Source organism: Mytilus trossulus, chromosome 14, assembly GCF_036588685.1.
Source record: "Mytilus trossulus isolate FHL-02 chromosome 14, PNRI_Mtr1.1.1.hap1, whole genome shotgun sequence".
Classification (NCBI taxonomy): Eukaryota; Metazoa; Mollusca; class Bivalvia; order Mytilida; family Mytilidae; genus Mytilus; species Mytilus trossulus.
This window is the reverse complement of record NC_086386.1, coordinates 4717214-4826921: the sequence shown is the minus strand read 5'-3', so window position 1 is coordinate 4826921 and position 109708 is coordinate 4717214. Positions and strand designations below refer to the sequence as shown.

Genomic DNA, 109708 nt, shown 5'->3' with positions numbered 1-109708 from the left:
TGGTTTGAATCTGGTTTCTTAGCACTACACCTCACCTGTATAACAGTCATCAAGTTCCAAATTATATTTACAACGATGCGTGCAACACAACAAACACAATAGGCAAATTTGTCAAAATATGAGTACAATGACACCCAAAGTAAGCTTACATGTATAAAGGCAGGGTACATGACAAAAGATTAAAATCAATGTTAATTGTTAAAACACATTTTTTCAATGTACATGCAGAACTCGACTTACTTCTTTAAGAAAATTACTAGATATTGATGATTTAAAGACGATAGAAGAAAATCAGCCGCAGTTGTATGTACTTGACGTTTTTTGTAGTTGTTTTTTTTGTAATGTCAATTTCTCTTCTACTTCTATTTTTAGTGTCCCTAATGTCTCCTCCTACTGATATACTTTAACAGTTCAAATCACACGTATATTTATTAAATTATCAGTATTTATTTTCAGGTTATCCAATTTGAAAACAATTACTCAATTCTTTTAAAAACATTACAGTGTTAAGGATGCGTGGTTTAACTTTTATGAAAATAAAACTCTTATTCGGATATAGTTTTAAAGGATATGCATAACCAAAATCAGGAAGAGGCTTTGTTGACATTGCCAGAAATTTCTGTATATAAATTTAGGGTTGTCAGATGTTCTAAGTATTATAGATTTTAAAGACTCTTCATCGGTAAGTACATTTTATATATATACAGTGACATTATCCATGTACAGTTACAATTTAATAGAAATGATATATAAAAGGAGCATCAGATATGAAATAGATGACAACTAGAAACCAGACTCAAGCTGGCAGCCACTTTTATCGGCCAATCAAGATAGCAGCCACTTTTTTCCAGCAGCCAATTTTGACGATATGTCTAAAAACCAAAAAACTGCATAAGACTGAAACGTTCCAAAAATTGCTAAATCTTAGATATATATAACTTTACAGCGGAATTCGACAATTTGGCAGCTTGTACTGATTTTAAAAGGTATTTCATTACCTTTTAAATATGTATGTGAAGTTAGCTGCAGGTTTGTTATTCGATATTCGATGTTCAATATCCGACGTGTTCAATATTAAAATTTAGTTGAAAATAATTAAAAAGTATGAATTTCATAAGTTAACAGGAGTGAAAAATTACGCCGCAAATAGTTTTATGACCCCTTCAAGCTGTCGTAAATTCTCGTTGTCCTCGAATATAAACCCTTATATAAATTGCATATTTGTCTTTATGTAATATAGATTTTTATCAATAAAACGACATCAAAGATGCATCAAAGATTTAATTTAATATATAATATATAAAACTAAATTTAAAGCCGGCCACTGTAAAAACATTCAGAAATATAAATAGAAATATCTATGGAAAGCCAAAAAAGGAATAAATATATAGTGAAAACCTCAGGGATACCGCTCAGATGACAAAGAGACTGCTGGTGTTTCCATATTCCAAAATGCAACAATATTATAGACTCTTTGTATATAAAAATGGGTGTGGATATAATCGTGACTAAAATGAAGTTGAGTTATAGGTATTGAAAATACGTAAATGGGAAACTTTGAACCTCTGTGGTGGCCAGACGGGCCCGGATCCCAGAAAAATATTTAAGTGGGGAATAGCTTGGGTCAATACCTTCAACATGAGCTAGGTCCGGTTCGGAACTTTGCCGTAGGGATATACCGAAGAGTACCGAATGTGTGGTTGATATGAAAAATACGTTAATGGGCAACTTTGAACCTCTGTGGTGGCCAGACGGGCCCGGATCCCAGAAAAATATTTAAGTGGGGAATAGCTTGGGTCAATACCTTCAAATTGAGCTAGGTCCGGTTCGGAACTTTGCCGTAGGGATATACCGAAGAGTACCGAATGTGTGATTGATATGAAAAATACGTTAATGGGCAACTTTGAACCTCTGTGGTGGCCAGACGGGCCCGGATCCCAGAAAAATATTTAAGTGGGGAATAGCTTGGGTCAATACCTTCAACATGAGCTTGGTCCGGTTGGGAACTTTGCCGTAGGGATATACCGAAGAGTACCGAATGTGTGGTTGATATGAAAAATACGTTAATGGGCAACTTTGAACCTCTGTGGTGGCCAGACGGGCCCGGATCCCAGAAAAATATTTAAGTGGGGAATAGCTTGGGTCAATACCTTCAAATTGAGCTAGGTCCGGTTCGGAACTTTTCCGTAGGGATATACCGAAGAGTACCGAATGTGTGATTGCTATGAAAAATACGTTAATGGGCAACTTTGAACCTCTGTGGTGGCCAGACGGGCCCGGATCCCAGAAAAATATTTAAGTGGGGAATAGCTTGGGTCAATACCTTCAACATGAGCTTGGTCCGGTTGGGAACTTTGCCGTAGGGATATACCGAAGAGTACCGAATGTGTGGTTGATATGAAAAATACGTTAATGGGCAACTTTGAACCTCTGTGGTGGCCAGACGGGCCCGGATCCCAGAAAAATATTTAAGTGGGGAATAGCTTGGGTCAATACCTTCAAATTGAGCTAGGTCCGGTTCGGAACTTTTCCGTAGGGATATACCGAAGAGTACCGAATGTGTGATTGCTATGAAAAATACGTTAATGGGCAACTTTGAACCTCTGTGGTGGCCAGACGGGCCCGGATCCCAGAAAAATATTTAAGTGGGGAATAGCTTGGGTCAATACCTTCAAAATGAGCTAGGTCCGGTTCGGAACTTTGCCGTAGGGATATACCGAAGAGTACCGAATGTGTGGTTGATATGAAAAATACGTTAATGGGCAACTTTGAACCTCTGTGGTGGCCAGACGGGCCCGGATCCCAGAAAAATATTTAAGTGGGGAATAGCTTGGGTCAATACCTTCAAATTGAGCTAGGTCCGGTTCGGAACTTTTCCGTAGGGATATACCGAAGAGTACCGAATGTGTGATTGCTATGAAAAATACGTTAATGGGCAACTTTGAACCTCTGTGGTGGCCAGACGGGCCCGGATCCCAGAAAAATATTTAAGTGGGGAATAGCTTGGGTCAATACCTTCAAAATGAGCTAGGTCCGGTTCGGAACTTTGCCGTAGGGATATACCGAAGAGTACCGAATGTGTGGTTGATATGAAAAATACGTTAATGGGCAACTTTGAACCTCTGTGGTGGCCAGACGGGCCCGGATCCCAGAAAAATATTTAAGTGGGGAATAGCTTGGGTCAATACCTTCAAATTGAGCTAGGTCCGGTTCGGAACTTTGCCGTAGAGATATACCGAAGAGTACCGAATGTGTGATTGATATGAAAAATACGTTAATGGGCAACTTTGAACCTCTGTGGTGGCCAGACGGGCCCGGATCCCAGAAAAATATTTAAGTGGGGAATAGCTTGGGTCAATACCTTCAACATGAGCTAGGTCCGGTTCGGAACTTTGCCGTAGGGATATACCGAAGAGTACCGAATGTGTGGTTGATATGAAAAATACGTTAATGGGCAACTTTGAACCTCTGTGGTGGCCAGACGGGCCCGGATCCCAGAAAAATATTTAAGTGGGGAATAGCTTGGGTCAATACCTTCAAATTGAGCTAGGTCCGGTTCGGAACTTTGCCGTAGGGATATACCGAAGAGTACCGAATGTGTGATTGATATGAAAAATACGTTAATGGGCAACTTTGAACCTCTGTGGTGGCCAGACGGGCCCGGATCCCAGAAAAATATTTAAGTGGGGAATAGCTTGGGTCAATACCTTCAACATGAGCTTGGTCCGGTTGGGAACTTTGCCGTAGGGATATACCGAAGAGTACCGAATGTGTGGTTGATATGAAAAATACGTTAATGGGCAACTTTGAACCTCTGTGGTGGCCAGACGGGCCCGGATCCCAGAAAAATATTTAAGTGGGGAATAGCTTGGGTCAATACCTTCAAATTGAGCTAGGTCCGGTTCGGAACTTTTCCGTAGGGATATACCGAAGAGTACCGAATGTGTGATTGCTATGAAAAATACGTTAATGGGCAACTTTGAACCTCTGTGGTGGCCAGACGGGCCCGGATCCCAGAAAAATATTTAAGTGGGGAATAGCTTGGGTCAATACCTTCAACATGAGCTTGGTCCGGTTGGGAACTTTGCCGTAGGGATATACCGAAGAGTACCGAATGTGTGGTTGATATGAAAAATACGTTAATGGGCAACTTTGAACCTCTGTGGTGGCCAGACGGGCCCGGATCCCAGAAAAATATTTAAGTGGGGAATAGCTTGGGTCAATACCTTCAAATTGAGCTAGGTCCGGTTCGGAACTTTTCCGTAGGGATATACCGAAGAGTACCGAATGTGTGATTGCTATGAAAAATACGTTAATGGGCAACTTTGAACCTCTGTGGTGGCCAGACGGGCCCGGATCCCAGAAAAATATTTAAGTGGGGAATAGCTTGGGTCAATACCTTCAAAATGAGCTAGGTCCGGTTCGGAACTTTGCCGTAGGGATATACCGAAGAGTACCGAATGTGTGGTTGATATGAAAAATACGTTAATGGGCAACTTTGAACCTCTGTGGTGGCCAGACGGGCCCGGATCCCAGAAAAATATTTAAGTGGGGAATAGCTTGGGTCAATACCTTCAAATTGAGCTAGGTCCGGTTCGGAACTTTTCCGTAGGGATATACCGAAGAGTACCGAATGTGTGATTGCTATGAAAAATACGTTAATGGGCAACTTTGAACCTCTGTGGTGGCCAGACGGGCCCGGATCCCAGAAAAATATTTAAGTGGGGAATAGCTTGGGTCAATACCTTCAAAATGAGCTAGGTCCGGTTCGGAACTTTGCCGTAGGGATATACCGAAGAGTACCGAATGTGTGGTTGATATGAAAAATACGTTAATGGGCAACTTTGAACCTCTGTGGTGGCCAGACGGGCCCGGATCCCAGAAAAATATTTAAGTGGGGAATAGCTTGGGTCAATACCTTCAAATTGAGCTAGGTCCGGTTCGGAACTTTGCCGTAGAGATATACCGAAGAGTACCGAATGTGTGATTGATATGAAAAATACGTTAATGGGCAACTTTGAACCTCTGTGGTGGCCAGACGGGCCCGGATCCCAGAAAAATATTTAAGTGGGGAATAGCTTGGGTCAATACCTTCAACATGAGCTAGGTCCGGTTCGGAACTTTGCCGTAGGGATATACCGAAGAGTACCGAATGTGTGGTTGATATGAAAAATACGTTAATGGGCAACTTTGAACCTCTGTGGTGGCCAGACGGGCCCGGATCCCAGAAAAATATTTAAGTGGGGAATAGCTTGGGTCAATACCTTCAAATTGAGCTAGGTCCGGTTCGGAACTTTGCCGTAGGGATATACCGAAGAGTACCGAATGTGTGATTGATATGAAAAATACGTTAATGGGCAACTTTGAACCTCTGTGGTGGCCAGACGGGCCCGGATCCCAGAAAAATATTTAAGTGGGGAATAGCTTGGGTCAATACCTTCAACATGAGCTTGGTCCGGTTGGGAACTTTGCCGTAGGGATATACCGAAGAGTACCGAATGTGTGGTTGATATGAAAAATACGTTAATGGGCAACTTTGAACCTCTGTGGTGGCCAGACGGGCCCGGATCCCAGAAAAATATTTAAGTGGGGAATAGCTTGGGTCAATACCTTCAAATTGAGCTAGGTCCGGTTCGGAACTTTTCCGTAGGGATATACCGAAGAGTACCGAATGTGTGATTGCTATGAAAAATACGTTAATGGGCAACTTTGAACCTCTGTGGTGGCCAGACGGGCCCGGATCCCAGAAAAATATTTAAGTGGGGAATAGCTTGGGTCAATACCTTCAACATGAGCTTGGTCCGGTTGGGAACTTTGCCGTAGGGATATACCGAAGAGTACCGAATGTGTGGTTGATATGAAAAATACGTTAATGGGCAACTTTGAACCTCTGTGGTGGCCAGACGGGCCCGGATCCCAGAAAAATATTTAAGTGGGGAATAGCTTGGGTCAATACCTTCAAATTGAGCTAGGTCCGGTTCGGAACTTTTCCGTAGGGATATACCGAAGAGTACCGAATGTGTGATTGCTATGAAAAATACGTTAATGGGCAACTTTGAACCTCTGTGGTGGCCAGACGGGCCCGGATCCCAGAAAAATATTTAAGTGGGGAATAGCTTGGGTCAATACCTTCAAAATGAGCTAGGTCCGGTTCGGAACTTTGCCGTAGGGATATACCGAAGAGTACCGAATGTGTGGTTGATATGAAAAATACGTTAATGGGCAACTTTGAACCTCTGTGGTGGCCAGACGGGCCCGGATCCCAGAAAAATATTTAAGTGGGGAATAGCTTGGGTCAATACCTTCAAATTGAGCTAGGTCCGGTTCGGAACTTTTCCGTAGGGATATACCGAAGAGTACCGAATGTGTGATTGCTATGAAAAATACGTTAATGGGCAACTTTGAACCTCTGTGGTGGCCAGACGGGCCCGGATCCCAGAAAAATATTTAAGTGGGGAATAGCTTGGGTCAATACCTTCAAAATGAGCTAGGTCCGGTTCGGAACTTTGCCGTAGGGATATACCGAAGAGTACCGAATGTGTGGTTGATATGAAAAATACGTTAATGGGCAACTTTGAACCTCTGTGGTGGCCAGACGGGCCCGGATCCCAGAAAAATATTTAAGTGGGGAATAGCTTGGGTCAATACCTTCAAATTGAGCTAGGTCCGGTTCGGAACTTTGCCGTAGAGATATACCGAAGAGTACCGAATGTGTGATTGATATGAAAAATACGTTAATGGGCAACTTTGAACCTCTGTGGTGGCCAGACGGGCCCGGATCCCAGAAAAATATTTAAGTGGGGAATAGCTTGGGTCAATACCTTCAACATGAGCTAGGTCCGGTTCGGAACTTTGCCGTAGGGATATACCGAAGAGTACCGAATGTGTGGTTGATATGAAAAATACGTTAATGGGCAACTTTGAACCTCTGTGGTGGCCAGACGGGCCCGGATCCCAGAAAAATATTTAAGTGGGGAATAGCTTGGGTCAATACCTTCAAATTGAGCTAGGTCCGGTTCGGAACTTTGCCGTAGGGATATACCGAAGAGTACCGAATGTGTGATTGATATGAAAAATACGTTAATGGGCAACTTTGAACCTCTGTGGTGGCCAGACGGGCCCGGATCCCAGAAAAATATTTAAGTGGGGAATAGCTTGGGTCAATACCTTCAACATGAGCTTGGTCCGGTTGGGAACTTTGCCGTAGGGATATACCGAAGAGTACCGAATGTGTGGTTGATATGAAAAATACGTTAATGGGCAACTTTGAACCTCTGTGGTGGCCAGACGGGCCCGGATCCCAGAAAAATATTTAAGTGGGGAATAGCTTGGGTCAATACCTTCAAATTGAGCTAGGTCCGGTTCGGAACTTTTCCGTAGGGATATACCGAAGAGTACCGAATGTGTGATTGCTATGAAAAATACGTTAATGGGCAACTTTGAACCTCTGTGGTGGCCAGACGGGCCCGGATCCCAGAAAAATATTTAAGTGGGGAATAGCTTGGGTCAATACCTTCAACATGAGCTTGGTCCGGTTGGGAACTTTGCCGTAGGGATATACCGAAGAGTACCGAATGTGTGGTTGATATGAAAAATACGTTAATGGGCAACTTTGAACCTCTGTGGTGGCCAGACGGGCCCGGATCCCAGAAAAATATTTAAGTGGGGAATAGCTTGGGTCAATACCTTCAAATTGAGCTAGGTCCGGTTCGGAACTTTTCCGTAGGGATATACCGAAGAGTACCGAATGTGTGATTGCTATGAAAAATACGTTAATGGGCAACTTTGAACCTCTGTGGTGGCCAGACGGGCCCGGATCCCAGAAAAATATTTAAGTGGGGAATAGCTTGGGTCAATACCTTCAAAATGAGCTAGGTCCGGTTCGGAACTTTGCCGTAGGGATATACCGAAGAGTACCGAATGTGTGGTTGATATGAAAAATACGTTAATGGGCAACTTTGAACCTCTGTGGTGGCCAGACGGGCCCGGATCCCAGAAAAATATTTAAGTGGGGAATAGCTTGGGTCAATACCTTCAAATTGAGCTAGGTCCGGTTCGGAACTTTTCCGTAGGGATATACCGAAGAGTACCGAATGTGTGATTGCTATGAAAAATACGTTAATGGGCAACTTTGAACCTCTGTGGTGGCCAGACGGGCCCGGATCCCAGAAAAATATTTAAGTGGGGAATAGCTTGGGTCAATACCTTCAAAATGAGCTAGGTCCGGTTCGGAACTTTGCCGTAGGGATATACCGAAGAGTACCGAATGTGTGGTTGATATGAAAAATACGTTAATGGGCAACTTTGAACCTCTGTGGTGGCCAGACGGGCCCGGATCCCAGAAAAATATTTAAGTGGGGAATAGCTTGGGTCAATACCTTCAAATTGAGCTAGGTCCGGTTCGGAACTTTGCCGTAGAGATATACCGAAGAGTACCGAATGTGTGATTGATATGAAAAATACGTTAATGGGCAACTTTGAACCTCTGTGGTGGCCAGACGGGCCCGGATCCCAGAAAAATATTTAAGTGGGGAATAGCTTGGGTCAATACCTTCAACATGAGCTAGGTCCGGTTCGGAACTTTGCCGTAGGGATATACCGAAGAGTACCGAATGTGTGGTTGATATGAAAAATACGTTAATGGGCAACTTTGAACCTCTGTGGTGGCCAGACGGGCCCGGATCCCAGAAAAATATTTAAGTGGGGAATAGCTTGGGTCAATACCTTCAAATTGAGCTAGGTCCGGTTCGGAACTTTGCCGTAGGGATATACCGAAGAGTACCGAATGTGTGATTGATATGAAAAATACGTTAATGGGCAACTTTGAACCTCTGTGGTGGCCAGACGGGCCCGGATCCCAGAAAAATATTTAAGTGGGGAATAGCTTGGGTCAATACCTTCAACATGAGCTTGGTCCGGTTGGGAACTTTGCCGTAGGGATATACCGAAGAGTACCGAATGTGTGGTTGATATGAAAAATACGTTAATGGGCAACTTTGAACCTCTGTGGTGGCCAGACGGGCCCGGATCCCAGAAAAATATTTAAGTGGGGAATAGCTTGGGTCAATACCTTCAAATTGAGCTAGGTCCGGTTCGGAACTTTTCCGTAGGGATATACCGAAGAGTACCGAATGTGTGATTGCTATGAAAAATACGTTAATGGGCAACTTTGAACCTCTGTGGTGGCCAGACGGGCCCGGATCCCAGAAAAATATTTAAGTGGGGAATAGCTTGGGTCAATACCTTCAACATGAGCTTGGTCCGGTTGGGAACTTTGCCGTAGGGATATACCGAAGAGTACCGAATGTGTGGTTGATATGAAAAATACGTTAATGGGCAACTTTGAACCTCTGTGGTGGCCAGACGGGCCCGGATCCCAGAAAAATATTTAAGTGGGGAATAGCTTGGGTCAATACCTTCAAATTGAGCTAGGTCCGGTTCGGAACTTTTCCGTAGGGATATACCGAAGAGTACCGAATGTGTGATTGCTATGAAAAATACGTTAATGGGCAACTTTGAACCTCTGTGGTGGCCAGACGGGCCCGGATCCCAGAAAAATATTTAAGTGGGGAATAGCTTGGGTCAATACCTTCAAAATGAGCTAGGTCCGGTTCGGAACTTTGCCGTAGGGATATACCGAAGAGTACCGAATGTGTGGTTGATATGAAAAATACGTTAATGGGCAACTTTGAACCTCTGTGGTGGCCAGACGGGCCCGGATCCCAGAAAAATATTTAAGTGGGGAATAGCTTGGGTCAATACCTTCAAATTGAGCTAGGTCCGGTTCGGAACTTTTCCGTAGGGATATACCGAAGAGTACCGAATGTGTGATTGCTATGAAAAATACGTTAATGGGCAACTTTGAACCTCTGTGGTGGCCAGACGGGCCCGGATCCCAGAAAAATATTTAAGTGGGGAATAGCTTGGGTCAATACCTTCAACATGAGCTAGGTCCGGTTCGGAACTTTGCCGTAGGGATATACCGAAGAGTACCGAATGTGTGGTTGATATGAAAAATACGTTAATGGGCAACTTTGAACCTCTGTGGTGGCCAGACGGGCCCGGATCCCAGAAAAATATTTAAGTGGGGAATAGCTTGGGTCAATACCTTCAAATTGAGCTAGGTCCGGTTCGGAACTTTGCCGTAGGGATATACCGAAGAGTACCGAATGTGTGATTGATATGAAAAATACGTTAATGGGCAACTTTGAACCTCTGTGGTGGCCAGACGGGCCCGGATCCCAGAAAAATATTTAAGTGGGGAATAGCTTGGGTCAATACCTTCAACATGAGCTTGGTCCGGTTGGGAACTTTGCCGTAGGGATATACCGAAGAGTACCGAATGTGTGGTTGATATGAAAAATACGTTAATGGGCAACTTTGAACCTCTGTGGTGGCCAGACGGGCCCGGATCCCAGAAAAATATTTAAGTGGGGAATAGCTTGGGTCAATACCTTCAAATTGAGCTAGGTCCGGTTCGGAACTTTTCCGTAGGGATATACCGAAGAGTACCGAATGTGTGATTGCTATGAAAAATACGTTAATGGGCAACTTTGAACCTCTGTGGTGGCCAGACGGGCCCGGATCCCAGAAAAATATTTAAGTGGGGAATAGCTTGGGTCAATACCTTCAAATTGAGCTAGGTCCGGTTCGGAACTTTGCCGTAGAGATATACCGAAGAGTACCGAATGTGTGATTGATATGAAAAATACGTTAATGGGCAACTTTGAACCTCTGTGGTGGCCAGACGGGCCCGGATCCCAGAAAAATATTTAAGTGGGGAATAGCTTGGGTCAATACCTTCAACATGAGCTAGGTCCGGTTCGGAACTTTGCCGTAGGGATATACCGAAGAGTACCGAATGTGTGGTTGATATGAAAAATACGTTAATGGGCAACTTTGAACCTCTGTGGTGGCCAGACGGGCCCGGATCCCAGAAAAATATTTAAGTGGGGAATAGCTTGGGTCAATACCTTCAAATTGAGCTAGGTCCGGTTCGGAACTTTGCCGTAGAGATATACCGAAGAGTACCGAATGTGTGATTGATATGAAAAATACGTTAATGGGCAACTTTGAACCTCTGTGGTGGCCAGACGGGCCCGGATCCCAGAAAAATATTTAAGTGGGGAATAGCTTGGGTCAATACCTTCAACATGAGCTTGGTCCGGTTGGGAACTTTGCCGTAGGGATATACCGAAGAGTACCGAATGTGTGGTTGATATGAAAAATACGTTAATGGGCAACTTTGAACCTCTGTGGTGGCCAGACGGGCCCGGATCCCAGAAAAATATTTAAGTGGGGAATAGCTTGGGTCAATACCTTCAAATTGAGCTAGGTCCGGTTCGGAACTTTGCCGTAGGGATATACCGAAGAGTACCGAATGTGTGATTGATATGAAAAATACGTTAATGGGCAACTTTGAACCTCTGTGGTGGCCAGACGGGCCCGGATCCCAGAAAAATATTTAAGTGGGGAATAGCTTGGGTCAATACCTTCAAAATGAGCTAGGTCCGGTTCGGAACTTTGCCGTAGGGATATACCGAAGAGTACCGAATGTGTGGTTGATATGAAAAATACGTTAATGGGCAACTTTGAACCTCTGTGGTGGCCAGACGGGCCCGGATCCCAGAAAAATATTTAAGTGGGGAATAGCTTGGGTCAATACCTTCAAATTGAGCTAGGTCCGGTTCGGAACTTTGCCGTAGAGATATACCGAAGAGTACCGAATGTGTGATTGATATGAAAAATACGTTAATGGGCAACTTTGAACCTCTGTGGTGGCCAGACGGGCCCGGATCCCAGAAAAATATTTAAGTGGGGAATAGCTTGGGTCAATACCTTCAACATGAGCTAGGTCCGGTTCGGAACTTTGCCGTAGGGATATACCGAAGAGTACCGAATGTGTGGTTGATATGAAAAATACGTAAATGGGCAACTTTGAACCTCTGTGGTGGCCAGACGGGCCCGGATCCCAGAAAAATATTTAAGTGGGGAATAGCTTGGGTCAATACCTTCAAATTGAGCTAGGTCCGGTTCGGAACTTTGCCGTAGGGATATACCGAAGAGTACCGAATGTGTGATTGATATGAAAAATACGTTAATGGGCAACTTTGAACCTCTGTGGTGGCCAGACAGGCCCGGATCCCAGAAAAATATTTAAGTGGGGAATAGCTTGGGTCAATACCTTCAAAATGAGCTAGGTCCGGTTCGGAACTTTGCCGTAGGGATATACCGAAGAGTACCGAATGTGTGGTTGATATGAAAAATACGTTAATGGGCAACTTTGAACCTCTGTGGTGGCCAGACGGGCCCGGATCCCAGAAAAATATTTAAGTGGGGAATAGCTTGGGTCAATACCTTCAAATTGAGCTAGGTCCGGTTCGGAACTTTGCCGTAGAGATATACCGAAGAGTACCGAATGTGTGATTGATATGAAAAATACGTTAATGGGCAACTTTGAACCTCTGTGGTGGCCAGACGGGCCCGGATCCCAGAAAAATATTTAAGTGGGGAATAGCTTGGGTCAATACCTTCAACATGAGCTTGGTCCGGTTGGGAACGGGCCCGGATCCCAGAAAAATATTTAAGTGGGGAATAGCTTGGGTCAATACCTTCAAATTGAGCTAGGTCCGGTTCGGAACTTTGCCGTAGGGATATACCGAAGAGTACCGAATGTGTGATTGATATGAAAAATACGTTAATGGGCAACTTTGAACCTCTGTGGTGGCCAGACGGGCCCGGATCCCAGAAAAATATTTAAGTGGGGAATAGCTTGGGTCAATACCTTCAAAATGAGCTAGGTCCGGTTCGGAACTTTGCCGTAGGGATATACCGAAGAGTACCGAATGTGTGGTTGATATGAAAAATACGTTAATGGGCAACTTTGAACCTCTGTGGTGGCCAGACGGGCCCGGATCCCAGAAAAATATTTAAGTGGGGAATAGCTTGGGTCAATACCTTCAAATTGAGCTAGGTCCGGTTCGGAACTTTGCCGTAGAGATATACCGAAGAGTACCGAATGTGTGATTGATATGAAAAATACGTTAATGGGCAACTTTGAACCTCTGTGGTGGCCAGACGGGCCCGGATCCCAGAAAAATATTTAAGTGGGGAATAGCTTGGGTCAATACCTTCAACATGAGCTAGGTCCGGTTCGGAACTTTGCCGTAGGGATATACCGAAGAGTACCGAATGTGTGGTTGATATGAAAAATACGTTAATGGGCAACTTTGAACCTCTGTGGTGGCCAGACGGGCCCGGATCCCAGAAAAATATTTAAGTGGGGAATAGCTTGGGTCAATACCTTCAAATTGAGCTAGGTCCGGTTCGGAACTTTGCCGTAGGGATATACCGAAGAGTACCGAATGTGTGATTGATATGAAAAATACGTTAATGGGCAACTTTGAACCTCTGTGGTGGCCAGACGGGCCCGGATCCCAGAAAAATATTTAAGTGGGGAATAGCTTGGGTCAATACCTTCAACATGAGTTTGGTCCGGTTGGGAACTTTGCCGTAGGGATATACCGAAGAGTACCGAATGTGTGGTTGATATGAAAAATACGTTAATGGGCAACTTTGAACCTCTGTGGTGGCCAGACGGGCCCGGATCCCAGAAAAATATTTAAGTGGGGAATAGCTTGGGTCAATACCTTCAACATGAGCTAGGTCCGGTTCGGAACTTTGCCGTAGAGATATACCGAAGAGTACCGAATGTGTGATTGATATGAAAAATACGTTAATGGGCAACTTTGAACCTCTGTGGTGGCCAGACGGGCCCGGATCCCAGAAAAATATTTAAGTGGGGAATAGCTTGGGTCAATACCTTCAAAATGAGCTAGGTCCGGTTCGGAACTTTGCCGTAGGGATATACCGAAGAGTACCGAATGTGTGGTTGATATGAAAAATACGTTAATGGGCAACTTTGAACCTCTGTGGTGGCCAGACGGGCCCGGATCCCAGAAAAATATTTAAGTGGGGAATAGCTTGGGTCAATACCTTCAACATGAGCTTGGTCCGGTTGGGAACTTTGCCGTAGGGATATACCGAAGAGTACCGAATGTGTGGTTGATATGAAAAATACGTTAATGGGCAACTTTGAACCTCTGTGGTGGCCAGACGGGCCCGGATCCCAGAAAAATATTTAAGTGGGGAATAGCTTGGGTCAATACCTTCAAATTGAGCTAGGTCCGGTTCGGAACTTTGCCGTAGGGATATACCGAAGAGTACCGAATGTGTGATTGATATGAAAAATACGTTAATGGGCAACTTTGAACCTCTGTGGTGGCCAGACGGGCCCGGATCCCAGAAAAATATTTAAGTGGGGAATAGCTTGGGTCAATACCTTCAAAATGAGCTAGGTCCGGTTCGGAACTTTGCCGTAGGGATATACCGAAGAGTACCGAATGTGTGGTTGATATGAAAAATACGTTAATGGGCAACTTTGAACCTCTGTGGTGGCCAGACGGGCCCGGATCCCAGAAAAATATTTAAGTGGGGAATAGCTTGGGTCAATACCTTCAAATTGAGCTAGGTCCGGTTCGGAACTTTGCCGTAGAGATATACCGAAGAGTACCGAATGTGTGATTGATATGAAAAATACGTTAATGGGCAACTTTGAACCTCTGTGGTGGCCAGACGGGCCCGGATCCCAGAAAAATATTTAAGTGGGGAATAGCTTGGGTCAATACCTTCAACATGAGCTAGGTCCGGTTCGGAACTTTGCCGTAGGGATATACCGAAGAGTACCGAATGTGTGGTTGATATGAAAAATACGTAAATGGGCAACTTTGAACCTCTGTGGTGGCCAGACGGGCCCGGATCCCAGAAAAATATTTAAGTGGGGAATAGCTTGGGTCAATACCTTCAAATTGAGCTAGGTCCGGTTCGGAACTTTGCCGTAGGGATATACCGAAGAGTACCGAATGTGTGATTGATATGAAAAATACGTTAATGGGCAACTTTGAACCTCTGTGGTGGCCAGACGGGCCCGGATCCCAGAAAAATATTTAAGTGGGGAATAGCTTGGGTCAATACCTTCAAAATGAGCTAGGTCCGGTTCGGAACTTTGCCGTAGGGATATACCGAAGAGTACCGAATGTGTGGTTGATATGAAAAATACGTTAATGGGCAACTTTGAACCTCTGTGGTGGCCAGACGGGCCCGGATCCCAGAAAAATATTTAAGTGGGGAATAGCTTGGGTCAATACCTTCAAATTGAGCTAGGTCCGGTTCGGAACTTTGCCGTAGAGATATACCGAAGAGTACCGAATGTGTGATTGATATGAAAAATACGTTAATGGGCAACTTTGAACCTCTGTGGTGGCCAGACGGGCCCGGATCCCAGAAAAATATTTAAGTGGGGAATAGCTTGGGTCAATACCTTCAACATGAGCTTGGTCCGGTTGGGAACGGGCCCGGATCCCAGAAAAATATTTAAGTGGGGAATAGCTTGGGTCAATACCTTCAAATTGAGCTAGGTCCGGTTCGGAACTTTGCCGTAGGGATATACCGAAGAGTACCGAATGTGTGATTGATATGAAAAATACGTTAATGGGCAACTTTGAACCTCTGTGGTGGCCAGACGGGCCCGGATCCCAGAAAAATATTTAAGTGGGGAATAGCTTGGGTCAATACCTTCAAAATGAGCTAGGTCCGGTTCGGAACTTTGCCGTAGGGATATACCGAAGAGTACCGAATGTGTGGTTGATATGAAAAATACGTTAATGGGCAACTTTGAACCTCTGTGGTGGCCAGACGGGCCCGGATCCCAGAAAAATATTTAAGTGGGGAATAGCTTGGGTCAATACCTTCAAATTGAGCTAGGTCCGGTTCGGAACTTTGCCGTAGAGATATACCGAAGAGTACCGAATGTGTGATTGATATGAAAAATACGTTAATGGGCAACTTTGAACCTCTGTGGTGGCCAGACGGGCCCGGATCCCAGAAAAATATTTAAGTGGGGAATAGCTTGGGTCAATACCTTCAACATGAGCTAGGTCCGGTTCGGAACTTTGCCGTAGGGATATACCGAAGAGTACCGAATGTGTGGTTGATATGAAAAATACGTTAATGGGCAACTTTGAACCTCTGTGGTGGCCAGACGGGCCCGGATCCCAGAAAAATATTTAAGTGGGGAATAGCTTGGGTCAATACCTTCAAATTGAGCTAGGTCCGGTTCGGAACTTTGCCGTAGGGATATACCGAAGAGTACCGAATGTGTGATTGATATGAAAAATACGTTAATGGGCAACTTTGAACCTCTGTGGTGGCCAGACGGGCCCGGATCCCAGAAAAATATTTAAGTGGGGAATAGCTTGGGTCAATACCTTCAACATGAGCTTGGTCCGGTTGGGAACTTTGCCGTAGGGATATACCGAAGAGTACCGAATGTGTGGTTGATATGAAAAATACGTTAATGGGCAACTTTGAACCTCTGTGGTGGCCAGACGGGCCCGGATCCCAGAAAAATATTTAAGTGGGGAATAGCTTGGGTCAATACCTTCAAATTGAGCTAGGTCCGGTTCGGAACTTTGCCGTAGAGATATACCGAAGAGTACCGAATGTGTGATTGATATGAAAAATACGTTAATGGGCAACTTTGAACCTCTGTGGTGGCCAGACGGGCCCGGATCCCAGAAAAATATTTAAGTGGGGAATAGCTTGGGTCAATACCTTCAAAATGAGCTAGGTCCGGTTCGGAACTTTGCCGTAGGGATATACCGAAGAGTACCGAATGTGTGGTTGATATGAAAAATACGTTAATGGGCAACTTTGAACCTCTGTGGTGGCCAGACGGGCCCGGATCCCAGAAAAATATTTAAGTGGGGAATAGCTTGGGTCAATACCTTCAAATTGAGCTAGGTCCGGTTCGGAACTTTGCCGTAGAGATATACCGAAGAGTACCGAATGTGTGATTGATATGAAAAATACGTTAATGGGCAACTTTGAACCTCTGTGGTGGCCAGACGGGCCCGGATCCCAGAAAAATATTTAAGTGGGGAATAGCTTGGGTCAATACCTTCAACATGAGCTAGGTCCGGTTCGGAACTTTGCCGTAGGGATATACCGAAGAGTACCGAATGTGTGATTGATATGAAAAATACGTTAATGGGCAACTTTGAACCTCTGTGGTGGCCAGACGGGCCCGGATCCCAGAAAAATATTTAAGTGGGGAATAGCTTGGGTCAATACCTTCAAATTGAGCTAGGTCCGGTTCGGAACTTTGCCGTAGAGATATACCGAAGAGTACCGAATGTGTGATTGATATGAAAAATACGTTAATGGGAAACTTTGAACCTCTGTGGTGGCCAGACGGGCCCGGATCCCAGAAAAATATTTAAGTGGGGAATAGCTTGGGTCAATACCTTCAAAATGAGCTAGGTCCGGTTCGGAACTTTGCCGTAGGGATATACCGAAGAGTACCGAATGTGTGGTTGATATGAAAAATACGTTAATGGGCAACTTTGAACCTCTGTGGTGGCCAGACGGGCCCGGATCCCAGAAAAATATTTAAGTGGGGAATAGCTTGGGTCAATACCTTCAAATTGAGCTAGGTCCGGTTCGGAACTTTGCCGTAGAGATATACCGAAGAGTACCGAATGTGTGATTGATATGAAAAATACGTTAATGGGCAACTTTGAACCTCTGTGGTGGCCAGACGGGCCCGGATCCCAGAAAAATATTTAAGTGGGGAATAGCTTGGGTCAATACCTTCAACATGAGCTAGGTCCGGTTCGGAACTTTGCCGTAGGGATATACCGAAGAGTACCGAATGTGTGGTTGATATGAAAAATACGTAAATGGGCAACTTTGAACCTCTGTGGTGGCCAGACGGGCCCGGATCCCAGAAAAATATTTAAGTGGGGAATAGCTTGGGTCAATACCTTCAAATTGAGCTAGGTCCGGTTCGGAACTTTGCCGTAGGGATATACCGAAGAGTACCGAATGTGTGATTGATATGAAAAATACGTTAATGGGCAACTTTGAACCTCTGTGGTGGCCAGACGGGCCCGGATCCCAGAAAAATATTTAAGTGGGGAATAGCTTGGGTCAATACCTTCAAAATGAGCTAGGTCCGGTTCGGAACTTTGCCGTAGGGATATACCGAAGAGTACCGAATGTGTGGTTGATATGAAAAATACGTTAATGGGCAACTTTGAACCTCTGTGGTGGCCAGACGGGCCCGGATCCCAGAAAAATATTTAAGTGGGGAATAGCTTGGGTCAATACCTTCAAATTGAGCTAGGTCCGGTTCGGAACTTTGCCGTAGAGATATACCGAAGAGTACCGAATGTGTGATTGATATGAAAAATACGTTAATGGGCAACTTTGAACCTCTGTGGTGGCCAGACGGGCCCGGATCCCAGAAAAATATTTAAGTGGGGAATAGCTTGGGTCAATACCTTCAACATGAGCTTGGTCCGGTTGGGAACGGGCCCGGATCCCAGAAAAATATTTAAGTGGGGAATAGCTTGGGTCAATACCTTCAAATTGAGCTAGGTCCGGTTCGGAACTTTGCCGTAGGGATATACCGAAGAGTACCGAATGTGTGATTGATATGAAAAATACGTTAATGGGCAACTTTGAACCTCTGTGGTGGCCAGACGGGCCCGGATCCCAGAAAAATATTTAAGTGGGGAATAGCTTGGGTCAATACCTTCAAAATGAGCTAGGTCCGGTTCGGAACTTTGCCGTAGGGATATACCGAAGAGTACCGAATGTGTGGTTGATATGAAAAATACGTTAATGGGCAACTTTGAACCTCTGTGGTGGCCAGACGGGCCCGGATCCCAGAAAAATATTTAAGTGGGGAATAGCTTGGGTCAATACCTTCAAATTGAGCTAGGTCCGGTTCGGAACTTTGCCGTAGAGATATACCGAAGAGTACCGAATGTGTGATTGATATGAAAAATACGTTAATGGGCAACTTTGAACCTCTGTGGTGGCCAGACGGGCCCGGATCCCAGAAAAATATTTAAGTGGGGAATAGCTTGGGTCAATACCTTCAACATGAGCTAGGTCCGGTTCGGAACTTTGCCGTAGGGATATACCGAAGAGTACCGAATGTGTGGTTGATATGAAAAATACGTTAATGGGCAACTTTGAACCTCTGTGGTGGCCAGACGGGCCCGGATCCCAGAAAAATATTTAAGTGGGGAATAGCTTGGGTCAATACCTTCAAATTGAGCTAGGTCCGGTTCGGAACTTTGCCGTAGGGATATACCGAAGAGTACCGAATGTGTGATTGATATGAAAAATACGTTAATGGGCAACTTTGAACCTCTGTGGTGGCCAGACGGGCCCGGATCCCAGAAAAATATTTAAGTGGGGAATAGCTTGGGTCAATACCTTCAACATGAGCTTGGTCCGGTTGGGAACTTTGCCGTAGGGATATACCGAAGAGTACCGAATGTGTGGTTGATATGAAAAATACGTTAATGGGCAACTTTGAACCTCTGTGGTGGCCAGACGGGCCCGGATCCCAGAAAAATATTTAAGTGGGGAATAGCTTGGGTCAATACCTTCAAATTGAGCTAGGTCCGGTTCGGAACTTTGCCGTAGAGATATACCGAAGAGTACCGAATGTGTGATTGATATGAAAAATACGTTAATGGGCAACTTTGAACCTCTGTGGTGGCCAGACGGGCCCGGATCCCAGAAAAATATTTAAGTGGGGAATAGCTTGGGTCAATACCTTCAAAATGAGCTAGGTCCGGTTCGGAACTTTGCCGTAGGGATATACCGAAGAGTACCGAATGTGTGGTTGATATGAAAAATACGTTAATGGGCAACTTTGAACCTCTGTGGTGGCCAGACGGGCCCGGATCCCAGAAAAATATTTAAGTGGGGAATAGCTTGGGTCAATACCTTCAAATTGAGCTAGGTCCGGTTCGGAACTTTGCCGTAGAGATATACCGAAGAGTACCGAATGTGTGATTGATATGAAAAATACGTTAATGGGCAACTTTGAACCTCTGTGGTGGCCAGACGGGCCCGGATCCCAGAAAAATATTTAAGTGGGGAATAGCTTGGGTCAATACCTTCAAATTGAGCTAGGTCCGGTTCGGAACTTTGCCGTAGAGATATACCGAAGAGTACCGAATGTGTGATTGATATGAAAAATACGTTAATGGGCAACTTTGAACCTCTGTGGTGGCCAGACGGGCCCGGATCCCAGAAAAATATTTAAGTGGGGAATAGCTTGGGTCAATACCTTCAACATGAGCTAGGTCCGGTTCGGAACTTTGCCGTAGGGATATACCGAAGAGTACCGAATGTGTGGTTGATATGAAAAATACGTTAATGGGCAACTTTGAACCTCTGTGGTGGCCAGACGGGGCCGGATCCCAGAAAAATATTTAAGTGGGGAATAGCTTGGGTCAATACCTTCAAATTGAGCTAGGTCCGGTTTCGGAACTTTGCCGTAGGGATATACCGAAGAGTACCGAATGTGTGATTGATATGAAAAATACGTTAATGGGCAACTTTGAATCTCTGTGGTGGCCAGACAGGCCCGGATCCCAGAAAAATATTTAAGTGGGGAATAGCTTGGGTCAATACCTTTAAAATGAGCTAGATCCGGTTCGGAACTTTGCCGTAGGGATATACCGAAGAGTACCGAATGTGTGATTGATATGAAAAAAACGTAAATGGGCAACTTTGAACCTCTGTGGTGGCCAGACGGGCCCGGATCCCAGAAAAATATTTAAGTGGGGAATAGCTTGGGGTAATACCTTTAAAATGAGGTAGGTCCGGTTCGGAACTTTGCCGTAGGGATATACCGAAGAGTACCGAATGTGTGATTGATACGAAAAATACGTAAATGAGCAACTTTGAACCTCTGTGGTGGCCAGACGGGCCCGGATCCCAGAAAAATATTTAAGTGGGAAATAACTTGGGTCAATACCTTTAAAATGAGCTAGATCCGGTTCGGAACTTTGCCGTAGGGATATACCGAAGAGTACCGAATGTGTGATTGATATGAAAAAAACGTAAATGGGCAACTTTGAACCTCTGTGGTGGCCAGACGGGCCCGGATCCCAGAAAAATATTTAAGTGGGGAATAGCTTGGGGTAATACCTTTAAAATGAGGTAGGTCCGGTTCGGAACTTTGCCGTAGGGATATACCGAAGAGTACCGAATGTGTGATTGATACGAAAAATACGTAAATGAGCAACTTTGAACCTCTGTGGTGGCCAGACGGGCCCGGATCCCAGAAAAATATTTAAGTGGGAAATAACTTGGGTCAATACCTTTAAAATGAGCTAGATCCGGTTCGGAACTTTGCCGTAGGGATATACCGAAGAGTACCGAATGTGTGATTGATATGAAAAAAACGTAAATGGGCAACTTTGAACCTCTGTGGTGGCCAGACGGGCCCGGATCCCAGAAAAATATTTAAGTGGGGAATAGCTTGGGGTAATACCTTTAAAATGAGGTAGGTCCGGTTCGGAACTTTGCCGTAGGGATATACCGAAGAGTACCGAATGTGTGATTGATACGAAAAATACGTAAATGAGCAACTTTGAACCTCTGTGGTGGCCAGACAGGCCCGGATCCCAGAAAAATATTTAAGTGGGAAATAACTTGGGTCAATACCTTTAAAATGAGCTAGATCCGGTTCGGAACTTTGCCGTAGGGATATACCGAAGAGTACCGAATGTGTGATTGATATGAAAAAAACGTAAATGGGCAACTTTGAACCTCTGTGGTGGCCAGACGGGCCCGGATCCCAGAAAAATATTTAAGAGGGGAATAGCCTGGGTCGATACCTTTAAAATGAGCTAGGTCCGGTTTGGAACTTTGCCGTAGGAATATGCCGAAATGTACCGAGTGTGTGATTAATAATGAAAATTTGCCATAAGGCCAACTTTGAACCTCTGTAGTGGCTAGACGGGCCCGGATCCCAGAAAAATATTTAAGTAGGGAATAGCCTGGGTCAATATCTTTAAAATGAGCTAGGTCCAGTTTGGAACTTTGCCGTCGGGATATGCCGAAATGTACCGAGTGTGTGGTTGGTATGGAAAAACGTAAATGGGCAACTTTAAACCTCTGTGGTGGCCAGACGGGTCCGGATCCCAAAAAAAATTGGAAGTGGCGATTAGCCTGGGTCGATACCTTTGAAATGAGCTAGGTCCAGTTCGGAACTTTGCCATAGAGATATGCCGAGGAGTGCCGATTGTGTGGTAATTATGTCTCGGTCAATTATAGACATCCTCGACCATTAATACAGACCTTGGACATATAACAAGGTAATTTTGAAAACACCCATTCATTAAAACTATAGTGCAAAATACGCTTAATATGGGCAACTGTAAACCTCTGTGGTGGCCAGACAGGTACGGATCCCAGAAAAAAATATTTAAGCAGGTAATAGACCGGATCAATACTTTGATAATTGGATGGGTCTTGATAGAAAATTTTCCGTAGTGATATCCCATGAAGTACTTAATGTGATGGTGGTAAGGACAGTACTTTTAGGGGAAAAATTGGTCCCTCATAACAAGAAATGTGTCACGGTCAAAGATGCATTGCAAGCGTTTTTCACACCATCATGGGTTGTTTCAAAGCTTTGAACAGATAAAGAGCTGAATTTTGCAGCAACGAGGCTGGAGAGTTTCGTCAGAAACACAACATTGAACTGTACTCTACCGAGAATGAAGAAAAACAAGTTTCTTTGAATGTTGGATGAGAACAATGAAAACTATCTTTTTTAAATACTTTTGGCTTATTCTACGCGTACTAACGTCGATCCATTAAAACAGGGTAAATTTAAAAGAGGGACGAAAGATACCAAAGGGACAGTCAAACTCGTAAATCTAAAACAAACTGACAACGCCATGACTTAAAATGAAAAAGACAAACAGAAAAAACAATAGTACACATGACACAACATAGAAAACTAAAGAATAAACAACACGAACCCCACCAAAAACTAGGGGTGATCTCCGGTGCTCCGGAAGGGTAAGCAGATTCTGCTCCACATGCGGCACCCGTCGTGTTGCTTATGTGATTACAAATCCGGTAAATAGTCTAATTCGGTAGGTCAAATTCATGAAAGGGAAGGGGATTGTAGTTACGACGTAAGGAACATATCCGATATCATTTGTGAAACGGTTATTCTATAACGGTCAACCAACTCGTGATGGCGTCCGTAAAATTTACGAAGGGATGATTTCAACTTCACCATTTGGAACTCTTGGTTTGATAGCTTCCTTGTGAGCAGTAACCCTCTATCAATAAAATTATGATAGGAAATGCAAGCACGGGAATATCGTATCAATTGGGAGATATATACCCCGTATGCAGGTGCTGCTGGAATGTTGCTACTTAGAAATGGAAAGTTCACAATTGGAAAGCTGAAATCATCTCTTTTGTCGTAAAGTTTTGTCTTCAACCGACCCTCATTGTCAATTTCTAGATGTAAGTCAAGATATGAAGCCGATTTAACTGTTTATTGTTGTATCCTTTATCTCCAATTCGATGGGATAGATGCGATCCACATAGTCACCAAATTTTGAATTGTTTAGTGAAAGAACGTCATCTATATAGCGGAAAGTAGAGTTAAAGGATATTGCTAACTTCTTATCTTTCTTCCTAAGAAGTTCCTGCATGAAGTCAGCCTCATGATAATAAAGAAACAAGTCGTCAAGTAGAGGGTTACAGTTTGTTCCCATTGGGATGCCGACAGTCTGTTGAAAAACATGTCCTCCGAACGTAACAAATATGTTGTCAATCAAAAAATCAAGCATCTTGATAATATCGGTTTCAGAGAATTTTTTGTTTGAATCAGAATGATTCTTTACAAAGTAGGATTTATCCCTCCCTAAGACAAGATACTTGTATCTACGTTGGCCATTCTTTTTTATGAAGCAAAGTAATACCAACTCTTTTAATTTGTCTTTTAGTTTGGAATGTGGAATACTTGTGTAAAGAGTAGAAAAGTCAAATGTTTTAATACTGTTACAAGATGAAAGAGAGTTAGATTGTATGTACTCTAAAAGATCTTTGCAATTTTTAAGTATCCACATCTGATCCACCTCTAGAATAGCAGTTTCACAATAACTTTGAAGCCCGTCTTTGATTGCTGATAAAATAGATGTTAATAATTTAGAAAGGGGTTTCGTGGAGCACTTGGAAGATCCAGAAATATACCGTTGTTTGTAAGGACACTTATGTAGTTTATGTATCCAATACAGTGATGGAAAATCCAGTTCTTCATCTTTGGTTGAAATACCAAAGGAACAAAGAACAGACCTATGATTATCCAGGATTTCCTCTTAGGTAAGTGTCGTGAGGGTATATGTTGGGTTTCCAAGTGAATTGTCTATACCTAATTCGTTTATCAAGCAATTAATGTAATAACTTTTACAGACAAAAACGATGTTATTTGGGGCTTGTCTGCGGGGACAACAACATATTTATCATGGAGGTCAGATAGGTGTTTAGCAACATTTGGATCTTTGAAGATTGACGTAGCATGGGCATTGATGGACCCATTCAGTTTCTTAATTCTGATTTGTATTAACGACCTCACTGCCTTAATCCATTCGGATAGAGTGTCTACGTCTTCCTTCTCGCGCTTAGCCCATTGCCTGGCATAATCCTCGACTGAATCCATCAAAATTTTAAAGTTGTATTTCCAATTGATGGATTAAGGCTCACGATATTTCGGACCTTTCGATAACACGTTTCGTAGAGAAGTGTTATTAACAATGTTAAGGTCACTGGTAATAACGTGGCCAGCAGGATTATATGTGAATTGGGAACTAGCACAAGTGCAATCAGGAGGTTTAGACTTGAAGTCGTCAATATCGAGATCCTGCAAAACGCGTTTGTAATTGAAAATTTTAGTTGCAATAGGTTTGGTATAGGTATAAGAAATTATTGGTACAGACTGGTCTTTGAAATAAGGAGGTATTTTCGATTGAACTAATTTGTGATGAAGGATATTGCCTAGGTTGACGCCATCGAGACCTTTGTTGGCAAAGGAAAGATTTAGAAAAGATCTGTTCTCTTTTTCATCTTTTCCAATGCGAACTGGCTTGAAAAGTCTGTGACTAGCAATATCCGAAATTATAGCTTGTAGTTTGTAGTCGATACAGTTTGAAATATTTTAAAGAAAAGCGTGTTTAAAAAGGAATACATCCCTAGGTAGGGCGGGGAAGTCTTAAATTTGTCCCACGTATAGAACACTCAAACCCAAATGTATCGTACCCTGGATTTTAATGAAGTCTTCGTAAAAGAGTCCTTTTATGAACCTTAACTTCAGAAAAACGAACCAATGGTGGTTTGAAATAGATCTTTCTTCTTGTATTTAACAATCAGATTTGCAATTTATCAAGTATAGTCTCTGGCAATTTGCACAATATCATAAAGGCTACTTTCCCTATGCAAGCAATATGGTGAAGGCGTAAACATCTGGGTTATATCTTTACCAGGTGAAGAATCACCTTGAGTTTTTGATCTCACACCAGCATGTTTCAATAAATCACACTTCCATTGACAATGGACGTTCCAAGAGTGCATCAATGTTTAATGTGTCAAGTGTTTAATCTTATGTGCCTAAAGTTTTTGTTGCAGAGTGGTCTTAAACTCATCTACCTTTTCCTCAAGTTCTTTAACGGTTGTTATAAAATCTTTCTCTAGTCGTTTTATATCCGTCTCCAATAGGTTACACTGGGATTGTAATTTATTTCTCAATTTCCATAGCATCCAAATGTGGCTGTCATGTGTTCTAGCAGATCTTGATTTCAAGAAATTTACCATTACGTAGGGAGGGAAGGAAGTTTTATAGTCGGGTTGTGTCTCTTTGACACATTCCCCATTTTCAGTCTCAACTTTATTTGCTAGTTGTCGTCCAATGGGTTACATGTCCCATAACGGTAGGATTAAAAGGTTTGGAAGGTAGGGTAACCCGCATCAACAAACTTCTCAAATATGAAAAGTTTTAACTGTTCTCTACAATTTCCCGTTGAGAGTGGCTTGTTTGGAAGTAGAATGTTGTGTACACGTAACACTTATTTTAAGTTTTCGAGCCTCCAAACAGGCACGAAATTGCAATCATCTTTCAATATCATTCATATTATTTTAACATATGATAAATGTTATTGTTCCTTATATAACAATATTTTTTAGAGGTTTGATGAATCCAGGCATTGTTACTTCTTTCACCACACGTCTCTTAGGTATTCGTTTTCAATTTGAAAATGTCCATGTGCCAGTGTTCTGATTCCATCTTTTAAAATGTAACGTGATTCATCTTGTGTGTTAGTTTCTGAAGTCACCACGTTTTAAAGGTAACTGCGAATGACGTTCATTTTTCTATGACAACTTTGATAGGTCATAAAACACGTCTGGTAATCGTTACACGGAATATTCTGTCGGTTGACCTGTTTGGTTTTTCCAAAGCTTTCCTTGTGTTTTGACCATCATTCATTCGATATTAAAACATCTTGCACGAAGCCTTACAAACTCACCAATCATTTGACCACCAAATGTATCTTCAAACACACCAATCACTATTTGCTGACGTTGTTTGGAATTCAACGATAGGTTGTCCGTACAATAGTTAAGTGTGTCAAACTTGTTTTGAATTTGAGATATCATGTCTTTAGAAAGTCGTCAGTTTGAATTTAATAGACTTAATTATCAGTGTCGGTTAACAATAGTCGGATCTTGTTCCCGAAGGTTTCATAATGAATGTCGTACATTAAAATCTGTGAAATGTCTAAGATGCATGCTCCCAAATACACAGGCTTGTCAAATTTGAGTTCGGTTTTCTTCATGTGTACGATTGTTTTTCGGTAGTCACTTATTTTATATTCATCCGTTTAAGTATGTTTACCATGGTATTTCCAAACTTTGTTCATCAGTTGGGGAAAAAAAAATTTTTCAGACACGGTGTGGGTAGTGGTTATGGTTATAAGGTTAATATTCAGACCAGACACAAGTTGGTTCCTTTTTCCTTTTTCCTTTTTCGATATTCAAATTTTAAAAAATATTACAAGTCCAAACTAAAAAAAAATTTTCCTTCAAAATTTTTTTTCCTCAGAATTTTTTTTTCCTCAAATTTTTTTTTCCTGAAATTTTTTTTTTCCTCAAATTTTTTTTCCTCAAAATTTTTTTTTCCTCAAAATTTTTTTTCCTCAAATTTTTTTTTTCTCAATTTTTTTTTCCTCAAAATTTTTTTTCCTCAAATTTTTTTTTCCTCAAAAAGTTTTTCAAATTTTTTTTTCGTTTCCTTATTTGGTTTTCATTTCCTTATACAGTTTCTATTTCCTTATTCGATTACCATTTCCTTATTCGATTTTCATTTCCTTATACGGTTCTTTTTTCCTTTTTCAATGTTTATTTCCTTTTTCAGTTTCTATTTCCTTATTCAGTTTCTATTTCCTAATTGGATTTTCATTTCCTTATTCGATTTCCATTTCCTTATTCGATTTCCATTTCCTTATTCGATTTCCATTTCCTTATTCGGTTTCGATTTCCTTATTGGGTTTCCTATTTTCTTTTTGGATTTTCGTTTCCTTATTCGATTTCCATTTCCTTATTCAATTTCCATTTCCTTATTGGTTTCTTTTTCCTTTTTCAATGTTCATTTCCTTTTTCGGTTTCTATTTCCTAATTGGGTTTCTATTTCTTTATTGGGTTTCTATTTCCTTATTGGGTTTCTATTTCCATATTGGATTTTCGTTTCCTTATTCGATTTCCATTTCCTTATTCGGTTTCTTTTTCCTTTTTCAATATTCATGTCCTTTTTCGGTTTCTATTTCCTTATTCAGTTTCTATTTCCTTATTCAGTTTCCATTTCCTTATTAGATTTTCATTTCCTTATTGGATTTTCATTTCCTTATTCGGTTTCTTTTTTATTTTCGGTTTCTATTTCCTTACTCAGTTTCCATTTCCTTATTGGATTTTCTTTTCCTTATTGGATTTTCATTTCCTGATTCGGTTTCCATTTCCTTTTTCGATATTCAAATTTTGAAAAATATTACAAGTCCAAACCGAATTTTTTTTTCCTTCAAAATTTTTTCCTCAAATTTTTTTTTTCCTCAAAAAGTTTTTCAAATTTTTTTTTCGTTTCCTTATTCGGTTTCTTTTTCCTTATTCGATTTTCCTTTCCTTAAACAGTTCCTATTTCCTTATTCGATTTTCATTTCCTAATTCGGTTTCTTTTTCCTTTTTCAATATTCATTTCCTTTTTCGGTTTCTATTTCCTTATTCGGTTTCTATTTCCTTATTCAGTTTCCATTTCCTTATTGGATTTTCATTTCCTTATTGGATTTTCATTTCCTTATTCGGTTTCTTTTTTTTTATTCGGTTTCTATTTCCTTATTCAGTTTCCATTTCCTTATTGGATTTTCATTTCCTTATTCGGTTTCCATTTCCTTTTTCGATATTCAAATTTTGAAAAATATTACAAGTCCAAACTGAATTTTTTTTTCCTTCAAAATTTTTTTCCTCAAATTTTTTTTTCCTCAAAATTTTTTTTCCTCAAAATTTTTTTTTTCCTCAAATTTATTTTCCTCAAAAAGTTTTTCAAAATTTTTTTTTCGTTTCCTTATTCGGTTTCTCTTTCCTTATTCGATTTTCATTTCCTTATATAGTTTCTATTTCCTTATACAGTTTCTATTTCCTTATTCGATTTCCATTTCCTTATTCTATTTTCATTTCCTTATTCGGTTTCTTTTTCCTTTTTCAATGTTCATTTCCTTTTTCAGTTTCTATTTCCTTATTCGGTTTCTATTTCCTTATTGGATTTTCATTTTCTTATTGGATTTTCATTTCCTTATTCGGTTACTTTTTCCTTATTCGGTTTCTATTTCCTTATTCAGTTTCCATTTCCTTATTGGATTTTCATTTTCTTATTGGATTTTCATTTCCTTATTCGGTGTCCATTTCCTTTTTCGATATTCAAATTTTGAAAAATATTACAAGTCCAAACTGAAATTTTTTTTCCTTCAAAATATTTTTTCCTCAAATTTTTTGTTCCTCAAAATTTTTTTTTCCTCAAAATTTTTTTCTTCAAATTTTTTTTTTCCTCAAATTTTTTTTCCTCAAATTTTTTTTTCCTCAAAATTTTTTTTTCCTCAAAATTTTTTTCCTCAAAGTTTTTTTTTCCTCAATAAGTTTTTCAAATTTTTTTTCGTTTCCTTATTCGTTTTCTTTTTCCTTTTTCGATTATCATTTCCTTATTCGGTTTCTTTTTCCTGATTCGATTGTCATTTCCTTATTCGATGTCTATTTCCTTATTCAATTTCCATTTCCTGATTCGATTTTCATCTCCTTATTCGGTTTCTTTTTCCTTTTTCAATATTCATTTTCTTTTTCGGTTTCTATTCCCTTATTTGGTTTCTATTTCCTTATTGGATTTTCATTTCCTTATTCGATTTCCATTTCCTTATTCGATTTCTGTTTCCTTATTCGGTTTCTATTTCCTTATTCGGTTTCTATTTCCTTATTCGGTTTCTTTTTCCTTATTCGGTTTCTGATTCCTTATTTGATTTCTTTTTCCTTATTAAATTTTCATTTCCTTATTCGGTTACTATTTCCTTATATTTTCAACTATCAAACATCAACACACACCAAACTGGATGTAATTGAAAGATATCTAGCGGTCAATATACAGGCTCGAACAAAAGACAAAAAAGGAAAAATATAGCGAGCTTTTTGGGATGATGATGTAGTAAAGACCGAACGTCAGTTTTAGTCGGATATACTTTAATGTTAGTCTTACATGTTGTTCTGGAACTCATTCCTCATTTATTCGTCAAGTGATCATCATTTTATATTGTTAACGTTTCATTGCGTACATCGCTTAATGTGCGCCAGTTTTAGGAAATACAGGACAGAGTAGGAATCCATGATACTTTCCCCTTTCTCTGAGTAACGAAAACTGCTCAGCGTGTCATGTGCACAACTACAAGGAACATTCAGCGGACACGTTGTCCAAAGGAACAATTCATGGCTAACCACAGCGTGAGTTACATTTAAAACATTACACATTTTGTATTTACATCAGCCATGAACTGTTTTAATATCTTTTCTTATGTTATAAAGAAATTATGAACATTTTACCGTTCAAACTGTTCGTATCTGCGATGAGACAACTTAATTCCAGACAGAACCCGACGTGTGAAAGAATATTTATCTATTTATTATTATAAAGAACTTTAACGGCTTTATATATCTACGAACTGTTTATCCGTATATTTTATGGACTTAAATTATCATTGAACACATTGTAAAATTGTATTTATATTTGTATTTTCAGTTTTTCATCTTTTGGATTGGTAGTAAAAGTAGTATTCATTCTATGTACAATGTATGTAATCACTGTGCTTAAACGGCCGTGGGTAACTTAAGTTATCCACAGCCCAAGATGGCGGACTCTAAACTTGTTGAGATGATAGTTGATACGAAATCTACTTTTTGCAACGTTTTTCATGATCTATGTAAATATTGAGAAGACTTTTGAATCAAGAAATCACTTGCCATCACTGCATATGCGTTAATTTTGACTTCATTTTAGCGCAAGGCCAACTTTTGAAAAAAGCATAAGATGTCCGTAACTTATAAATCAAAAATAATCAGACTTTCCGTAACTTTATTTTCGGATGTGGGTAACTTTGTTTTCAAAACTGTAAGATTAACAATTTCAACACTTAAAGGACAATAAACACTATCAAACCCTTCAATTATTACATAGATTTATACAATAACGATATGCTTCAAAAAGCAAACAAGAGTGTCACGGATTTTCCGTTAAATTAAAAAAAAAATATTCCTGGGATAAAACGGGATTTTACGGTACGGCGATATTGATCTAACATTCTTCTAGCTTTAAAGATTGTTCACTGATGAGTCCTTGGTCGGTGTAGCCGCGGAAAAATTGATATCCTTTCCTTTAAATCATGATATTCTGAATTGTTAGTCTCTTCACTATATCTATTGTGATGTGTTGTTGATTTCGAGAAAAAAAAATGCCAATATCTAGGAATAGATGGAAAGCTATATTGTTAAACAGGATTTAGTTTATTATAGCAATAAAAGTAGATTTAAAAGCTTCTAAAAGTTTCATTGACCTCAGGGATTCAATAAGATCGGGTATCAAATCATACATATCTACTTAGAGGTTTGGACTGATATATCTATGTATTTCTGCTAAGGATTGTCCTCCGAAATTGTTCTCCTTATGTCATTTGCATATGTTCACTATTAATTGATTGATCGATTTTTGGTTGCTTAACGTCCAGTGGCAAATATTTCATGCAAATCCAGACGGTAACAAGTTCACAATAAATACTATAGGTAGGTCTTGAAATAATAGAAGCCACCTGGGATGAACATTGGGGAAATATGGACTGCCACTGGAAATTAATGGTATATCGGATAGGGACAGAAATTTTGCCTAGCTACAGGCCACCTACGGACCCATCAAAGAAGTGTTGCAAGGGTTCTTAACGTGCCCTCCTTATACGAGGCATCGGATTTAACGTCCCAAATCTGACCGGACGTGACTGCGTAGTTGATACATCCCGCACAGCCAAACGGACGCCTCACTTCGGCAAGCGTTTTACTGCCGGTCGGGAGAAGACCAAGTGACCATATTTCTATTCCCCAGGCACCCTTTGGGGTGTTCACTCTTAATGTAATTTCTACAGTTGGAAGTGGTGAGATTTATAACCTGCATGTCATGATTTATCATCTAAAACTTAAGCAGTAAACAATCTATTAAGTCAGTAGAATGTATGATTATACATTAATTTTGCCGTACAATTTTCTACATAAGAAAATGCCTGTACCTAGTCAGGAAAATGGCAGTTGTTATCCATTCGGTTGAGTTTTGGATTTTTCCATTTGATAAGGGACTTTCCTTTTTGAATTTTCTTCAGAGTTTAGTATTTTTGTAATTTTAGTTTTTAATGCCTGTACCAAGGCAGGAATATGGCCGTTTTTTTCTATTCGTTTGGTGTGTTAAATTGAGCTTTTGGCTTTGCAATTCCATAAAGGACTTTCCGTTTGAATATTCCTAGGAGTTCGGTATTTTTGTTATTTATCATTTCTTTTTTTTATAATTACATCTACGAATAAAGATTCTTTGAAAATTACTGACATCATGCTAAAGTTACGGACAGCCCTATTGGTATAAGGAAAAAAGTTACGGACGAGCTGTTTTGAAGTTACGGACATCATAAGTGTTTTGGAAAATCGTGCTGTAATCAATTATTTTGTAGTAATAAACCACGTTTTACATTGCAGAGTTTTCTTAAAAGATTTATAAAACTTTTTAATTACTAAACATTTCTTTTGTATTCATTGTATTATAATCATATAGGAGCAAACTTCCTAACCGAAGCCAGGCGGCTCCATTTTGGGCTGTAGGTAACTTAAGTTACCCACGGCCGTTTAAGCACAGTGATTACATACATTGTACATAGAATGAATACTACTTTGACAAATCCTTGTACATGAGAGTTGTCTGTCAAATCTTTATTTCACAAAAAATGAATTGCACCGCAATGAATTCAGCTCAAAGCAAAGCACTTTAATGATACACTTAGACAGAGAGCTCAATCCAGTGATATACTTTGTACTACATATCCTTCATGAACATCATCGACTAAAACCATATCTCACAAACATGACTTACTTCATGGTTGGATCTGACAGAAAACCTGAAAAAGACATGAATTTTATCATCGTATTTTAAGTATATATACACAGATTAAAACTTATGCGCATTTGTGGTAAAAGCATTCAGTATCTAACAACTTTCAATCGCTTTATGCACAAATTAATATAGGTAGAGTGCCTCTCTTGTCGGCAATAAGAACATACCTCCACTTATTTTTAGTCAACTAATGAAGAAACATTCAAAACTATAAAATTTCATTCAAGACTTATCAGTGTCTATTTGCCATCGCCACTGAATCAATGATATATATACACATCTATACATGTGTACTGGCCGGACCAGTGAGTGTAACCAAGATGACTGGGTTAATGTAAGGATAAAACAATCAGGAGCTGACTTTTATTTTACTACCAATCCAAAAGATGAAAAACTGAAAATACAAATATAAATACAATATTACAATGTGTTCAATGATAATTTAAGTCCATAAAATATACGGATAAACAGTTCGTAGATATATAAAGCCGTTAAAGTTCTTTATAATAATAAATAGATAAATATTCTTTCACACGTCGGGTTCTGTCTGGAATTAAGTTGTCTCATCGCAGATACGAACAGTTTGAACGGTAAAATGTTCATAATTTCTTTATAACATAAGAAAAGATATTAAAACAGTTCATGGCTGATGTAAATACAAAATGTGTAATGTTTTAAATGTAACTCACGCTGTGGTTAGCCATGAATTGTTCCTTTGGACAACGTGTCCGCTGAATGTTCCTTGTAGTTGTGCACATGACACGCTGAGCAGTTTTCGTTACTCAGAGAAAGGGGAAAGTATCATGGATTCCTACTCTGTCCTGTATTTCCTAAAACTGGCGCACATTAAGCGATGTACGCAATGAAACGTTAACAATATAAAATGATGATCACTTGACGAATAAATGAGGAATGAGTTCCAGAACAACATGTAAGACTAACATTAAAGTATATCCGACTAATCTTTACTACATCATCATCCCAAAAAGCTCGCTATATTTTTCCTTTTTTGTCTTTTGTTCGAGCCTGTATATTGACCGCTAGATATCTTTCAATAACATCCAGTTTGGTGTGTGTTGATGTTTGATAGTTGGAAATATAAGGAAATAGTAACCGAATAAGGAAATGAAAATTTAATAAGGAAAAAGAAATCAAATAAGGAAACAGAAACCGAATAAGGAAAAAGAAACCGAATAAGGAAATAGAAACTGAATAAGGAAATAGAAACCGAATAAGGAAATAGAAACCGAATAAGGAAACAGAAATCGAATAAGGAAATGGAAATCGAATAAGGAAATGAAAATCCAATAAGGAAATTGAAACCGAATAAGGGAATAGAAACCGAAAAAGAAAATGAATATCGAAAAAGGAAAAGGAAACTGAATAAGGAAATGAAAATCGAATCAGGAAATGAAAATCGAATAAGGAAATAGACATCGAATAAGGAAATGAAAATTGAATCAGGAAAAAGAAACCGAATAAGGAAATGATAATCGGAAAAGGAAAAAGAAAACGAATAAGGAAACGAAAAAAAATTTGAAAAACTTATTGAGGAAATAAAAAACTTTGAGGAAAAAAATTTGAGGAAAAAAAAATTTTGAGGAAAAAAAATTTTGAGGAAAGAAAATTTGAGAAAAAAAAAATTTGAGGAAAAAAATTTTGAAGAAAAAAAAATTTTGAGGAAAAAAAATTTGAGGAAAAAATATTTTGAAGGAAAAAAAAATTTCAGTTTGGACTTGTAATATTTTTCAAAATTTGAATATCGAAAAAGGAAATAGAAACCGAATAAGGAAATGAAAATCCAATAAGAAAATGAAAATCCAATAAGGAAATGGAAACTGAATAAGGAAATAGAACCCGAATAAGGAAAAAGTAACCGAATAAGGAAATGAAAATTCAATAAGGAAATGAAAATCCAATAAGGAAATGGAAACTGAATAAGGAAATAGAAACCGAATAAGGAAATAGAAACCGAAAAAGGAAATGAATATTGAAAAAGGAAAAAGAAACCGAATAAGGAAATGGAAATCGAATAAGGAAATGGAAATCGAATAAGGAAACGAAAATCCAATAAGGAAATAGAAACCCAATAAGGAAATAGAAACCCAATAAGGAAATAGAAAGAAATAGAAACCCAATAAGGAAATAGAAACCCAATAAGGAAATAGAAACCGAAAAAGGAAATAGAAACTGAAAAAGGAAATGAACATTGAATAAGGAAATAGACATCGAATAAGGAAATGAAAATCGAATCAGGAAAAAGAAACCGAATAAGTAAATGATAATCGAAAAAGGAAAAAGAAAACGAATAAGGAAACGAAAAAAAATTTGAAAAACTTATTAAGGAAAAAAAAACTTTTTGGAAAAAAATTTTGAGGAAAAAAAAATTTGAGGAAAAAAATTTGAGGAAAAAAAAAATTTGAGGAAAAAAATTTTGAGATAAAAAAAATTTTGAGGAAAAAAAAATTTGAGGAAAAAATATTTTGAAGGAAAAAAAAATTTCAGTTTGGACTTAATATTTTTCAAAATTTAAATATCGAAAAAGGAAATGAAAACCGAATAAGGAAATGAAAATCCAATAAGAAAATGAAAATCCAATAAGGAAATGGAAACTGAATAAGGAAATAGAACCCGAATAAGGAAAAAGTAACCGAATAAGGAAATGAAAATTCAATAAGGAAATGAAAATCCAATAAGGAAATGGAAACTGAATAAGGAAATAGAAACCGAATAAGGAAATAGAAACCGAAAAAGGAAATGAATATTGAAAAAGGAAAAAGAAACCGAATTAGGAAATGGAAATCGAATAAGGAAATGGAAATCGAATAAGGAAACGAAAATCCAATAAGGAAATAGAAACTCAATAAGGAAATAGAAACCCAATAGGGAAATAGAAACCCAATAAGGAAATAGAAACCGAAAAAGGAAATGAACATTGAAAAAGGAAAAAGAAACCGAATAAGGAAATGGAAATCAAATAAGGAAATGGAAATCGAATAAGGAAATAGAAACTGTATAAGGAAATGAAAATCGAATAAGGAAAAAGAAACCGAATAAAGAAACGAAAAAAAAATTTGAAAAATCTTTTTGAGGAAAAAAAAAATTTGAGGAAAAAAATTTTGAGGAAAAAAAAATTTTGAGAAAAAAAATTTTGAGGAAAAATAAAATTTGAGGAAAAAATATTTTGAGGAAAAAAAAATTCTGAGGAAAAAAAAATTTGAAGGAAAAATTTTTTTTAGTTTGGACTTGTAATATTTTTTAAAATTTGAATATCGAAAAAGGAAAAAGGAAAAAGGAACCAACTTGTGTCTGGTAATATTCAGGTAAATGCAAATTTCAAGCCTACATGATTGTTTAAATTTTAACACATGATACACTTTTGTTAATACCAACCATTGGAATAACTCTGTTTCAAAATTCTATTATAAAGAACATACTTTACACCTTTGTCGGATTTGAATACGGTACCAACTTATGAAACTTGTTCATTTCTGTTTTCATGTAAAAACGATAAATCGTTAAGCTTATCGTAAAGGTCGACTGAGTAGCCAAATCCCATTCAATTATGTACCCAACCTCATCCTCCTCTTTACACATGTCAATGACTTCAAAGTCGTCCACCAATTCAAAACCCTTGTTGGCTACAGTTATGACATGGCCAACACATACTCATAGTTAGTACTACTAGTTTAGTATTCCCAAAAAATCATTGGGAAGGTTGAGGAGGGTCGCATTCACTCATGTATTTGTTGTTGGCCACCCAATGTCGATGGCTTATTTGAGCAGAGTCGACTCTCGTGTTTCAAACGGAAGTAACATGTCTGGGTCGTGTAACAATTGTGATCTAACTTTGCTTATATTTAACGCCGAATCGTAAGCTATCCCTGATGACGTATAATAATGAAATACGTCAAGGCCCGTAAGCTTTTAAACAAATGACACTAGTTTTCAAATATATCATCCAATTGCACAACATCTCCTTTCAAGTACACATGATGGTAGTCTTGTAATGTTTGACAATTAAATCTAGTTAACACATGTTTTGCTTGAGCATAGTCAGCCACACTAATGTGTTCATTGTTAAGTCGGTTGTAAACCTGGTCATCAGATGGTAGTTGTATTTTCTTCTTCTTATGATGACCCTTCATGCAATCGTAAGGATACACACTTTGTTAATAAGTATCATTCATTCATAATGCTCCTAAAAACAAGACTTCAATACCTTACATTGGTTCAGCTTTAAATGGCTAAATATAGAAAATCAGGCCGTGTTCACATTGACCTAAATTCGGTGTTGTGTTAGTGTAACTCACACGTAAACTAAACACAATTGCGTTCCCATTGATAAAACTCAATGTTTACATGTAGTTTAAATCATGTTTTATCTACACACAGTCGATAGTCAATGTAGGCCTTGTGTAGGTTAAGTGTACACAAAACTAGGCATTTAGGACATTAGTTTTACCGTGTATATATTTAAGGAGGAAACTATTTTTGAGTTAAATTGATATTTTTGATAATTATTAGTTTAGTTCTTTACACACATTGTTGTCTAAATTTTACTGATTTTTTTTTGTACAAAAAAATTAACGTACTTTATTAACCCCTGATCAAGACTCAAGGCAGCATCGTTGCCGAACCCATAAGGCAGCAACCAATTGATTTGCAAGGGGGAGGCTGTTATAGTTGAGTATAAAACATAAAGGAAAAGGGGTTGGGGTGGTGAGCTATGGATTTTGTTTTGAAAACAAAACATGTTTCCAGTTTTTGGCCCTGAAAAAACATTTGTTTGTTTCACCCTCAGCTGCCACTATATCTAATGCTAAAATTGATTTCGACTTGTCACCAAAATTTGTCCTGAAAAAAAATCAATAGCCCACGCCACCTACCCCCACCCCCTTGCTCCCTCCCAGAAAATGAAGTAAATAGTTGCTGCCTCATTCATTTGAAAAGGTCCTCCCGACTCGACTTGACGTACACAGAAATATTCGCCACTGATCTTTACTCAAACAACGATTCACGCATAAATGCATGACTTAAAAAAGTGTGAGGTTAATGATATGTTTGTCTTGTATCTCATATCCGTTAAATAACACTTAAAATAAATAAAAAAAAACGTTACCCTATTCCTTTACCAAATACTCCTTGGAGAAGAAATACCATTTGAAACAAACAGAAAAGATAAAAATGTAGTGATCCCTAATATCTCAATCCTTTTTTCGGCTTCAAGCACGCTGCTGCAGCTAACGTTTTCTAATGCGTAATCGAGACATCTCTAGTATATTCAAACTACTGCAAATTATAAGAGCCTGAATCGCTCACCTTAATTCTTTTGGTTAAATCTCTCATCAATGATTATTTTGGCTTTTTAATTTATTTAAATGTTTTTTTGGATCATCCTATTTTCTTCAAAGGCCAAAAAAAATAATCATTTTATCCTATGTTCTATTTTAGCTATAGGAGCTATGTTTCTTGACATACAAGGAAATAATTATAAAATTTATACTAGATACTCTGAAACTCATTTAGCCTAAGTTTGGCTGAAATTGATACAGCAGTTTCAAAGGAGAAGATTTTTTAAAGTATGTCAACATGATGAACAAATTGTGAAAAAAGTCTTTAAAGGGCAATAACTCCTTAAGGGGTCAATTGACAATTTTGTAAAATTGACCTAATTGAAGATCTTACTTTGCTGAACATTATTGCTGTTTACAGTTTATTTCTATCTATAATTATATTCAAGATAATAAACAAAAACAGCAAAATTTCCTTAAAATTATCAATTCAGGGGCAGCAACCCAACAACAGGTTGTCTGATTCATCTGAAAATTTCAGGGCAGATAGATCTTGACCTGATAAACAATATTACCCACGTCAGATTTGCTCTAGATGCTTTGGTTTTTGAGTTATAAGCCAAAAACTGCATTTGACCCCTATATTCTATTTTTAGCAATGGCAACCATGTTTGTTGATAGATCATAACTGCGGATACAATTTACAAACTAGATACCCTAAGGAACATTCAGTTAAAGTTTGGAAGTATTTGGCCCAGTAGTTTCAGAGGAGAAGATTTTTGTAAAAGATTACTAAGATTTACAAAAAATGGTTAAAAATTGACTATAAAGGGCAATAACTCCTAAAGGGGTCAACTGACCATTTCCGTCATGTTGACTTATTTGTAAATCTTACTTTGCTGAACATTATTCCTGTTTACAGTTTATCTCTATCTATAATAATATTCAAGATAATAACCAAAAACAGCAAAATTTCCTTAAAATTACCAATTCAGGGGCAGCAACCCAACAACGGGTTGTCTGATTCATCTGAAAATTTCAGGGCAGATAGATCTTGACCTGATAAACAATATTACCCCTGTCAGATTTGCTCTTAATGCTTTGGTTTTTGAGTTATAAGCCAAAAACTGCATTTGACCCCTATGTTCTATTTTTAGCAATGGCGACCATGTTTGTTGATTGATCAAAACTTTGGATACAATTTATAAATTAGATACCCTAAGGAACATTCAGTTAAAGTTTGAAAGTATTTGGCCCAGTAGTTTCAGAGGAGAAGATTCTTGAAATAGTTTACGACGACAGACGACGACGGACGACGACAGACGACGGACGACAGACGACGGACGACGACGGACGCCAAGTGATGGCATAAGCTCACTTGTCCCTTCGGGACAGGTGAGCTAAAAATGGCTTTCATAAAGTAGCAACCAATTAACTTAAAAAAAAGGGGGAGGGTTATTTTTTTTTATCTGCGTGCGTTTTTATTCCTTTTTTTTCCATGCTGGTGATCAAATACTTTTTTTCAATATTTAACACTATAATGTATGGGGAAACTCTTAATTCAGAACATTTTTTTTATCATCTGTATGACCATATTTTTTTTCATAAAATTGGTGATCGGAATATTTCCATTCCCACCCCCATCCCCCTTTTGAAGTCAAATGGTTGTTTCCTAACCGCTAGAAAAATTGTCCAAAAATTTTGAATTCAGATTTACGTAATTAACATTTAAATGACATATAGTTTACAAGTGGGAACAAATCTTATGTACAGGTAGCTAAACAAGGTGTATAGATGTGAACAAATGTAATGTGAAACCAGTGTACACTACGTATACACTAAACAAATTGTAAACATGTTTACTCTACACGGCGTTTGGTGTGAACACGGCCGAACATAAACATAAACATAAACAATGAATAGAATGTCTTACCCATCAACTTTCTTAGAAAGACTAATGTTCTCTTCATCGGTATTTGGAATGCAGTTCACTCCAAAAACAGTATACCCCAATGCCTTTACGAACAAGTGGGCCTTCCCCTAATTCATCATCGCACATGTGACAACGTGAACTCGCTTTAAAACATTGGGGATCTTCTTCAGTCATAACCAGGTCTTTTTATCCATGTGCATGTCTGCAATGTCCTTCATCTCCTCTTCCTTACAAGCCACACATATATAACTGGGTACAGTTTTGTTTCTTTGTATTTTCCAACATCGTACCTGACGCGGTAGTAAAAAACCTGAAGGCGTATTTTGTTGGTAAGCATTCGTGTAAGCTTTTGACTCGTCAGGTTGGCATGTGTCTATATGTTATAAGTAACATTAAACGTCAGCATAATTAACCTAAGGAAATCACATTTTACGTTTACAGTTGTATATCTTATAAAGGTATCTTCTTCGGGTATCTTGATTTTCACTCCAGCCCTCTATCTAATCCCAATACTATAAATTTTCGTCTAAAATGTCTTCTCTCAAACAGTGCTTCTTACACTTTCGACAAAAAATACTTTAACATTGTAGATGACACTTGGGCTCTGAACAAATGTGATAAACTTTTTTTTATCTAGCAGTAATGTTAGTTTAGTTACATGTCTGCGTGGGTTCTGTCCTTTCCGATGTTCTTTGAAATTTTTCTCGGGTTCTTCATTTTTTTAATCGTTGTTGTTTATTTCAACACCATCATACCCAAACACGTTAATAGAAAAGCTAGTTCTAGTGTTTAGCCTTTAGAATTGGTCAATGTGTTTCAAACACATGAGGGAAACTAAACCCTTCTGGTTCAACTCATTTTCACGTTTTTTTTTATATTGGCGCACTTTGTGTGTACTTTTCTGATTCACCTCTTTATGTGTACTTTTGATAACACAGCTCACGTTAATCGTTAATAATGGCCTTCTTTTGTGCTAGTTTTACTGAAAGGCGAATGTATCATTTACTCTTCAGGGGTACAATTTATCCATATGAAGGTGTAATTCTACAATATGTCTTAACGGTCACCCCCTTCAATCACGCATGCAATATGCTATACTTTCATAACTGTTAACGTTAGTTAAGTGTCTTAATTGATTGATTAGGTAAAAATAACTATAGTTGACCTAAACTAGAGGCTCTAAAGAGCCTGTGTCGCTTACCTTGGTATATGTGAATTAAACAAAGGAAGCAGACAGTTCATGACAAAATTGTGTTTAGGTGATTGTGATGTGTTTGTACATCTTACTTAACTGAACATTCTTGCTGCTTACAATTATCTCTATCTATAATGAACTTGTCCGTGTAGTTTCAGTGGAAAATGTTAGTAAAAATTTACAAATTTTATGAAAAGTGTTAAACATTGATTATAAAGGACAATAACTTCTAGGGGGTCAATTGACCGTTTTGGTCATGTTTGACTTATTTGTGAATCTTACTATGCTGAACATTATTGCTGTATACAGTTTATCTCCATCTATAATAATATTCAAGATAATAACCAAAAACAGTTAAACTTCCTTAAAATTACCAATTTAGGGGCAGCAACCCAACAATGGGTTGTCTGATTGATTTGAAAGTTTCAGGGCAGATAGATCTTGACCTGATAAACAATTTTATCCCATGTCAGATTTGCTCTAAATGCTTTGGTTTTTGAGTTATAAGCCAAAAACTACATTTTACCCCTATGTTCTATTTTAAGCCATGGCGGCCATCTTAGTTAATTGGCCGGGTAAAAAAACCCACAATTTTCAAACTAGATACATCAATGATGATTGTGGTCAAGTTTGGTTAAATTTGGCCAAGTTGTTTCAGAGGAGAAGATTTTTGTAGAAGTTAACGACGCCGGACGACGGACGACGACAGACGACGGACGACGGAAGCCGGACTCCGGACGACGGACGCCAAGTGATGAGAAAATCTCACTTGGCCTTTTAGTCCAGGTGAGCTAAAAATGGAACGACTTTCACCTGTTGCGGGGTTGGTTTTTACCAACTCTACTCCATGTACTCGAAGCATCTACTGTACCTTCGATGCCTTCTTCACTTTTGTGCTTCTGACATTTTACTAATCAAATGTATGCAAAGCACTTTGACTTGCCTAAAAAATGGTCCAATGATCACTGTGGTAATTTTCTACCATCTTTCACCTTAATAACAGATTCTTTTTCTATGTCTTGTCGGGTTCACACATAATGCGTTTTGACTCCAATAAGCTTTACCAGCACTTCCTTAGGTTTTCTACTTTAATCTTTTAACCCAAAATCCTTTGCCAAGAGGGTACCCGTTTTAAGTAGTAAACTTTTAACCTGTAGGGCATCACTAGCCCTTATGAGACGTTGGGAATGATTTTCTGGTGAATACCTACTCCGGAAAATATTTGTTTCCTTTATATTATTTTCATGCAAAATGTGACTAGTCTACTCAACTCAAGGTGGTTTTTGAAAAGTTCCTGCAAATATCAAAATGTTCCGAATTGTATATTTTTAAATGATTGTACCTTTTTGACTTGGTATTCAAACAGTCTGGAAAGTACTCGCTGTCCTACCCATCTAATGCATCATTTTTCTAAAAACTTTGTTTATTTCTTTAACTCAACATACACTTATATATTCTTTACAGAAAAAAAATCAATTGTAAATACTCTTGAGAGGGTTCTATGAAAATATGACTCTGTTTAATTAGCTAGCTATGACATCAATTTTACTCGGATTTTGTCATTTCAGGTATTTCTTATATTCTGTATTGATGCAATAAACGTACAGAACTTAGTGTAAATTAACAGCAGTCAGAATGTAACGTTGAATATTAACCATGAAGTTAAAGTAACAACTCAGCAAACTTCCCAGATTAACAACAATTCGGTTCTTCTCGGCATATCCCTACGGCATAATTCCGAACCGGACCTAACTCATTTTAAAAGTATTAACCCAAGCTATTCTCCACTTAAATATTTTTCTGGGATCCGGGCCCGTCTGGCCACCACAGAGGTTCAAAGTTGCCCATTTACGTATTTTTCATATCACCTACACATTCGGTACTCTTCGGCATATCCCTACGGCAAAGTTCCGAACCGGACCTAGCTCATTTTAAAAGTATTAACCCAAGCTGTTCCCCACTTAAATATTTTTCTGGGATCCGGCCCGTCTGGCCACCACAGAGGTTCAAAGTTGCCCATTTACGAATTTTTCATATCACCTACACATTCGGTACTCTTCGGCATATCCCTACGGCAAAGTTCCGAACCGGACCTAGCTCATTTTAAAAGTATTAACCCAAGTTATTCCCCACTAAAATATTTTTCTGGGATCCGGGCCCGTCTGACCACCACAGAGGTTCAAAGTTGCCCATTTACGTATTTTTCATATCACCTACACATTCGGTACTCTTCGGCATATCCCTACGGCAAAGTTCCGAACCGGACCTAGCTCATGTTAAAAGTCTTAACCCAAGCTGTTCCCCACTTAAATATTTTTCTGGGATCCGGGCCCGTCTGGCCACCACAGAGGTTCAAAGTTGCCCATTTACGTATTTTTCATATCAATCACACATTCGGTACTCTTCGGCATATCCCTACGGCAAAGTTCCGAACCGGACCTAGCTCATTTTAAAAGTATTAACCGAAGCTATTCCCCACTAAAATATTTTTCTGGGATCCGGGCCCGTCTGACCACCACAGAGGTTCAAAAGTGCCATTTACGTATTTTTCATATCACCTACACATTCGGTACTCTTCGGTATATCCCTACGGCAAAGTTCCGAACCGGACCTAGCTCATTTTAAAAGTATTAACCCAAGCTGTTCCCCACTAAAATATTTTTCTGGGATCCGGGCCCGTCTGACCACCACAGAGGTTCAAAGTTGCCCATTTACGTATTTTTCATATCACCTACACATTCGATACTCTTCGGCATATCCCTACGGCAAAGTTCCAAACCGGACCTAGCTCATTTTAAAAGTATTAACCCAAGCTATTCCCCACTAAAATATTTTTCTGGGATCCGGGCCCGTCTGACCACCACAGAGGTTCAAAGTTGCCCATTTACGTATTTTTCATATCACCTACACATTCGGTACTCTTCGGCATATCCCTACGGCAAAGTTCCGAACCGGACCGAGCTCATTTTAAAAGTATTAACCCAAGCTATTCCCCACTAAAATATTTTTCTGGGATCCGGGCCCGTCTGACCACCACAGAGGTTCAAAGTTGCCCATTTACGTATTTTTCATATCACCTACACATTCGGTACTCTTCGTCATATCCCTACGGCAAAGTTCCGAACCGGACCTAGCTCATTTTAAAAGTATTAACCCAAGCTATTCCCCACTAAAATATTTTTCTGGGATCCGGGCCCGTCTGACCACCACAGAGGTTCAAAATTGCCCACTTACGTATTTTTCATATCACCTACACATTCGGTACTCTTCGGCATATCCCTACGGCAAAGTTCCGAACCGGACCTAGCTCATTTTAAAAGTATTAACCCAAGCTGTTCCCCACTTAAATATTTTTCTGGGATCCGGGCCCGTCTGGCCACCACAGAGGTTCAAAGTTGCCCATTTACGTATTTTTCATATCACCTACACATTCGGTACTCTTCGGCATATCCCTACGGCAAAGTTCCGAACCGGATCTAGCTCATTTTAAAAGTATTAACCCAAGCTATTCCCCACTAAAATATTTTTCTGGGATCCGGGTCCGTCTGACCACCACAGAGGTTCAAAGTTGCCCATTTACGTATTTTTCAAATCACCTACACATTCGGTACTCTTCGGCATATCCCTACGGCAAAGTTCCAAACCGGACCTAGCTCATTTTAAAAGTATTAACCCAAGCTATTCCCCACTAAAATATTTTTCTGGGATCCGGGCCCGTCTGACCACCACGGAGGTTCAAAGTTGCCCATTTACGTATTTTTCATATCACCTACACATTCGGTACTCTTCGGCATATCCCTACGGCAAAGTTCCGAACCGGACCGAGCTCATTTTAAAAGTATTAACCCAAGCTATTCCCCACTAAAATATTTTTCTGGGATCCGGGCCCGTCTGACCACCACAGAGGTTCAAAGTTGCCCATTTACGTATTTTTCATATCACCTACACATTCGGTACTCTTCGGCATATCCCTACGGCAAAGTTCCGAACCGGGCCTAGCTCATTTTAAAAGTATTAACCCAAGCTATTCCCCACTAAAATATTTTTCTGGGATCCGGGCCCGTCTGACCACCACAGAGGTTCAAAGTTGCCCATTTACGTATTTTTCATATCACCTACACATTCGGTACTCTTCGTCATATCCCTACGGCAAAGTTCCGAACCGGACCTAGCTCATTTTAAAAGTATTAACCCAAGCTATTCCCCACTAAAATATTTTTCTGGGATCCGGGCCCGTCTGACCACCACAGAGGTTCAAAGTTGCCCACTTACGTATTTTTCATATCACCTACACATTCGGTACTCTTCGGCATATCCCTACGGCAAAGTTCCGAACCGGACCTAGCTCATTTTAAAAGTATTAACCCAAGCTGTTCCCCACTTAAATATTTTTCTGGGATCCGGGCCCGTCTGGCCACCACAGAGGTTCAAAGTTGCCCATTTACGTATTTTTCATATCACCTACACATTCGGTACTCTTCGGCATATCCCTACGGCAAAGTTCCGAACCGGACCTAGCTCATTTTAAAAGTATTAACCCAAGCTATTCCCCACTAAAATATTTTTCTGGGATCCGGGCCCGTCTGACCACCACAGAGGTTCAAAGTTGCCCATTTACGTATTTTTCAAATCACCTACACATTCGGTACTCTTCGGCATATCCCTACGGCAAAGTTCCAAACCGGACCTAGCTCATTTTAAAAGTATTAACCCAAGCTATTCCCCACTAAAATATTTTTCTGGGATCCGGGCCCGTCTGACCACCACAGAGGTTCAAAGTTGCCCATTTACGTATTTTTCATATCACCTACACATTCGGTACTCTTCGGCATATCCCTACGGCAAAGTTCCGAACCGGACTTAGCTCATTTTAAAAGTATTAACCCAAGCTGTTCCCCACTAAAATATTTTTCTGGGATCCGGGCCCGTCTGACCACCACAGAGGTTCAAAGTTGCCCATTTACGTATTTTTCAAATCACCTACACATTCGGTACTCTTCGGCATATCCCTACGGCAAAGTTCCAAACTGGACCTAGCTCATTTTAAAAGTATTAACCCAAGCTATTCCCCACTAAAATATTTTTCTGGGATCCGGGCCCGTCTGACCACCACAGAGGTTCAAAGTTGCCCATTTACGTATTTTTCATATCACCTACGCATTCGGTACTCTTCGGCATATCCCTACGGCAAAGTTCCGAACCGGACTTAGCTCATTTTAAAAGTATTAACCCAAGCTGTTCCCCACTTAAATATTTTTCTGGGATCCGGGCCCGTCTGGCCACCACAGAGGTTCAAAGTTGCCCATTTACGTATTTTTCATATCACCTACACATTCGGTACTCTTCGGCATATCCCTACGGCAAAGTTCCGAACCGGACCTAGCTCATTTTAATAGTATTAACCCAAGCTATTCCCCACTAAAAAAAAATTCTGGGATCCGGGCCCGTCTGACCACCACAGAGGTTCAAAGTTGCCCATTTACGTATTTTTCATATCACCTACACATTCGGTACTCTTCGGCATATCCCTACGGCAAAGTTCCGAACCGGACCTAGCTCATTTTAAAAGTATTAACCCAAGCTGTTCCCCACTTAAATATTTTTCTGGGATCCGGGCCCGTCTGGCCACCACAGAGGTTCAAAGTTGCCCATTTACGTATTTTTCATATCACCTACACATTCGGTACTCTTCGGCATATCCCTACGGCAAAGTTCCGAACCGGACCTAGCTCATTTTAAAAGTATTAACCCAAGCTATTCCCCACTAAAATATTTTTCTGGGATCCGGGCCCGTCTGACCACCACAGAGGTTCAAAGTTGCCCATTTACGTATTTTTCAAATCACCTACACATTCAGTACTCTTCGGCATATCCCTACGGCAAAGTTCCAAACCGGACCTAGCTCATTTTAAAAGTATTAACCCAAGCTATTCCCCACTAAAATATTTTTCTGGGATCCGGGCCCGTCTGACCACCACAGAGGTTCAAAGTTGCCCATTTACGTATTTTTCATATCACCTACACATTCGGTACTCTTCGGCATATCCCTACGGCAAAGTTCCGAACCGGACTTAGCTCATTTTAAAAGTATTAACCCAAGCTGTTCCCCACTTAAATATTTTTCTGGGATCCGGGCCCGTCTGGCCACCACAGAGGTTCAAAGTTGCCCATTTACGTATTTTTCATATCACCTACACATTCGGTACTCTTCGGCATATCCCTACGGCAAAGTTCCGAACCGGACCTAGCTCATTTTAATAGTATTAACCCAAGCTATTCCCCACTAAAAAAAAATTCTGGGATCCGGGCCCGTCTGACCACCACAGAGGTTCAAAGTTGCCCATTTACGTATTTTTCATATCACCTACACATTCGGTACTCTTCGGCATATCCCTACGGCAAAGTTCCGAACCGGACCTAGCTCATTTTAAAAGTATTAACCCAAGCTATTCCCCACTTAAATATTTTTCTGGGATCCGGGCCCGTCTGGCCACCACAGAGGTTCAAAGTTGCCCATTTACGTATTTTTCATATCACCTACACATTCGGTACTCTTCGGCATATCCCTACGGCAAAGTTCCGAACCGGACCTAGCTCATTTTAAAAGTATTAACCCAAGCTATTCCCCACTAAAATATTTTTCTGGGATCCGGGCCCGTCTGACCACCACAGAGGTTCCAAGTTGCCCATTTACGTATTTTTCATATCACCTACACATTCGGTACTCTTCGGCATATCCCGACGGCAAAGTTCCGAACCAGGCCTAGGTCATTTTAAAAGTATTAACCCAAGCTATTCCCCACTAAAATATTTTTCTGGGATCCGGGCCCGTCTGACCACCACAGAGGTTCAAAGTTGCCCATTTACGTATTTTTCATATCACCTACACATTCGGTACTCTTCGTCATATCCCTACGGCAAAGTTCCGAACCGGACCTAGCTCATTTTAAAAGTATTAACCCAAGCTATTCCCCACTAAAATATTTTTCTGGGATCCGGGCCCGTCTGACCACCACAGAGGTTCAAAGTTGCCCACTTACGTATTTTTCATATCACCTACACATTCGGTACTCTTCGGCATATCCCTACGGCAAAGTTCCGAACCGGACCTAGCTCATTTTAAAAGTATTAACCCAAGCTGTTCCCCACTTAAATATTTTTCTGGGATCCGGGCCCGTCTGGCCACCACAGAGGTTCAAAGTTGCCAATTTACGTATTTTTCATATCACCTACACATTCGGTACTCTTCGGCATATCCCTACGGCAAAGTTCCGAACCGGACCTAGCTCATTTTAAAAGTATTAACCCAAGCTGTTCCCCACTTAAATATTTTTCTGGGATCCGGGCCCGTCTGGCCACCACAGAGGTTCAAAGTTGCCAATTTACGTATTTTTCATATCACCTACACATTCGGTACTCTTCGGCATATCCCTACGGCAAAGTTCCGAACCGGACCTAGCTCATTTTAAAAGTATTAACCCAAGCTATTCCCCACTAAAATATTTTTCTGGGATCCGGGTCCGTCTGACCACCACAGAGGTTCAAAGTTGCCCATTTACGTTTTTTTCAAATCACCTACACATTCGGTACTCTTCGGCATATCCCTACGGCAAAGTTCCAAACCGGACCTAGCTCATTTTAAAAGTATTAACCCAAGCTATTCCCCACTAAAATATTTTTCTGGGATCCGGGCCCGTCTGACCACCACAGAGGTTCAAAGTTGCCCATTTACGTATTTTTCATATCACCTACACATTCGGTACTCTTCGGCATATCCCTACGGCAAAGTTCCGAACCGGACCGAGCTCATTTTAAAAGTATTAACCCAAGCTATTCCCCAGTAAAATATTTTTCTGGGATCCGGGCCCGTCTGACCACCACAGAGGTTCAAAGTTGCCCATTTACGTATTTTTCATATCACCTACACATTCGGTACTCTTCGGCATATCCCTACGGCAAAGTTCCGAACCGGGCCTAGCTCATTTTAAAAGTATTAACCCAAGCTATTCCCCACTAAAATATTTTTCTGGGATCCGGGCCCGTCTGACCACCACAGAGGTTCAAAGTTGCCCATTTACGTATTTTTCATATCACCTACACATTCGGTACTCTTCGTCATATCCCTACGGCAAAGTTCCGAACCGGACCTAGCTCATTTTAAAAGTATTAACCCAAGCTATTCCCCACTAAAATATTTTTCTGGGATCCGGGCCCGTCTGACCACCACAGAGGTTCAAAGTTGCCCACTTACGTATTTTTCATATCACCTACACATTCGGTACTCTTCGGCATATCCCTACGGCAAAGTTCCGAACCGGACCTAGCTCATTTTAAAAGTATTAACCCAAGCTGTTCCCCACTTAAATATTTTTCTGGGATCCGGGCCCGTCTGGCCACCACAGAGGTTCAAAGTTGCCCATTTACGTATTTTTCATATCACCTACACATTCGGTACTCTTCGGCATATCCCTACGGCAAAGTTCCGAACCGGACCTAGCTCATTTTAAAAGTATTAACCCAAGCTATTCCCCACTAAAATATTTTTCTGGGATCCGGGCCCGTCTGACCACCACAGAGGTTCAAAGTTGCCCATTTACGTATTTTTCAAATCACCTACACATTCGGTACTCTTCGGCATATCCCTACGGCAAAGTTCCAAACCGGACCTAGCTCATTTTAAAAGTATTAACCCAAGCTATTCCCCACTAAAATATTTTTCTGGGATCCGGGCCCGTCTGACCACCACAGAGGTTCAAAGTTGCCCATTTACGTATTTTTCATATCACCTACACATTCGGTACTTTTCGGCATATCCCTACGGCAAAGTTCCGAACCGGACTTAGCTCATTTTAAAAGTATTAACCCAAGCTGTTCCCCACTTAAATATTTTTCTGGGATCCGGGCCCGTCTGGCCACCACAGAGGTTCAAAGTTGCCCATTTACGTATTTTTCATATCACCTACACATTCGGTACTCTTCGGCATATCCCTACGGCAAAGTTCCGAACTGGACCTAGCTCATTTTAATAGTATTAACCCAAGCTATTCCCCACTAAAAAAAAATTCTGGGATCCGGGCCCGTCTGACCACCACAGAGGTTCAAAGTTGCCCATTTACGTATTTTTCATATCACCTACACATTCGGTACTCTTCGGCATATCCCTACGGCAAAGTTCCGAACCGGACCTAGCTCATTTTAAAAGTATTAACCCAAGCTATTCCCCACTAAAATATTTTTCTGGGATCCGGGCCCGTCTGGCCACCACAGAGGTTCAAAGTTGCCCATTTATGTATTTTCAATACCCATAATTGAAGATTCTTATAGTCACGTTGATCTCTACACCCAATTTTATATACTACAGAGTCTATAATATCGTTGCATTTAGGGTATTGAAACACCAGGGGTGTAACTGTCATCTGATCGGTCTCCCGTAGGTTTTCACAATATATTTATTCTCTTTTTGGCTTTCCATAGATATTTCTTTTTATATTTTGGAATGTTTTTAGAGTGGCCAGCTTTAGTTTTAGTCGTATATATTATTAATTAAATTAAATCTTGGTTGAATCTTTGATGTCGTTTTATTGATCAAAATCTTTATTACATAAAGACAAATATGCAACTTATATAAGGGTTTATATTCGAGGACAACGAGAATTTACGACAGCTTGAAGGGGTCATAAAACAATTTGCGGCGTAATTTTTCACTCCTGTTAACTATGAAATCATACTTTTTAATGATTTTCAACTAAATTTTGATATTGAACCATCTGCTAGCAACCGGTTGTATATTGAATATCGAATATCAAATAACAAACCGGCAGTTAACTTCACATACATATTTAAAACGTAATGAAATGCTTTTAAAATCAGTACAAGCCGCGAAATTGTCGAATTCCGCTGTTAAACTATATTTAACTAAGATTTAGCGATTTTAGGAACGTTTGAGTCTTATGCAGTTTTTTGGTTTTTAGACATATCGTCAAAATTGGCTGCTGGAAAAAAGTGGCTGCTAACTTGATTGGCCGATAAAAGTGGCTGCCAGCTTGAGTCTGGTCAACTAGAAATGTATTGATTTTGATACTTTTCCTTAACAAATTATTATTTTTCTAAAGTATTCTTATATAATTTTGAGGCCCTTCATAGTTTGTGGTTCGTTGTGAGCCAATGCTCCGTGTCGAAGGCCGTGCATTGACCTATAATGGTTTACTTTTAAAAAATAATTTGTTTTTTGGATGCAGAGTTGCACATGTCTTATTGGCACTCGCACCACATTTCCCTATGTCTATAATATCTATGTTTAGATTTGAGCAAACTCAACATCAATGTTTATTTTGCCGTAAAGAGTAGTTTTTACGCTTTTAATTGTTTTCATTCTCTATTTATATTTAAGACGACATTTATTTCAATATCTCCTGTATACGTTTCTTTGTTAAATAAGTAAAAACTCTTCAAAGATATCAATATAAGACTATATGACGCTATATATAATAATAAAAAAATAATATGTATTATAATTGCAAATGAGACAACTGTCCAAAAGAGACCAAATGACACTAAAATTAACAGCTATAGGTCACCGTACGATCTTCAACAATGAACAAAGACATATCGCATAGTCAGCTATATAGACACAAAAATTGCATAAAAATATGTAAAACAGTTCAAATATCAACAAATTATGACTATTCTTAAGGTGTATGCTTCTTTGTATTTTCTGTTAAGAATATTTTCACTAATATTCTGTTCTACTAACTGTCTATAATTGTTTTTACAAGCAAATCTTTAAGACATTTTGTTTTTTTAGTGTATGACCATCTTTACATAATTTGAAATATACTGGCGTAGAGGAAGTTCAATATATATACAAAGAATCTTGTACAATGCATGATTTATACCTCCGATGGACATTTAAAAAATAAAGGGGAACACATCTTTGTTATTTTAAATCTTTAAAACTTAAAATGATTTTATATAAGTGTTAGATTTCAAAATGTTCTATTTTTATATATTAACAGGTTTTGAAGACATAATTTGATGACAGTTTATTATCTTCTTTAACACAGAATTCAATCATGCAGGTATGTCGTATGTTAATAATTCGTAATGAGAAAACAATTTGGCATGTTATGTTACGGGCCGTAAACATGTTAAGAGACAAACATCATGACTATCAAACATGTACACTTGTGTTTTTAGGGAGTCCTTTGGGGCTCACTGTTTAGCGTGAGCCAGTGTTCTATGTTAAAGATTCATTGTACCATGAACTATTTGCTTCGGTAAGTTGTGACTTGGGTGAAGAGTTATCTCGTTGGCACTCATACCACATCTTACAAAAGGATGAAAAAAATGGTCATCAATCGCTTTGAAAACAGTTTCAAATAATAATATTCTGTAGTCATTGCAACATAACACTGTGTATTCTCCCGAATGAAGTAGACACTTTACAGAATTGATAAACCTCTAAGAATTTCAATTTTTACAAAGGAACCAAAAAATAGGGATAACAAATAGACGAAATATGATCTTTTCACACTCTCTTTTTTGAGTGTTTCTCGCTCCCATTGTATTACATTCTACTACCTAAGTCACATTTTGATTGTATTGATTATGACATAACAATTGTAGTTTTAAGGGTTTCGAACACCGCTTCAGTCTAGTGTTTCCTCTTGCTGTTTATACTGATTAAACAATAACATAAATTTTACATTTAAAATTTGTATTGCTGTCACTGTGTGCTGTTTACAGTGATTAAACAATAAAATCTTTTTTTCCAGATGAAATTTGTTTTTCTGGCACTGTGTGCTGTTTTAATGTACGCCAATACTGTACAAGGTCTTAAAACTAGATTTTGGAGGCAAAGAAGCAGACTATCAAATGTGTATCAATGTTACAACCAGTGTAACTACGGTTTGAAGAAGTGCCTCCATTACCAATGTAGACCAATCTATTATAACAGAGGGTATTACTACTACAATCAGTGTTGTCAGAACTGCCAATACATCAAACAGAAGTGCAACTACTTCTGTAATCAACATGGATACTATCCAGGATATAATCATAGATTCTAAACCTTGTAACTACTTCTGTAATCAATACCGATACTATCCAGGATATAACCATATATTCTGAACCTTGTAACTACTTCTGTAATCAACACCGATACTATCCAGGATATAACCATAGATTCTGAACCTAACAGTAACTACTTCTGTAATCAACACCGATACTATCCAGGATATAACCATAGATTCTGAACCTTGTAACTACTTCTGTAATCAATACCGATACTATCCAGGATATAACCATATATTCTGAACCTAACAGTAACTACTTCTGTAATCAACACCGATACTATCCAGGATATAACCATAGATTCTGAACCTAACAGTAACTACTTCTGTAATCAACACCGATACTATCCAGGATATAACCATAGATTCTGAACCTAACAGTAACTACTTCTGTAATCAACACCGATACTATCCAGGATATAACCATAGATTCTGAACCTTGTAACTACTTATGTAATCAACACCGATACTATCCAGTATATAACCATATATTCTGAACCTAACAGTAACTACTTCTGTAATCAACACCGATACTATCCAGGATATAACCATAGATTCTGAACCTTGTAACTACTTCTGTAATCAACACCGATACTATCCAGGATATTATATGTTATTCAGGTCTCAGACAGGGTATATACTGTGACATTCCCGGCTTAGAGTTTATATCCCCTGAGCCGAAGGCGAAGGGGATATAAGCCCTAAGCCGGGAATGTCACAGTATATACCCTGTCTGAGACCTGAACAACACATATATTACGGATTACCCCTGACTAAATGTTATTTTCCAGTGCAGGTATTTGTTGACAACACATATATTTTGAAAAACCCAACCTAATATGATCAGCATACGTGAAGGATTTTCTAATTTGCTGTGAACATAATTTTATCGTGTATGTAATAATTTATAATAACACTTTTTACATTAAATTTAAGTATTAAAAGTGTAAATTGCGTGTTTTTGTATCAAAAATGTATTATTGACTGAAGCACGTCATTCCTTTCCCTCTGTGAGCCTCTGACAGTCTGATAGCTTTTGACTACGTCACATAGTAACCGGTTTTATGATGACGTTTTTGAGGTTCCAATTGGGGATCAAAACGTCGTATATATACCCCGGCAGTTTCCTGAATATACACTGACATCTCTGTGTTGTTATCCAATCACAAACCTCGACACATTTGTAATCCGTAATATAACCATATATTCTGAACCTTGTAACTACTTCTGTAATAAACATGGATACTATCCAGGATATAACCATAGATTCTGAACCTTGTAACTACTTCTGTAATAAACATGGATACTATCCAGGATATAACCATAGATTCTGAACCTTGTAACTACTTCTGTAATAAACACCGATACTATCCAGGATATAACCATAGATTCTGAACCTTGTAACTACTTCTGTAATAAACATGGATACTATACAGGATATAACCATAGATTCTGAACCTTGTAACTACTTCTGTAATAAACATGGATACTATACAGGATATAACCATAGATTCTGAACCTTGTAACTACTTCTGTAATCAACACCGATACTATCCAGGATATAACCATATATTCTGAACCTAACAGATATTACATCTCGTCAACTTGGACAGGATATAACCATTGATTTTGAACCTAACAGATATTACATCTCGTCAACTTGACCATCTTTCTTTTATGGTCAGTTGATATTTCAATTTTCTTTATGAATCATTTAATAAAACATTGCAAATGAATTTATTCTTATATGCGGTTTTTTTTCTGTTACTTTCCGTTCACTAAGAATTGAAAAGTTTGAATCTATGTTAATAACATTTATCCACACAAACTCGAAATAAAGAACGCTACACATTTATCCCAATTCAATAGGAATAGTAATATTATCCATCTATCCCAAATAAACTCGAAATAAAAAAAAAACACAACACATCTACCCCAATACACTCTTAATCTACAACACCAAAATTTTAGACTGTCTCAATACACTAGGAATAGACAACACCACACAACTATTACAATACACTCTGAAAAGACATCACCACTCGTCTATCCCAATACACTCTGAATAGACAATACGACTCATCTATCTTAAAACACTCGGAATAGACAACACCATACATCTATCCCAATACATTCGGAATAGACAGGACCACTCATCTATTTTAATAACTCTGAAGAGACAACACCACACACCTATCCGAATATAATAAGGGTAGACAACCGGATTCATATATCCCAAAAACACTTGGAATAGACAACATTACACATCTGCCCCAATACACTTAACATAGACAACACTAAACATATACCACAATACACTCTGAATAGACAACAACACACATCTATCCATTTACACCTAGAAGAGACAAAACCACATATATAACCCAATACACTCGGAATAGACAACACCACACATATATCCCAATACACTAGGAATAGACAACACGACACATCTATCCCAATACACTCAGAATAGACAACACCACACATCTATCTCAATACACTAGGAATAGACAACACGATATATCTATCCAAATACACTCTGAATAGAAAAGACCACTTATCTATCTTTATACACTCAGAATAGACATCACACATCTATCCCATAACACTAGGAACAGAAAGCACCTAATATCTACTCCCCTACACTCAGAATAGACAATACCAAACATGTACTAAATTCACTCTGAATATAGACAACGCCAAACATCTATCCCAATACACTTAGAATAGACAACACGACACAGCTCTCCCAATATACTCGAAAAGAGAACACCAGTCATCTATTCCAAAACACTAGGAATAGACAACACCAAACATATATGACAATACACTCGGAATAGACAACACCAAACATCTATCCCAATACACTCAGAATAGACAACACCATACATCTATCCCAATACACTCAGAATAGACAACACCAAACATCTATCCCAATACACTCGGAATAGACAACACCATACATCTATCCCAATACACTCGGAATAGACAACACCATACATCTATCCCAATACACTCAGAATAGACAACACCAAACATCTATCCCAATACACTCAGAATAGACAACACCATACATCTATCCCAATACACTCAGAATAGACAACACCAAACATCTATCCCAATACACTCGGAATAGACAACACCATACATCTATCCCAATACACTAGAAATAGACAAGACCACTCATCTATCTCAGTACACTCGGAATAGACAACACCACACATCTTTCCCAATACACTAGGAATAGACAACACCATACATCTATCCCAATACACTAGGAATGGACAACACCACACATCTATCCCAATACACTAGGAATAAACAACACCAAACATCTATCCCAATACACTCAGAATAGACAACACCAAACATTTATCCCAAATTACCTTAGATTAGACAACAACAAACATCTATCCCAATACACTAGGAATAGACAACACCATACATCTATCCCAATACACTCAGAATAGACAACACCAAACATCTATCCCAATACACTCAGAATAGACAACACCAAACATCTATCCCAATACACTCAGAATAGACAACACAAAACATCTATCCCAATACACTCAGAATAGACAACACCAAACATCTATCCCAATTACCTTAGAGTAGACAACACCAAACATCTATCCCAATACACTCGGAATAGACAACACCACACATCTATCCCTATACACTAGGAATGGACAACACCACACATCTATCCCAATACACTAGGAATAGACAACACCAAACATTTATCCCAATAACCTTAGATTAGACAACACCAAACATCTATCCCAATACACTAGGAATAGACAACACCACACATCTATCCCAATACACTCAGAATAGACAACACCAAACATCTATCCCAATACACTAGGAATAGACAATACCACACATCTATCCCAATACACTCAGAATAGACAACACCAAACATCTATCCCAATTACCTTAGAGTAGACAACACCAAACATCTATCCCAATACACTCAGAATAGACAACACCAAACATATATCCCAATACACTCAGAATAGACAACACCAAACATCTATCCCAATACACTCAGAATAGACAACACCAAACATCTATCCCAATTACCTTAGAGTAGACAACACCAAACATCTATCCCAATACACTAGGAATAGACAACACCACACATCTATCCCAATACACTAGGAATAAACAACACCAAACATCTATCCCAATACACTCAGAATAGACAACACCAAACATCTATCCCAATACACTTAGGATAGACAACACGACACATCTACCCCAATACACTAGGAATAGACAACACCATATATCTATCCCAATACACTCTGAATAGAAAAGACAACACATCTATCTCAATACACTTCGAATAGACAACACCAAACATTTAATTCAAAACTCGGAATAGACAAAACCAAACATCTATCCCAATACACCCGGAATAGACAACGTCAAATATCTACCTTAAAAACACTCTGAATAGACAACACCAAACATCTAACCAAAATTGGGATATAGATTCTGGTGCAAGAAGCTATGTGTCAAAAACTTATAACTTGTGCAAAAACCCTAAACTAACTTACATCTTGTACACAACAAGTATAAATATATAAGTACGTCTGAGCAAGCGACAACTCTGTAACAGATTTATCAATAGGACCACCAGCAGTGATGGTGATACATGGCTGTGTACATAATGTATATACAACTCGTCTAAACATCAACACAACAATGTTAGATCGCCTGCACTGTAGCCGTCCCGCTAGACCACACGACCATCTGGGCTTCATAAAAATGAAGCTTTCGGTGGCCGGGTGTTACCTTTCCACGTCAGTTTTAATCTAGCGTCGTACTACAGTCCATGATGAATAAGGCATCACATGTTGTGTCATGTGTTCTATTGTTTGTCTTTTTCATTTTTAGCTATGGCGTTGTCAGTTTGTTTTAGATTTATGAGTTTGACTGTCCCTTTGGTATCTTTCGTCCCTTTTTTATAGACACGATAAATTAACTATAGCAAAGAATCCTACAAATTTATGTAAGATACAGTCACAAAAAATAATTATATTTATAAGTACGTCTGAGCCAGTGACAACTCAACAACAGATTTATCCATCGGATCACCAGCAGTGATAGTGATACATGGAAACCTTGTTTAGGGGTCAGCCAGTCAACATCAGTTGGACACCAGTCAAGCTTAAAAAAAAAGGCCAAGTGCCGGTCTGACTTCTGTCGCATTGATGCTGATTTGTCAAATATGCGTTTTGTTCCCAGGACAATCAACTAGAAATAAAGATAAGCATACAACTGTATATTTAATTGCATTTAAAACAATTATGAAATTATTTTAAGAACTTGTAAGGATGTGTGGTTTTAAAATTTAAAAAGAAATTAAACTTTAATGAATGTATAAATATGACATAAAGATAAGCTTAATCACACTTAATAACGGGAAGAGACTTAACACGGGTAGGAACATCCTAACATCTCTATATAAATATGGTTTGTTAGATGTCTGGAGCATTATAAACTGTCAAGACATCTTAGGGGTAAGTACATTATAATTTACACATTATTGATTTATAGTTCATTCGGAAAGTGCAAAAAGATTTTATTTCTTAAAACAAAATATATGTACTAGGTAGAATGAAAGAATGCCTTTGACAATCCACGTTTTATTGAAATACCATCCCTTATATATCAAAGTTTACTTTTTAGAATTGTTCCAATACAAATCAAATGTTAATAACTGTTACACTTTACTTATAGATTGATATCCGGTTTTGAGATTGTCCGTTTAGGCAATATAAATAAAAACAAAATTTTTGTATATTATAAATTAGACATTTATATATACATGTAATTGTGGTATTATTAACTATATAAACACATAAATTAAAGTACAAATATAGGATCCGGATACAAGCTGCAACTAAATATAAAATTTTAATATATAAAAACATATTTCGTCTCAAATTTATACTGTTATTAGATAGGTATTATATTCAAGTGCAGTACATGTATTGAGTAAAACATGTATTGAGTAAAACATATTTGAGTAATACATGCATTGAGTAAAAGGTTATTTGTATTGACCGGAGTCTTAGTAGAAGGCCAACACAGTTGATTGAGACTCAATGCGTTCGAGGATATAAAACAGGATTCATATGAAAACTCCGATTTAAATACAACTTATTTTGTTTTCTGTTATACCACCTTTCAAAATATAGCGATGAAATTTCCTATTATGTTCCGGTAACTTGTTCCATAATGTGAAAGAAGGGACAACAAATTTACACCATACAAAGTTCTTATAATAATATGTGTGCGGTCCTTGCTTTTTAAAGGGTGTTTTTCTCCAGGCGCTCCGGCTTCTTCTGTCAATAACTCTAACGTTGAACACCAAAATTCCGAAAGGTTTAAAATATAAATGGGACCATACTTATCATCATATACAAAGCATTTGGTTTATACCGCTTGTTAAAAAATTCTATTTAGCAATAAACGAAAGTAAAAAAAAAGGGAATTTATTATAAATCTTTAAATGATGCAATTGATTCATTTGTTAAACTGACTTACTTACATTTTATATTTCTATTTTATACATTTTCAGGAATTTCAGACATACATTGAGGATCGTTTATAAACAAGTATAGCACAAAGTTTCATTATGCAGGTAAGGTGTTTATTGTCTTTAATTTCTAGACGATCGTTCTAATTGTTTTCTATCTAATTGAGACAAAGATTATAGCTGAAGTAACACAATTTAAAGCATTTTTTTTACGTTTACACTTACTTTTTTGTGTTTCACGTTGAAATACATAATAATTCTTATAAAAGTTGGACAAGATATCCAAATCTTTAGCGAAGGTTATTTCGTATGTATATTTCTTTATAATGGATTGACTTTAAAGTCTACAAAATAAAATGAAAAATAATGTAATATCTTGGTAGACAATGAAATATGATACATATAATTGTTTTCTTCGTTTTTCTATCTATGAGACTAATTAATCAAATTACATTTTATTCAAAGTACATATTTTTATTTTACCTCTTACTGATATGTTTCAGCTCAAGTTTATGTTGCTAGCAGTCGGTGCTGTTCTACTCTGTATCAACTTTGTAAAAGGAAGTTCCAGTGATAGTGGCGACAGGAACGATGGCGGGAGATTCGGAGGTAGGCAGAACAACGGTGGAAGATTCGGAGGGAGGCAGAACAGCGGTGGCAGGTTCGGAGGGAGACAGAACATAGGTAGCAGCGATAGTAGCGACAGCAGTAATGGTGGCAGAAGGGGACAACGACCAAACCAATGTTATTACCAGTGTGACTACGCCCTGCACAAGTGTAAAAATTATCAATGCAGACCCCTTTATCACAGCCAGGGATATTATTACTACAAGCAATGTGTCAATGACTGTCTATTTGTCAAAGAAAAATGTTATTTCTTTTGTAATGAGTACGGATTCTATCCAGGAGATAACCATCAATTCTAAGTGATTTCATAATCCAGTGATTTATAGTTAATATTCTCTTGTTTGGTTTAATAAATTGTTTAATAAAAACATATCAAATAGTGTTTTCACTTTAACATGACCGTGTTACTTTGGTAACATTGAACATTTTTATGTGGTACATGTACTGCGGTACATGTACAATGACGATTTTTCAATTTGTTAACTTTTGAGTTGAAAATATTCTTTCGTTGAAACTTATATGAAACATACACCCTACATTAAAAGATACAATTAGCAAACAATTAAAAATCTACTTTTAGGCCGACGTCTCATCATATATGTTCCTTTTATTTGAATGAATGAAAACACAAAGATTAGACTTTGGCGTAGACTTTATTAAATGAAGGTAATCGTACGACCTCCAACAACGAGCATGATCTTTACCACACAAAAAGCGATATGACAAAAACGAGAAAAACAAATTTTTTACAAAATAATAAACGAAAAGTCATTATGAATTATTTCAAGAAACGACAACATTTGATTAACAGGCCACTGTTTAAACAGACACATACAGGATATATCGGAGACATACAAGAAATCCTGTTTGTTCGTTTTTCAATGCGTCTGTCTCTCTATCTATCTACTTATAGAGTATTCGGCTTGTGTGCCGAACATTTCTTATAGTTTACACAGTAGTGCATTTGATTACAAATAAGCATGAGAACAGGATTTTGTTTTCTTTCATTTCTTTCATACAAAATTACAAACTGTTGAAACTTAACAAATGTTGGTAAAGTTTTCAATCTATGGTTACAACACTTTACCACACAATAACAGAATTGCACAATGAATATAATAATACGAATCGATCTAATTCAAGGATAGAATATAAATAGTAATGCCGATCTTATTCAAGGATAGACTATAAATAGTAATGCCGATCTAATTCAATGAAAGAATATTAATAGTAATGACGATCTAATTCAAGGATAGAATATAAATAGTAATGACGATCTAATTCAAGGATAGAATATAAAAAGATCACTGACAAACAGAAGACGGCCACCGTAGACCGCCCTGAAACCTTCTTTGGGGAAGTTCAGAAATATAACCCTGTGAGAGTTCGATAACTCGAACATGATTTGGCATATCTTATCAAATAAGATATATTAACGCCAGAGCCTTACTTCTACGCAGATGGCTTATATCTACAAATTGGCAACTGACAAAAAAAAATTAAACTCCTTGAATCTGTTTTAAGCAGAAATATCAATCATCTTGTTTTCTATACAAACTTAATCATATCGTTCCTGTGTTGCACGTTTGGTTTCTATCTTGCAATCTTACAACATAAATGACAGGCTTTAAGAAAACGTCTCTGAATTTAAATTTATTCAATAATTGGAAAAAGGAACGTTTTCAGCTACACGTTGTCTGACAGTTGCGGCGGGGGGGGGGGGGGGGGGGGGGGGGGGGGGCATTTTATTGCATTGATTGAATATTTTAGCGAAAAAACATGGACGTTTTAGCGCCAAAGACTAACCCATAGTTTAAGTTTAAACATATTTTATTTGCAAAAGTAGCATAAGGGATTGGACACAAGTTATAACTACATTAGAGACGTTCTCTCTCAATATAAATATAAACACAAAGTACATTAGATAATGACAAAGAACATATAGTAGGAATGCATGTGATACATACTACATACGAAAATTAAAAATAAAAAAAATTAAAAATACAATATGATAAGTACGGAAGCCGATAAGGGCCATTCAAAAAAATATTTTATGTCGTAATTACGTTTTTTGGGTACCGTCAGTCACGTTAGGTATTAAGCGTCATGTATATTATTTAACAATAAAATACTTTAAATATGAAATTTGGAGTTTTACCAAGGGAGCTTATAATTAAATAATAACAATGTCTGCCACACAGCATTTCAAGGACTCTCCCTCTGGTATCTTTCCTCCCTCTTCCCCGCTGACTATGCGGGGCTTTTCTAATTATTGGGGGCATAATGATGACCTATAGTTGTTAATTTCTGTCTCTTTAGTCTCTTTCCAATCATAATACATAATTTCATAAATAGCGATGTCGTTATTACGACATAGATATGTCGTTTACACGACATTGTGATGTCGTTATTACGACATGATATGTCGAAATTACGACATAGCGATGTCGTTGTAATTACGACATAAAATTTTTTTTTAGAATGGCCCTTATCGGCTTCCGTAGATTAGGAATAATAACGAAACAACTGGACTGGAGCATATGTGGAGTGAAAGTTTGTAAAGTAGAAATTTAGAATGTTGATTGATTGTTTTAAAATTTTGGCGTTATTCTGATGTAAGATTGTACTGACTAAAAAATGTCTTTGTTTTGCTGAAAAGAAAGGTCACCGTCACCAGTCAATAGAAGCTCAATGGATATAGCATAGGGGAAATTCGCCTAATTGCGGACAGCGGCGATATGCGGACGGAAAACGAATTTCCCATTTTCAATAAAATTTTGAAAAAAAATAAAGAAAATAAATATATAAAAAAATGTGTTTTGTTTTTTATTGACCCTCCATTTTGTTGCAATGATAATATAATGTTCATTACTTACGATTTTCTTTCATGCCATGTGATTAAAAGTACATGCTTTAAATAGCTTATGTCAACATGTTTGAAACCCGGGAAATTTGGGAAAAAATCCAAAGTCATCATGTCACAGTCAATACACATTTATTCATGTTATTATGACAATTTATGTGTTGGAAAGAAAACGGCATTGCGTATTATATTCAAGAACACATTTCTGTTTACTCTTTTTACTGATTTGTCTAAATTTGCCTATCCTTCTAATTTTGAAAACAGTATTTCTCTTGCTTCGTTGTGAAAAGCGCAATCTAAAACATAATGTATACTGTCCTCAACAGGGTGACCAAAGCTGCATGCAGGACTGGGTTTAATATTAACACGATGTAAATCTGAATTTTAAGAACTGCACATATTTCTCAAACGTGTATGAAGGATATTAAGTTTTCTATCCCCACAAATAAAATAGGAAGGTGGCTGTATCAATTTGGACTTCATCTTTCGTTTAAAAAAATTTATTCGTATAACCATTGGGCCCTGGATTTTTTTTCTCTTTACCTTGTCTAGACTTTGGTGGACATTCGTATTTGATACTTCATATTTTAATAAATGTTGTTGTTTGCAATTTTATCATAGAATCAAACAAAACGTAAAAACACGTGACAATTATTAAACTATTCTTTATCTTTTTCCATGGAACGACTCTAGACCATTTTTTGTAAGGGGTCCTTCATTTCCTTATTATCTGTATTCATCTCGCTCATTTTCGCGATTCTTTATCTTTTAGCACCCCCATTATTCCCTTTTTTTATTTATGGGCTCTTTAACTCTTTTCTTTGTGTTTACTGCCCATTATTCTGCACATTTTGTCTATCGTTTTTTTTCTTTTTGTTAACCCCCATTCAGACCATCAAATATACCTTGATGTTTAGTAAAAAAAAATTCCATGCCAATGAGACAACTTTCTTATACAAGTCACGCAGTTTATAAAAGTAAACCATTATAGGTCAAACTATGGTCTTCAACACGGAGCCTTGGCTGACACAGAACAGGAAGCTAAAAAATAAGACATGTGTAAAACCATTCAAACGGGAAAACCAACGGTCTAATCTATCAACCACATCAACAACTACTGAAACTACTGAACATCAGATTCCTAACTCAACACTGGTGCAGACGAATGCATCGCGTTTGAACGTTTGATAGGTACTAACCTTCGGCATTATCTGAAACAACAATGTGACATAACATACCTTCTTTACACATAAAGTATTTCATCATTTTCTTTCGTGAAAATAATTAATCTTCCATTGGTAAAGATAACGGGGTGCACATACAGACACTGCACAAACAGGTGATATATCATATGCTAAGTACTAAAACCATACTTGGTGTAAAAATATATCTCAAAATGACGTGTGTTTTTTCATTGACAGACAAACGGACAAGGCTATTGGGAAATCCTGTTATCTGTTGGACTTTTCCAAAATCCGGGTTCTTAAGCTTGATTCGGATAAAAACTTGCATAAGGGACCAGTGCATAAGGGTTATTTGTAGCTCGAGTAAAAATATCCTACCAAATCAGGATATAGACTGGGTTCCTTATATATTTAAAAGAATCTTAATATATTTTTATTATACAAGACTTTCTATCCTATTACCGGTTACTGTAACTTTTTCGGATACAAACTTAAATAGTCGTTATGAATTTCTTGTATAAAAATATCGTGTGCAAGGCGGGGAATGTATAGAGGCTTGACGTCGAACGGTGAGTTTTGAGCAGTTACGTATATAATTATATCTCATTGTCGTTTAAATTTAAATCAAACTATGTTTTAAGTTCTAATATCGGTCTGTGAATTTAAGATGAACACTTTCGCTCTGTTGCCTTAAATTTATGTATGTTTTTAGTAGAATTTACAAAATGATTTTCTAGAGAACATTGTTGCTTATATGTTTAGCATTTTCAAAATTTAGCTTAATTCGAACTTTCAAATATTTTGCCTCGAAGTGTATCAAAATTGGAACTGTGCATCTAATTGTATAATACCGTATTTCTGTATTAAAACTGAGATACAATTAACAGTAAAGCATCATGCTGAACTTGTATGAGTATACTTTAAGGATGTACACTTCTGAGAATCCAAACATTTCTAGAATTAAACTTTTTATTAAAAATAGTTTTGGATTTATAAGAATTAAAAAATAACTGGTGAAGAAAAATCATATGGTGGTGCAATTCCTTTTTTGCTACAGCCCTTTGAAAGTACCCAATTTTGATGATTTTCTATTTTTTTTCAATTTTTACCTATTTTTGGGCTATTTCGGTGAAAACATTACAGTTCCACAATTAAACTTTTTTTCATGCCTTCAATAAAGATGAAGTGAACCAATCTGAATAAATTTAACTTACAAAAATTATTGTTTGTTGTAAATATAACGAAAGATTTATCATATTTTGATGCTTTTTGTGGTCAAATTTACCATAATGTCAATTTCGTAAATTTTTACATTAGAATATTTCTCTGTTTTTAGAACAAAATGCATATTATTTCAACTTTCTTGTTATAAATTATTGAAATAATGCATATCTAAGAAGTTTGGAAAGAAAAAAAGTTATATGAAATGCACATGATTCAATGATATTTTCCACGTGGATCACATGTTTTGGAAATAATTACAGAACGAGATTTCAACGAGACTAAATATTTATAAGGGTTTTTTGTCCAAAGTGTTATATCCTCATTCCAATGATTTAAATGTATTTCTGAAGTTGCACAATATTCTATTTTTCAGATTATATCTAATTCAACTGGTGCAGTATTTTGATCACTAGTCAAACAAACGTTGAAAATGAATGTAAGTATTTTAGCATGTTTAATTTACATATTTTGATTCCATGCAGCTCATAAAACATAGACTAAAAGCACCAACGTGTCAGAAAACAAATTCATAACTTTAAACTAGTTTAGTTTGTAGGAAAATTGCAATCGTTCATTCTCAAAGATTTATATTTTTCGTATCATCAATAAAACCTAGAGTAAAAAAGTTTCATAAGTAAAGTTAAGTTAAATTCAGTTCAGTCATTGATAAACTATACATAGTCTATATAGAGGTGAGGTAAGAAATTAAGAAAAGACGTGGCCTTATTATCAAAAAATAAAGTATAATTAAAACAAAGACGTAACTTTCAACAACTTATATGTACTCATACACCAAGATAGATCTTGTTTTAACAAATTAGTAATTTCTCAATTTTGAGACAGGAAACAAGTTTCTCTGGCATGTTGCAACTATGGGTTAATATAAAAAAAATAAAGGCCTCCACTAATTTGAAAAAAGGGAAAAGAATCAAACTTATTTATATTTTTTAGACTTTCGTTTATAAGCCTTATAACATTGTCCCTGAAATCAGGATAAAATCTAAACCAAAACACCCCAAAAAGAATAGACATTTTGAAAACAAATCCAATTTGAATTTTCAACGAAAATTTTCAAACAGATGATTTTATTTTTTACATGTTTTTCTTATAACGGAACAGATTTTATCAAATTTAATAGACCTTTTTGTCGGAAAGTTTACAAAGCCTGGAAAAATTCCTGTTTTTAAGTAGATTACATCAGGTCTTGATTATATTTTCGTTTAGGGATCATACTTGATAAATCACATAAAACTGTACTGTATTTTCTAAAAGATTATTTTATTTTTCACATGTTTTTTTTCATATAATGAAACAGATTCTTTCAAATAAAGTAGGCTTTTTTCTCAAGGATAAGCAAGTCTGAGAATAATCCCTGTTTCTTAGTAGCGTACATCTAGTTCTGGAATAATGCATGATAAATCACATATAACTGTACTATATTTGTGAAGGCAAATTAACTTTGTTCAATGGAATTCTTATGTTTTCAGAAAAATCTACTGATGGTGCTGGGAGTTCTTTTCACTGTATTGCTGTTTACCGGTTCAGTCGTGGAGGGTACTCAACCTCTTAACTATAACTTTAACAGATTCAGGACAGGCCGTGGTAATAACTTCGGTGGCAATCGACGATATCGCTACGGCTTCAATCGAGGTTTTGGTGGATTCAATCGGGGTTTTGGTGGATTCAATCGTAACCGTTTTGGAAGAAGATTTTTTCATGGATAGATTGACTTAAGAAAATTTCATGAAGAATTGAGTTATTCATAAAAAAAATATTTATAGGAAAAACATTTGTTGTGTCACTGGAAACAATATATTGTTTTAAAAAAAGTGCGAAGTGTTGTCACTTCCAAACTTAAAGCACATTGTTTTTCCTGTAGACCTTTGTTGTGTCGTTATTTTCCTTACGTTTACCTCATATATTTTGGTGCCAAAGTATAACCGACTTTATCGCAAGATTTTTAGATCATTTTAGCGAAAAGTGAAAATTAATACCCATTTTAGAGCGAGATTTTAGCCCATTTGTGTTTATCAAAAATATATTTTTTTCAATGCATATTTTAGCGAAAGATATATCTCTGTAATGGACTCACTAATGTAGTTAGTCACCGCTTCCGTGTATATCAATTTTATGGTCATTATCTTTTTCATAAATTTACTGTTTGCAAAAATATGATTTATTCTAAATACTTAGGATATTGTTATCCCAGGCAGATAACCTTAGCCGTATTTGGCACAACCTTTTTGGAATTTGTGTTCAATGCTCTTCATCTTTGTATGACTTTCTTTGCTATTTTGGCATGAGCGTCACTGATGAGACCGATGTAGACGAAGCACGCATCTGGCGTATTACACTATAAGCCTTGTACCTTTAATAATTGTTAGCTTGTCGTAATGCTATATTGTATCGCTTATTTGTGTGTTTTTATGTCCTGGATGTTATTCAATTTATTTGTAACCTGGATTTGGTTTTTTTCTAAATCTATATATTAACTTCGAACAGCGGTATACTATTGTTGCCTTTTTTAATGAATGTTAATAGAATCAAGAAAGCACAATGTAAAAAATATCTTATTCGGTCAAACCAAATGTTACAAGTACTTTTTGATACGACAATTAAAGCACAGAAGTCTAAACCAGTTAAACGAAAAATACGACTAAGGAAATAACCCAACATAGATGAAATAGAAAATGAGGTTAGGGTTTTTATAAAAACCTTTAATCAGAAGACCTTCATGGACATTGAAAACATGTGGAAACATTTCAAAGAAAATATCAAAAATAATTACTGATCAGAAAGAACAAAAATTCAAAAGTACTAAAAAATTCTCCCATCATGGATCAAAACCAACATCAAGCGTCTCATAAGAAGGAAACAAAGCAACACGACCAGATGAAATACCTACCGAAAATTGCAAATATTGGCTGCAGAATTATTACCAGTTCTTACAAGAATAATATTTATTTGACACAGGAGAAGTTCGACCAGATTGTAGACAGGCCAACATAGTTTCACCACACAATAAAATAGAGAATGGAAATGGGGAATGTGTCAGAGAGACAACAACCCGACCATAGATAAAAACAACAGCAGAAGGCCACCAGCAGGTCTTCAATGTAGCGAGAAATTCCCACACTCGGAGGCGTCCTTCGGCTGGTATCTCTTACATTGTACCTCAATTACTTGTAAACTGTTCGATCATATAGTTCACAGCAGCATCATGACACATTTTTAAAAACAAAATATACCCTGTGACAACCAATATGGTTTTGGAAACACAGATCATGTGAAATCCAACTTATCCTCCACATTGATCAGATAGCCAATGCATTTCAAATTGAAAACAGGTTGACATCATACTCATGGACTTTGAAACGGCGTTTGACAAGGTTTCTTATTCGAGATTTCTCAACAAACTTCAATTTCATGGATTAAGGGGCCGGATAAACTCCTGGGTCGGTTCATTCTTATCAAATAGGAAACAACAGATAGCATTGTAAGGGACTAGATATCAACAAGACGAGTTTCATGTGTGAGGAGTGTGATATAGATTTTGTCTAATGCTTAGTCTGTAGCTGTGTGTATTACATTATTTTGTTGTGTCGTTGTTCTCTTATATCTCAAGCGTTTCCCTCAGTTGTAGTTTGTTATCCCAATTTAGTTTTTTGTCTATGGTTTTATGAGTTTTGAACACCGGTATACTTCTGTTGCCTGTATGAACGAGTGTCAATGAGACAACTCTACTTCCAAGTCACAACTCGTAAATCAAGTAAATCATTATAGGTCAAGGTATAATCTTGTCTCACACCGAACAGCAAGATACAAGTGGACCCAAAAAATTACTAGCTTAAAACTATTCCAACGGGAAAACCAACGGTCTAATATATATGATAAAACGAGAAACGAGAATTTTTTATATTTTTATATGTACATTTACCTGATACAGATAAAAGATTAAAAATACACATAATTTGTCACATAAAAAATATTACAAATTTTATTTTGATACCTTTGACGGTTATTATACACAATAAAAAAGATATCACACTTTCCTAATTTTTCTCACAAACCAAAATCCTAAAACATGTAACATTTTCATTGCCTCAAACGTATATACATTATGCCATTTGTCATTTGTTATTGATATAAAAACATGCGAAGATACAAAAATCTTTTAAAAATATATACAAATTTGTTAACTTAATAAAAACACTAAACCAGATGTTTGAAGCACTGAAATTTTACTATACTAACCTTTGGGTGTTTACAAGTAGGCAATCTCAGTATCACAATTCTTATTTTGGAAACCGAGAATATGCATCAGTGGTTACAGCAAACTAGGTGTCAATACAGTCTGAGAGATAAACCAATGTTTAAAAAACGTCAAATCACATAAATACTGAACTCCGAGGAAAATTTAAAACGGAAAGTCAATAATCAAATAGCTAGCTAACCTCTCACTTATGAAAGTCGCACCATATTCCATTATATTGACAACGATGATTTGTTGTTGACTTATGATTTAAATGTTGAAGTTACAACTTCCAATACCGATGTATTCAAACTTCATAATAATTTGCAGTATTTATAACAAGTTTACTAACATTTTTCAATTAGATAGGTGTTCAAGCTTATACATAATTACGCGTCAATCAACATACAGACCTCGGCGTTTTGACGTAGCATGTTTCTGTATGTTGACCTTTAATTGGTAACCAGTGATAGCTTTGCTTTTTTAATATACTCTGTGGTAACGAGTCGTTAGGGTACGGGAATTGATATTTAGATATTGATATCAGGTGAGAATATCACATAATAAATTTATTTTAAAAACTACACTGTAAGAAGTATTTTAACTTCTGAAAAGAAAAAAGCTTAAATTAATCCTACTACTAAAATATCAGCGAGTTTCTTAGTTGACTTTCTCTTCATATCCTTAATTTGATTGTTCTTCCTCTATTTATATTGGAGCGCGTCTGATGAGTTTTGAATAAACTTAACGCGCCTAATCGATTTAAAAAGTAGACCTGATAAATTTGAAGATATTTTTTTTCAAATTCATATTATCATGTTAAAAAAGTGTTTTTATATTCATAAGACCGATGTTAGATAGAGTTTTTTAAATCAGCATCTTGAGGATGAATAGTATTGTGATGACAAAGAAAGCAATTAAGTACAGTCGGAAACAAAAAATGTCGAGCATTTTTGAAATATTTTGCCAAGACAATTCCTCATTATTGTCAACGCTATGACAGTTCATTTCTTTTTCACCTTTTAACTCACATATATCCATCACACTGTTCCCGTTCTTTGATCGCTTATAACTACAACCAGATTTACATTTCCAACATATTAGTCTGGATATTATCTTCTCCATGAAAAATCTGAAACATTTTGGTATCTCGGTGCTGCCATCTTTGTGGTGACAATCCAGAATCATAACAGTTAAGATGACTGAAAGTATTTCCATGCCCAAAAGAGAGATAAGATAGGTGGCTGAAATAACAATAAAACTCAATGTAAAGTATAGACCAGTGAAATGTTATCGTTGTTAAATCATCATTGACGTTGACGTTGAGGTACATAAAATAATGACTGCACCACACCCGCATTTTGACAATTAAATCTTTTCAGTGATTCTCGAGGTCAAAACAGTCGAAAATCCTACACTCAAAAGCACAAAATTCTAATAACACCAAAATAACAAACTAAAACTAAAGTTTGTTTATTTTGATATCGGTTAAAATTAACGCGACCATGGCATTGTCAATATTTTTCATGTACTTGTCTTAATTTGATACGAGAATAAATGTTTTTTGTTAATGGGGTTAGTTTTATTCAGGCCGTTAAATAGTTGAAGTCTTTTCATAATGTCGATTACAGTGGTCATATCTTTTATTATCGTACACTTTTATTAGAATGTAAATATCTGTTCAACTGGTAATTTATACTTTACAGTTAAATACTTACTGAGATACGGTGTCGTCAATGAAGTTGTAGGTATGTTATCGGAGACCAGTGTCAAATATACAGCAGACGTCAGTAAGATAGTGAGGCTAAATCCAACCTTTTCTCCTGCATCTGCCGAAAGTTTGAAAACAAAACAAGCAAGCAGGGAAATACAAACCATTGGCGCAATGCTGTTCAATATATGAAATTCAGATCGTCGTTCGAAAGTGAGGCTATAAATTATTTGAAAAAACTGTACAGCCTCGCGTTTTTCTACCCCATTGGTAACAGTATAGCCTATGTATTTCCATTCGCCATTCTCCTGATAATTTGACACTCCTAAAGGAACATAACTATCAACTTCAAGTTTCATTTCAGACTTAGTATATCCCCATGACGTCACAATAATATCACATGTTTGGGTATCAAATGGATAGTAAGTGACGTCAGTAACACAACTAGTGGTAAAAATATCTGCAGGAGACCACGTGACCTGTCCGGTGGCAGCCACACGTATTCGGACAGTGTTATCACTAATAACACCGACGTTGTCTACCCTTAAAAACAGAAGAAGAATAAATCGGTTTTTTTCTCTCTTTCAGTCTTGCGCTACAACACTCGCATACACATACACACTTCTAGTAATAAGAAACAGTAATTTCTCACTTAATAATTCCTTATTCAAAAATTTTGTGTGCAATGCTAATAGGGCGGACTTACAATATACGTTTTCTAGATTAGAAAACAATTTACAGTTTGACAAATCATACAGACTCTGGTTTATTTCCAAAGACACTAGTTAGTTGAATTCTTAGTAAATTTTTCATTTTTTTATGTCATGAATAGTTTCTGTTTTATTAAATAAAAATGACCAAAAAAAACATACGACTGAGAAATGATGAATAGTAATTAAAATTCATGAGCAAAATAACGAACCCTGACAACAACTCTCTCTGAGAGGTCCGTAAGTGCCACATGGTTCAGCTAAACTAACAGCATACTATATTCTTGCTATGTTTGTATAATATGTAATGTTTGAATCTTCCAACTACTAATGCAACTTCGTTTTTATCGTTCATTTTGATCGTTTAACAAAATTTGTTAGCAAGCCACACATTGATGGCATCTCAGAGATTAATATACAAATATTTTATTTGTACTGAACTTACGAGTTTTCAATCATCAAAGGTGGTACCCATATTTCATTTTCCGTACAAAATATGTTCTGGATGTCACTGCTGTATGTCGGATTAGTACTCCATTTCAACCTGCTAGTCTCAGCCCATCTCTGTAAAAGAGAGGCGAAAAATATTCAAACTTGTATGTCGAAAATAAACTGATCATGACAACTCCATGACACAAAACAGCAAAGGAAACAAAAAAACTGAGCAATACGAGTATCACCAAGGCATAAAGATGATGTCAGGCGCACTAGAGGGGTCAACAGACCCTGTTCCTCACATGACACATTTTATAAGGCAAGGTGAGTGAAGCGGATGTATATAGTGTAATGGTTCTTTTCTGCTGTTTGAATATCTTTTCATAAAAAAGTTGCCTGTCAAAACTTTTATGTCAGTATTTTATTTTTATCTCTTGTTGTATAATGAATATTATCAAAAAGAAATTGAATGCCATAGTAAAAGGTCAATAATGTGTATATCTCTACATGTATACATTTGAAACTAAGACAAATTATAAAAGCAATGTTATGATTCTTTCATTATACAATTTTTCAATTAAAAATATAGAAATAGATTTCTGTGACGTTTTATGGTCTCGATAAAAATGTCTATAATACGTAAAAAAAAAATCATAGAAAAAAAATTAACCGATTCGTTAATATCCGAGTACAAATGATGATGAACTTTGTTTATATGTTACATATTTGTTTTTCGTTCATCATTTATATAAATAAGGCCGTTAGTTTTTTCTTTTAAATTGTTTTACATTGTCTTATCGGGGCCCTTTATAGCTGACTATGCTGTATGGGCTTTGCTCGTTGTTGAAGACCGTACGGTGACCTATAGTTGTTAATGTTTGTGTCATTTTGGTCTTTTTGAGGATAGCTGTCTCATTGGCAGTCATACCACATCTTCTTTTTTATAAACTCAGGTTTCGACCGAATTTGCTTGTATTAACTATTGTTATACATAAATGGTGATGAACACTCAAGTGTCAACCGTAATTGCTTTGTATTAATTATTGTTATACATAATCTTACCATGACAAAGTATCCTACCACAGTCAGGTATTGGTCACGGATATTCTGTAAAGGAGAAAGAAAACTTTTAAACGTTAGAATTACCTCAGCAATAAGATTAACATCCTTTTCATGGGTAAATTCATTGCCAGAAATTCTCTTATCGCGTATTGTTATGCATTTACTTTTCTACATTGGCCAGAGGTATAGCTGGAGGGTTGAGATCTCATATACATGTTTGAGCCCGCCGCATTTTTGCGTCTGTTCCAAGTCAGGAGCCTCTGGCCTTTGTTAGTCTTGTATTTTTTTTAATTTTAGTTCCTTGTGTACAATTTGGGATTAGTATGGCGTTCATTTTCACTGAACTGGTATATATTTGTTTAGGGGCCAGCTGAAGGACGCTTCCGGGTGCGGGAATTTCTCGCTACATTGAAGACCGGTTGGTGAACTTCTGCTGTTGTCTTTTATATGGTCGGGTTGTTGTCTCTTTGACACATTCCCCATTTCCATTCTCAATTGTATCTTTCATGTTCTGGTAATTTTTATGCAAATAATCTTGGATCTTGTTTGTAATGATTGATAATGTAGAACCCGTCTACAATTAAATTTTGCTTCCGACTATTTTAATTATAACGTCACTGCTGAATCTCATGAAGACTAAGCACGCGTCTAGGTATCAAATTGTAGGTCTGTTATCTTTAAAACATTTCTTCAGCCTCCTCTTCTTTGTTGAACAATTTTTATTTGTCTAATGACTTTTGTTATAATGTTAATATAAATAAAAGACTTAAATTATGTTTCTTTTTTTTTGTACAAAAATTAAAACAATGTTAATGTTTTTGTTATTTTGGTCTCTTTAAGAAAGTTGTCTCAATGGCAATCTAACCACATCTTCTTTTTTTATATTAATTCTCTACCCAGACATCAATGTTATCGTTGTTCATCTTTTGTGTTTTAAACGATTCCGAACCATGTGTAACTTTGGCAGTGAACTTTTTTCCTAGTATTTTTTAGACATTAGTTATATAATCTAAAATCTATGTGTTCTTCAAAAAGAAGTTTGAACGTCTATTATGAAAAGATAGGAAAGTAAATATCAATCACATTGCATCCTAGCAACGTACAAAGCAACATAAACAACCTTCACAGCAGGCTGACAAATGATAGTTCACACTAACTCTGCTTTGTCCCTTGGCTGTATTTGTTGTAAATACAGGAGTTTGTCTGGTGAAACCTCTTTTTAGCCCCAAAATATAGCATTTCTAAATTTTGATAAAAATGAAAACTTTAAGCTATTTATTCATGTTATTGGCAAGACGAATTCTTCTGCTAAATAAACATTGGTAGTTTTTTACAATACAATGTACATGCATCTTGCACTGGCATCAGTAATTCATTAAACATTAGTAAAATCTTCACAATTTTAGCATTTAATGTCCTTATTTGGAGATTTTTTTTTGTATACATAAATGTAAGAAGCAGCTAGTGTAATATTGGATATAAAGCAGCAAATAATCAGCTTCATACATTGGAAAGGTAAAACATACTCACCAGTTCCTTTAGAGTCAGCAGATTCAGTTGCATGTTTATTGTCACAGCTGTGCTCGGTCTTGCTAACTTGTTGTAGCTGTTGGTTACAAACAATTCGTTCCGCAAGGCTGCTTCTTTTGTAAAGGAATACACACCAATCGCGGCAGGAAGACCTGATGTAACATGTGTAAGAAAAACATATTTATAAGGTAATGAGAAAGAAGGATATATTTAGTAATCGGCAAGGATGCAATATTATAATCGACAATTTTGTGTTTTCGTCTTACTCTCTGTATTCAAAAGGGACAAATAATATATTTTATCGATGTAGAAGATAATAGCTAGAATGCGTTCCAAAGACCGAGCGAGCCATTAAATCACGTTGAGAACACCAAGAACGTTTGCATGTGATAAACTAACTTTTCGGAATTTGTTCATTTGAAAGAGTAAAAGGATGAACATATCCTATGAATAGAATTACCAGACCTTGTGAATAGTGTTATGAGTTTTATGAAAATTAGTACAAGAATGAAAATATCGAACTCCGAGCTGTAAAGTATTTTTACACATATAATAAAGCAATACATTTTGAGGAATGATTTCATGCATTTTATATAAACACTGGTGCACACAAAAATGTACGTAAGTTCATATACGGAATTTATAAATTTCAGAACAGTTTTTTATAACGTCAATTGGAATTATCTCCCTTATACCATTAACTTAATAAAATTTCATAAAACTTTTTGAGTTTCTTTAGTTCTAGTACTGTCATGTTTTACAGTTTTAGATTATATATCTAAATATATTTGGTTGATATTGCTCTCATAATTGAATATAAATATATTAATTTGTAATATTAAAAAATCAGGATCTTTTCGTTGAACAGTGTGTAACTGATATATAACACCCAAGCCTTTTCTCAAACATCAACATATACCAGATACACATAGTTTTTTCTTTACTCCAGAAACTTTCAAAGTTATGTCAAATGCTTTAGTAATAATTTTTAGTTGAAACCTAAATAAAGCATTCGAGCATTTTATAAAATGCCTACTATGAATTCCCAATTAGATTTTGTCATTTGCTTAGGAACTAACCGCTTTTAATTTTTATCTCAGTTCAGTATTTTTGTAATTTTACTTTTTTCACTAAATACTAATGTAACTTGTGTTATCGCTTTAAAATGATTTTTGTATTCTAATCATTTTTTGCTAATGTGCTTTGCCTATATGCTTTTTTGTGTTTCTTTGTTACATATGATGTGGCTCTGTACTTTTACATCCCGTCATTCTGTTTGTTACATATTTTTTCGTTTTTATCGTGATAAAGGTTATTACACAATCTTGACTGCTGTACCCCCTCTTTTTTTTACATTTTTACCCATTATTATTATTTTTTTATTTTGGTTCACATATCGTTGTCAATATAATTGAATTTGATGCGACTGTCATACAAGTTAGAGGCTTAGATAGCTATAAAAGCAGATTTTATCCATATTTCTACATATGAAAATGACTGTACCCAATCAGAAATATGACAGTTGCTTTCCGTTCGTTTGATGTGTTAAAGCTTTAGATTTTATCATTTGATTAGGGACTTTTTTATTTTGAATTTTCCTTTGAGTTCAAAGTTTTTGTTGATGTACGTTTTACTTTTTTTCCAATTTAAGGACCTAGTTAGCCAAATTGGAGCATGTTATTGGACTTTATGATTGTTTATGACAATGTTTATGCTGCATCATATTTTTCTTTATTTGTATATTATTATGAAGTTTTGAACCAGAAAACAAGAGCGTATGAATAGACGTTTATCTACCAATCAAACGAACATTATACTAAGTTAATTTCTGTGTCCAAATAAAAATTGCACGCATTTAAGGTGGTACCTAACACTACAGGGAGATAACTCTGTAAAATCAGCTTAACGTTTTAATTACGTTGTGTTCTGAAGGCAATAATAAGCTTCTCAATGATCAAAATAAGTGTTTGTCAAACTGCTATATAACCAGTGTATTTTTTCTTATTGAACGGTTGGTTCAAATCTTTTGAAATTTTTATATTTATGTCAAAGGGTCAAAGTAAATACTTTGTCAAAATTTTTAGAAAATTAAACGAGCCAAATTAATTTGAGTTAAAGTGTTAGGTACCACCTTAAGATTGATACAATCTTCAAACATTCGTTATATAATAACATTTGTTATAACTTTTGGTAAATTGCGATACCAAATGCAATAAAAGACAAGTATATGTTAAAACAACATTTAGATGTGTATTTCAATTCCAACGATCAATAAACACAACATGTTAAATTGTTTAAATGTAAAGCAAAGGTAGCCGTGGTTTTTAAACACCAGTGGTCAATTATGTTGTCCTGTAATATGTGTAAGTTAAAAAAAAAACAATATTTTGATTTATTGCAATAACAATTTAAATATATATGTGAAGACTTATTCCTTAGGATTGGTATTAAAAACATTAAGTTTTACAAGCGGGGTCTATATATTTTCATCTTGATATATAACTATAAAAATCAAATAAATAATAAAACAAAGTTCATTCTTCCGCGTGTGGATCCAAATGTATGTATAAATGTAAAGGGAGCATGTAGGGAAGCTATACAAAGGACAAATATTTAACAATATTAGTTAGCCAAAAACTCCAATAGAATAAACGGTTTATCTACGTTTTGACACGGTATGCATATACGGAACAAAATAAAAAGATAATGAATATATATATATCGAGGAGACATTGCCGTTCCCATCGACATATAGTAGTTAATTTCTGTCTTAAGATCCTCTATATCCATTTCTGATATGTTATGATTATAAAAGGTTCAGTTGGTTTTTTTTTTATCACACTATCCGATTAATAAATATAGTTTCCCAGTATCAACCATATCCTATATTATAAATAATTTTAAACTAAAAGGTTTACAAATTATATAACAGAAAGCGATTACAATCTAATCCTGTTTAAATTCAGTTCCTCAATGTTACTTTAAACTGTGTTAAGAAAGGATTATCCTGATTCAAGTTCAATGTTATTAGTACTTTTAAAATAGTAACTCGGGTGGTGTCAAATCAAATAAGTCATTCCAAGGACAATTCATGTATTAACATTTCACAGCGGTATAATACTATTACGTAAATTGTTCATCCCTTATATTATTGATTTTGTATTTACAATGTATCATAGATCAAATTTGTTCGTACAGTGTATGTTCACTTGTGTTAATATGTCTTTTGATTGAGGTGAGACATTACCATTAAACGTACGGTCAGGAATCTAATGTTCAGTAGTTGTCATTTGTTAATGTGATTCATAAGTGTTTCTCGTTTTTTATAAAGATAAAATTGTTGGTTTCCCCGTTTGAATGGTTTTTCACTAGTTATGTTTGGGACCCTTAATAGCTTGCTGTTCGGCGTTAGCAAAAGCTTTGTGTTAAAGACCTACTTTGATTTATAATGTTTACACTTATAAATTGTGACTTGGATGGGAAGTTAGCACTCATACCACATCTCGTTATATCTATATCATGTATATATCGTGTATTCATTTCCAGAATATCAACAATTCTGTATAAGGGGCTCGGAGAAAGGGTCCATTCATTTCTTTGTTGTCTTTTATCTAAAAAAAAACTTAATATAATAGTATAACAATTTGAGAAAAACTGACAAATAAGGGAACAATTGCTCAACAATTATTATTCAGAAGTTTATCTTGAGTAATACCTTTTTCAAATTATGGATTTTGTTGTTACTTTAAAACACTTCAGAGCTCGATAAAAGTATCAAAATGCATTTTGAAATAATTAATAAATCGTAAAATTGGACAAGTTAGAAAGCAACTGGAGCATATATTATCACATAAGAAAAGCGAAAAGGGAATGCGAATATCTCAAAACGAGATTTACTGGAAAGGCAATGCCACATAGCTTCTCTATAGAAATTCTTTTTTGAATAACTGCAAATAATCAGCATGACAAGATTTATTTATTTTGACAACATGTTTCTAAAGTTATCGTCTCTAGATTATGATTGCCGATTTTATTTTTAGTATTGGGCTCAAAAACGTTAAGAGCTAGGTCAGACATTAAGATTGTGTTTGAATTAGTGAAGACTTGAGCTTGATTGTAAACCAACTTCTGTTCATGTTTTCGTTTAATATTAAACATATTTTATTAATAATCATCTGTTACATCAACCCTTAGTTGCCCAGGGAAGCAACTAAGGGGCCCCCGATTGTTACAGTCTCAATTGTCGGGGTGGGTGGGGGGTAGCAAATGAGAACAAATACCTGCCACTATAAATTATTATCATCTACCTATATAAATATTATCTATCCTTGTACACATGTGCATGCCAATGCAATCTTCATGTTTTTATTTTATTTTATGTCGAATATAGTCGAGAATGTTATGAAAGAGTTTATTTCTTTCCGCTCTAATGTAGGGGTAAAGTTTGACGTAGGTTTCAAATAAGTTCGGACCGTCTAGTGACTCCAACTATTTCAACCAACATATTATTTGCTGAGCACTCGTCATACAGAAAACAAACAATAATAATTAGAATCATTTTATAGTGGCATACTAAACAATTTGACAATCATTGAGCAGAAAACTGTCAACTAGTTCAAACTTAAATATATTAAAAATGTTGGTCGGCAGAAAAAAACGCAAATATCATCTAGAAAAAAAATAAAGCGCATATTTTCACTAAAATAAATCCAATGTTCAATTGAAAAGCGCAAACGTCCAACGATGATATGTGTTTACTAGAAGTTGACCTCCCTTATGATACATTGCATTCAATAACTTCCTAAACAGAGCACAAACAAACGGTTATCTTTGACAATGCCAAGAACTAACTGTAAATTTATTTAATGACCAAAAATATCAGTTTTCAATTTGTGTTAAAATATATAATATTTCATTGGTGGTTTTTTTTTTAATTTAAACAAATAAACGGTATAGATATTGTAAAGAGAGCAATTTGTGAGCAATTACTGGTTTGTGCGTTTCGTAAAGAGATTAAATCATCAAGCGTAATATTCATTTTGTTAGCTTTCAAAAATTATAGTAAACGTTGAGAAAAATACCACCTACCACATTTTTATCAATTTCTCTTGGTAAAATTATACTTACAAAATACTTTTGAATGATTAATATTATAAGGTAAAAACAAATTAATTGTACGTATCGATATTCTTTAAATGCTGCAGGACACATAAATGATAACTTACAAAAGTCGAAAGATCTCAAACGAACAATTGTATTCGACGCAGTATCTGTATCAAATATGAATGAAGGCAACAGTAGTATACATTTGTTGTCCATTCGTTATTTATTAATTTTTCTGCCATGTGACTTCCCGATTAAATTTTCCTCGGAGTTCAGTATTTTTGTGATTTCACTTTATACCATTGTTCGAAAGTCATGAAAGTGTAATATTGACATTTATATTAGCCTTTTATGATTAAATTAAAATATACGTGATTGTTTTTCTACTGAAACCAATTTGTATTCCCATTATGGCCACCTAACATTAAATTACGGAAATCAAATTTAATGATGTAAATTGAGCCAGACAAAAAATTATTTATTGAATGAATAAGAGATTACTGGTTCAGTTAATCAGAAGAATATTTTTGCAAACAAAATTCGAACAAATAAAATAAAAATTGACACGAAAACTGGTACAATACGTAAAGAATTTAAGTATAAAATGCAAAAATATCAAAGAAAAAAGAGCACGCATATAAATCTCATATTTACCTGTAAATAGAAGAAAAGGTGTAAACAACACAGCCATATTCAACAGCTAAAGACAGTTCAGCTAAGTTTTAACATTTAAATATCTTCAAATTATTAATAACTCATTTATATTTAATTGTATTAATAATAGCCCTAGAGACAGTCAAATATTTAGACCCACTATCCCATCAGCAATTTAAATAGCAAATAAGGCATTATAACAAAAATCAAAACATTGTAATAACAAAATTGAAAGGTCCATTAACAATTATTATTAGGCAAATATAAAGATTACAAGTATGAAATCTGACAAAAAGTCATACTTATTTATGAAATGGTAATGTCAACGTTTCTCTACTTATCTTATATTTGACCTCTAATGGTGTAGGTTGACCAATAAAAGTCAATAATGTATCCAGAAACTAGTTACAAGTATAATGACTGGATTTTCTGTAATAAAAGCAAGTATGTATAGAATAAGATAAGCTAGACAGATGTGTTTCAGCACCGCCGTACTTTTTTTTAACATTCCTTCCAATGTTTGTAGAATATATAAAACCTTTTGCGAAATAACACTTACCTTTAAAACAAAATAACGAAACCTTTGAAAATTTGTTTTATGAGAGTGGCGAATGATACCAATAGGACATTCAAAGTAATATGTCGAGAGCAAAACTGACAAGGTCATGGTTAAAAAATAAAGATAAAACAGACAAGCAACAGCACAAAATTACAAGGTAGAAAACCAAAGACCGGGAACACGAACCCTACCAAAACCTTTCACGTGCACTTATTTGTTTAATTTTAAAGGACAAACCTCTGCTATAAATATTTGAGGCTGTATCTATTAAATGCAATCACTCCTTCTACGTTTTGCAAAGTAAAATGCTGTAATGTTTAGAACATTAAATGACATAACCTCGTGTGTTCAATTGGGGACAATGTGTCTCTTGCCAACATGTGAACAATTGTATTACTGATACTGTTCGTATTGTGTTTGATGACTTCGCGACAAACACAATGTTATGACATAAGATCAAATCGTAGGATTTACATATTATAAAACCCGGTTTATAATCTGCAACTTAAAGGCCCTTATCTGACAATTGAAATATTAAATAAATATTCATTAAAAATATTAAACAAATAATACGATTTTGTTATCATAGACTTTAAATTTGTTTTCAATTGTTCAGCATGTAAACTTATATTCACCATGTTTACTTCAATGACAGTTGTAGGTATATAAATTATTCTGGATTAAAAATATTTCCTATATTACCTATAAAAATATATATCTTTTTTTTTTGGTAATTCGACATGTAGAGATACATAAAGGCAACAGTAGTTCATCGCTGTTCGAAATTCATAAATTGATTGAGAAAAAAAACAAATCGGGTTACAAACTTAAACTGAGGGATACATGTTATATTAAAAATTAGAGGAGAACAACGACACAACAGAAACACAACACTGAAATGCAACAATACAGAAACGAACTGTAATAAAACAGTGGTCATTTTCCTGACTTGATACAGGAAATTTAAAGGAAAAAAAGGTGGGTAAAACCTGTTTTGTTTTGGCTAGCCAAGCCTCCCGTGCTTATGGATATGTTAAATATAACATTAAAATGACAGGACTATAATACAAACAAATTGGAACATAAAGGACAGAGAAACTCACAAATAATAGCGGTCAAAAGGTACTAGGCTTATAATTAAATACATCAGACGCGCGTTTCGTCTCTGTAAGACTCATCAATGACATGTAGTGGATACCCTTTTTCCTTATTGACTTTCTGTTTAAAATTTTCCTCGGAGCTCGTTATATCTATTATTTTTATTTCCATCCAATCATTTGAGTAACGAGTTTTTTTTCTCCCAAACTAACTAAAAAAACTACTTAAAATGTTCTCATTGATTATTTTAAACTGTCATTTAAGTTTGAAAAGGGAATCCTTATTTTATACCATTTTCCAAAACCAGATATTCTTAAGTAAAATAATAAGAGGATATAGATTAAGGCAACAACCTTAAAAAGTCGATATAATTAATTTGTTATTTCTGTTGTTACACGTTGTATTTTTTTTTCCAGAACTGCTAAAAATAACCTATATAGAATGCTATTCGGCGTTGTGACTAAAAAGGGAAATTTTGTATATATGATCTACATAAAGAAAAAAGCCACAATGAAAAACTTACAGAGACAAGACTGTTGTTTTTTCATATGTTTTTGAGTTCTGTATGACGTCCACTATCACTGAACTAGTGCAATGTTTTGTTTAGGGGCAAGTTGAAGTCAGCCTCCGGGTGTGGGATTGTTTCGGTGTGTTGAAGATTTATTGGTGGCGTCAGCTATTTTTTTAGTCTTTGGTCAGGTTGTTGTCTCTTTGACACATTCCCTATTTCTATTCCTTATTTTTTTTAAAGTATTTTAGAATCACAATTCATTACTTTTTAAATATGCATGTATGACCTCGTAAATACTACAGCTTTAAGATGCAGCTTCAAAAGTTCATCCATTTACTTTTCAGATGCCTGCTTGACAATATATGATATGGTGCTTAACATGTACACAGTGACGTTAACATCAAATGTTACTACAGAAAACAAATATCTGTTTGATTTCACATTATAGATTACAAAGTTGTCATAACATTTCGTTTTAACCTGAGTTTTTGTGGGTCGAACTCGTCAATCATATCATTTACTCTTGTTACACTTTCAATGTTAATAATTTCTTCCCTTTTGATAACTAAACACAAGTAATTCGTGCGTAACTAACCTCTGGCTAAGGAGTTAACTTGAGATTCACATGAAAACGGATTCGATGAGGTCAAATTATTCACTTGCAAGTAAACAATTCATCAGTGATACTTCTTAGCTTTTTTGACAAAATTGAATTAAACAAGCTTCTAAAAGTGAATTTTCATTAGACTATTTCACTTTTATTAGTATGAGCGTCACTGATGAGTCTTATGTAGACGAAACGCGCGTCTGGCGTACTAAATTATAATCCTGGTACCTTTGATAACTATTTACACCACTGGGTCGATGCCTCTGCTGGTGGACGTTTCGTCCCCGAGGGTATCACCAGCCCAGTAGTCAGCACTTCGGTGTTGACATGAATATCAATTAAGTGGTCATTTTTATAAATTTCCTGTTTACAAAACTTTGACATTTTCGAAAAACTAAGGATTTCTTATCCCAGGCATAGATTACCTTAGCCGTATTTGGCACAACTTTTTGGAATTTTGGATCCTCAATGCTCTTCAACTTTGTATTTGTTTGGTTTATAACTATTTCGGTATGAGCGTCACTGATGAGTCTTATGTAGACGAAACGCGCGTCTGGCGTACTAAATTATAATCCTGGTACCTTTGATAACTATTTACACCACTGGGTCGATGCCTCTGCTGGTGGACGTTTCGTCCCCGAGGGTATCACCAGCCCAGTAGTCAGCACTTCGGTGTTGACATGAATATCAATTAAGTGGTCATTTTTATAAATTTCCTGTTTACAAAACTTTGAAATTTTCGAAAAACTAAGGATTTCTTATCCCAGGCATAGATTACCTTAGCCGTATTTGGCACAACTTTTTGGAATTTTGGATCCTCAATGCTCTTCAACTTTGTATTTGTTTGGTTTATAACTATTTCGGTATGAGCGTCACTGATGAGTCTTATGTAGACGAAACGCGCGTCTGGCGTACTAAATTATAATCCTGGTACCTTTGATAACTAATTATTAATAATTCAACAAAAACATAAAAAAAGCTATATCTTCAAGATATTGCCCCTTTAAACTACAAGTTTAACAATTTTTATAACACAAAATCAGTTTCTCGATTCAATTTTACAGAGAAGAAAATGTGTCGAAAGCGTAGTCATATATTTCAGCCAAAGACAGTTCAGCTAAGTTTTAACGTTTAAATATCTTCATATCATTAATAAGCTATTCATATATTTATTTGTACTTCCGTATAATGATAGTCGTAGAGACAGTCAAATATTTAGACCCGATATTCCATTAGAGATTTAAAAAGCAAAAATCAAAAATCAAACGATTGTTATAACAATACTTAAAAGTCTATAAATGAATAAAAGTTATGCAAATATAAAGATTCAAAGTATGAAATTCGACATAAAGTCGTATTTATTTATGAAAGGGTAAACTCAACAATAGTCTACTTATCTTATATTTGATCTCTAATGATATGGGTTAACCAATGAAAATAAATAGTGTATCCAGAAACTAATTAGTATAATGACGTTAATAATACCTGATAGATAAAGATAAAAAAAAATGAAGCGTTTCAGCGCCACACAATTTTTTCTATATTTCTTTCGATGTTTCGTTATAACGCACACCTTTACAAAAAAACACAAACTTGAAAAAATGACGCAAAAATTTTTTTGTATGAGAGAGGCGTATGATACCAAAAGGACATTCAAACTAGTATGTCGAAAATAAACTACTAATACAATGGCTGGCTTACCAAAAAAAAAAAAAAAAAAAAAGGATTTGATTAGAGGACCTTCTTAATTATTTTCCATCGTATAGCTTCAACTAAAATTTAATTTGATTTTAATTTGTTTTCTTTTATCTCTTACAAATTTTGAGAGAGGTCTATTTTCTTCAAAACAAAAACAGATCTTTAAAACCAATACATCAATTAGTTAGCAACCAATCGATCAAAAACATCTACATAAGCCTTATTATTGCATGCATCATAAAACATTACAAATGACAAATGCTGGTGATTTTTCTGACTTTTGGCTGACTCATAAATGTGTTGTTGGGTTGTGGTTGGGGAACTCAGACGCCTCCTGTCAAACTCAGTAAAGTTGTAGATTTTCAAAAGAATAAAAGGAAAACATATTAATATATATATATTATATTTTAGTGCAGTATCAATACTTAAATTTCTTTTAGCACATTTTGCAAAATCTACAACTACTATACTGCAAGGCTGCTATATGCTCTTTTAATCGGAACTTTGTTACTCGGAGTTCTGGCAACCAATCTACGTGTAGCGTTTATATAGTTGTCAACATCTAAAAGATTTATATTCTTCCACCCAGACTATTTTTATGTTGCTTCCAATGTTATAGCTTTCTACATAGGATGAAGTTGACTCGGCGTGACAGCTGTCACGTAGCAATGACAACATCTACCCTGGGTTTTGTATATCATTCCCTGTCCATCCTTAGTACAATGCATCTTGCAATTCAGAGTTGCGTTATTTCTTTTTTTTTTTTTTTAATTTATCATATTTTAATGAAATCTATACATTTGTTAGTTTAAAACATCAAGTACCGGTACCTTATCCCGGCCTCGTTAACATTAGTAAATATCATATTTATACAGTTGTTAGTATTTGTTAGTATTATTCAAATTTATTTAAATTATTCAATTTTCAATATTTGAAGAAAACAGAACGAAGTTTACTATTGAGATTTTCAAATATAATTATCTGTATAACAAATGCACAGGTTTTGAAAAATATATATATACTGTTTTCTATATTAAATTTCTTTTTTCCTTATTTGCACATGAACATAATAGGTTACACACATTTGTATGCATAATAGTTATATACACTAAAAAGAAGACATAATATAATATATTTAATAGACACAGCTGCTTAGTTTGATACTTTGCAGATAATGATTTTAAGACAGAGGCTGTTTGGATATGAAATATATACAATATATGTGGAGTCTATTTGGATTTTTTTTTTATGATAGTAAAGGAGTCCAGGGGTTCCAGCAGTTTTCTGCCCTACTGAGTAATTTATTTTTATAGAATAGATTTTTTTCTATTAATAAGTTTTCCTTTAAATAATTTTTAAGTGCTATTATATTGGTTTGTTCCATAGCTATAGCTAATTTGCTTCTATAGATGTAGAATTATGTTAACAAAAGTATTATGTTTCTTATATCATTTTTATCTGTTTTTGTTAAAATACCAAATAAAACCAAATCAATATTTAAAGTTAGTTCTATTTCTGTCTTCTCAAATATCCAGAAGTTATGGTCTTCCCATAATTTTGATATATATGGGCACGTCCAGAATATATGTTCTATTGTTTCGACCCCTCCGCACCCAAAACTACATATATTTGTATCTTTTATTTTAATTTTAAGGAGGAGTTCATTTGTGCCTAAGATTCGATGTATTATTCTGTATTGAAACCACTGCAATTTTGAATTTTTTGTTATATGAAAGGGCAGTACATGAATATTTTTCCAATTGAAGTTTGCATTGAGAATTAATGACCATTTTTGTTCACATTTTTGTTTAGGATTTGACTTGTTACCATTCAAAATGTTATACATATCTTTTGAACCTTTCAGGGATTTAAAGAAAACCTTTAACACTGAGGGCAAAACAGGACCGTTTTCCGCTCTTTAAGTCATTTGAACATATTTGATATTCTTTTAAATACTTTTTTATTGATGAAATTAGGCCTTGATATGTGAGAAAATAAGTTTTAATATTGTATACATTATTAAAGTGATCAAAAGTCATAAAATTTCCATCTTCCTGTAACAAGTCATTGATCAGCCAAACACCTTTTTTTGTCCAATCTTTATATAGTACTGGATTGTTACCAATCTTTATTCTATCATTCTTCCATAAGGGCATGTTTTAATTTGACAGTTATTTTGTACATTTTGTAGATCTTGCCAAGCATCAAATACTTCGTTCCAAAATGGATTATTCAACTTTTTATAAGGACCAAGAAATTGCATTTCCAAAAAAATCAAATTTTCTGAAAAGAGGAATAGTTTTACTAGCTTTGAATTATTTCTATTAATTCTTCTTATTCAGGTTAATTTAAGACCTTTTATATAGTTTTCAATATTTATCATTTTTAGTCCTCCTAAACAGTGCGGTTTGGATAAGGTGTCTCTATTGACTTTATCTGGTTTGTTATCCCAAATAAAGGAAAATATTTTTTCAGTAAAATTTTTCAGCTTTGTGCTATTTGGACTAGGTATGGATAGGAATAGATGGTGTAATTTTGATATTATAAGTGTTTTTATCACTGTAAATTTTCCAATTGTTGAGAGTATTTGATTAGTCCATGTTTTTATAATGTTTTCAATTTCTTTCAACCTGGGGTTATAGTTTAAATTTTCAATTTCACTAATATCCACTGAGAAATTTATCCCAAGAAGTGTAAATCTGCTGGAACCCCATTCCAATCCCCACTTAACACACAAAGTTTCTTGGCTAAACCTTTTCTTCCCAATCCAAACAACCTTGGTCTTGTCTAAGTTTATATTGAGACCTGATAAATCTGCAAATTTATCTAGAGTACGGAGAGATGCATCCAAAGATTCAGGTGATCCATCAAGTATAAGAGAGGTATCATCTGCATATTGTGATATGAGATATTCTGAGTCATCTATAGTGATTCCTTTAACCTTGTCATTATTTCGTATAAGTATACCCAGTATTTCTGCACATAGTAAAAACATATAAGGTGATAGGGGATCCCCTTGTCGGCAGCCCCTCTGAATCTCAAAAAAATTTGAGAGATGGCAATTTTGAGTTACTGCAGATTGAATCTTGGTATAAAAAGTAGTGATCCAATGTTTAATAGAAGGTCCAAAATTAAAAAAGTCTAATATACTTTCAATAAAACTCCAAGAAATTGAATCAAACGCCTTTTCAAAATCAATAAGGAGGAGAATACCAGGTATATCATGTTCTTCTGTATACAATAAAATATCATAAATTAGTCTAGTATTTTCACCAATATATCTACCTGGAATGAACCCTGTTTGATCATTATTTATGAGAAGTGATAAAATAGACTTCAAACGCTCTGCGATACAGCTAGACTCTAGTTTATATATTGTGTTTAAAAGACTTATTGGTCGCCAGTTTTTCATATATTGTCTTGGTTTATCTCCCTTTGGTATACTATTAGTTATCTTAGTGTAATCAGGGGTGTACAGTATTTCACACCGTTGTTGAAAATTCATACACCCTGAGGCGCAGCCGAATGGGTGTATGAATTTTCAACAACGGTGTAAAATTCCGTACACCCCTGATTACACCAAGATAACGAATTTATTTCTTATGAACAATTCCTTTACTCAATTTGAAACCAGGATGTAAAATTGTAAAAAAGGTAATGAAAAATTTCAGCGTAATATTTCTTCAAGGTCCATGTTACTGCACATTGTCAAATACTTTTCACTTTATTTTTTGAAAAATTCAGATAAATTTTCTGTGGTTTGTATATTTTCTTCTAATTTTTGAATTTCATTTACTAAAGCATTTTCCAATTTATTTTTTATCTTTCTTTTTATATGATGCAAAGGAAATTTTTTTGCCCCTAATTTCTGTCATTAATGTCTCTAAGAACAGCTGATCATTTATTGTAAATTGAATATCTAAGCAATCAATATGGTCCAGTGAGTCTCTATTGTATACTAAAGTTGCATATTGATCTTTTAATTGTTTTATTTTTTCTTTAACAGATTTAACATATTCAATATCGTACAATAAACTATTATTAAATTTCCACAAACCCTTCCCAATATTGAAATCACTTATTTTAAAGTGTAGAACTATTGGTGAATGGTCAGATCTATAACTGTGTTGAATTTCTACTTCTTTTACATTTTGATAGAAACCTCGAGATATAAGAACAAAATCAAGCCTAGCTTGCTTTAGAGGATGAGTTTTTCTCCATGTAAATCGTTTCTTGTCTGGGTAGTTTTCTCGAAAGGGATCAATTAGATCTTAAGTTTCAATAAGTTTAAAGATTTTTTCTCTTTTCTCTTGCTCTTGGATTATTTATATTGAGATAGTTGTATGTATCTAATGCCTGATTTTGAACTAAGTTAAAATCCCCTGTCAGAATAACTTGTTGGTAATTAAAGTTTTCTATTATTTCATTAACTTTATTATAAAAAGATGGTGAGTCATTATTTGGTCCATATAAATTAACAAGTGTTATATTTTTATCTTTAATTGAAATATCTACACCAAGAAAATTTCCATTATCATCTTTCTTTATCTTATTTATTTTATATTCAAGATTATTTGCAAATAAAATGGCAACTCCTCTTTGATTTGAAGCAAAAGAATTAAAAATGCATTCTCCTCCCCATTGGTTTCTAATAAATGATTCATCTTTTTCAGTAAAGTGTGTGTCTTGCAAACAGTAAATATGACAGAGCTTTGATGTTAAGTATTCGAATACATCTCTCCGCTTCTCTCTGGAATTTAAACATTGACAGTTGTATGAGAATTTTTTTAAAGAATCCTTAGTCATTTAAATAGCTAGATATAGCATAAACATTCCTTTATAATTTTCATTCCTTTTATTACACTTTGACTCATACAACCGTCTATGAAAACACAAAACTGTAATATTATATATGAATAAACAAGTTGGTATATAAATCTACCTTCATGCAGAAATAAATCTTTATAAAACATTGTACAAACATCATAAGAATTGAAATAGATAAAAAAAAAAAAAAAAAAAGCAAGAGTAACAACAATCATGATTGTCATTTTGTGATATGTTTTCTGATTTTTTATAAATAAAAACAAATTTTGGATTACCTGTTTCCAAAGAAAGTGGTCACTGGAGAAAAAAACTAACAAATGTATACCCATTCAAACTAAATTTCAACAATCAAAGAGAGATAATCCAAAATTTTATCTCCCCTTAATTGTAAGATTGCAAAAATGTATATTTTAGTCAAGATATTAGTCAGCATAGTAATTATATGGCTATTATTAAAGTCTTAATTTGAATGTTATATAAGTTTTCTTGTTATTCCTAGGGTATTATTTTTCACAATTGTCCAAAGAAAGACCTTGGTCTCATAACCATAAAATGGACACATATTTTGATACTTTAAAATGTTTTCATTTTTATGTCATGTATGTTGGTTATTTAAAACGAGGATGCAAATTTCTTGTACTGCAATACCAAAACAATTGAACAAAGCAGCACAAAAAAAACAACAACTTAGCATAAAGTAGCATGCACTTTCATATAAATGAACACAAGCAATTGCAAACATGTTTCAACAGTTACAAAAGTAAGCATGTCAAGCCTAAAGCAAATAAAATAAAATGGCTGTAGCCAAATAAATAGAACTTGGATTCAACCCTAGACTATAACTATTCCTCCGAAATAATTTATAAATTAAGACATTAAACATTTCAGCCCGTGGTTAAATATCCACATGAAAAATAAATATATAAGTGCATATTTAGAAAGTTGTCTGAAAAAGAGAACTGATTCCCTTTTCCCTTTTTTTATCCCTTTTTTTTATTTTGTTCATTGATTCCTGGATATTAAATTATTTTTTAAAGGTAAAATGAGCAAGATATTTTATATTTTTGATTATTTAAATGAGAGTAACATCATGAACATGTAGGTTTATAGTTTTAAGATTGAATCCATTGCTCATTTGCATAATTATTAACAAATGCCAGCTCATAACTAAAAGCACATAGAAGCACATGTAAGAACAATTCAACACACATATACTTACAATCATTGTAGTATTCTAAAATGTATAAAAGAAATAATAAATACATCAGAAATGGTAGAGATATGTACAAATATGCTAGCAAAGTATATGTTTTTTTTTTACTGAAGACAAAGAAGCAGATATATGAATCAAAGTCAATTAACTTATCAATAGTGATAACAGTATGTGACGGAGTATATGAAAGGTCTATGCAAGTTAGCAACAACGGAATTGCTTGCGAATATGCCACTGGTCTCTTGAGCTAGTGCGTGTTTCAAGGATCACAGTGACTCCTAAGTGACGAATACGTGTTTTTAGTTTTTCTTCTGACCTTATCTTGTATGCGATTTTTGCAAGTTCATTTCGGGCTTCCTTCATGCATGGAGGCAGATCATCTACCATGCGGATATTCTTACCGGCTAAAAGTGACCCAAGTGATAAAAATAGCTCTTTATCTGCATAGTGTATAAATCTAATTAGTCTTCTTTCCACTTAATACATCTTAACTATATAAAGAAAAACACAACACAAACTTATGTTGTTGACTAGCTCGAGTACTGCATATTGTGAGCTGCCGATTAAATAAGACAAATGATCAATATAAACATATTATACACTATACAATGTGAAAACAATAACATCATTGTTCAACAAAAATATATACTCATCAATGTTGACCTTTTGTATTAGAATAACTGAATAAATGAATGTTTCGTGGCCGCCCAGGAAAAACCCTTTTAGGAAACCTGTGTCCTTTTGTCCATGCCAACGAAACTCTAAGTGTTGGACCTCACTTATCAAATGAGAAAAAGAAAAACATAATTTTGTTTGTAAATATCGAAAGAGAAAAGAAAGCGAGTCATTAGGACTCAAGGGCTATGAAAAGTTTTGGTACAAAAGTCTAAATACGATTACGTTTGTATAGCCAATCAACCTACATAAAAATCAATATATTTATCAAATACAAAATTATGCAAATCTTTTTTCCTTAAAAAAACCCTTAAAAATACGATGTTCACAGTACGAAGTACAGGCTAGAATTAACTATATAAAACAGTCACTTTACAACCTAATTTTTTGGCGCCAAAAATTCCTACGCCTACACGTACATGTATTACACATGCGCAAGAAGACAATCAATTCCCGTTATACTTATGTGCCTCGGGAATTTTTTATTATCGGATTTGGTCGTTTTTTCTCTCCTGAATTCTGCCTAGCTGGTATTCTATGAGCATTTGCAAATGGGAAGCTTTCTGCTTTAGCTTTTTCCATTTTTAAATAATTCATCATTAGGTCATCAATGACTTTCCAGATGTTTTCATCCCTCTTTTCAGGCATGCCATACACTAAAATATTATATTTGCGGTCGTGTTTTTCAAGGAGTACCTGCTTCTCTTTTAAATTTTTGAGGTCAGTCTCAAAGCTCTGCCTCATTGACTCTAACTTCTCTACCTCTAGAGATTACACATTGAGTTCCATAGCCTCAACCCCTCTTTGCAACTCATCGTGATCGTGCCTTAATTCTTTTAATGCTTGACCTGTTTCTGAGACCTCTAACTTTACTTTATTTACATCCTCTTTTACCTCCTGCACTAGATTTGAAAATTTATTTTCAATTGTATCTAATTTCTCATTAAATTTTTCTACTTTCGAGTCTACTGCCAAAATAAGGGTTTTCAGATCTTCCATAGTTGTATTTGAAGGGCTTGCCATGATGATACCAGTATATAGTGTGTCAATTTCAATGTTACCTTTATGATTGACATGTACATGTATGACGTAACATGTAAATAAAAATATCAACGATGAAGCGATAAAACTATGTCACAATACTACGATTGAAAATACGTAATAAATGTCCTGTACTAATTAAAACCTCTAGACGATGTTTTGTTTATGATATTTGCAATCTTTTAAGTATTTCTATTACATATTCATTGAGTATTTTGTTGTTTTCCCCTGGCTTCAAAAAATTACATGGTGGCTGCCATCACAGGGGAGGTAATTGCGTTATTTCTGCTTTCCCATTTACTGGACTACGAATTTGCGGACCAAAGAGAACATGGATATGTGCCATTGTGTTATTTGTGTCAATAGTGGCGTTAAATCTGCCAGATTTTTTATTCTATGATATCGATGGCATCATCAATGTATATGGTATCAACACAATTACATTAAACTGTAGAGTAAACTATTTGGTATATTCTAAATGTTGAAACAGTTTTGAACTTCCTTAAATGTATACATGTATGCATATACGATTCTTTCCCTTCACCTTGTTCATGAATGCAAAGTGTCATTTTGCAGAATCTTCTGTCTCATGACAGTTAACAGGAGGACTGTCAAAAAGTCAGTTCTTAGACCTATAACGCATTAGTACAAGAATAACACTTATGCTGATTCTTTTTATGTTTGTATTTATATTACGGGATTTGCCGACGACGTTCTTCAAATCATGTTTCCTTTGGCTGGCAACATCGACCGGGAATTGGTTTTGCAACATTTTTTAATTTGGCTGTTTATCCAAAAGGGTTAAGTTATAGTCAGAGTTAAGAACTGTTCGATAATGATAAAGTTACATTTTATAACTTGTGTTTTACAAAATAAAATTGCCAAAGACGAACCAAATGTTAAAACTCATAGTGGCCTTGGGGTATTTTCTACTCGATGGTTGGTTTGCTGTTTCTTTGACACATTCTCCCATTCATTTTATGCCTTTAATGCTTTTTTTCAGTTTTAAAGATCAGCATGTTATGTTATCATGTTTTAAATTCTGTTTAAAAATATGTGTCTATATTTTTTATGGCAAAAGCTGTAGTTTGAATTACGGAATAATATCAGGCCAATTTGCAGTTTCTATAATTTGCTGTTTTTACGTTAGAAATTTCAATACATCATCTAACACAATTATATATTGTCATGTGTATACATGTTCACATATATGGCACTACTTTCATATTTGACCCCAAAAGTGTCTTGACTGGGACTCGGAGGTCAAGAGGTTTAAGTAGCTCTCGTACTGTAATCACTAGCCAGTCAACACTGAGGTTGTGGGTTCGAAACCCGCCGGTGCTAGACTCTAATCTCAATTGACTAGAATTGTCAGTTTTCCTATCGAAAGTCGGTGGTTTCCCCCAGGCATACCAGCTTCCTCCATCAATTAAAACTGGCCTATCCGAAATATCCTGTATGTTCTTTTAAAAAACACTGTCAAAAAAAAATAAAAGCTATTTATCAGAAAATTATGTTTAAGGGTTCGTTGTCGGATTTTTTCATACATATATGACGTGGTACCATGGCACTAGACAATAGAACGCGTCAACCTTAACGTACCTGTTAAAGTACCTCACACTTTTAATGCGTTCTTCGGCTTAGTTATGTCGTTTGTCATGTAAAACTATGTTTGATGAATCTTAATGAATACCGTAAACAGTACTTAGTTCTTTCAAAAGTCTATCTTGTTTTGTAATTATTTCACTTGTGATCTTTTTCTCACTAGTTCATTAAAAGATGTGTTTGTTAAAGAAAACTAATAACAATATGAAATCCATCAAAGGCTTTATTATGTTCATTTATCAAGTACTTTTGCTGGAGGATGAAACGCATTAACCCCAAAAGATGTGTTTGTTGTATTTCCGTATACACACAATAATATAAGAAAGATAAAATAGATTTTTTTTTACACTATCATGTTTATAAAATTGAGAATGAAATAAGAACATGGGTCAGAGAGACAACAAACGGACCAAGGCGCAGAACACAAAACAAGACCACCAATGAGTCATTACATCGAAAAATTGCTCAATCGAAGCGGGCTTCCTATTGCCCCTAAAACAAAAAAGCCTGACGTTCTTACCACAGTTTACAGATACAATTGATACTGATACTACAATACCACTAGTGGTTCGAGCACACTATGAGAAAGAAGGATATTTTAAGTATATGGGCATATCAAAATTGTAAAATTTTAAAGACCGAACAGTTAGCCTGTACCTATTAGATACAAATCGATTAAATATTTTGCAAGTAAAAAAAATTTATAGAAAATTTAGCAAATCACAAATTTTTATTTGGAAAATTAGCTTAAGTTTATTACTAGGAAAACTTAAAATGTAGATCAAAGTTCTTTCAAATACGTCATTTAAAGTCAAATACCTTATTCGTTCCTCTACATTGACGAGGTTTCAACCTTGAAATAATTGCCTGTATAAGATAGATTTTTTTTGGTGATCGAATCAGTCAATCAAATGATTTACCCTTGTTTCAATTCCAACATTGACATTCTTTTCATTAAAATAACTGAACACGTCCAATGCATGCAGTATCTATCTCTAGCTAAGTTGTTATATTCAAGTTTACATGAACACGGATTTAATTGCAAGTGAATAATTCATCATCAATGTGTCTTAGCTTATTTTGACAAAATTGAACAATATTGGCTGCTAAATGCGATAGAGAATTTCACTATTTCACTTTCATTAATAATTGAACAAAATGAATCATATTTTATACATGTTATATATCTCAAAGCTAGCGCCCCTTTAACTTTTATGAATTTTGGTTCTCAATGCTCTTCAATCTCGTACTTTATTTGGCCTTTTTAACTTTTAAATTCGAGCGTCACCGATGAGTTTTTTGTAGAAGAAACGCATTTTTGGCGTAAATACAAATTTAATCCTGGTATTTATAATGCGTTAATTTATTCATAAGTGGTTCTCGTATCTCGTTTTTTTTTATATAGATTAAACTGCTTTCAACGAGGTTTGATATCCGACATTACTACTTCATAAGTCAAATACCAATCAAGTGTAATTAATAGCTAAAAGGTAAAATCACACAAATACTGAACTCCGAGGAAAATTTAAAACGGAAAATCCCTTATCAAATTGCAAAATCAGACGCTAAAACGCATAAAACAAATGGACAACAATTATATGATTACTTAATGCTACTCTCTGTTTCTTATATTTAAATTAGGTCATTTCATTATATGTGGTCATCATCATGGTACTTATATTGAATTATCTTAATCATATGTACTTTGGATGCTTGATGTTGGTGTGGTTTGTTGTAACTATACAATAGTAATTAATATAATTCCTGTCATTCATTTCAATATCAGGAAATTTTCATTTAGTATTAATTCAGCTCGTTAATTAATTGGATATAGGAAGATGTGGTGTGAGTACCAATGAGACAACTCTCCATCCAAATAACAATTTAAAAATTAAACCATTATAGGTTAAAGTACGGTCTTCAACACGGAGCCTTGGCTCACACCGAACAACAAGCTATAAAGGGCCCCAAAATTACTAGTGTAAAACCATTCAAACGGGAAAACCAACGGTCTAATTGCATATTCATGCACTTGGTGAAACGATAAATTGTGAATGTGCAATTCTTACTGAGAATGTGAGATTTACTTATGAACATTTTGGTCAAACACCTATATAACAATCAGCAAGTTTTATGAAGATACAAAAACTGTAGATTATTTGTTACACTTTAATGCCACATCAATCACACTCGGGGTAATGAGAAGATCAATTTAGAGTTATTTCCCCTTCGTATCTGCCTACTTTTAAAAAAAACAAGATTTTAATTTCATTATGATGCGCATAACAGTTAATGAATTCTAAGAAAACTACTAATCTAATAACGAATTTACTTCAAAGACGTTAGATACACTATTAAGTTCGTTCAAAACCTGATATAATGTATATAATTACATTGATTACAATAGCAAATAATTCGTTGTATATGTTTATATTGCAAGGCTTGGAAGATTTTTCAAAGACTTCGATAACAATATTTAGTACAAGACATATTTGAAGCTTTTGATCCATATTATTGTGTTATGAAAGAATCTGAATAAAGTTCAATTTAGAACAACAAAAAAAACAAATACATCATTATGTTCTTTGATGGCAATGTAACATTTGATCTCTGGCACTAAAGTCTATATTTTTCATTAATGTTCGGTTTGAGTGAAGCATAATGAAGACTGTTTTGTCACGTCTAGATGAAATTTGAAACAATTAGCATGAATCAGTTGAGTACTTCCTTGAATTTCATCTAACGTTAAAGTAGTTTTGGGCGTATAATCGTAATATTGTGCAAAATATTTTGACAAAACTAAAATTTGAAGGTTCTGTCGTACACAAATTTGAACAAAGGGTCCTGTAGGATAGACAACATGCAATGTAACGTATATAGTTGACGGTTGGTTTTGAAGCTATCACATCTATCCATTCAAAATTGAAAAAAAATAATTGCAAAATTACAGCTTAGTCTCTTTCTTGAGTTTTTCGACGGCGATAACCAATCAGTGTGAAACTTCATACAAAAATACCAAACTTCCAGGAAAGACCTTTATCAAAAGTCAGAATCAAAACCTCAGACAATCAAAGAAATGGAAAACATTTGTTATATTCCTGACTCCAAAAACATTGATCCCTATAAATTTAATTAATTACTAGGTATTTTTACAACAAAAACATTCATTTAAGATTTTTTTTCCTTAAGTGCCAGTCTGCGTAAGAATCGGGCAATGGTGAAAATATGACCCAAAAAAACCACCCAAGTTGACATTGATTTCAGTTCATAATAAGTAGTTATGCACAAAAATAATATTCATTTCCATTTTCTGTTCTGGTAATAAATGATACAATTTGGTTGAAATGCACTAAAATTAACGAATAAGGGGAGATAACTCTACACTTTGCTATCATTCTAACAAATCTTCTAACCAAGTTATTTGATATTACCAGAAACACACAAACGAAAGATTAATACTTTTTAATTCAGAATGATGGTTAGTATTAAATAGCATGATTTGTTCGATGGGTTTTTTCTAATCATGTTTTAATTTTACCTGAATTGCCTGATTCTCACAAAGACTGGCACTTTTAAAAGTGTTATAGAAGTTACTCTAGAAAAACTCTCTCAAGAGAACCAATGACGAACCTGTTATAGTTTTCTAAGACTGAAGCAAACTTTTTCCACAATACACGGGTGTCACATGTGGAGTAGGATCTGCTCTCAAGTTTTTGGTGGGCTTCGTGTTGATTATTATTTAGTGTTTACGTTGTGTCTTGTGTACTATTGTTTTTATGTTTTTTTCTGTTTGTCTTATTCTTTCTTAGTCATGGCGTTGTTCGTTTATTTTTTATCAATGAGTTTGATCTACATAAGAAAATATATGCACCAAGATAGGAATATGACAGTTGATATCCATGTTAGATGTATTTAAACATTTTATTAGGAACTTTCCGTTTTTAGTTTTCCTCGAAGTTCAGTATTTTTGTGATCTTTTTATGTCCCTCTGGTATCTTTCTCCCCTCTTTTATACTTAACAGTTCTGATATTGAAAATGAATATCCTTTGAACAGCAGTCTTATATGTATTTCTGATGTAATTGATATAAATCGTATATAATATATGTTTTTGGAAACACTCTCGAAAGTATTTCTTCGTCGCTATTGTTTAAGAAATAAATGTTATGAAAGTTAGAAGTTTACTTGCGTTATACATTTATTAAATAATCCAAAAATATATTTCAGATCATTCAAATGTGTTTTCAGTTGGCTGTTATTTAACGTCAAAATATAAAACAACTTAGAAATGATATAAATTGGAAATAATATACTAGTAAGTCACTATGCCGTGAGAGCAAAGAAAGCAAAAAAATCACAAACTATATAAGTCAATAAACGAGTATTGAGTGTAGAGCTGTCAGCTACGTGCCATTGGTCAGAATTTCATCACAAAATTGTCAGTTATTTTGTGCTTTAATGATGTCTTTCTGAAACCGTAAACTAATAAAGCAATTTAATTGGTTTCCTAATAAGGACGTCCTACACGAAATTGTATAAAAAGTGGATTTTCAATTTTTGACATTTATCGAGCCATTTGTTTTGAAGACCCTGTCATCAGTAATTTCTGAAAGGTAAGTCTTATATTTCAGTTTCCTTAGGAAACCTTTAAATGAAAATGTTACAATATTGAGTCCGATGTTTATGGACAGATTAACTTTTCAACACTGAATATACATTATTTTTCAGAAATTAATAAGTCATAATTATGAAACAATCCATGAAAAAAGGATGAAAGATACCAAAGGGACAGTCAAACTCATAAATCGAAAATAAACAGACAACCCCATGGCTAAAAATGAAAAGGACAAACAGACAAACAATAGTACACATGACACAACATAGAAAACCAACGAATAAACAACACGAACCCTACCAATAACTAGGGGTGATATCCGGTGCTCCGGAAGGGTAAGTAGATCCTGCGCCATATGTGACACCTGTCGTGTTTCTTATGAAAAACAATTCCGGTAAATAGTCGGTAGGTCACATTTATGAAAGGGAACAGGATTGTAGTTACGACGTAAAGAACAAATCCGATATCATTTGTGAAACGGTCAACCAACTCGTGATGGCGTCCGTAAAATTAACGAAGAGATGATTTCACCTTCACAATTTAGAACTCTTGATTTTATAGCTTCCTTGTGATCAACAACCCTCTATCAAGAAATATTGATAGGAAATGCAAGCACGGGAATATGGTATCAGTTGGATTAAGAAAGTATTGTCCAATGATTAGAAAATCGGCAAGCGTTTGGAATTAAAGGGACAAAAAGTACTTTCCCTGTAAACACAAACACTATATCATTTCAATTATCGTTCCGCTGTAAAAAAAAAATTACAAATTTACGGGTAAATAGCAAAAATTAAGATAAGTTGAAATAAGAAAATATTACATTAAGTCTTCTCATCTCCTACCTTAAATAACAAACTGGATGCCTACTTCTCTGGAACATGTTGATAATCCGTATATGTGGGCTAAGATCAGAGAGGCTCCGGAAAAGAAAATTAAAACTTAGATCATCAGGAAAGGCAAATATATTTTTGGAAATTGAAACATGATTATGACTCTGTGGAACACCCTGACAATTGGTACACAAAAGATCTTTAGATTTTCAATTTTCATAAATATGTTTATCATGAAATATGTATCAAAGATTTACGGTTTTTATATTTCAGTTTCACAAGCTTCTAATGCAATTATTTCGATAAACATGATAAATACAGAACATAAACATCGTGTATTTGCATGTATGTTTCAACTAACACAGTTTGATCAGCATCATAAACGGCATTATTTTTATCTTGAGTTTTTCTAATTTTTCACAAAAAGTGTGAATTTTCAAATTTTTTTGTTAACTAGATTTTCTACTGAAAAAAAACTGTATTTCATACGTTCTGTAAATTTCATTATCGGATTAGTACACATGTACATTTGAAACTAAAAGATAATTATATAATTATCTAATAGTTCAAATAATTGACATGCTTTTCGTCTGGTCATATAAGTATTGAATCTTCCATTGCTTTATTTAGATTTGGAAGCAAAGATGATATGATTGATAAATATATAAAGGTTCTTAATAGGTGTTGAAAATTACATAGAATGCATTGTAAAAAGTTCTACAGGACTGGTCTGTATAAAATCCTAAAACCCGTCTTCTCGATTTAACACTTCGCAGTAGTACTCCTTACTATGTTCGTATATGACATGTCAGATATGTTCCATTTTCAAAAACCACAATTTAGGCTTCTTTCCTTCCAATGTAACATCATTAATTGCGATTTATTCCCAAAATGTTTGTTCAATAAGTAACACGATCGATTTCACATGTCGGGCATATTATTCTTCCCCAGTATGTGCTGTGTTCCATGCTATTCACTCAATTGTTTATTGTTTAGTATTTTTTGGACTGATGTTTGTCAAGACAATGTTTTTGGGAGATCCATTGCTTTCAATTTTTATAAGACAATTGTTTTGGTTTTTATCGATGACTTGGTATCTCTCTCTTTTTAAAATCAAATATGTATTGATTGATTATTATGCAAATTTGTAAATTTGTAAAAAAAATATCAAAATTACTTTTGTGGTTTATAATAGCGACGTTTTATGTCGACGTCTACATTGTTGAAGGTCCACAAACATGCATACTTCCGAGATAAATCTACGACTCAAACTATATGAAAAATATCTTAAATAGAATTAGTATTCAAATTCATATCGTCACTTGAAATATTAAAGCCGCATAATGCCGGCTACTTCTAGAATAACCTTATGACAATATGTTGTCACTACAGGACGTATACCAATCCGTTTAAAGTTTGCTCTTGATTTTTAAAAGCTCGATTCTAGACTCAGATAGGCACATGTTTATTTTTACTATAACCTCATGATATTTCACACACTTGTTCATTCAAATTGGGGAAAGAAGGATCTTCTTAAATGTAAGAGAATGTGATTATGAACAAACACAAAAATAATTACATACTACAAATCACATTGAATGTGGGACAAAAGATACCAAAGGGACAGTAAAACTCGTGGATTGACAATAAACAAACAACGCCAGGGCTAAAAATAAAAAGACAAATAATAATAGTATAGAAGACACTGCATAGAAAACTGAAGACTTAGCAACACGATCCCCTACAAAACCTGGGGGTTATCTCAGGTTCTCCGGAATGGTTAGCAGATCCTGCTCCACATGTGTCACCCGTCGTGTTGCTGACGTTATTAGAAATCCGGTAAATAGTCTAATTGGGGTATTGTAGTAGGGACGTAAGGATTAATCCGCTATAATCTGTATCACGGTTATTCCATAAAGGTCAACCGATTCGTAAGGGGTCCGTTAAATTTACGAAGGGATGATTTCAAGCATAGGAATATTGTATCAATTAGGAGATATAGACTCCGTGTGTAGGCGCTACTGAAATGGTGCTACATAGAAATGTGAAGTTCACAATTGGGAAGCTGAAATCATCGCTTTTGCCGTAAAGTTTTGTTTTCAATCGACCTTTCAAAAGTCTGTCAAAAATGCTTTATTGAGTTATAAGCAAAACAAAACTAAATTTTCAATCACTAGTAGGCATTACTTCCTTAACTAGCTAAAGTGTATTAAAAGTAATCACATCTTGACTTTCCCTTCACTGTAATTTGTCACCTTTTACTAAGTAAGTATTTGGTTGTTCTAAACACAATACACAATACCCTGCAGACGTGTTAGACAACCGTTATTAGCAATCTTACGTCATATCTTTTTTATTCGTTTTTTTTTTCAGTTGAATCGGTTGATTCTTATTCTTTTTCAATGTTTAATCCAGGTTTGTATCCCTTCGATTTTAGCTAACAACACTTAGTTATACATGTATTGCAAATCTTAATTGCTTCATAAATCATTTGTTCACTTTTCAAAAAGATTTCTACCGTGGGCCAGTAAAATGATTATTTATACTAACTAAATATGATATGTTAATTTCTATAATAACAAAGAAAAATCTTAAAAATGTGTTTATACTGTCACTAGAACGATAAAAACCATCTACAAATATACATTATACGTTATTCTCTTTTCCGCTTGTATGAATTGATACAATGATAAAATCGTGTTATATTATATATATCTGCTCTATACTTTCATTTATTTCAGCATTTTGTTTCTTCACAGAAAATCAACGAAATGTACAATTACCTCACTTCGACGCTTGGAAATGTACTTTTAAATGTAATATTGTTGATGGTTGTTTTCGTCACCAATTCATGTGTAGCGATTGTATGGCTATCACCGTCGAACCGAACACCTGTTTCTATTCTTCTTTCTATCATAGCCTTGTACGACACACTCACTATTACATTTTCAAGTTCTATCGATGTAGCATCCTTTATAGGTGGAAGTTTACTCAGCGTAGACGCGTGTTATGTGGTTATGGCGTCATCGACACTGGCTTTTGTTTTCCATTCCTTGTCAATCATTAGCACAACTTATCTTGCAATCCAGAGATGTGTTATTTGTGCCTTTCCATTTTCTGGACCTCGACTTTGTGGACTAAGAACTAACACATTATTTGGTATCGTTTCATTGGTGTCTATGGTCGCTTTAAAGATGCCAGACCTGTTAATATCTGACATAGAAGGCGTCATCAATATATTACATGATAACACATCTGTATTGTACTGCAAAGTTAACTACATGCTAAATGATGAGGCGATTTCTGTACTCCCTAAAATTTACATGTATATAAGATTCTTTGCTCTTCATTTTATTCCGGCATGCATAATTTCATTTTGCATGGTAGTCTGTTTACTTATAGTAAACCGAAAGAAAATGACGACAAGTGAGTCTTCGGAACAACAACGCACCAAGACAAGAACAACACTCATGCTGACTCTTATAATGTTCATATTTATTCTTGGTGAATTCCCAACAACAATCAGCGTATTCTATAGAGCGTTTTTTCCCAAAGAACCAATGTGGCTGACAACAACAACCGGAAATCGGTTTTGTAACATAACTTTAATAATATCGTTCATGATTAACATATGGGTATATATTGCCATGTCAAAACAATTTCGTGACGGTCTCCTGTCTTTGTTTTGTAATAGAGTCATGTCATCAAATAAGAGTAAATCAATGAACGAGTCTAAATTGACCAGTGTATCATCTGTACCATGTAGCAATTCTTCAAATTGCCACAAAATCTGCGATGACGTCAAGGAAACCTAGAATAAAAAAAAACCAATTGTTTATTCTATCAGATTTGCAGAAGAACTCCTGAAACATGTTAAATGTTAACTATAAATTATTGACTAACGAAAACAAGCGTTATGTATTTAAACAAAATCATCATGTACACCAGGATTGAAATTTTGTATAGCGCCAGATACGCGTTTCGTCTCCAAAAGAATTTTATGTTTTTACTTCATGTTTTGTAACCTACCATATTGCAGAAAGCTCAACAATCGCACAGACAAAATAAAAGACCAGCCCCGATTAAAAGAAGAATTGTTGTGTGCGGATATTGCTTAAAGAAACTGGGGGGGGGGGGGGGGAGGGGTATGTATGCGTATTTAATACGAATAAATGTTAGAGATATTTTCATCTGTATACCTAACAATCAAAACCAAGGAGTAAATAAAGACTCATAAAAACCAAATGACATTTACATCAACAGTTATAAATAATGAATAAGAAACAACACGAACTCCACTGTAAACCGGGAGTGAAATCAAGTGGTCCAGTTTTGTAAGTGGACCAGGAGTGCGTATAGTTTATAATCTCTTTTGTAAGTGAACCAGTAGTGTGAACTATTTGCTACATTTTTCATGAGTGAACTAGCAGTGTAAACTGTTTGTTAACTCGTTTTTAGTTTAACCAGGAGTGCGAACTATGTGTAAAACTGTTTGTTACCGCTTTTGAACGTGAGCCAGGAGTGTTGATTGTTAAGTTCTTCTTTTGTAAACGAACCAGGAGTGTTAACATTTTGTGTAATTTAACATTCCGTTCTTTCTTTAAAATTTCAATCGATAAAATAAATACTATTGTTTGCTTGGGTATGCCTACTTTAAATAAAGCTATTACTAACAATGACCACTGCCCTTTCCTCGATCTTGATAGCTATATTACTAACGGAAAGCTTAAAATACTCGAATTTATGATAAAAGAGATGATTTCTCATTTCTTTTCGTTAATTATCCATTTTTAGATAGTGACGTTCCCTTGTCACCATCTAACGATGTTAACATTGTGCGATTCGCTCGTGTATGTCACAATGTTTTAGATTTTAACGAGAGAAATTTATGTATTACTGAAAACTTATTTTACAAGGGTTTTCAATATCACAAACTAGTCAAAACATTTACTAAATTTTATCATCGGTATTAGGACATCATTCGTAAATATAGCTCAACATGCAGATTTCAGGTATTTCACATCCAATTATTTATGGAAATGTTCTTTTTAAAGCACAAAAATGTCTGTTTTCACCTCAGAAACTAACAAAAATCTTAAAATAAACTTATTAAGAAGGGATATAGTTACGATACTGTTGTCAGGTAATTAAAGAGTGCGTATTATTATAGTCTTGTATTATTTTAATTTTAGTTTTTTATGTACAATTTGGAAGTTAGTATGGCGATCTTTATCACTGCACTAGTATATATTTGTCTAGGGGTCAGCTGAAGCATTGAAGACCTACCGGTGACCTTCTGCTGTTGTATTTTCTATGGTCGGGTTGTTGTCACTTTGACACATTCCCCATTTACATTCTCAATTTTATTAAGTAAATATTATTGAAAGTACAAGATTATGTCTCATCAACTTCAAATAATGTTACAGTTTTAAATTGTTTCTTTTGTTAGTATTTTGGCTACATTTAAGGTTCACTGAACATGATTAAGATATGATGCAAGTGACCTTAGTAACATAAGAGCTCAAATTTGTTGTTAGCTGCTTTTGTGTTGATGTGTGAGGACATTTCCTCCTTGTAAATATTTCTCTTTTTAATAAATCTGTATAATTTTTAAAGCTTGTTTTTTTTGTATTTACTAAAAGAGGACGAAAGATAACAAAGGGACAAGTCAAACGCCATGGCTAAAAATGAAAAAGACAAACAGACAAACAATAGTACACATGACACAACATATAAAACTAAAGAATAAACAACACGAACCCCACCAAACTAGGGGTGATCTCAGGTGCTCCGGAAGGGTATGCTGCTTTTGTGTTATCAGTTATTACGAATCCATAAACAAAAGTGTTGTCAGTTATTATGAATCCATTAACAAAAGTGTTGTCAGTTATCCTCTGCTTCACTTATGGTTGGCTTATATTGAAAGTCCGTAAGGTTTAACTACAAATATCAAATTAACTTAATATTACAATTAATATGACGATTCTAAGATTAACTATGCCAAACAAACATGTACATATAACATTGATTCCATACACCAAAAATAACAGAGCAATTGTTTATAGTACATGAAAAACTGACAAAACTTATCATTGACAAAAGAACCTTTCAAATGAGGATCAAGGTCATAGAAACATTGCTTAATAGACATGTTCATTTTTCTATCATTCCAGACATTAAATTTAACTGATCAATAATTAGTACTTATGATGTCTGAGATGTAACATAAAAACTTGACATTGTCAAATGTACCACGGGAACGAGGTAAATATCTGTCAAATGTACCACGGGAACGAGGTAAATATCTGTCAAATGTACCACGGGAACGAGGTAAATATCAGATGAATTCTACCAGTTCAACGTGCACACCTTACAATTATTCCATACACCAAATACAGTGGCCCCGTGGCTGATAGTATCCGAGGAATAGAACAAACCAAATAAACTTAACATTGTCCGACAAAACACTTATTGCAGGTCAAGGTCAGATAAGACATGACAGTATGATATGTACATCTCATAATCATTTTCTAGACAAAAAATAGTTGACCTTTAACAAATAGTATCTGATAAATATTATAGACCAGACAACAAACAACTGACATTGTTCATTGAACAAGTGAATAAGGTGATGTAGTTATCAAAGGTACCAGGATTATAATGTAATACGCTAACCGCGCATTTCGTCTACGACAGACTCATCAATGACGCTCAAATCAAAATAATTATAAAGCCAACAAGTACAAATTTGAAGAGCAAATAGGACCCAAAATGTCCAAAAGTTGTGACAAATACGGCTAAGGTAATCTATGCGTGGGATAAGAACATCCTTAGTTTTTCGACAAAAAGGTACCAGGATTATGTTTAAATATGCCAGACGAGCGTTTCGTCTTCATAAAACTCACCAGTGACGCTCAGATCAAAATAATTATAAAGTCAAACATGTGCAAAGTTGAATAGCAATAAAAGAGGGCGAAAGATACCAGAGGGACAGTCAAACTCATAAACCGAATATAAACGGATGGCTAAAAATGAAAAAGACAAACAGACAAATAATAGTACACAGTACACAACATAGAAAACTAAAGAAAAAGCAACACCACAAACCGGGGATAATCTTATGTGCTCCGGAAGGGTAAGCAGATCTTGCTCCACATGTGGCTCATATTTATTACAAACCCGGTAAATAGTCTAATTCGGTGGGTCAAATTCATGAAAGGGAAGGTGAACAATGGTCAGATAGATGAAACATGCAAGTCTGACATGAACACCTTAAAATCATTCCACACACCAATTACAGTACTAGTTGTCCTATTGCTTTTAGTATTAGGTGAATAGAACACACCACAAGGGTCATATAAACACTGCTTGAATGACATGTTCTCAATACAACCAGTCCATGCATTAAATAAAGTTGACCATTTACTTATAATATCGTAGGAATAAACCAGACCACAAAAACTTGGCATTGTTCATTGAACCATAAAAAAAGAGGTAAAGGTCAGATAAAACCTGCAAGTCTGAAATGTACACATTTATAGCTTGTTGTTCGGTGTGAGCCAAGGCTCCGTGTTGAAGGCCGTACTTTAACCTATAATGGTTTAATTTTTTAATTGTTATTTGGATGGAGAGTTGTCTCATTGGCAATCACACCACATCTTCCTATATCTACATTATAATCATTCCATATACCAAATACAGTGGCCCTATTGCTTATAGTATTCAAGGAATAGCACAAGGTCAGATGAGACCTGACAGTACGACGGTGTTAACGTCATTATCATTCCATATACCAAGATTAGTTGACCTTTTTATATAGCATCTGAGAAATAGACCAGAAAACCAACACTTAACATTGTCCATTGAACCAAGAAAATAAGTTGCAGGTCAGATGAAACCTGCAAGTCTGACAAGAATACATAAATATAATTTCAGTCGGTTGATTTTATGAATTAGAATGAAATTATTTTCTTCTGAATTGTCTGCCCATATAGGTGGCGTTTAGGTTAAGTGGTTTGTGTGATTTGGCGGTTAAATCATTCGGCACGACAGGGTCTACTCGATAGGTCACGTTAATTTTTACATCCATGCTATTTGATATTAGTTTGTATCATGCATTAAGAGATCGATTGTTTACAAATGTTTGTGTGTATTGAAATACTAATACATATATATATATATATATATCTAGCGGGAAGGCTAGAGTGCAGGCGATTTGATGTCACGATATCTCAGTAGCATAGGTTCGTATCCCGGCGAGGGAAGAACAAGAATTTGCGGAAGCAAATTTACAGATCTAATTTGGTTGATGTTTAGACGAGTTGTATATATATCTATATAAATGATGACTTTTTGTACTGATTCGAAATTTGTATACAATAAATATCATTTAATGGTTGTTATTAAACCAGCCCTCGGCTCTGTCGTGTGGTATTGCACTTTACTATTTTTTGTTATTTATTAGTATGATTATTATCAGTGGTTTTGGTATATGGGTGTTAACGGAAGAAGAACTATCATTACATACACCAAGTACTTTAAGTGGCACCCATTATTTATAGTATCTGAGGAATAGATCAAACCAAAAACAAAATAATACTGTCCAATAAACCATGGAAGTCAGGACAACGTGAGATGAATCCTGATCGTACAACATGTAAATATAATTGAACTTTTACATAAAGTATCTGAGAACTAAACCAGACCTCATAATTTAATATTGTCCATTAAACCACGAAACTGAGGTAAAGATCAGATGAAACCTGCAAGTCTAACATGTACACCTTACAATCATTCCATACACCAAACACTGTGACCATATTTCTTGTTATAGTATTTGAGGAATAGAACATAAAAAGTTTATTTTAGGACCCTATTGACCTCAATGTGGTACCATTTAATTAATAATCAAAGTAAATACAGGTTTAGATTCAGCATTTTAAAAAACTCTATACATTTACAATTTATGTTGATATCAAAGTTTAATTTCAGAACCCTGTTAGGACACACTTGAAAACTTTAACTGGACCCAAAATCAGTTTTTACAGAATAAACAACAAACCTCATCAAACAATTTACCAAAGAACAGAAAAAAATCCAAATTTTATTTGTCATTAACATAATGTCTTTTTAAAAATCTATAAAACTTATCTGTTATTATCTTCAGAATGTTTAACAATGAACAGTTAATTTATAACTTTATTTATAAAGTCCTATATAATTGAACTCATGATAGATACCAGGACTAAATATATACACCAGACAGGGGTTTCGTCTACAAAAGACTCATCAGTAGCTTAAAGTCATAAGAAACGAGTGACCGGTGAAAAATCATGTTCTTCCAATTCTT

General features: G+C 35.6%; 2 protein-coding genes and 2 long non-coding RNA genes across 4 annotated transcripts; 3 read left to right on the top strand and 1 right to left on the bottom strand.

Annotated features, from left to right (window-relative positions):
* The first annotated feature begins 563 nt into the window (after positions 1-563).
* LOC134697181 (uncharacterized) lies at positions 564-53763 on the top strand. Its single transcript, XR_010103080.1, has 3 exons — positions 564-682; positions 52112-52174; positions 52871-53763. It is a non-coding gene; the product is annotated as an uncharacterized LOC134697181 (long non-coding RNA).
* Positions 53764-58592: 4829 nt separating this feature from the next.
* On the top strand, positions 58593-60730 carry LOC134696612 (uncharacterized). The gene is made up of 3 exons (XM_063558480.1): positions 58593-58704; positions 59769-59831; positions 60230-60730. Exons 2-3 carry the CDS (start codon positions 59826-59828, stop codon positions 60650-60652), a joined length of 429 nt encoding a protein of 142 aa, XP_063414550.1. The 5' UTR covers positions 58593-58704; positions 59769-59825; the 3' UTR covers positions 60653-60730.
* Positions 60731-64855: 4125 nt separating this feature from the next.
* On the top strand, positions 64856-67651 carry LOC134697305 (uncharacterized). Its single transcript, XR_010103098.1, has 3 exons — positions 64856-64969; positions 65998-66060; positions 67112-67651. It is a non-coding gene; the product is annotated as an uncharacterized LOC134697305 (long non-coding RNA).
* A 1984-nt stretch (positions 67652-69635) lies between these two features.
* Positions 69636-81201, bottom strand: LOC134696811 (acetylcholine receptor subunit beta-like). The gene is made up of 6 exons (XM_063558766.1): positions 81082-81201; positions 75325-75476; positions 73795-73839; positions 72743-72861; positions 71595-72130; positions 69636-71120 (listed from the first exon to the last, which is right to left on the bottom strand). Exons 1-6 carry the CDS (start codon positions 81116-81118, stop codon positions 70744-70746), a joined length of 1266 nt encoding a protein of 421 aa, XP_063414836.1. The 5' UTR covers positions 81119-81201; the 3' UTR covers positions 69636-70743.
* Positions 81202-109708: the final 28507 nt, after the last annotated feature.

Bases quoted from the DNA above. Each gene is read 5' to 3' on its own strand.
- LOC134696811 (XM_063558766.1), bottom strand. From the start codon at position 81,118: ATGGCTGTGTTGTTTACACCTTTTCTTCTATTTACAG. The intron at 72,862-73,794 runs GTAAGATTATGT...TCTCTTTTACAG, and splicing joins TGGTAGGATACTTTGTCATG to AGATGGGCTGAGACTAGCAG. The intron at 72,131-72,742 runs GTAAGTTCAGTA...TCTGTTTTTAAG, and splicing joins CCTTTGATGATTGAAAACTC to GGTAGACAACGTCGGTGTTA.